The following is a 125,865-nucleotide window of genomic DNA, read 5'->3' on the forward strand; positions in this document are numbered from 1 at the left end:
GAAAAACAACAACTCTGTTGTGCCACCTGACATGCCTGTTGTTTGCAGTCTCACGATATGTCATTTTACCCTGCTAAATTGTAATAACCGTGCATTACTTTTTATTGAAGGGATTTAAAAGGGATATATTCTGTCTTCACGCCAAATTAGAATGCAGAGGAAAAGGGAAATTTGGCATTGGAGCTACGCAGCTGCTTGTACTCATTCTCCAGCGGAAAAACACTGTTGCCTAATTTGATCACAAATCACGGTCATCTTAAAGTTTTCATTGAGCTATGGCCTTTTGAATTGTGTGTGTTATAACCGTCCCCGTGCAGCACTTGAGCTGCATCGACCATGTGTGGTGTGGTAATCTGGGTTAGTTTAAAGGTGAGGTCTGAGTTATGGGGTTAATAAGGGGTAGAGCATTGATGTGCCTAGCCTGATGAACACCCAACAAAAAAACAATGAAAAATCAGGAAACGCTGGAAAAGAGCTGGTTGTTTTGTCCAGTAAACTTCCACAGACACATGTAACGTCACACATCTTTTAAAGTTTTCTTATATTCTTCTTAATGAGTGTTTTTTGTCTTTTAATGGGAATGGTTGACAATAAGAAAAGTATGCCTTTTTTGTCAGCCTTTTCCTGTAAGCAGTGGAACTACCTGAAATGGAAAGCGAGTTTGTATATCGTGTCATGCTCTTTTTTATTCTGTGGCCCAATAAGGATAACATTGTGTTCATCGGACAATCATATGCAATCAAACGGCTACCCTTTTACTCTTTAGGAGGACACACAGCAGCTTCAAATCAAACGTATCCTACTACTTACCACACAACAGAAGCAGCAATCACGGGCTGCACAACATGCTAAAACATTCAAAGTAATGAAGCAGCTGTTGAGTCAAACCAATCAGTCCAAAAGGCTGTAGTGGAATCCCCCACACTGCAGGACACGTTCCCATGTTACTCTATTGCTTGTGAGTGTACACACACAGCACATGCCAACGTACGTCTATATGACTACAGGGTGATACAAGCTAATGGCCACCACCTGAATCAACACCACTGGTATCTCCTATTTTTTTAAGTCATTCAAACAGGTCTGTTGCCGTCATGTGACCGGTGAGTTTTTAGGGAAAACAACAAATGCTGTTGACGTTTACACACCCACAGAGATATACGGTGTGAATGCCAAGAACATCATTGTTCCTTATTTCAGAGGCAAGACACACTATTGTTTATCATGCCTCCTGCTTAAAATCAGAGAATCAGCACTGGTTGAGTTTGGGGAGCATTTTTGAAATAATATACGTAGATATACAACAGAGTCACGTAAAACCCAAGACAGTTTTAGTTAAGACGCTAGGGGACTGACACTCCTCATTAATGCCACTGTTTTGGACAATATGTTATCCAGCACCTAATTACACCAGATGGTTTCAACACATGCTACTGCGTGTGACATGTCAAATGAATGAAGTTTACCTACAGCGTCTGTCAATTTGGCACGTTTCTGAACAGACTTTACTTTCCTATTATCACTGTATTTATCATATGCATCAATGTACAAAGGGAAATTCCTTGTATGTTAAAACTTACTTGATTATAAACCTGATTCGGATTACAATGCTGTGGCATAATTCCGGGCTCTTAGAAATTCAGGTTATGGGAAGCTCCATGTCCACTAATTCCCTTTCCTGAATAAGAACCCTCTGCACCAAATGTGAAGTCAATCCATCCTATAGCTTTTTAGACATTTCACTCTTAACTATAATGTCGACACTAGAGGGAAAGGTCAAGGGGTCAAGGGGTCAACAATCAATCATAAGGATTCATCGTCTTGTAACCTTGAAAGTCTGCACAAATCGTTGTGCCAATTCACCCAGAAGATGTTTAACTATTTCACTGGATAAGTGGACACTTTGACCTGATGGTGGCCTTAGATGAAAAGTCAGGGTATCACTAAAGTCTTCAGAATTGATCCTTTTGGCACCATTAGTGTCTATTCAGAAGTTCATGTCAATACGTTCAGTTGGTTAGACCCAAAATGACCCAACAAACAGACATTGCCATCACTAGAGTCATGCTATTAGCATAACATTTACAGCTCTTAGGGTAATAGGATCCTCAATCACTCCTCTAAGCATAGATTATAGATATATAGAAATATTGTGTCCACCACACATTAAAATGGCGTGTGGCGGTGGTGGATGGGTATGTAAACAAAGGGGGCCCACCGTAGCTAGCAACATGCCTGTTTACAGAGCCTATAGGCTATGTATTAACACTGGGTTTATTTCATCGCACACACATAGTGTGGAGAGGAAGTGGGATCATGAGGAGATATTCACTGATTTTTTGTCAAAAAGTGATTTTGACAACAGGCGTTCTCCAGAATCACTGACTCCACCTTTAATTGTGTATGAATAAATATCTCTTAAAATTACATCTCTGTGTTGTGCATTTGAAGCCAGTCAATACAGTTGTTTTTCTGATCAGGGCCGTCACAAGCTTCATATTGCACATCAAGGACTTGGTTTTGTAACTCTGTGCGTAATTGCCACTGAATGGAGGATGTCCATCTTTTCTAAACGAGAAAGTGAGTAAGAAGCTCTTCAGCTGCTCAATTACTCCTATTTCCTTTGGTTTTGCGCAGGCCAATCACACAAGATGGCCTGTGATTACAAGATCTTCAAATGCGCTGTACACTGGGAAGATTCAAGAGTCAACATTATGTGACTTTATGTATTGCTTATTTTCATCGCACGCAAGCCAGCAAGCTGGTTCAATCTGTCTGCTAAGTAGCTCTTTTCTAGGTTAAAGAAATTGTTAGTTCATTGTATGGATTGTCACTGGCAGTCATGCAAAATGATATAAAACCAATGACTTAACTTAATCTTAAAAAAACATATACATTAATTCACAGTCAATGAGCTTCCATCAAAATCCTATGTAGATTTTAAAATCCTTAATTATTTTTTTCAACTAAAAGTGAAGTTTATTTTTATCTTGTACGGTTTGAAAAGATGATAGTGGAGATGTTCAATCATTTCAGGTCTTACCCATGATGTATGTAGCCCAGTTTCATTCATGTAGACCTATTACATGAATTACTTGAAGAAAACGCAAACAATAACCTGGCGAATGTTAAGTCCAACATTTGCTCTTGTATTACATCTGAACGACTTCTGGTAAACATGTATCTTAAACTGTTACATGTTCTGCCTTCTTCACCAGCTCCTAGCTAGTTGTACAGTTGAAATATTTGTAAAGAACAGAGGCTAAGAGGATAAAAACAAACATGGCAGAGCAGCAAAGTTAGCTGATTACACACCGAGGGACAGCTTTCACACAGTAATTAGATTCATTATATAAAAAGAATAAAAGTGAAAGTTCCCCTGATGTGAGCAGTTAATCCCTGAACACAACAACACACAATAGGCCTACAACCTGACAGCAGGTCTGTTACCTGATCACTTCAATAAAACAACACGGCAACAGGCTTTTGGAGCAGCCCGGCCGTCTGATCAGGGTCAATGCACATTAATTGACATCAATATCATGATGTTAATGTTCTAGATTTGGCCAAATGACTATGTTTAACCTGCAGTCCTTGGGCCAGTGTATTTGTAAACGTTTAAAGAAAGAAAATGAGCACAAATAGCAGATGTTTAGCTTTATAAATGTAAGTCCCTGTTAGTGGAAACTCAAGGTAAATGCCTTTCTGGGTTGGTTTTCCAAAGAAAGCACATAACAGAAGCCTCAATGTAACTTACCTTTGGCGTCTTGTCCTTAAAGGCCACCGTAAGTTTTGTAAATTCTCCGAAGGGAGGGGTTAGCGAGAGAGCATTGCAATCTAGAATCTCACCACAAGAGGAGGCCAAAAATACTCCTCTGTATATTGACAAAATATAGGGGGCGCCCTTGGCTCGGTTGGTGGGGCGTCCCCCCCATGGGCCTCGGCCAGCAGCGGACCCGGGTTCGATTCCAGCCCGCGGTCGTCCTCTGCATGTCGTTCCCCTCTCTGCCCCATTTCAACTCTGTCTCTGCATCAATAAAGCATACAAATGCCATAAAAATATCTTTAAAAAATATATATATATATACTACCAACAAATGTGACTCACCTTCTTCATCATTCCTATAGGAAATGAACAAATCCTATAATGTGTCTGTAGGAGTAGCTGTGGTTTGTCTGTGTCATCCATATACAAGTGAATAGCCCTCTAAATCATTGATCATTTTTATTATTGTACTGGGGGCCATTGTAGCCAATTCCCTCTGAGACCATGTTTGTTTTATGTTGGTACTTGTATTCGTTTATTTCTATGCTGTTGTATGTATGTTGTCCATGGTGGTAAATCAGGTTCCCCATTGGTGATTAATGAAGTTAATCGTATATTCTATCCCTTTATGTTTAAGGTACCGAACTTATTGCAGTCAGAAAATGTCCTGAAAGAACTCATCAAATACAGAATAAGATCTCATACACAAACGTCTGCTCTCCAACAGACCTGATTGTATATTGATTAAATTGTTTATATATATATAGACAATTTAATCAAAGAAAGGAGTCTAAAAAAACTCCATATGTAGTTCTCACTCACCAGTTTTGTAAAAAAAAAAAAAATAAAAAAAAAAAAAAAATAGTAGTAATAGTAATAGTAATAGTAATAAAAAAAAGGCCAGTATTCCCAGTGCAGCGTTATTCCCAGAAATATGTGTATGCGATGGGGGTGGATTTGCGCAGGCTGGTGTGTGTGTGTGTGTGTGTGTGTGTGTGTGTGTGTGTGTGTGTGTGTGTGTGTGTGTGTGTGTGTGTGTGTGTGTGTGTGTGTGTGTGTGTGTGTGTGTGTGTGTGCGTGTGTGTGTGTGTGTGTGTGTTGATGATCGGGTCGGTGTGATTGGTCACTTTGTGCGTATGAGAGGATGTCTGTCGCTCCCTTAAGGTGCTGTGCCTTTAAAGTGCAGAGGGCATCGCGCGCAGACCACACACAGACACAAACGAGGTGAGCCGAACGGAACCGAACGCAAACTAAATCGAGCCTCAACCGAAATTAACTGGAGAGGAATTCAGATACGAGGACGAAACATGAGTCTAACAACTGTGCGACAACTTTTTCTTTTCTGTTTATTCTGGTTTGTTGGATCTTGGAGCACAACAGGTGGGTGGTTCATATTAGAACTTGGCTCTTAATTAATATTTTATTATGCAAAAAAATTAAAACTGTTTTAGGCCTTGTAATAAATGCAAAAAACAACCAAACATTCTTGTTCTTTAAAACTTATTTCGTTTTTGATTTGTTCCTTTATGTTTTTTCATGTTTTTTTTTCTCTGGTTTTACAATATGAAAGCAGCTATATGATGTTGTCAAATGTTGATTTTCCCTGTCCTTGTTCTTAGCTTGGATGATCCATCTGGGATATACTAAAGGTGCAAAACGTCTAGAAAAATATTATCAAATATTATAAATCAAGTCTATTATAGTGATAGCAGGAGGTACTTTCCTCAATCGTACATTGATTCTCTCTCTCGCTCTCTCTCTCTCTCTCTCTCACACACACACACACACACACACACACACACACACACACACACACACACACACACACACACACACACACACACACACACACTTGTGTGAACTATTTATTTAAGGTGCATCTTCAGTTGTATGATGCTGTTCAAACAAACCAAACTGTAATTTAATTTCAGCTATGATCAGAAATGATAAAGTAAGAACCTCATTATGATCAGCATGTTTCTATATTTGGTGCTTTTTAAATTTTAATGGTAAATAAGCTTTTCTGCACAAATACTCATTATGTACAACAATCTCCTTCTATATAAAAATGTGTGTGTAATCTGCATTTGATCAAACTGGAGACTTTAACAACTTGATATACTGTAGTTAGAGGATGCCTTTTATTTTTTAAGGGTGATACTTTATTTTGTATGTTAAATCTGAAACGACTAAATAACCGGTAACTTTCAATAGAATAAAAAGTAAAATATTTCCCTCTGAAATGAAGTGGAATTGTAGTATGATGAAGTAGTATTATTAACAAGAAATACCTCAAAGTTGCACCAAACTTGAGCAAATGATTTTGCCATCACTGTCTCTTAATAACTGGCTGAAAAAGCATTCTTTTACTGTCAAAGTTTGGGCTCACATAGTCACATTTTTGATTGTCATGATGGCAGTGTTTGTTTGCATCAAAGCATTTGAGATGGTTCAGTTGATTCCATTAAGACTTTTTTCACATAATTATTACGTGAAAAAAAAAAATTATTATATTATGGTATATATTAATTATTAAATTATTATATATATATATATATATATATATATATATATATATATATATATATATATATATATATATATATATATATATATAATAATCACGTAATCACATGTGCTCTCCACTCAGATGCCAGTCCTTTCGATCTGTGGGAAGATGGGATAGAGTTAAGAAAGGTGAGGAGTTATGTTTTCATTTCACTGGAATGTCCTCTAAGGTGGCCCAATGTGAAAAACAAGCAGGCGAAGAAACGTGAAAAGAGCCATGCTGGGTGCTCTTTTGCAGTGCCATAGGCTGCCCTGCATGCTAGAGAAAAGTGTTTGGAACTGTTCCACCATTATTATATTTTTCCTCCTAGAAACTGCAGTGGCCAAAGTTAAGACTGAGATATTGTGTTTCTTCCGTTGTTCTTGATAAGGTGTGTAAGGTGTGCTGTTTGTCTGCAGGTGCGGGGCCTCCAAAGTGATGACTTGAGTGGTGTTTTGTTGAGAGATCAGGATGATGTAAGTGAAAAGGAAACACCCTCTAACGGTCCTTGTATACTGTAAATAATAAAACAAAACAAATACTTCTGTGACTCATTTAAAACCAACACGTTTTTTCCACAGGAGCAAGCCCAGAATGTTTTCAAAAGAGTAAGTTTAAGTTAAATTCTTTTCTTTTTTAAATTTCTGAGCACCAGCTCACTGACTTTAACTTGATGAATTTCTCCTCTCCTCTTCTTTTCTTTTTCTTTTATATAGTTCCTGTTTCATTACTCTAAAGCACGCAACTCAGTCGGAACTGTACAGCAGGAGGTGAGCACAACAACAAAGCACGGGTCATATAATCTTTCTGATTAATTTATTCTTAAAATGTAATTTTCGAGGGTTATTGCTTTCTTTAAATTTATGTTTTAAAACCCTGTCATTTTGAATGGCAACAGATGAGAGAAAGAGAACATGACACATCCGCTGTAAAACTCATTGGCCTTTCTTGATTTGAGTGCTGCTGGTTCACCCTGAGGGTTGGCACTTCAGTACAGCACGCAGCCAAAACTCCTTAAAAACATTAACAATCACGTTCAATTTCGAAAATGCAAATATTTTCACTTCTTTAAGTGATTTTGAAATTATTTGAATTTTAAATGTTGCCTCCACATTGAACTTTGGAGGAACCAAAAGCTGAATCATCACACAAAATGTATTACGTGTTCTGGCTTTGGAAACAGGTGTGATTTATCATTTAAACCTTAACCCTTTATAGGGCGAGGAAGAACTGTTTATTGTGTATATATATATATATATATATATATAGTCTGCTCTTATTAGTTTGAATATTTTAAATTCTTGCAACCTATCAAATCATATTTTTGTGGATCCTTTTATTTTGATAGGTATGCACGTTTTTCTACAAAAGACACCTTTAAATGATAAATGTTGGCATAAAACATACCAATGCTTTGGCAAAGTTAGTTTTTAAGACTAAATAAACAAGTTTACAAAGTTGATGAAAGCCTTGGTACCGATTTGTTGATGTTTTCATTGCAATGGATGTATTTAGGTTGGTACCAAAGCATGTTCCTCGTTCACTGGCCCAATTCCTTGGATTTACAGTGTATATACTGTACATAAAATAAAGTTAAAAAATCTACTGCTAATACAGGTCTGAACAAAGTCTTAACATTGGTTTTCATCATGTTTTTAGTCCACGTCAATAGCATTCCAATATACTGTACACAGGGACGCGGGAAGTCAGTCCGAGTGGGGGGTGCTGAGAGAGAGTCTATATATTGACGTCATAATAAATGCTGCGCAACATCCATTGTTTACGGAGACGAGATGACGGGTGACGTCACATTCAGGGCTGCGCTCTGATTAACTCTCTACTGGTGTGTAAAAAAAAAACTCTGCCAACTAGCCACTGTTATTCACAAACGTTAGCAAGTAAACAATGTGGAAATTAGAATCAACTCGGCTGATACTGTGCTGAATTTGTCACACTAGGCTATACAAGCCGACAAGCTGTTGCGGTCCGGGATTATACACAGCGTTCAAGGATTCAGGAGGTTAAATTGTAAAGGTTTACAAAGGAAAGTGACAGAAAAATAAAGACTTAATTTTCATCCAGAGTTACGAGATTTTTTTTTAACACCAACATGCTTATGTAAAATCAGCATAGTACCATATTCAGCTATGGACGGATCACAAACGGAATGCAGGTTTATTTCTGATCAAACGGCTTTATTGATGTCCACAAAGTAAAACAGACTCTCTTTTTTAAATGTGTTTAGGATGCAACAAACATGCGAGTAAATAAACTGTAGCCTATGACTACTTAACAAACAGTTACACATTTTCCAAAGCAACATTAACATGCATGACATGAAACAGAATGATTGCCATTTCGCTATAGAAATAACTAGGCTAACTATGGGACAATCAGCGATACGTGAGTTTCACAGTACAATAAAAATGAGACAATAGTTATAACACACTCTTAATGACAAGGCAGCATGTGCTATCTACTGGCCGCTCAAACACGGCACAAGACAACAATAACAATGTCAACAATAGACCGAGTGATCATGCTAATGAGCTGACAGGTGATATAAGCTAACCAGCTAAACGTTAACATCTCAAACCCACGGAGTCAGCCTTCACGCACTAAATAACTCAACAGTCCTATATAATTTGCAAGCACACATAACAGATAGGCTACTCACAAATATGACACCGACCAAAGTGAGCCTGCACGGCGGCAGGGAACATAAAACAAAATCACGTTTTACCTTATGCTGACGGTAAAACACCGAAGGTGGTCTTGCGCTCAGGGGTGGTGGAAATAAACTCCCTCATGAGAGCACGAGTGTCCAGTGTGTCCAGAATGTCCTGGTGCATGTGCAGTAAGGCCAGGTGTGTAAGTCTCCTCTGTGAGACCGTGTTGCGCAGCCAGGTTTTCAGGCGGCGGAGCGCAGAGAACGATCGCTCTGATGAGGCCACGGAGATGGGCATGCAAAGAACCAGCTGGAGGAGATTTTCCACGTCCTTGAAAAGTCCTCTTGTTTGGCTTTGCAAGCCGGAAAAGTACATCCCAAGTTCGTGAACTGTCCCAAAGTCCTCCTTCTGCTTTGTGAGGTCCCCCAGCATCCTCAATTGCATGTGGAGACCAGGCACATCTATATTTGCAGGCAGTTGGAGAGAGCTCAGGTCTGCCTCTGTGTCGTCAACTGACCCCTTTGCAGCAGCAAGCAGCGTTTCTTCCCTGCGTGAGGCAATTGACATGCCGCTTTGGTCAAACCGGCGCTCTATTTCGGCCTTCACGAGGTCAAGAGCTTCAAAAAACTCCCTTCTCCATGACGCCTCTCCTTTCGTTGGCACGACGTCTTCTGTAGCCTCTGCTGTGCTGCGGAAGCGGGATGGTGTCTTGCTTACCCGGCTAGGGTCGGGCATTTTTAGATTGTGTGCAGCTGCTGTTGCCTTAGTTTTCTTTATCATTTCATCCACCGCCTTTTCCTCGCGGAGGGCATGAACGCGCCCTTTCAGGATCCTGACGCACTCCAGTGCTCCAGCCGCGGTTGCCTTTTCTCCTTGGAGCACTTTAGCAACAGCCTCGCAAGGTCCAAAAAGAGCTTCGCTGCAGAGCAGGCCAAACACCGTTTTAGTTTTCTTTGCTTGCTTTAGAAGGCCAGAGATCTTACTGCGTGTTTCACCGCGGACACTGCGGTCTTCCTGGAGGACATCTAGCGTCTGGAGGAGAGGACCATAACCACGGCTCACCCTGGCAATCGCGCTGGCTCGGACACACCACCGTGTTGGGCACAATCCAAGGATATTGCATTTGGCATCATCTTCCCCAAAAAACGATTCAAAAATCGTTTTACGCTTTGTGGATTCCCTGACCACATTGGCGAGGCTTTGGACAAAGCTGAGCGTGTCTGCTACAATCGGGACCTCTCTTGCAACCTCTTGGAGCGCCAGGTCGAGGGAATGGTTGCAGCAATGTACAAACAATGAGCCAGGGCAAACTTCCTTTAGTCTGGCCTGCACCCCAGAAAACCGCCCCGACATGTTGTTGGCACCATCAAAGCAGTAACCCTGCAGCCTCTCCAGCGGTAGGTTCAAGCGCAAAAACACATCCTTCACGCAGGAAAACAAGGTTTCAGATGTAGTGTCTGGCGCATTATAAAACCCCAAAAATTTACTCTGCTGGGTGAGATTTTTGTCGGTGTAGAGCAAATGGCAAGAAAACTGCTCCTTGGCTGTGACGTCGGTTGTGCCATCAGCTGTCAGTCCATAATACGGAGAGCTTGAAGCCTCCGCCACTATTTTCCTTTGGACAGCATGAGCCAGCCGTTCCAAAATCTCATTCTGGATGCTGTCTGACATCCAGTTGTTCCTCCGGAGCAGCCACTCATGTGCAGCGGGCTTGTCGTGGGTTCTCTCGAGCATCAGCTGCCAAAACACCCCGTCACGGTGCTCCTGTCCTCGCAGCGGTAGCCCCTCGCGGGCTAAAAATTTAACCGATCGAACGGCCAGCTCCAAAACAGTCTGCGCTGTCATGTGCTCCTTTGCAACTGCTTTTGACATTAGGGCATTGATTGGGGTTCTTTTCAATGCCGCCAGCTTGCTTGCGGCTTCTATGTGGAAACGAGATTTGTCATGCTCCCGAAACTTTTCCCCTGCCTTCCGCCAATTGCTAAAGCCTCCTTTAATGAAGTTGCTAGCATTTATCCCTTCTGCCCTGACAAGCTTTTTCTCAATGGCTGAGCAACACACGAAGCACAACGCAGTGTCCGTTTCCCTCACGTAGTGTAGCCACGTCCACTGGCCAAACCAACCAACCTTAAATGACCGGCTAAAGTTCTCACTTGCCGATCGCCTGGCTGGGAACTGAAACTCCTTTGGCTGACAGGGCTCTTCGCCAACAGTGTAACTAGTTGTTGCGACTGGTGCCGGCTGTTGCACTTTAGGCAAAACAAACATGAAATTAGGATCGACCGGAGGGCGGGGGCTAGCAATAGCATCAGTGTTGCCGGCGCAGTCATGCACCAATAGCGTCCCTGGACGTGAACTCTCCTCCTCAGGGGTGCTGGGGAGACAGCGGGCTGCTGACAGGGAATCGGATGTCCGGCTGGTAATTTGATTATCAAGTTTTGCCTTCTTGGGGCCAAAAAAATCGGAAATACTTCTTTTTTGCGACATGTTGCACTTGTAAAAAGCTTGACTTTTCGAATTTTCCCGCCGCGCGCATAGCATTGTTCTGCGTCATAGCGTAGCCTACGTCAGCCTACACAGACAATGTTCTAAATAAAATTAAATGATAATATCATAAATATCATAAAAAGGGTGGATGTCAATAATTTAATGAAAAATCATGTTGTATGATAAAAAAAAAAAAAAAGTATTGATTTGTTCAGAAAACTTTCTCACTTGCAGTTACAGCCAGGGGCCGCCAGGGGGGGTGCTGCAGCACCCTAAGCACCCCCACTTCCCGCGTCCCTGACTGTACATCTCAGCTGAGTTTAACTCTCCTCTTTCCTCTTGTAGTCTCACTCAGTTCATCCTCTGATGCGACTTTCCCCCAAGCTTTCCCAGAGGAGAAATAAGAAGGTGGTACTTTTGGTAAGAACACTTTATATACACACACCCTGTGGGGTTGTTGAAGGTAGGGACTTGCCCCCCTACCATCAACATCCAAAAATCTGCAGACAATACAGACGGGCTGAATTCCCCCCCCCCCCTTTCTTGTGTTTTATAGTTGGAAAAAACAAATCTACATTTCAATTTCCAGTTAAATATTCTCCTTAGCATTGGATATCAGTGACAAATAAGACGGTAAAGCTTTGTGCTCTTTGTAGTAAAGATTCAAATTCAACTTACATATCAAAAAGTGTAATCAAGTAAACATGATTTAGGTGAAATTGTCAAAAAAAAAGCAATAACCAATTGTATTATAGTTTTGTAATATTAATAATAATATATTATTTTTCTTTAAATCACGTTGAATGACATCACTGTTCAGGTTGGATTTACTGCCGACACTGACTTTTCTCTTTCTTCCTAATGAAACAGAAGATTCGAAGTCTGCCCGAGGAGGACATGTACTAGAAGAAAAATCTACAAAGAAAAAAAGGAAGTCAGAGTTATAACAGAAGAAGAGCATCACATCCCAGATATACAGGCAGAGCGACGCTCACAACAGCACCTCTGACATGTCTCTCTCTCTCTCTGAAAAAAACAAACGTGACTTTTAGTGAACAGAAAATAAATGAGTTTACAGATGGTAAAAATATGTAACTGCACTGCCATGGCTGCCATGTGTCTTCCTGCTTTCAAAATGCCAAACCGTAAGTCAATGTGAACTGCCCCTTAACACAAATTTGGCATGTTGCACTGTTACACAAGACATGGGGTGTCACAAAATACAAATGAAACACTCAACATAATCTTTTAAAAAGTCCTTTATATTATCAACTGTGGCACGGATTCCAACACAAATTTGAATTTAGGGAAAAAACACTGGCACAGATTATTGTGACAAAGAGGTGAACTCACATTTAATTTAACGTAACAGATTTTGAATTTTTCATGTACATTTTATGACATAATTAACGTTAATAAAAAAAAAAGTTGAAATTTGTCTTTTTATGCTTTGACAAACAATTAGATGATGGGAGTTTACAGTAATTAGGTTAGAAAAAGAGTGACTGTTGTGCTGTTTCCCCACACTTTCAAAATGAGATGTACAGGAGGGCTGGATGCTTCAAAACCCAGGTCATAGGTTTTGGTTCTTGCCCAGCGATAGTGGAACTGCAGCAGGACTGACCCTGGAACAAGAGCGCCACCTACATGGTCAAAGTATGAAATGTATAAAAGGAGATGCTGTCCCCGTCGGTGTCCCTGCTCAAACCGTCGTCACATGTGTTAAGCTCCCCCGAGTGTTTCCCACGAAGCGATTCAGCTTTTCTGGTTTGGAGTGACAGGTGATTTTATTATTTTTTTTATTTTTCTAATAGTCCTCATCTTCAGATTCACTGTCCTTCCGTGTAGGGAGTGAACTTCTGATGGATGACATGAGCTTGTCTTCGATTTGCTTCTTGGGGTTTTCCTCGAGGTCTGTCTTCACCGCGCCGCTCTCCGATAGCCTCCACTCCAGTTCTGGGTGGGACAGACATCATAAATTATGATACATATGTGTAACTGTTTCACTTGCAATGGTGTACAATATCAACAATGTAATAAAGTTAGTTCAACAGCTGCACAAACTACAGCCTCCAAAATGGCCCTCAAGTTGACAGGACTAGATATTACTGTGTTATATTGTTGACTTATTTGATCACTCGATGAGAAGGCACTGTAAAGTTTCCATACAATGGAATAACTTTCATAACAAAATTAGACTAAATCTCAGACAAATGTCTCCGCCCATGATGTCTGACTAGAACTGCAACCATTAAAAGTGAGATTACTGATGCCAATTGTATTAAACTAATACATTTTTGAAATACTTGACTTTGACACTTGTACATTTATTAGTATAACATTATTACAAACATGTTAATCTGCTGAGACAATAAATCTTAAGAAATAGTTAATACTTTAGATACACTGATGGTCATGAAGATTTAAGACCGTGTTCAAAATCTTGCCACTTTTCCGTAAGCGATGTCACAAATCGACTTACCTTCAACTTTGAGGTTCATGCCTCCAAAGACCAGCGGGCCGATGAACTGGGCCTTCATCTCACCCTCGTGGTAAACAAAGATGGTGGGCAGGTTGCGGTCGGGGTAGTTGGGGATGCAGGTGGTGGAGATGGACCGCAGGAACTTGGTCTGAGGGAACTTCCTGGCCAACTGGCTCAGGTGCTGGTTGATGAGCGTACAGAGAGGGATTCTGGGTAAAATAGATGAACGGAGAGAAAAAAAAATACAGCACACAGACCTGTTAGTACTGCAGAGTGTCTTCAAGCCAAATATTTTCTGCCATTTTTAGATAGCAGAAGTTAAGTATTTTTTTTTTGGTTGGTAAACTTGCTGTTACAAAATTGGATTTTTCTTTTTTTAGAGATACCATTTTTTTTAGTTTGTACCTTTATTTGATAGATTTAAGCACGTAGTTGAAATGGGGAGAGATAGGAGGGAAAGACATGCAGTAAACGGCCCGGGCCAGAGTCGAACCCAAATCCGCTGAAACAAGGACTAAGCCTTAATGGCAACCCAACCTACCCCTGTTTGTAGAGGTGCAGCACCACCCAGATGCCTTCTCCGGCCTTGTTGACCTCCTTGATATATTCCTGCCCCGAGATCTCATCCAACTCCCCGAACTTGTTCTTCAGCTGAGTCGCCTTCCACTGTGCGAGACGCTGCTGTCTGCGGGGAGACATATCTCATATCAGTCATATAAATATATCCTTTAATATTACCACAATGAGAGACCGTCTTAGGTGTATATAGCCTTGTGTGATATGGAGAAATCTTGTGACCAGAAAATACACTTGATTGAAATTTCAAAAACCGTTGAAAATATATTAAAAAAAATAATAATAGTGCATTTTAATTGAGAAGCCTTTCAGGACACTCAAGGTCACCTTACATGTCATGAATAAGAACAAGAACCAATTAGACAGTCCAAGAGCAAGACAATTACAGCTACAATGGAGGTTATGGTGAGTAGGCTAGTTTAAAGAGGTGGGGTTTGACACAGGATTTTATTCATATAACCATACAATATATACACGTCTTGATTTAAAATGTTTAGAGTGGGAGGAGGTGCTCAGTAGTACACCAGATCACTATATGCGTTATGCTGTGATCTCCACTCACTTGTACATCTCAATGGCCGCCTCGTCGTCTTCACCAAACTCATCTTCATTCTCATCCAGTTCGTCCAGTGACATGTCCTCGTATGTTTTAACTGTTGGAGAGGCACAGCAGCCGAGGAAATTTTTAAGGGAATAATGTAACACTTTAAGGCACAAGTTGAACAAGTTCAAATTGGACTACACCAAAAAAGATCAAATTTGACATATTTTACATGATTAATATGGGAACATGTGGAAATAAAACAAAAACTGTGAAATAAATGGATTTGGGTGACAATTTAAGCATGGAAACCTGCATGTCTCACAGAAAGAAACACTGATATTTATCCCAAACTGTCTCTCTTACCAATAGACTGCTGTTTGAGGGCCAGCTCTTCCTCCTCTTCATCTTCTTTAGGCGTCTCTTTGGGAGGAAGAATGCCTTTTCTCCTGAGGATATCATTCCACTCTGTGTCTTCGTTGGGGTCCTGGGAAGGGGAAAACAAATCATTTATATAAGAGTACTTAACTGGGTTTCTTTTAGCAGTGGGATGTGATGTACGCATATCTGCTTTTGTAAATGGAAGAGAGAATCGCCAATCTTAAAACATTTTCATTTTATTTTATCAAAAAAGTGTATCACTACTAAATTTTGATTTTCTAAACTGAAAATGAGATGTGGCCAATTACTCAAGGCATGTGTATGCTATGGGGCTGAATGGGGTTTGTGGCCATTAACAAAATTATCCTAAAAGTCTTAAAATGTATCTTAACCTTACAAAACAAAACAATCAAATATTCTTGAACAATTATCTCTTTTTTGGGGGGTGGTGGATACAATAAACAGGCAGAGCCTTCAGCCATGGTGACAGGATTTAGAACTGACTGGAAAGATGCAGCGCCCCCTTGAGGCAATGCAAAATACATCAGGGAACTGAATTTTTTTTTAAAAATTGGATTGTATTCAATTATGTTCAAAAACTCTAGATGAAATTCGGTAGAAACTATTGTTGCACCTTTAAACTACATAAGACAAAAGACGACACCACTTGATGCTAAAAACATTAGGCTAAAGAGTTTAGATATTAAGATGATACTGGTTTCAGGCATTTAAATGGTGGGATTTCCGTGTCTTTCCTTTTATATACTATCTATGGTCTTAGCCCTTCAGGTACAAACACCTTTTTCTTTAGGACACTATTCTTAGCAAACTACTATTTTTATTTTCTGACATTTTATAAACTATTAAACGGTGACTTAAAAAACATTCTCATACATTATTCACACATCGACTTACGATATATGATAGACTCATTTTATAAAGGTGTTGTGTCTATTTATGTCTGGTGGGTGAAATGGGTGAAACACTCGGTAAGCCAGCTGAAGCTAACATTGAACTGTTGATACGCCCTGGCTGCTACATAGCTAGTGATTCACGGCTTTGCTCTGATGTTATCACATCACACGACACGGACATCAACCAACGTCAACTCGTCTCCTTCACTTATATCAAACATCAGCGTTTAAAACATGTCAGAAAGTTGTACAGACCTGCATTTTGACAGATAAAATCCTCCTCTGAAATCACACTACTGCTCTTCCCACACACGGAAATAGAAAGGACCGCCCATGGACCTATCCCGACTGGAAACAAACAAATATGACTGTTTCAAATACGCTTACAATACGTCCGGAGTTGATGTAAAATCCCTTTACTAATCATATCTTAATTCAAACATTGTTGGTGTGTTTTCATGGCACAAAAGCTCAGAAAATCATATTTTAAAATACTAGGAACAGGTGCTTTATAAGAGGGACAATAATAAAAGTGACACCAACTTCCTTTCGACGCTCAACATGACCTTATAAGGAGTGTGAGCGACAGCATTCCATTTGTAGAAACAAGACAGGTGGCTATCACACACACACACACACACACACACACACACACACACACACACACACACACACACACACACACACACACACACACACACACACACACACACACACACACACACACACACACACACACACACACACACACACACACACACACCAAATAAACAACATCCACTGAAAAGTTGAAATATACAACATAAGCCTATAGACTAGAGTAAAAAAAAAGTGCAATAAGTATATATGTATGACTCCAGTGAAAATCATCACAGTGTACTTATGTACACACAGTATGATAGTGTAACCATTGATTAAATAACTATTAAGTATTAATAACTCATATATAGGGAAATGTTAATGACACAATAAACAAAAGTGATCAAATTGGATTGTATATATTTGAGTTACAGTCAAGAGTTTTAGTTTGAAAGTATAAATCTTTGTATTCAAGTGAAACTTGTGTTGCACATTACGCTGAGATGTCTTTGCCCACTTTAAGAGGCTACCGGTTTTACTAGCGCAACTTCCTCTATTTCTTCTTCCTCTTTTTACTCATTGTACTTTACACATGAATGATTCATCTGTGAACTAAAAAATCAGTTTTTTAAAACATGTGTTAGTGGTCTGATCCAAAAAAGGAACACTTTCCAACTAGGTAAAACTTACCCTGTTGTTATCAGAAACTCTAGTTTCTCTGCATGCCATTTTATTTTGGTGGTAACAATAGTCACAAATCCTCCTTTCTTGTTTTGGGGCTTGTTCCAAATCTGGTCAGTATTTAACTTTACATTAAGTGCACATGGTTCCATTCCCCAAATAATGTTGTCTTTCTCACAAATTACTATCATCAATTCATCACAATGTATGTGCTGAACCTGGTGGTTGGTTTCTTGGCTAAATTAAATATACAGTCTGTACAGTCTGATGTTACTTGAACGTGGGTCAATATAGAATGCAGTGTGTATGTATGGGATTCGGGTCGCTAATGGGTTAACCCAGTCATGCCGAACTATTGGCCTTTATCATGGTTATTACTTATACATACACTGATCACTCAGGTGATCCAGGAAACACTAAAGCTTGGTTTGAAATCTTTATGTTTATTGTTCATTTTGTCACATAATGCTTATGTTGAAATATCTTTCTGACCCCACAATGAGGGATTAATTTTAATTTATGTAATAATTTCTCTTTCATTACAGCAAGAGCTCATTTCATTTTGAAAGATTGGCAAATAATGTCTCAGAAAATACATCTTATTTTAACAAATTTTTTATATTTTTCCTTCCTTATTTTCTTTGTTGCACTTCTACTCTTCAAGAGGCATCTATTCAATTATATTTTTGTATTACAGTTCGTATTAGCAAAGTCCATACTGTTATTTAATTAATTGTGTCTGTTAGAATTTACAATGCACTGTGTTTGTTTTCATTCTTTGCAGTATTCTCATTCAAACTTTGGTGTTACGGTTTTGACAGTTTTAATCTAGTGATAATCCTCAGTTATGAGCATTTATATCACTCTGGTTGTTACACAGCTAATGGCAATTAAATTAAAATAATCGCAATTATATTTTGATTATTTTTCCATTTGTCATTCTTCATAACGACATGTATTTACATGCCATTCATACTGATGAATGGACTGAAGTCACACAATGAGGCTTTGTGTGAAAATGATAGGATTGGATTGTGCACCTGAACAGTTTTCAGCTCAACAGCCAATCACAGCAGGGCCAGTTGTTATTTACCGGAAAGGAAAGTTAGTCAAATGCGGAAGCAAATAAAGTAAAATACAGAGGTCTCACTCTGTTCTGTTTTTCAGGAACCACAAATGTGATTCAATATGTTTAATTGTTTTGCTGGTTTCAATAGCCTAGAATAAAGTCAACATTTGACAATCCTATGGTGGCCCTGACTGCAATTTCACTAAACAAAAACAATTCATCTTATTTGTGCCTAGTACTTTTTCTCCAGGTCGGACTGCAGATATGTCTTTATTACTAACACTAGAGGGCACCAAAGAACAAACATTTTAGATGCTACTTATAGGGGCTTTACGTTCATTGTCATTCCAAACATTTCTAAATTAAAGACACACGATTATTTTAAGTTTGACTATTTCTTCCACATAGTTGTAAGTGAACCATAATCAGCTACTTTCAATCTGGGGCTTTAGTTAACCTTAGGGAATTTATATTCATCTTGTTTACTAATGGTAAAACAGTAGAAGGTCTTCAGCTTTCATCAGTTACAGATGTTGCATTCTTGTTCATCAAAGACCCCCCCCCCCCAAAAAAAAAGATTTTAAATGTGAACTCAGATTTGTATGGATTGCCATATTAATTACACTTCACCTCATGAGAAAAGTACATACAAGTTCCAAATTAGAGATAGGACTACCTGATAGTCTGTCGAGGACACAAAATATAGCAAAATACAACATATTCATTTTTATTCTATCACACAAAATAATTTTATGCCAAAATCAAAAATAAATTACAGAAAAGTGTTATTTTGATTGTTCTTTGTACTGAGATCGATAACTGGCATATATTAAAATAATTACTGTTTTTAACTATTTGATTGTTTTGGTGTATTAGTATATACTATAATTTGATAAAGTCATATTTTCTGCATAACATTATTATTGTTTTTTTGGGCTTGGTTTATTATTACTTATTTGATTCGCTCAGCAAAACTGCGGGAACCTAATAGAACTGCAGAGTGAGTGATCTTCGTCAATAAAAGATCTTTGTGTGGTGTGTACAGCAGCTGCTGATCGGGCGTGAGGCGTGAGGAGTGAGTGAGCAGACGTGAGGCGGGGAAGTGTGAGAAGCCTGCAGCTGCTGGAAGGGAGCGCAGGACAATCATGGAGAAAGCGGAAAACCCTCCACTGTAGGACCGACCATCGCCCGGTGGACAGGCGGGGTGGAAAGTTTACACACCGCCGCTACAAAGACCGTGAGAAGGGCTTCCCCGTCTCCGGTCCCCTCCCTGCGGCCAGTATGTGGCTGAACCCGGAGGAAGTTCTGCTGAAAAATGCTCTAAAGCTCTGGGTGAACGAGAGAAGCAACGACTTCTTCCTACTTCAGAGGAGGAGAGGCCACGGAGAGCCGACTGGGAGGTTCACAGGTAAACAACAACAAAAACAACAACAACAACACCTATAGGCTACTAAAACTAAAAGAAAAGGGTAGAGTGAGAGTCAGCAGTTTACAGCCAGAACCAGAGGTAAACAAGGCAAGCCGGCTGTCAGTACCGCAGCAGACAAACAACAAAAAGAGGAACAATAGTCACAAGAAATAGAAGAAGGTCCCCCAGGCAGTATCTCACAGGTGGACAAGGCGGTTTGTAAAAGGGTGTGTGTGCACACCCTTTTAAAAAGGAGGCATCCCAGAAACCAGGATTAAAAGAGTTAACTTCATCTGTAGTGTTGTGAACCAAAAAGGCCTATTAAGGGAAACCAGTTTGTGATTGTGGTAGGCTACTGTGGCAACTGATGCCATGATATGAAACCAACCCTAATAACTATCTATAGCAGGCTAACTTGGTCTCCAACTCTTTATCTGTCATGACTGTAGTAAAAACATTTGAGACTGAACCAGAAAGAAACACACACACATTTTGAAACTCCTTCAGGATGGATAAAGTGTTATCTTATCTTATTTCTGTGAAAGTCCTCTTTATCTGAACTATTCTTCAGCTCCTGTAAAGGAAAATGTTGCACACAAGTCTCATAGCTAAGATTAGAAGTAAAGTGAAGAAGTGTTTGTGGCACTACCACACCTTCTTGCAAAGTGCATGGTGAAGAGAAAGAAAAGTTTATAGGGTCAAAACTCCAACAACAGTAGAAATAAGGTCAGACCGAAGGGTGTGAGAGAGAGAGAGAGAGAGACAGAGAGAGATATTACAAGAGGACATCACTTACCAAGTTTGTTTAACTCACTGCAGCACATGACCCATGACTTCATGTCCATACAGGCGGCTATTGCCTATTGAGTTAAGCTGAATACATTTTAGAGGTTAACTGTAGTCTACGTCTTCATAGATAGATGGATAGATAGATTGATAGAAACCAAATGTTCATTCAAAATGATTTATGTTGTTTCAGCTTCTCAAATGTGAGTTTTCGGTGTGTCATCTTTCTAAATGGAAAATCTTTGGGATTTGTTGATTAAACAAAAGGAGCAATATTATTTCATTATAGAGGTCACTTTCTCTCAAGTAGTCCTACGTGATAGTTTATTTACTTTTCATGCAGCTCTTTCATATAAGTGTTATTTTCTCTCATTCACACGATAAGAACAATCCTATACTACTTTAGGCATGAATAGAAAACTCTGCAACTTAATTACATGCTTTAAAATTGAATAATCATTTTCAAGAGGAATATTCTTGTGCCTCTACAGGAGACAGTTAAGCCATACATATCACACAATATCGCTGGTCAGAGCCACACATACACTCTCCGGCCGGAAAAGTCCCTAAACAACAGTCTATTTAATCTACACTCTGTCCCTGTGTGTGTGTGTGTGTGTGTGTGTGTGTGTGTGTGTGTGTGTGGGAAGCTGACCCCACACTGTGACATCCTGTTGGACAAATGCAAATTTTGTCGTTTGGGATTCTGTTGTAGGCTGCAAGACGTTTAAAGATGGTTGAAATGCTGCTCTCCCTATGCTGTGGATTTCTTAACGTTTCACCTTGCAGATCAGGCTCTGTTGTCTTATATTGAGTGGTTATTGCATAAACATTGCTGACCATGTGCTATTTGCAGCTGTAGCCCGTCTGCTTTTCTTCCCAACAAACTCAGTTACATCGTTCTCCATGACGGCACTGTTTGCCGCTTCCTCTGTCTCGCTTCCTCTGTTTTTGTATCTGCAAAACAAGTCTTACTGACAAGTGCTTGTACAATAGATTTATGCGATGACTATGAGTGACATTTTATACACTGCCTTCATTTAGCAATTTTTTCTTCTACTTCCTTGTGGAGAATAGAAATTCCCCTTGGCAAGTCTCTTCCCATAAAATAGAATAGTAGGCACTTCCTGACTGTGGGGTTTCTGCTTTGTGTGTGTGTTTGTGTGTGTGTGTGTGTGTGTTTGTTGTCGCTGTTCCCATAGCGAGAGGGGTGAAAGGGTCAAGTCCTGTTGGTGACATCGTTCAACATTAACTAATTAAGCGACATTCACTTTGGCATTCCTGACACACAGGTGGAGGGAACCACACAGAGTAGAGAGTCGTCTTTTGTTCAGATCAGATCTGAACAGTTTTTTTCCTATTAGATAATCCTTTATGAGTCCCACAGTGGGGACATTTTCAGTGTTACAGCAGCAACATAGGATAGTGCAAAAAAAAAGCATCAATAAAGACTTGTACAGTTGTAATGTTTCAAGCTTTAAAGATAAAAGTTTAAAGTGCATGTCAGTGTGGTGTGGTCTCAAAGCTGTGAAAACCTTTCCCAGCCCCTTCACACCAGTCATGACGACATACTTTCAGCAGGATTTCTGAGCAGGGCTGGGCAACTAAACATCTGCAGCTGATCACTGACTGTGCCTTCTTACTGACGTTTTTATTTCTAACCAAATACTTTCGAAGCTGAAGCAAACTGAAAGTAACTTTTTGCTTGTCTTTAGTGCTTCTCAATTTAACGGTGGGGTCAGCGATTCTAGAGAACGCTTGTTGTCAAATCAATTATTTGTCAAAATCAGTCAATATCTCCTAACGATCTGCTACCTGTACATACTGTGTGTGTGCTGCTACAGGCTATGTAAACAGGTATGTAAACAAAGGGGGCCCACCATAGCTATAGCAACATGCCCATTTACAGAGCCTGTGTGTGCACACAGTACAGACCGGTAGGTAGTCGACTGTGAGGAGATATTCATTGATTTTGACGACACACGTTCTCCATAATCACTGACTCCACCTTTTAATGCACTGACTTTAAAGCAACACAAGAAAATCCTCAGATAATTAATTTCGATGCATTCAAGAGCAAGCGGACATTACAGCCTCGTAGTCTGCAGGCAGTTTGTTTTTGCTGTTCTTCAAGCCTCATAAAGGTTGACAGTAGCCTTTATGTCTCCACACAGCAGTATATTCTCCCCACCACTACACTGTGACCATGAGCAGAGGAACGGCGTTGATTCATTTGTGGAAAGTTTACAAGCGTTTGGCCCCCTCTGGGCTCTGCGGTGACAGACGGATGGGCTTGTGTTGCCAGGCTGCGGGGTTAGTAGCTTCAGGCAGGTTGACTTTGACTCTTTAAGATGTGGTTTATGTATGTCTGACTCTGAACTGTGTCTATCTTTACCCTTCTCCACCTGCTTACGCTTCCCACCAACATGCACTGTTTAAAGGCTGCAATGCTCCTGGATTGAGGCTTGCGCGACAGGTGTTATTTTTTATTATAAAATGAAGGAAAAGCCTAATTCCCAAGGGTGAAAAAAAAACCTTAAACAGCATTTTGACACTCAAAAGATTACAAAGTCTCCAGTGATTTCCAATCTGGTGAAATACTGGTATGAAATACTGGTGGCTTTTTGTTTTGGACTCCTTCCTCTTCTCTCCATGCATCACTAGTGTAGGCAAGACAAGTTTGTTTATATAGCACAGTTCAGACACAAGGCGTGTCATAGTGCTTTACGGGGGCATACAAATACACAAAAATAAAACAGAGATAGTATAAATGTTGTTTGTGTGTGTCTTTTGTGAGACCAGGCCGGATATATGCATAGATAAGAGATCTGACTTCCCTGATCTCTTCCAGTCATAACTTTGAATGTGGGTATGTTGGGTTGATTTGACTGATAATGCTTCCTGAGAAAAGCTACAATGCTGTTATAGCTTAAAGTTAAGCAGTATTCAACTACTGTAGAACATTACCAGTCACTCATTTTGTCTCTGCGCCTGGGACGTAATAAACTGGGCCTTTTTCTACATGTGAAGCCATTCGGACTGCCTGGATAGTAGATATGTGCTCTATCACACAGGAAATATCACATTAAAGAGAGAGAGAGAGCGAGAGAGAGAGAGATGTTATTGGAAGAGCGTGATGCAGATTATTCGTGGTGAACAGAGATGAGGGCGGCAGCCTCTATAGATAGAGCCTCGGCCTGTTCAGAAAGCGAGGTTGTGTTTTATGTTTCCTCGATGATTGAAATGCATGAAGTCATTTAGCAGTATTGGGTCTTCTTGGGTCATTTTTATTTTCCTGAACATCTGCTGAGCTTATTGCAATTGTTGAGAGATCACCAGTGAGTTTCCTTTTAGAACAGATTTCCTGTAGGAGTTTTAGAATTAAAGTTGGAGTCAGCAATTCTGGAGAACGCTTGTTGTCAATTTTTTTTGTGTTAAAATCAGTGAATATTCTCCTCATTATACGCTACCTGTCTGTGAATTGTGGGCGATACATTATTTTTTTTAATTGTAGGCCTGATTACAGACTGTGGTCTTCTTGTGTTTTTACGAGTTTTGTTCCTTCCTCTCTGCAGTGCTGCCTGTGTGTTTTTAGCACCTGTTTTCGCCACACTCTGGGACCGCTCATTGTGTTCAATGTCGTTGACTAATGCAAATATGTACGTTGAAGGAAGGAAACTTTTCCACTGCAGGGACATGTCCTAATGCTGTTTACATGGCAAACATCCCAGCTGTAGCAAAGTTGGCACTGATTTAAGAACTGATTTAAGGCGGATTTTATTACATAAGGTTTGTTTAATTAAGGGAATTGTCTCTGGTGTAGTATGAAAGCAATGCATACAACATAGTTTACGGCTACTTCTCATATAAACAATAACACTACTAATTAGGGGGCCAAGCCCGAGCAGGAGCTGGGACCGCGTTTTGCACAGCAACGCGGTTCCCAAGCCCTGCGGGGCAGGGAACCCTATTGTTTTTGTAAGGATTATTATTAGGGGGCCAAGCCCGAGCAGGAGCTGGGACCGCGTTTTGCACAGCAACGCGGTTCCCAAGCCCTGCGGGGCAGGGAACCCTATTGTTTTAGTGGCGATTTTTTTTATTATTATTATTATACTTCGTCCCCTAAAACTGCGTGCACAGCCCAAACCGTAAAGGGTGCCGACATGCCAATTGCATGACTAGATCCAGATCCGTGAATTCTCAGCATACAAAAAAATTCAGACATGCCGGCCACTAGGTGGCGCTACAACGAAGGAAAACGCTTTTTGGGTCATAACTCCCACACCGAACCTCCCACAGTCAAAAACTTTATATCCACAGATTCACTGGAGTCAGCTGCATCATTTGGCATAGGCCACGCCCATTTGCGATATTATAGATTTTTCGCAAAATCGCGAAAACTGCAAAACTGACTTTTCGTTACTCCTCCCACAATTTTTGGACAATTGACACCAGACTTTGCACAGAACATCTACCGACCCACACGGAAAATAATCATTTGAAAGAATTTTGATCCGACCATCGATAATGAAACGGTAGCGTTTTAAATATTTGTTGATTAGCTACGTTTTACGTAAAAATTCATAAATCCAAAATCATAAGTCGGATCAAGTCCAAATTTTAGATATATGTTGGGGCTACCCTTAATTGCGTTCAATAAAAAATTCGGAAATTTTCGCCATAAGGGGGCGCCATAAATTAGGAAATTTCATATCTCCTAATTGGCCAGAGGAATTTTCTTACAACTCACGGGAAACCATCAAGGGGCATACACGAGTCTATATAAAAAATATGGCCAAGAAATAGTAATGTGTAAGGGACTTTTTAATAAAATTAGATATTTTTTTTTTCCGTCAAAGAAAAAAGGCGGGAATGTTAGCATGTCCATTGACATTACATTGTGCAATTAGCTCCGGCGGCCATTTTGTCAAGGCTGACAATCTGCTTTTGCTCATAACTCGCCAACCACACATCGCACATTAAAAAACTTGACATCCACTTGTTCTGTGAATTGAGCTGCATCGTTCCACCGTGGCACTTTCGCGAAATTCATCCGTAAACAGCGATACCTATACAACTCCCGCACCGAACATCCCACGGTCAAAAACTTTACATCCGCAGATTCTGCGGAGTGAGCGGCCGGCGCAGCGGTTGACGACGAGTTGCGTCGGAGGCTTGGCCCCCGGTAAAAACTGCTTGCAGTTCTAGTTAGGGGGCCAAGCCCGAGCAGGAGCTGGGACCGCGTTTTGCACAGCAACGCGGTTCCCAAGCCCTGCGGGGCAGGGAACCCTATTGTTTTTGTAAGGATTATTAGGGGGCCAAGCCCGAGCAGGAGCTGGGACCGCGTTTTGCACAGCAACGCGGTTCCCAAGCCCTGCGGGGCAGGGAACCCTATTGTTTTAGTGGCGATTATTATTATTCTTTTTATTTGTCTCGGAAAAACGGTGTAAAAGTGGTGCTGCAGCCCAAACCGTAACGGGTTGGGACATGCCACTAGCATCATTAGTTCAGACCCCCGGCCTCTCAGCTGACAAAAAAAATCAGACACGCCGGCCACTAGGTGGCGCTACAACAAACCCAAACGCGTTTGGGGTCATAACTCCCACACCGAACGTCCCACAGTCAAAAACTTTATATCCACAGATGCACTGGAGTCAGCTGCATCATTTGGCATAGGCCACGCCCATTTGCGATATTATAGATTTTTCGCAAAATCGTGAAAACTGCAAAACATATTTTTCGCTACTCCTCCCACAATTTCTGGACAATTGACACCAAACTTTGCACAGAACATCTACCGACCCACACGGAAAATAATCATTCAAAAGAATTTTGATCCGACCATCGATAACGAAACGGTAGCGTTTTAAATATTTGTTGATTAGCTACGTTTTACGTAAAAATTCATAAATCCAAAATCATAAGTCGGATCAAGTCCAAATTTTAGACATATATTGGGGCTACCCTTAATTGCGTTCAATAAAAAAATTGGACATTTTCGCCATAAGGGGGCGCCATAAATTAGGAAATTTTATATCTCCTAATTGGCCAGAGGAAATTTCTTAAAACTCACGGGAAACCATCAAGGGGCATACACGAGTCTATATAAAAAATATGGCCAAGAAATATTAATGTGTAAGGGACTTTTTAATAAAATTAGATATTTTTTTTTTCCGTCAAAGAAAAAAGGCGGGAATGTTAGCATGTCCATTGACATTACATTGTGCAATTAGCTCCGGCGGCCATTTTGTCAAGGCTGACAATCTGCTTTTGCTCATAACTCGCCAACCACACATCGCACATTAAAAAACTTGACATCCACTTGTTCTGTGAATTGAGCTGCATCGTTCCACCGTGGCACTTTCGCCAAATTCATCCGTAAACAGCGATACCTATACAACTCCCGCACCGAACATCCCACGGTCAAAAACTTTACATCCGCAGATTCCGCGGAGTGAGCGGCCGGCGCGGCGGTTGACGACGAGTCGCGTCGGAGGCTTGGCCCCCGGTAAAAACTGCTTGCAGTTCTAGTTATTATTTGTACCTCCCTAAAACTGTGTCCACAGCCCAAACCGTAAAGGGTGCAGACATGCCAATTGCATGACTAGATCCAAGTCCGTCCGGACTACGCAGACAAAAATATTCAGACATGCCGGCCACTAGGTGGCGCTACACCAAAGAAAACGCGTTTGGGGCCATAACTCCCACACCGAAACTCCCACAGTCAAAAACTTTATATGCACAGATTCACTGGAGTCAGCTGCATCTTTTGGCATAGGCCACGCCCATTTCCGTATATATAGATTTTTCGCAAAATCGCGAAAATTGCAAAACTGATTTTTCGCTACTCCTCCCACAATTTTTGCACAATTGACACCAGACTTTGCACAGAACATCTACCGACCCACACGGAAAAAAGTTATTCAAAAGAATTTTGATACGACCTTCGATGACGAAACGGTAGCGCTTTGAATATTTGAAAATTAGCTCACAGTTACTTCCTTGTACGTAAATATTCATAAATCCAAAAGTATAAGTCGGATCAAGTCAAAATTTTAGACATATGTCGGTGCTACCCTTAATTGCGTTCAATAAAAAAATTGGACATTTTCGCCATAAGGGGGCGCCATAAATTAGGAAATTTCATATCTCCTAATTGGCCAAAGGAAATTTCTTAAAACTCACGGGAAACCATCAAGGGGCATACACGAGTCTATATAAAAAATATGGCCAAGAAATAGTAATGTTTAAGGGACTTTTTAATAAAATTAGATTTTTTTTTTCCCGTCAAAGAAAAAAGGCGGGAATGTTAGCATGTCCATTGACATTACATTGTGCAATTAGCTCCGGCAGCCATTTTGTCAAGGCTGACAATTTACTTTTGCTCATAACTCGCCAACCAAACATCGCACATTAAAAAACTTGACATGCACTTGTTCTGTGAATTGAGCTGCATCGTTCCACCGTGGCAGTTTTGCCAAATTCATCCGTAAACAGCGATACCTATACAACTCCCGCACCGAACATCCCACGGTCAAAAACTTTACATCCACGGATTCCGCGAAGTGAGCGGCCGGCGCGGCGGTTGACGACGAGTCGCGTCGGAGGCTTGGCCCCCGGTAAAAACTGCTTGCAGTTCTAGTTATTATTATTATTATTATTATTTGTCGCCGCTAGAACTGCGTGCACAGCCCAAACCGTAAAGGGTGCAGACATGCCAATTGCATGACTAGATCCAGGTCCGTGAAATCTCAGCATACAAAAAAATTCAGACATGCCGGCCACTAGGTGGCGCTACAACGAAGGAAAACGCGTTTGGGGTCATAACTCCCACACCGAACGTCCCACAGTCAAAAACTTTATATCCACAGATGCACTGGAGTCAGCTGCATCATTTGGCATAGGCCACGCCCATTTGCGATATTATAGATTTTTCGCAAAATTGCGAAAACTGCAAAACATATTTTTCGCTACTCCTCCCATATTTTTTGGACAATTGACACCAAACTTTGCACAGACCATCTACCGACCCACACGGAAAAAAATCACCTAAAAAAATTTTGATCCGACTATGGATAACGAAACGGTAGCGTTTTAAATATTTGTTGATTAGCTACGTTTTACGTAGAAATTCATAAATCCAAATTCATAAGTCGGATCAAGTCCAAATTTTAGACATATGTTGGGGCTACCCTTAATTGCGTTCAATAAAAAATTTGGAGAATTTCGCCATAAGGGGGCGCCATAAATTAGGAAATTTTATATCTCCTAATTGGCCAGAGGAAAATTCTTAAAAGTCACGGGAAACCATCAAGGGGCATACACGAGTCTATATAAAAAATATGGCCAAGAAATATTAATGTTTAAGGGACTTTTTAATAAAATTAGATATTTTTTTTTCCGTCAAAGAAAAAAGGCGGGAATGTTAGCATGTCCATTGACATTACATTGTGCAATTAGCTCCGGCGGCCATTTTGCCAAGGCTGACAATCTACTTTTGCTCATAACTCGCCAACCACACATCGCACATTAAAACACTTGACATGCACTTGTTCTGTGAATTGAGCTGCATCGTTCCACCGTGGCAGTTTCGCCAAATTCATCCGTAAACAGCGATACCTATACAACTCCCGCACCGAACATCCCACGGTCAAAAACTTTACATCCACGGATTCCGCGAAGTGAGCGGCAGGCGCGGCGCTTGACGACGAGTTGCGTCGGAGGCTTGGCCCCCGGTAAAAACTGCTTGCAGTTCTAGTTATTATTATTATTATACTTACCTCCCTAAAACTGCGTGCACAGCCCAAACCGTAAAGGGTGCAGACATGCCAATTGCATGACTAGATCCAGGTCCGTCCGGACTACGCATACGACAAAAATTCAGACATGCCGGCCACTAGGTGGCGCTACAACGAAGGAAAACGCTTTTTGGGTCATAACTCCCACACCGAACCTCCCACAGTCAAAAACTTTATATCCACAGATTCACTGGAGTCAGCTGCATCATTTGGCATAGGCCACGCCCATTTGCGATATTATAGATTTTTCGCAAAATCGAAAAAACTGCAAAACTGACTTTTCGTTACTCCTCCCACAATTTTTGGACAATTGACACCAAAGTTTGCACAGAACATCTACCGACCCATACGGAAAATAATTTTTCGAAAGAATTTGGATACGACCATCGATAACGAAACGATAGCGCTTTGAATATTTGTTGATTAGCTACGTTTTACGTAGAAATTCATAAATCCAAAATCATAAGTCGGATCAAGTCCAAACTTTAGACATATGTTGGGGCTACCCTTAATTGCGTTCAATAAAAAATTTGGAGAATTTCGCCACAAGGGGGCGCCATAAATTAGGAAATTTTATATCTCCTAATTGGCCAAAGGAATTTTCTTAAAACTCACGGTAAACCATCAAGGGGCATACACGAGTCTATAGAAAAAATATGGCCAAGAAATAGTAATGTTTAAGGGACTTTTTAATAAAATTAGATTTTTTTTTTTCCGTCAAAGAAAAAAGGCGGGAATGTTAGCATGTCCATTGACATTACATTGTGCAATTAGCTCCGGCGGCCATTTTGTCAAGGCTGACAATCTGCTTTTGCTCATAACTCGCCAACCACACATCGCACATTAAAAAACTTGACATCCACTTGTTCTGTGAATTGAGCTGCATCGTTCCACCGTGGCACTTTCGCGAAATTCATCCGTAAACAGCGATACCTATACAACTCCCGCACCGAACATCCCACGGTCAAAAACTTTACTTCCGCAGATTCTGCGGAGTGAGCGGCCGGCGCGGCGGTTGACGACGAGTTGCGTCGGAGGCTTGGCCCCCGGTAAAAACTGCTTGCAGTTCTAGTTATTTTAATTTTTCTCCGAGTAAAAGTGGTGCTGCAGCCCAAACCGTAAAGGGTTGGGACATGGCACTTGCATGACTAGTTCAGACCCCCGGCCTCCCGGCCTACAAAAAAATTCAGACATGCCGGCCACTAGGTGGCGCTACACCAAGGAAAACGCGTTTGGGGTCATAACTCCCACACCGAACGTCCCACAGTCAAAAACTTTATATCCACAGATGCACTGGAGTCAGCTGCATCATTTGGCATAGGCCACGCCCATTTGCGATATTATAGATTTTTCGCAAAATCGTGAAAACTGAAAAACATATTTTTCGCTACTCCTCCCACAATTTTTGGACAATTGACACCAAACTTTGCACAGAACATCTACCGACCCACACGGAAAGAAATTATCACACAGAATTTTGATCCGACCATCGATAACGAAACGGTAGCGCTTTGAATATTTGTTGATTAGCTACGTTTTACGTAGAAATTCATAAATCCAAAATCATAAGTCGGATCAAGTCCAAACTTTAGACATATGTTGGGGCTACCCTTAATTGCGTTCAATAAAAAATTTGGAGAATTTCGCCACAAGGGGGCGCCATAAATTAGGAAATTTTATATCTCCTAATTGGCCAAAGGAATTTTCTTAAAACTCACGGTAAACCATCAAGGGGCATACACGAGTCTATAGAAAAAATATGGCCAAGAAATATTAATGTTTAAGGGACTTTTTAATAAAATTAGATTTTTTTTTTTCCGTCAAAGAAAAAAGGCGGGAATGTTAGCATGTCCATTGACATTACATTGTGCAATTAGCTCCGGCGGCCATTTTGTCAAGGGTGACAATCTGCTTTTGCTCATAACTCGCCAACCAAACATCGCACATTAAAAAACTTGACATCCACTTGTTCTGTGAATTGAGCTGCATCGTTCCACCGTGGCAGTTTCGCGAAATTCATCCATAAACAGCGATACCTATACAACTCCCACACCGAACATCCCACAGTCAAAAACTTTACATCCACAGATTCTGCAAAGTGAGCGGCCGGCGCAGCGGTTGACGACGAGTTGCGTCGGAGGCTTGGCCCCCGGTCAAAACTGCTTGCAGTTCTAGTTTAGATTATAATTACACTACAACAGTATAAAACGATTTTTTCAACTTTATTGGGAACATGTAAGACCTTCAAATATGAGATATCAGAATGAAAAGAAATGTATAATACATTGATTTAATAATAACATTCAAAGGTGATAAAACATTAATTGTGACAAAATGGAACTCCCGTCTTAGCTCCTGTCGGCCTCCAGTCGAGTCCTTAGCCTATTTGTGTATTTCTGTCATGTAGCTGTGAAATATTGCTGACTGCGTGTGAACTATTCACTTCTCAGTTTGTTGTGAGGAACACGAAGAAACAGTCTGAAATATAGTTGTTTATATTGAGAGACGTGAGATAGTGTTGTTTTTTAATCATAATTTAACTAGTATTTGTTTGGGAGTGCTGAAGTTTAATGAGAGAACCTGTTGTGGTCCCTGCAGGTCTCCTGGTGGGGGCTCTGGACACAGTTCTGGACTCCAATGCCCGGGTCACGCCCTTCCGCATCCTCCTCCAGGTCCCAGGATCCCAGATCAGCTGGGTGATCGCCAGCGGTGAGATGAACCTCCACGTCTATTCCTGCTGTCTGTCTTTACGCCTGTCATCTGTTATCAGTTCATCCCACATTAGGGTTGGGTGGTATCCAATCTCAATATATTTTAAACTTTCCCCAAAATTCTATCCGAATAGAAATTAGCGTTGGTGGGTAATACCTATTTCTACTTCAACGGCTGCCTATTTGAACTCATCACGATAAAGTTATCTTCTACCATTTTTACTAAACAGCGCTTGAACACATCACAATGTAACTCAATACAACAAAAGAAGACAGGAGTTCTGTCAGCACTTTTATAGCTTCTTCAAACACATGCATTGGTGCTGTTACACAGCAGATTTTTTCATGACAGTTAATTAAAGGAGTAGGCCTACCGTTGCTATTTTTAAATACCAAGGGATTCCGTATTACTGCCCCACCCTTTATCAGATTCTTTGTTATGGCCTATTTGGTGTAGTGGTTTTTTCCCTTTTCGTTTTCAGTCTTGATTTTCCTGGATAGATATGTGTTTTTCATTGTTTTTCACAGCTGTTAAAGTTCCATCTTTTTGTGTGTGTCAGGAGCCGTGAAAGAAGAAGTGAACAATTACTGGGACTGGCTGGTCCACAACCTGCTGCACTCTCTGTCTGTGTTCGAGAACAAGGAAGATGTGGCCAGCTTCGTCAGAGGAAAAGTCAAGGTGCGAGAAAAAAAAACTGCTTTGCCACAGCGTCTGATGACTTTATAAAGCTTTTACTTGTGCAATCACAGAAGACTTACCTCATGTTCTGTAGATGCACCAACAGTGTTGTTGTAATTGCTAAGCCTTTTTCATGGGGGTGACAGAAGTTACGCACTATAGCTTTAAAGAAGATTTAGGGCATTTGTCGAACCAAAGTAAAACATGAAAGTAAAATGATGATGAAAACATACATTCTCCTGATCTGAAGTGCTGACTGTCTTGTCTGTCTGTCTGTCTGTCTGTCTGTCTGTCTGTCTGTCTGTTTGTTTGTCTGTCTGTCTGTCTGTCTGTCTGTAGGGCCTCATTGCGGAGGATGCGCGGGGTCGTCAGGCGGCCCAGGAGGAAGACCCAGAGAAGTTCAGGGATGCTCTACTGAAGTTTGAGCTTCACTTTGGGCTGCCTTCGTCAGAGAAGCTGGTGACGTATTACTCCTGCTGCTGCTGGAAGGGCCGGGTGCCGCGGCAAGGCTTCCTCTACCTCAGCATCAACCACCTGGCATTCTACTCCTTCCTGCTGGGCAAGGAAGGTCTGTACACCACAGGGAGGGCTCTCTGAGTTTCAAAATAAAAGCCTGAACGAAAAGACAGTAACGGAGTAATTACCAATAATACCCAGAAAGTGTTTACTGTAAATCTTTAAACAACTTTCAAGTCCACCCCTGTAATTATCACAACTATTTTCTTGTTCTCCTTATAATAAAAGGAGAGCCACTGACAATCTGCCTTTTTGAAGTAACATATAGGGGAAGGTGGGGTGATTTGTGCATTTTGGAAGTTGCAAAACCCCTTGTTTCTAGAAAACCGTGGAAGAAATTGGAAATGTGACCACATATTTAAGAAGAGCCATCCATTTGACTCATCCTGTAAAGAAGGGAGACACAAGGAATAAGATATAAGCACATTTAAGCTCAAAAAACTGTGTTTTGCCTTTCAAAGTAAAATTTCCATGATCAAGGTTTTTTGATTATTGTGTCTGAACAATTATAGACACGTTTGAAAACATTTGACACATGTTTTAGTGCTTTGGTATGCTACACTTTGAGTCTATATAGTTAGCACAATGTCAACCCTAAATTGCTGCATCATGCCTTTTATCCAAAATTCTGGGGATGGGGTGATTTGTGCGCAAGGGCCTGGGTGAGTTATAAGTAAGTAAGTAAGTAAAATGTATTTATAAAAGCACATTTATGACAGTTTGCACTGTCCAAAGTGCTGTACATAGTGCATTCAGTAGGTAAACAATGAAGGTAAAATAACAATAACCAAAATAAAAGATGTAAAGCCCATACATCCACATAAACACAGATAGTAGTGCAGAGGTAAGTAAGTAGTGCAGAGGTTAATGGGGAGGAAACACCAGGGTGTACATATGGGTTTTGAGCCTTGATTTAAAGGCAGAAATGTAGGAGGAATCACATTTGTCAGGTGGCAGTTGGTTCCACAAGCACGGAGCAACTAGTGCAAAGTACATTTCTGAGAGTTGTGCCAGTGGCATGGCTGTATACGCTGGTCACCAAAAGAAAGTGATTGTCTACAGTAGCTCAGAAGAGAGTGACATCTCAATTCCACTTAACGACACCACTGATGAGAGTTCAGATGGCCAGAAAGATGATGATGGTGACTTTGTCATTGTGACACAATGACGCACAAATCACCCCACTACGTGGGGTGATTTGTGCGACAAGACAACTTTTTTTCCGAAAGCTATATTTCTTAAACAGTTTATTCCAGATCCAAAGTTTTTATTGCCAGGGATGCACAACATCCTGAAATATATGTACATATTTGAGTTGGAGACATAACTGTCAAGGCCTCACTTTAAAATCACTTTGAGTAAAAAGTTGCACAAATCACCCCACCTTCCCCTACTTTCAAACACACACATGTTTTTCTATTATTAAAGAGTTTATAAAAATGAGCACGGCCACAGCATAGAAAATACAGCTAATAACAACTGTGACATGCAAAAAATAAAAAAATAAATGTTCTCTTGTTTATTCCACAGTGAAGTTTGTGATCCCCTGGGCGGAGGTGACGCGGTTGGAGCGGGTCTCCACCGGTCTGATGACGGAGGCGATGCGTATCCACACCCGGCAGAGACAGAGGGAGTTCTCCATGTTCCTCAACCTGGACGAGACCTTTGGGGTCCTAGGTCAGCTGGCTGACATCTCCCTCAGGCGTCTGCTGGACAGTGAAGGCCTGGAGCTGGACAGAGTGCTGCAGCAGCCCGCACGCATCACCAAGAGGTCAGAGCTCTGCTAAGTGTTACCTGTAAAATACTGCTGAGTTTAAAGGTAGATTGCAGCAAAGTGGGTAGTCGTCCACTGGGTTGCAGGGTCGGTGGTTCGATTCCCCGCCACATGTCGAAGTGCCCCTGGGCAAGACACTGAACCCCATATTGCTCCCAGTAGTTAGCTTGCACCCTGTGTGGTAGCTGCTGCTATCGGTGTATGAATTTGTGTGTGGAATGTGTACAAAACAATGTAAAGCACTTTGGGTCTGTGAAAAAAACAGAGAAAAGCACTATATAAGTGGAGTCCATTTATCATTCAGGGATTCTGGAGAATGCTGTTACCTGTAAAAGAAGACTTAGTTCAACTTCTCATGTTTGTTTCAGCACATTTCAATTCACATTCCAGCCAGGTGACTTACCAAATGCCTAATCTGTTGATGAAAGAATGTCAAGAATGAGAAAAATGTCTCACTTTCTCACCTCCGCTGCTCCAGCTGCCCAGTCAATGTCTGATTGTTGGTTTGAAAAGTTACAAAAATAGTTGGACACGGTTTCTTTTAATCCGGTGTTGGAAAGGTTTGTACTGTAGTGGAGGGGATTTCCATATCTATTCAACCATCCAATTTAGCGGTTCTGTAGAAGGCTAATGGCAGATTAAGAATAGCTGAAGCTAGAAAACACCCAAGAAAACTATTATTTCTTGTATTTTTTTTAAACTGATTCTCGTTTGTTTCTGTAGTTAAATTATCGTTTTGCAGATGACAGAAGAGAGAAACACGTTCACATTTTTAGATTTACTGAAATGCTGTGTCATGTTTGTCATTTCATCATTTTCTCATCAGATGTTTTGACATTGTTTGTGGTCAAAGCACTTTGCAACAGACCTAACTTGCCTTGAGTTGACTGCATGAACAACATTGATCGCTACTCAGTTGCCTCTGTGATACACAGGGTGAATTATTTTTGTTTGTGAGAAAACCTCCAAACCATGACAGGAAGACTCAGAGTTAAAGATGGCCCTGTCTGAGCTACAGGACAGATGTGTGAGTGGGTGGCAGACCACATCAACAAACTCTATTTTTTATTTGTACCTGTGAATAGGAAAGGTATTTTTGTATTTACAGTAGATGAGTCAAGAGATGAAAACTGAAAAAAGGAAGAAGGAAAAAGTGCTTGAACAGTACGCTGAACCAAAATGGAAATTGGCTAGAGAGTAGGAAATCCCCATGCTGCAGGTCAATGGGTTGCTGCATGTACCACAGAATAAAGAAATAAAGACAAGCGAAAACTTATCAGATGAATATAAAAACACCAGCTGACATACGTCACACAGAACATTTTGACATTTTTCAGTTCTTTATTGCAGTGTGTATACAGTATATTTGCACATACAGTATGCAGCAAATACACAAGTGTTGTATGTGGGGTCGTGGCTGTGTTACATAGAATCCTTTAGAAATGGAAAAATAAGTCATGAAATATTTAAAATCTCCTCGAGGCTGAAATCCAACTTTGGCTTCTTTTGAAGCAGGTCAGTACGTTGCCTCTAATAGCAGGCTGAAGGCAGAGCCCCCGGTGCGAACTTGCCTCCATATCCTCCCATAAACATAATAAATATTGTAAAAAATGCTTCCAGACCTCTTTGTCCATGCTTAATATGTGTGTTACCGCCTAACTCTTCCCCTCATTGTCTCTCTCTCTCTCAGGATCCTAGAGGAACAGGCGTTGAGGGAATACGTGCTGGCCTTATTCAGGCTCCCTCGGGGGGAGAGACTTCACGAGGTGGCCTCCTGTTCTGTGTGGACGCCACACGCACGCTGCCACACGGCCGGGACCCTCTACAGCACAGACTGTTACCTGTGTTTCTCCAGCCGAGAGGAAGGCAACTGCATGCTGCTTATTCCCCTATCAGAGGTACAGCGAACGCATCACGGACTGCTGGCCATTTCCCCTGTAGAATCACAAAAGTCTCATACATGTGTAGCTACTAGCTAGCTACTTAACATCAGGCTCCAGTGGTCCATGATCCCAATGTTTACACGTTGGCAGTTAGTAAATGCTTGTTAGCCAAAGCGGCACATTTTGACCAAAAAAGGCTAGCGTCTACTAGGGTTGAATGGGGGAATCTTTGTATGTTCCCATGGCAGCGTTTAACTGAAAATCAAATGATGGTGGTTCTTATCAAGGCCTAAACTTCCCTGATTACCCCCATGACAGTTAACTTAGAATGATTCACAAGTTGATAAAAAACAAAAGTAAACTAGGACAGGTTTCATGACTTGTGACTTTTCACATGATGCAATGAACCAAATTACAGCCAGGTCGTATTTACTTCTAGTACAGTCCTATGAAACCAGTGACTTTAAAGTTTCTGCCTCTTTGTCCTGAGTGCCTTTATCCAACACCCTTTATCTTTGTTGCTTCTGTACCAGGTGATGTGTGTTGTTCTACAGTTATCATGTATTTCTAGCTGAGCTTGTTAAACAGTGTGTGTTTACTCTCGTCGGCTGCTGGTTAAAGAGTAACACAGGCGCTGGTTTCATGCCACTGATTATGTTAACACAATACAGTGCAGAAGGGAAGTTTATTTGAAGAGGTAATGTGTTAAGTGAGAATCACTGAAGCTTGCATATGCTTTAGTTAAAGGACCAGTTCATCTTTTTATACATTCAGAATAAAATGGTTACTGAGTGATCTTAATTGAGATATGAAAGCCAATCAGGTCAGGTAAGCAACGCAAAAAGGTGTAAAATAATGAGAAAAATCGGATAAAATTAAAGATTTTAATTGGATATTCAATCCAGTAGCTTCCTGATTGTGAGACATTATTACACAGATGTTATTTGCATGGGGCAATAGAACTATATATTTGTATCACTACACGTTTATTCCAGTAGTATTGCTGCTGGCCGATATGAGCTAGCTAGTTTAGGACTAGCAGAGATTAGCCGCAGCCAGATGATCCCTCTGTCCACTGAACAATGTGAGGAGTCATGCGTTCTTTCTTTCCTCCACTGCTGCACTTTAATCCTTGGGTTCCCTCTGGTTTCTGATTACGCTTTTTGTCAATAGAAAAGTAGAATGACTTTCTGCAGCCCACCGAATCTGTTACTGTGAGCAAGGACACATTCCCCTTCTGCTACTCATTCAGATTCCCTTAACCCATTTTTTAGTCACTTTCATTTTCTAAACCATTTCTTGCAGAGCTTGGCTGTAATATTTTTTATCATTCTAAATCTCCGTTACTGTTTGTGTAGGTGGTGCAGTTTGTTAGTTTGTGTGCCACAATTAGATAAATGATCCAGTCACAATTCAGTACGAAAGCACTGCATCATTGAAAGGGCCTTATATTATCAATATTATATAATTTTGGTATGGTATGGAGTGCACATCTTTGGGATAATCTTTTTGTCTTTTTTGGTAGCAAGTGTTTAAGTTGCAGGTTTATTATTACTAAGTAACAATCTAGAATATTTAAATTATGCACTGACTTCAAGGGTTACACAAGAGGTTACACTAGACAGTATTTCAGTCATTTCAACATAACCAGTGTGAAACAGCCAACTTTCCTAATTCTCATTATTATTAATTGATGTATTTTGAATGCCTGTTTTCCTCCATTGTCCCCCCCCCCCCCCCCCTCCAGGTGTTGTCTATAGAGAAGGCAGAGAGCACCAGCGTTCTGCCCAACCCCGTCATCGTGAGCGTGCGCACCAAGAAGGCCTTTCAGCTGATCGAGCTGCAGGACAGAGACACACTGGTGCAGAGTGTCAACACCAGGCTGAGGTCTCTGCAGTGGAAACAGTCCATGTTCAGGGGCAGGAAGGACGGCAAGAGGAGCCTGGTGGGTGTACGATGCTCCAGATGTGGTTTTGAATTTCAGAGCCTTTCATTTTCCATTTGAATAGATATTGATTTCATGCAGAAGAACGATCTGAATGCATTTTTTTTTTTTTTGCATTCAGGTCTTTGGAACTTTGTGTAAATGTTAGCAAATTGTTTAGATAAGGAAGGGGACACACATCATTACATGTCGGCTTTTTAATGTGAAGCGAAACATGTTAAGTCTTGTGATAAGGTCAAATAAGGAAAACATAGTTGTTACATTTTTCACATATTTTTTGAAAGTTTTTACAAGGTTCTGTGGGTCAGTCTGTAGAGGTTATACATCACTGTAAAAACTGAACCAGCAGTCCCATTTCTCCTCAAAAGGAACTATTTTGCTATTCATTTTGTCCCATAAGTGCAATTTAAATGTAATATTTTTTCATACAAGAGCCTGAAGTTGGATAAATTAAGAAAATAACAGTCATATGAAGTCCAACTTTGCAGCTTTTTGATGTATAAATAAACCAAAACTTTTCTGCATTAAACTAATGAGGTTTTTGTTTTGCCTTTCCTCAGAGCGCCCCTACGCCTTACTACACCTTCTACTATGACACTGGCTGCTCTGATGAGGAGGAGATAGAGGAGCAGGTTCTACGTAACACCATCAACAGCGAGGCTCTGATGACCGCCTTCCACCAAAACCAACCGGGAACCAACGGCAACAAGGTACAGCACACAGGCCCCATGTTTGAGCTCATTCCTTAAAAAAAACATCAACACACTCAAATGAACATGTAGAACCATCAAACCCCTGTGTCTGTGTGTCAGAGCCTGGAGAAGGAGAAGGAGCGAATGTGGGATGATCATTTCTCAGAGTTCGGCCGCGGCGTGCACATGTTCCGCACGGAGAAGATCCATAGACTGGTTGCCATGGGGATACCAGAGTCACTGAGAGGGGAGCTGTGGATGACATTTTCTGGTAAGTAATAAAAGAAAATACTGAATATAAGTCATTTCACCAGACCTCACTCCTTCAAATGGCTGTTTTTAGGGAAAACATGGACAGATACAAATAATGATAAAACACCAAAATGGAACAGAAAGAGAATTTCACATTTACAGTACGTCTTCAGGAAGGTTATATAATGTTTTTTTTTTTTTTTTTTTTTTTTTTTGCTGAATCAACACTTCTCTCAAAGGTTTGAGAGAAGTGTTGATTCAGCTTTATGATTGTTTAAGGCTGTAGTTTGGGCTGCTGTTGAACTCTAATTCATTCTTTTAAGAAGTGGTTTTTATATTAAGTGAAAATCATTCATAAAAAAATGCAGTTAACAAATATTTTAGAGATGAAAAAAGTGACAGATTGATTGAGTATGAAAATAAAAGAAGGATGAATTAATCATATGATAAATGATCGTAAATGCTACCTGCTGATGTTAATTTATTGGGAATGTGAAGGGTGTTATTCTTAACACATCCTCTTCTCACCATCTGCACCACCTACACACACATTCATAACAACACTTTTATCAGTCAAAACCAAACTGACCGTTTTTTATTTTGGTTCGGCTCCTCAGCTCAGTCTCACTGAGGAAGAAACATTTTTTTGGGAACAGAAACTGAAGCTTTTTTTTAACTTGAAGTGATGTGGAACTGAAACAGGATCTAGATTTATTAAAGAACTGATCGTGGGGTTTTGTATTTTTTTTGCCCATATTCCAAAATGGCTACAATCATAATTTTTGAAGGTTCAATTCAAGTTTAATTTGAGTTAAAAAAAAATTTGGTCTGGTTTCTTGACACTCGAACCAAAATTGTTCTTTAGACAGTCAAAAGGTTCGAGTGTGTCTAAATTAGACCCTTACCTTCAATTTAGAAGTGAAAACAAAACTTTTGCATCAACTTGAAATGACACCCCCCCCCCCATTAATATGAATTATAGTAATTAAAAAAAAACATTTGACAAGATAGCTTCTTATATATTTACTTAAATTTAGATTTTACATGAACAGTTTAATAGGTGAGTCTGGAAGACAGAAAGCGATTGTAATTTAAACCCACAGGCCTCAAAAACACATCTTTAGGTTATGTTTGAATGAACTTTAAACACAACCTATATGTTCACCATTTGCCATTGCCACTTGAAGAGGCTTGAAAAAAAAAGCTTGTTTGGATTAAATAGATTCTCAATGTCTCTGTCTGTTGTAGATGCGTCGTCAGAGCTGGAGTCCCACCCGGGCTACTACACAGGTCTGGTGCAGAAGTCTATGGGCCAGAGCAGCCTGGCCACAGAGGAGATAGAGAGGGACCTCCACCGCTCTCTGCCCGACCATCCCGCCTTTCAAAACCCCACGGGCATCGCTGCTTTAAGACGAGTTCTCACCGCATACGCTCACCGCAACCCCAAGATCGGATACTGCCAGGTAGGGACCTCAGGATCTGACGGTGACATAGAAATAAAAATGTGACTGATATTTAAATTTGATTACTGTTACACCATCATGTCTTTGTGTGTATTACTCTCATTACAGCAGCAGTAGTATGAGTATAGTAGTAGTAGGCCCAAAAGTGTGTCAATGTTTTTTGCAATTATGTATTTTCCAATCTAGCAAAAAAGCATATTATTCTGAAACTGGTTCTTTTTTATTATTTTAAGCACCACATATTTGGAACAACTCCCAGAAAACCCAGAGGTCCACTGCAACTTTTTATTTGCTTGTTTTTACTGTCTATTAGATCAAATTTAGTTTAATTTTTAACAATTCGCTTGCCTGTTTTTGGCTTATTGTTTTTTTTTTATCTCTTAAATCAACATTCAATATTTTCTTTTTTCTTATTTTTTTATGTCTTTTTTTTATGCCGCTGTAAAGCACTTTGAATTGCCTCGTGTCTGAATTGTGCTATGTAAATAAACCTTGTCTTGTATTTTCTTAGGTTATGCTTAAATGGTATCTACTCCTTGTGTGATTTATTTATTTTTTAATCCAGTCTATGAACATCCTGGCGTCTGTGCTGCTGCTTTACGCCAAAGAAGAAGAAGCTTTCTGGCTGCTGGTGGCGGTTTGTGAGAGAATGCTCCCAGACTACTTCAACCGCAGGGTCATAGGTAAGAAATCTGAGCTATATTTACTCACTTCAGCTGCTTAAAGGTGCACTATGTAACTTTTGTTGTGTCAGAAAAATGAAAATTTTCCAAGTTATATTCTCATAACTGAATAAAAAAACTTTCCTAACGGGAAAATCGTATCCCTGGAACACTGTTGGAATTTAGATAGCTGCCTGAAAAGTAAGTGTTTCACAGTTGTTGCTTACTAACAGCGGCAGCAGGGCCCATAGTTTTGATCACAGAAATATTCTTGTCTTAAGTTTTGTTCCAGGTGCATCAAAATATTTTTTTATGATGATAGAATTATTCAATACTAAGAATTTCATGTAGAGTAAATATGTTTCGTAAACTAACTGCAGGCTCTGTAAATGTAAACAAATCCCCTGAAACTGTATAGAGCACATTTTAAGGAAGCATCTTCTTTAAGTGCTCTTAAGCGTCACGTAACCATGGCGTGTTTTTCTTAGACCATGGCTTCTCTTTCATATTGCGGTTGTTTTGTCTGGGCTGTTGTTTCTCGGACACAAAACGAATCAAAGGCACTTATTTTTGGCCTAATTTCCTGTGTTTGTGATGCTGTTTATTTGGGACATGTGAGGTGCATTTGAAACAATTTCCCCTTCCTTTTAATGTCTACATGTATGCAAGCATCCTGTCATCTTTCAGCGATTGATTTCTGAAAATGTTTATGTGAAACATTAAAGAGAAAACTATGAATTTATCCTGGTAACAACGATTGCCTGTGTAACCACATTTGTAGCAACATGTTTGTCAGTGTGTGTATAAATCAGCTCTTTTAGATTTTTAATAGTTTTTGGATGACAGTTAAGTTCTATATCACAGTATGTAGACATCAGACTGTGAATAGATAGTCGACCCATAGAATAAATAAATTGAGGTTTTTACTGGTATTGTTAAAAAAGCTGAAATTGCATTTACTTATATTTTAAACAGAAGTTGGTGGTTTTTCCAACAAAGAAAAGCTGCCATCTAGTGGTCAGAACTGTGAAAAACTCTTCCAGTCTAAAAGCACTTAAAATAACATGGACATAGCCTGCATTAAGAATCACATACTATTTCTTTTTAATAAGATACATAATTCAGCTGTCCATAAAAATAATGTAGTTTGCATGCAGTATGCATAGAACTAGGACATACTTATACTTGTATATTTTGAACATGACATCAGTCGGTGTGACACAACTTCAGCTGCACTGTAGATTGTGGGTCAGAACTGCCAAAAAAAAAAGCATGCTGGTCTGCACACTAAAAATTGCGACTGGTTGCATCAGTAGGACATCTGGGTAATTTTCAGCACACTGCATTTGACATCATGGAACGCACCAATAATCTCAACCACCAAAACACACACAACATTCCCAATTCTTGACGCCATACTTCACTCCTCCCCCCTCCCCCCCACCCCCTGTAGGAGCTCAGGTGGACCAGTCTGTGTTTGAGGAGCTGATCAGGGAGCGTTTGCCCGAGCTGGCTGAGAACGTCCCGGATCTGTCTGCCCTCTCCTCTGCCTCTCTGTCCTGGTTCCTCACTCTGTTCCTCAGTGTGCTGCCCTTCACCAGCGCTGTGTGTGTGGTCGACTGCTTCTTCTTCCATGGAATCAAAGCCATCTTCAGGCTGGGTTTGGCAGCGCTGGAGGCTAACGCAGCACAGCTCTCTGCTAGCACGGACGACGGACAGGCGCTGATGATACTCACAAGGTTAGACTGGAGGGAGGAGAGACAGGAGTGGAACTTGTCTCACACTCTCAATTTAAAAAGAACAAGGGAGAGAGAAAGAGGGGTTTGTGTTTTGAAAGTATACAAGAAGATTGAATACTTTTTTTTTTGTCAATGTATTCAACATGTTTAAAGGTGCAGTGTGTCATATCTGAATATTTGGTGTTGGTAACCCCACTGCTTTCGAATAATAACAGAAGCTACAGTGGGCTTCAAGGGAAATAATCTAGGTACTAAAGATGGCATCATACACCACTGCCCTTAAAAAACGTCAATAAATTCTACACACTGCACATTTAAAACACAGACTAAAACGTATAAGCGATATAAAATAAAATAAATAAACCAAGATCCTCCGCAACATACAAGCAACACAAAAGTAACTCAAATAATAAAGTTCTTGTTCTAAAAATCTGAACATAAGAGTCTGGGCTTTGCAGCTTTCTGGACCAGGTTGGGAGTGAAGAGTCCCCTTGTCCTCCGTCCCCCCCGCCTGCTGTTGCCGTGGAGACCAGCACCAGGACCAATAGCAGCAGCAGCAGCACAGACACTGATCTCCCTCCTGTGGGACCCACCAACATCACACACCTCATCAATGAGTCCTACGACGTGAGTGCTGATACCATCATATTGGCCTTTTAATTATTTGTTTTAGCAGATTTTTTTTGTTATAATTTTAATAGTTTGATATTTTAAAGCAAATTGTCGATAATATATATTTTCTTAGTTTGACTTTTAAATTAAACTTTTTTTTATTGACCTTGATTTCATATCTTCTCTTTCAAACTATTTTTATAATCTTTTTTTTAAATTAAATTCATGAATTAATTAAATTATTAATACATGTTTATATTTTCATTTACTCACTTTTTAATGATTCCTTTCAGGCTTTTAATTCGCTTGAACTTATTTAACTATTTATTCAAGCGATTCATTAGTCTTTTTTTAGTTCTTCTTAAGTCTTGCTTATATCCTTTAATTTTATTTTACAAGTACAATATTGTTGGTGAGGTGGTTCATGCTTGGCTCACTGTTCCATTGCCCCTCTGCTGTTTGTGTCTCTTTGTGGCAGAAATTCAAAGACCTGTCTGTGCGGCAGATCGAGCGACTTCGCTGTCGACACAGAATCCAAGTGCTGCAGGCTCACGAAGACACCGCTAAGGAAAACGCGGTGAGCAGCACATACAGAAGATACAGTCTGACTTTAAAAGTTGCTTAGCCTCTTCATTAAGACCGTTTTTTCAACTAGTTACCAGTCATTCTCTGACCTCCATCTCTCTCTCCTCTGTGTGTGTGTGTGTGTGTGTGTGTGTGTAGCTGCGGTTGGTGACTCCAGATGTTACCATGTCTCCAGAGAACTTGGCTGATGTCTACGATCTCTTCAAGGTATTTTTTTTCATCCTTAGTCCAATGAAGCATTTCCCTTTTACAGACAAAATTATTAGTTGTGTCTTGTGATATCAGCGATTTTTGAGGTTTGTTGAGGCAATTTCATTTTATTTTATGCACACATGCAGTCAAATACAAAACAATACACCATAAACAACCATACATACACATTTTACATGGAAAGAGAAAAGAGTGTGTACAGAAACCTGTGGGGGCTTACAGGGAAACCTCATCGAGTCACTATACAAACTCAATTATCCTAAACAAAATTAAAATAAAATAAAAAATTAACTCAATTTGATGAAAAAGAATACACAATTAACAACAGGCTACAAGTCAATTTGATGGAAATAAAAAGATACAAATAGAATTAATATCTCCTCTCTCTCTCTCTCTCTCTCTCTCCTCACCCGTTCTAGACTGAGCACTTTATCAGTCTCTATTGGGGTGACAGCAGTTCTGCGGCGGCGGCGGAGGCAGCATCGTGGCGTCATGGCGACGCGGGTCGTTCCTACATCGAGCGTCAGTACAAGCTGGACCGACCACAGTTCAAGAGCCTGTACGGGCTGCTGTCACCGTGGCAACCAGGCTCCAATCAGCACGCAGACACACTGGCCAACCGCACATTCACACTGCTGGACCAAGACCAAGACAACCTGGTCACATTCAGAGAGTTTGCTGAATGGCTGGGTAGGTGAAGTGGAGATGGTACTATACTGCCCTACAAAGGCAAAAGACCTTAACTCACCAGAGTGTAGAACTGAGAAAAATGAGTTCAAAGTTATTTTGTTGTCCTGCCAAATCAGTTGTAGGTAGATACTTGAAAATTTGGCATGTTATTGTATGAAAAGGAAGTTATTTATCCCCCAAAAATCTAAAATTTTAACTTGACCTTTGACCCTTTTTCGGAAGTTACTGTACTCTGCCTTTGTATTATCTGCGAAACAATAATGGGTCATGCAAAGGCAAAAGACCTTAACTTCTATTCTATTGACAATTTGGATTTGTATCACTCTATATCAACATTTCCTGTTATAACAATGATAGCATTAAGTGAGTGGTGTCTTGTTAGGCATAATACTACACAAATTGAATATAAAAAAAATTAAAAAAAAAATAATTTTATGGCTAAAATTATTAATTTTTGGAAAATTAAAAAAAAATGATGGTTGTACTTATTTGAGATAAAATAACACTTAAAAGTATCCACCTATATTTCTTACATTTGAAAGGTTGGATGTCAGTAAAATGTATTCTCTTATACCATTTATAATTTTCTGATAAACGTATAGGAATATGTGTTTGATGCCATTATGTGCAAGTTTTCTAGAGTCAGTGAAAAAACACTGCGTTTTTGATGGAATAGAAAATGTATGTATATGTGTGAGAGAGAGAGAGAGAGAGAGAGAGAGAGAGAGAGAGAGAGAGAGAGAGAGAGAGAGAGAGAGAGAGAGAGAGAGAGAGAGAGAGAGAGAGAGAGAGAGAGAGAGAGAGAGAGAGAGAGAGAGAGAGAGAGAGAGAGAGAGAGAGAGAGAGAGAGAGAGAGAGAGAGAGAGAGAGAGAGAGAGAGAGAGAGAGAGAGAGAGAGAGAGAGAGAGAGAGAGTCCGGATTTCAGGGACTTAATTCTTCCCACAACTATTCTAATAGGCTACTCTTTATAATTATGAAAAAACATTTTGTAATACACACTTTCACAAACACATTGGTGTTTGGTTAGACCCCACTTCATACCCTGAAAATCCAGAGATAGCGCGAGCAAATTTGCGTTCTTGTATGAAGACATAGCCTACTTTTAGACTAGACTACATAGATGTTTAAAAGTGGTATTCAGCAAGTACCGTGAGACCAAAATCACTTTATGACAGCTGATCACTTTATGGCACCGCACGGGAAAATATACAAGCCAGCGAATGGACTAATAATACTGATAACTCTTTATGGATTTAGACAATGGATTTTTCTCCTCAGTGGATATTTTTTTGCCATGGATTTTGACCAGATTTCAAGAAAAGGTAAACTGCGATCTAGGATCTGCTGGATTGGTTTATCGTTCAGGCTATGTTTTCTCCGAGCCAGGGAGGTGTGTCTTGAGGCATCGCCATCTCGCTCGCGTTGTTTTCAGTCAGTGAGTGGACTGGACTGTCATTGGCAGGCAGCTTATTACTTACTTTATTGAAGTTAATGTGTGTGACAGAAGTAGGTTGACCAGATGTCCCGCTTTGTGCGGGGCAGTCACGCATTTCAATTACTTTTGAGACGTTGTCCCACATTGTTAATTACAGTGAGCCCGCATTTTTAAATGCGTGTTTTATAATCTGGCATTTATCCGATAGCTGTGTGGAGACAGCAGTCTTGCTAGTTGCTACTGGAGCGCTGCCGAGCTCAGTGGGCTCTGTGAAGGTGCTGCCCACCTTCCTGTTACTTCAAAATAAAAGCCAACTCACGTTTGTCCAGTGAAATGCTAATGTGATGGCAGTGAAATGCTTTTAATGTGGAAGCGCAGAAGTGCTTCAATTACATGCAATACACAGGCAAATCACCGTAACTCCAGCGCTGTAAACAGTAACTCCACTGTGGTGCTTTGTAAAACCATGGACATATAAAGAAGTAAAACAAAGGCAGAGCGCCGTAACTCAGCCGTAACTTCATCCGAACGTTCCATAGCGACGCAAAAACAAAGCAAAGGACCGTAACTGATGTTACGGTCTTCTGCCTTGGCTTTCCCTCTGCTTTTGGAAGTTACGGCAAAAACAGCATCTTATTTTGATAAGAAAACAACAGAATTGACTCAAGATATTTGTTCACATGATAAAACTGATGGCCAGTGTTCCAAAAATGACAAAAACTCATTTTTGAAAAAAATGAAGTTACGGTCTTTTGCCTTTGCACGGCAGTATAGGCATGGCGGTATGTCCAGTCCTGTTTGTTCGAGAAAAGAAAAAAAATATATGCAGTTTATTTTTTAGGAGCTTTCTCCTCTGACAGGAAACAGCCACTATAGTTGATCCTGGATCAAAATTGTGACTGTTTTAAGCAAAAGAAAGAGGCCTTTTTCAGTCACTGCACTTTGGTTCTATTATGGCTACTTAAAACAAAAGCTTTAAATAAACCTGTTACTTTTCGGTGAGATTCTTCCATCACCACCTGAACATAACCTCAAATCAAGGGAATTAGGAAAAGTTGCCTACCGTAAATTGTGGAAAATGACTTGGGGGAGAGGGGGGGAGACATTTTTCTAGAAATAAGCTTCACGGCAGACACACCAATTCTGAATCTTTTGATGAAGAGATTCATCCATAAGTTCAATCATTCAAAAACTGAAAAAGAAAAGTGAACAAAAGAAGGTGTGTATTAAGTGATTTTAAGATGCATATGTGTCATGTATATTACACAGATATTAATTTCCACATCCATGCTTCAAAGACTTCAAGCCCCCTCGTGTCATGATTTGGAACAATGAAACAAAAGTGGATCACATAATGGCCACATCACATAATGATTGTTTTTCTTTCCCCCTGCCCTGTCTCTTTCTCAGATACTTTATACTGTGAAGAGCTGAATGAGAAAATAAGGTTGCTGTACCGTCTGCACATCCCGCCAGGTCAGTACAATAACACCATTAAAGTCATGACAGTTTCAGGCTGCGGTTATGGCTGTTAATGATGTGATATATTTTGTATGTGTTTGTTTTTGTATCTGCAGCTTTGACAGAAAGTGAGGACGACCCGTCTCTGATGAAGAACCCGCTGCTGTCCAGCACAAGGCCACTTTATGTTAATCTGCCCCCGGCTCCGTCCAAACTCGCCGGTATGCGATCATTAGCACAGCACCCCAACTAAAGAAAAATAGACGAAGCAAAAGCAAAATACATATTGGGGCCCGACCGATATGTATTTCCGATTTTTACTAAATAAAAAGTATCACTTTTTTTGGTCCTTCAAATAAAGTACAACCACTTGATGTGACACAGATATAAATTGAAGGCAGAACATTTGAATGTCTTAGAATACTTTGACTGTCAAAAATTGGTGCGACTTTTTTTTATTCCATATTACAAATATGTCTAAAGTTGTGACGGTCCTTTTGAAACTCAGACATTAAGCATGTTTCCTACTGCAAGACATGTCTTCATGAATGTATCCCTATTTAAAAATTTAATTTCTTATTGTTTTCTATTTAGGTAATAGGTATAGCTATAATGTGTTAATAATATAAAATTCGACCTTGTGTTCTGACTGCGGCTGTGGTTCCAGGTGTTGATGCCGAGGGTGAAGTGAAGGATTACCAGGAGCAGCTGAAGCAGATGCTGAAGGATTTGGCCAAAGAGAAGGAGAAAGACGTGGAGAAACCTCTGCCACTCATGAACCAGGTACTAGAAAAACACTAGTGTTGTACTGCACAGAAGTGCTCACTGGCCCTCAGTTAAATATACTCTTCATTTTACCTGTAAAGTCTGTATTCATATACAATTTATTCTCTTTTTGAAACCTGAAATTGTACAAAAAATAACAAACTTATTTTCAATATAGCTATAACAAGATATTGGAGCATATACATTTTTATTTGCATAAGAAAAGGATGATGCTTTGCTTTTGATCAAATTCCGACAGTATAAACAGAAAGACTTGAAATTAATAGTGGATACAGCAAACGAGACCATCAGTGCAAAGAATGCTATTTTTAGATAGTTTTTCTTAATGCCTTTGTCATGGGTACGTTAACCCGGGAACAACAGCTGGCGTAGTAAAAACTCTACCGCTTTTGTCCAAAGGGGGGTGCAAGAATTGAAACTCAAATAAACTGACAACTATTTTGATAATCATTTGTCATTTATTCATTCATGTGAAAAACACTTTATGCTTCCAACTTCACGAAGTTGAGGATTTGCTGTTAAAAAATAACTAATATAAACTCTCTTTCTCCATTACAGCGCGAGTTCATCCAGTTCTGTAAGTCTCTGTACAGTATGTTCCATGGTGACCCGGAGGAGAATGAGCTCTTCCAGGCCATAGCCACAGTAACCAGTCTGGTGCTGCAGATCGGTGAAGCCGGCCACCACAGACACAGCAGCAGCAGCAGCTCTGGCTCAGAGGCTCCAGGACCCACACAGCAGCAGGACCAGAGCCTTGTAGGCACCGGGGTTGACGCGAGTGTGACTGACGAGAGCGATTGGACTGCAAGTTACGCTCAGATCCTGGCTTCACTACTGACGGAGCAGGCGCTGGTTAACTTCTTCGAAAAGCCCGTGGATCTGCCGGCAACCATCGCCGAGGCAAAGGAGAAGCAGTATCACCAGAGGGCCGGTCTGCTCACGCTACAGAGAGGGTGTAACAGCTGACCTAAAAGTTAACCCTAAACCCTGAATAAACAGTGGATTCATCTGAGGCCATGACACAAGGCCAAATGTCTTATGAAGAAAAAAAAACCCACAACATCATAATCCAGGAAATACACTGCCTTAAAAGTTCTCTGTGACATCAATACTATGACACACGCCTGTGACTCACTGACCTTAACTGACACAACCGAAAGTTTTCAAGCTTCAAACACTTCAGCAGCAGCAGGCCATAAAATGGTCGACTCACTGTGCTATCGTCCACAGACATTAGTGACCTAATACAATATGGTCATTTTGTGCTATGGGTCTGAAGAAATTATAGTTCTTGCCTTCTTCTTAGCAACCACGAGGATGCCTGCAGTTAAAACTGTGATATGGACAAATAATCTGTCAGCTCTTTCCAATAGGCGCCGCTTCCAAAAAGTATTTATAAAAATGTGACAAATAACTTTATTAAGGGTTAATCAACCATTTACCAAGTCTTTATACATCATTTATAAGGCATTTATTTTATTAGCTATAGGGTTGCCAGGCCATGAAACATCTCTGGTGAGTTGTTCATAGTCCAGTTCTAGTTATTTTGTTATAAATGCCAGTGGTTCATTAGTAAATAGGTTTGACACATGTCATACTTGTATATTAAGCCAGCAGCCAAAGTTAGTAAGTAATCTGTAATTACAAATGTGAATACGTTTATACTAAATGGTTATTTACAACTGTCCAACAAGGCTTTATTTGTAAATGTTTAGACATTGTTAATAATTGTTAATAAATGAATCAAGAAGGATGGATTCAGAGATATATTCACAACCTGACAACCCAAAAACAGTTAATGACTGATCTATAAAGCACATGTAAATGATAAAGCCATTGATTATAACTGACTGTGTAAACCCCTTAATGAAGGCTGCCTGATTAGAAAGTTGTACCAATAATCCTTACAAAGACCGGTGCAGCATTAAGGACAAATATGGCTAGCACACATTCAGTGTTCTTTTTTTTTAATTTGATTTTATAATTTCCGTTTCTTTTAATGTTTCATGTATTCACACATGCACCTCGAAGTAAATATATTTTTTACTTTTTCAAATGAACGGAGAATAATTTACAGTGATCTGAAACTGTTGCAGAAAGCTGAAAGAGAGACAACACTGTTGGAATTTTCCTTTTGAATAAAATCAGTTCTTTGAAGACGGCTTCTCTTTTCTCTTCCAGTAAAGCGACACCACGCTGATAATCAGACTGCACCGACTGTCACTGTTTTTCTCTTCTTCATTAAGTCATTGAGACATTGTGTTTGTTTGCGCTAAAGTTAGCTGCAGCTTTAGCATCCTATAAGTGACATTCACATATCAATGCTTCAATAATTATAATCCATTAATAAAATATGTTTTAACTCTGAAAGGAGGGGCCATTCTGCACATTACGCAGTTTACCTTTGGTATTTATGTGTATATTTTAAGTTTATTTAAATGCAAAATCTTTATCCAAGTAGATTTCTTAATGCTAGCCTTTTACTTGGAACAGAGTTTATCTAATCTTTGGAAGTAAAATATCTGATTAGTATTAACCTTCTAACATATCATACCCGTATAGTAAACTTGCATCATCTGAATTAATAAAAATGTAAAGGTATTCAACATTTCAACGTACAAACATGACAGTTTTTTCCACCAGAGAGCGGTGACTATTTAACTTTTTCAGTGTAAAATCCCCCACTCATTATTTATACAACTAATAGTATTCAGATTAAATGTGCCGAAAGTTAATTTTAAGTTAAAGTTTTTGGCATATTTTTAAACTCTCAATATTGTTATCAACTTCAGAAATCCAGTGTACTTGTTTGTATTTGATAGGGGGAACCTGTCATATACAACATACTACAATAGCCATGTCACATGTCTTGAACTGGAAGGAAATGTATCGAACAAAATGTAAACGCTAAAAGTTCAGAATGAAAATAATGAGTCAGAGTGCAGCAGGAGCTTGGTGTGCTTTATTAGCAACTGATTAAAGATGGAGGACGTGATAATCGGAGGAAACAAAACACACACACACATTCTACTCGTGGCCATCATGGTAGCCTTCAGTGTAAAGGAGGGAAGACTGAGGCTTATTTCATACTCTTCACGAGTGGTTTCAACATGGAGGAGGTAGGTGGTGACTAACTCCTTATCAGTTTCATTAATTTAATAATTTCTTTAGCTTTTTATAGAATTTCCATTATAGGCATAATTGAAACTATCTGAGCCCATTGTGTTTATGAGGGCATCCTCTCATAGCTCACCTCGGACGTAACATATTTTATATACTGTATATAATTTTTTTTTTCATTTACAAGATAAGGGCACAGGACGTGTTGTTGGTGAGTCTTGCTTTTTCCAAGACAGTGTCTTCAAACAGTTCGAAATATCCATAGTAGATATAATCAGAAATATTTATTTGTGTCATGTCATGTCATTTATGTCATGATGTTTTCTGCCACATCCACAGGCAACAGGGGGCAGCAGCAGCAGCATATGTATGCTTTCAGACAACACAATTAAAATACACATACAAGCAAAACTAAAATCTATGCATTGCACAAAGCCACAGTTGTGATGATGATGACAGGAAGACCAGTTTTCTCCACTGTGGATGTGTCTCGCCCACTCTGGAGGGTCAATGGGCGGGCCTTGTCTTTTTTAAACTGCTTCAACATAGTTGGCTGGCAGCATGCCGGTCTTTCCGGTGCGCTGCACGGTGCCGTACATCCAGCCCTCGTCGATGGACTGCACGTTGACGATGACATCGCCGTCCTTGAAGGAAATCTCATCGTTGTCTGCTGCACCGTAATCATAGATGGCGCGCACAGTTTTCTGCAGTGAATAAAAATATTAAGTCAGTGTTTGTGTAGGTGTGTGTGTGTGTCTGTGTGGACTGGTATTACTCATGTTGTGGGGACATTTTTCTGTTTACACAGTGAACTTGTGGGGACATACCTTCCTTTTGGGGATAACATTGAAGTCCCCATAAGGTAAACATTTTAGGGTGAATACTTGCTTTAAGGTAAGGGTAAACTTAGTTTTAAGTTAAAGCTAGGGTAAGGGTTAGGGTTAGGCAAGTTGTGGTTATGGTTAGGGCAAGTCTCCAGGAAATTAATGTAAGTCTATGTAATGTCCTCGGAAGTGATATAAACACAACCTGTGTATGTGTGTGTGTGTGTGTGTTCTTGTTTTTCTATTCCGCTGACCTGAATGCACACAGACCCGTGGGGACTCAGGTCACGATAGGGACCAAAAAACGAGGTCCCCACGGGGAGAACCCCGCCATTAGGTGCAAAACAATATTTTAACATGACCCATGCAATTTTCTCAAATGACCCCATAGAACCATTTTCAAGACAAAAATATATATGTGTGTGTGTGTGTGTGTGTGTGTGTGTGTGTGTGTGTGTGTGTGTGTGTGTATCCATGCGACCCTAGAGGTCACACAGAGTATTGCAGACCCCATTAGGTTCAGTATTCCTTAAGTGTGTGTTGCAGTTTTTCACTCTCTGGTGCCCTCTATTGATTGAAGGTAGTACTCACATTTTAAATTTGTGTCAAACTTAGTGGTTTCTTTGGCAATTGATAGACATTAATTAATACATACATTTATTAAAAAAAAAAATATTATATATTTTTTGTAATTAACAGATATGTAGTATTACATTTCATTACGTTTAAGTTATTTTTAAATTAAATTTAGATCATCACATCCTCTCAAAGTTACTTTCAATTTCTTTTAACACAAGTTAGGTTTGAGTTTGAGACCTTAGGGATACGGTCAGTGGTATTCTACAAATGCCCCAAATAATGTATTAACATCAAAACCAGCTTTCCCACAAAGTGATTTTTTGGAATTTTTTAATACTTTTATTTATCCATAGCATGACTCACTGACGCAAAGAATCTCCAGTAAAATAAAGATTCTCATGGTGCTGCTATGTACATTTTTAGTCTTTCCATACAGGCTTGTTGCAGTGTGTGAAGTGAATGTGTGTGATACTAACCCCGGTGGTAGAGGGGTGTGAGGGGACAGAGGACACGGTGGTCTGCTGGGTGGCCACAGATGAAGACCTCTGCTGCAGCTCCACAGTCTTAGCCTGCTGGTAGCCTGCAGGTGTTAACAAAAGCACAGACAACCACAACATTAGGCGCAGTCTAATCACCGTTAAAAAACTTCCCATTGACATTACATTTTTTTTTCAGATAGACCTATATATTGATGATACTGTGTTGGAATAAAACACATCATCGTTTGTTGAAGTATTTGGTGGTGATTGTTGATCTTTTACCGATAGAGGAAGTCATGAAGCCGTTGCTGTAGGTGGACAGATGGTGATCAGCGTCCTGGGACATCTCAGACTTTTCATCGCCTGCGCTCAGGGCGCTGGTGGAGCGGGAGTGCTCCTTGCTGCGACGCTGGGCTTGGACTGTCGGAACAGATAGAACTTTTATTTTATTCTATTATTAAAGTTTCATGAACAAATGTAATGTTTGCATCATAAAACCTATGGCTTACTCCACCTTTACATTTTTTTTATCTTGCTTATGAGTGCTACATGAGGGGTTAATATAATACATTGATGCTTCTTAGTTTCTCATCTCACCTGACATCATGTGCAGACTCCTGGACTGGATGTTGTCCTCAGCAGGGTCGTAGTCAAACACAGAGCCGGGGTTTGTGCGCCACACACGCAGATCTGTCAAGTAGTCAAGTCAACGTTATTGTCAATTTCTGCGAAAATACGTTTCTCTCCTAGCAACAGTCCAATAAGTACAAAGGATAAAAATAAGATAAGTAATAAATGCAATAAATAAATTCTATGGGATCTGAGTCAAAATACACTCAGATGACCGAGTGGAAATGGGGAGAGAGAGAGGGGGATGCATACATGGACTAATGGTCCATGGGTCAGATTCGAACCCGTGACAACTGTGTCAAGGACTAAGCCTATATGGTACACGCTCTACCCACTAAGCCACCGGAGCGCACTTAAAGTATAATTTTAACCGTCATGTACATATCTTTTTTTTGCAGACCCCAACAGCCCAATGACCCTGTGTGCATGAGGTAAGTGTACCAGTGGTGGTCTCCTGGTCGTGCTCGATGGTGCGTCTCCTCTCCATCTCCACCACCTTCCTCTGGATGCCGCGGTAGTTGATGTCGCTGAAGTCCTGGGTGTTCTTCTTCACGCGCTCTGTGATAGGGTCGGTGGCGGTGGCAGTGAAGCTGCCCTTGCTCTTCTCAAAGTCCTGGTGGTATCTCACCTGGAAAACACACATCATAACCACAGTGAGTAGGACCACAGTTTACAATATGTAAAGGATGACTCTAGAAATATATACATTATGTATACCTCTGTGAATGTATTCAATCACTGCACGAGCATTGTTGTGCGGTGTACCTCTGTGAATGTATTCAATCACTGCACGAGCATTGTTGTGCGGTGTTTCCAGATCTCATTTATTACAATGTTAAAATGTAAAATGTTATTACAAATAATGGGAACGACATGAAGAAATTAATAATTATCATTGAGTATACAGTATATTATGTTTGTCAAAATATAGATATATATTAATGTAAACAACCTTTTTTGTGTTTACTCTCTAATTTTAGGATGCAGTATTCTTCTGCTATATTATAGATTTCTTGTTGTCATTGAATCCCATTAAAAGACCCATACCCAGAATGAATATATCCAACTTACAAGATTACCATAGAATTTTTTTTATGGGAATTGATTGAGTAAAATATAAAATAAAACCAGCCTCATCCTTTAAATCAAGACTTTGGTGAAAAGTAAACTACTTGCAGTAGAAAAAAACCAACTTGTGTTGCATAAATCAAACAGATCTTACCCCAGAAATGTTGCGCTGGGTCTCCCTGACACGCCTCATCTCAGGTGTGTCCAGAACGAAGGCAGCCTTGCCCTGGACCTGCTTACGGAAGCTGTCAGAGTACAGCACCTGGTAGAGAGCAGGACGGTGAGGGAGCAGAGGGGAACACAGTGAGCAACTGAAATGTTTGAAAAGCTTAAGCCATATAGCAGTCGTTAGCATCCACAGCACAAAGGGTGCATCACAGAGGCTGGATGGTAAGAAGACACACAAAGCCGCTAGCAGATGGGAGCTATAGGGCGTTACTGGGATTTCAGACGAATGAATTAGCAGGGAAATTTTTTTTATTAAGAGGGTGGAAGATTATACGTCTCAATCTTCAGTAGAGGGGGACGACAGGGAAAACAGAATGAAGTGTAGTAGTTTGAACGAAAGGAGAGGTTAGCAGTGACACACCACAGCAGGGTGGTGTTACACACGTTTAAAAAGAGAGCAGGGATTATTAATGAAATTAACTAGAGCTAGGAGGCAAGTCCGTTAGAAAAGGGTTAAAATGGGGTAAAAGATAGAGAACATTTTTTTTTTCAGAAAATAATGTTCTTATGGTCCTGAAAGTACCGAGCTAATGTTCTCTTGGTTCCTTTTGACTCGCTCCATCTCTGGAGTGTACACCACTGGAGTTCCTTTGGCGGAACTGTCTCTATACATCACCTATAGGACAGAAGCACATCACCCCAAAGGGACAGTCAGACACTTTGCACCGTACACAGACCCACACACACCTATAGGACTGCTCTCAGAGACTCGGGTTAACCTCTCCAACTCTTAGATGGAAGAAGGGACATTTTACAAGATTAAATCATCTTAGAAGAGGAATTTCTTTCAGTTGAAATTCCATTTGTTGTTTTTTTGGAAATATATCTTTTATAACAGTGTCTGAGAAATTGGTCCTATAGAAGTGAAACATCCTGGTAGCTCCTGGTACCACAACAGCCAGGATCTCTGTTTGTAGAAACAAATACGTGGAAACAAACACTTGAGCAGGAGATTTTAGCTTTTGTCATTTGACGCTTTGGTGTGAAGAAAAGCTGGTTAGAAAAAATACTGTCTATATGAGGAGGGAGGGTGCCAATAGAAGGGATTTCACTCAGCGTGAGGGGGTTGATGGTTGAAGATTAAAGATGATTTGAAGAAGAAAAAGGAGAAAATGAATGAATGTAAAGATCAAAAGGCATGGATGGAAACTACATCTACATTAGTGGTGATTATGGCAGGGCTGGAGCTCAGGAACCTGCAGACTGGATGGTATAGCTTTGGATGAGATGAGCAAGAGGTGAAAGAAGTGAGAGATGATGGTGGGGATAGAGGGCAAGGGAGTTGGGGGGGGCATTATTGATGATTCACTACTGTCCACACTAAATGGTTAAAGGCACACGTGATTCGGTTCGGTTTGGGTCGGTTTGCTTCCACTACCGAGCTGATGTTCTTCTGAGTTTGTTTGACCCGCATCACTTCGGGGAGGTCCGATATGGACGTGCCTTTGCCAAGAGAGTCCTTGTATTTTATCTACAACCAACACAGAGTTTGGGTTTTCATACGAAAGGAAGTGGAGGAAAAAAGTAAAAGAGTAAGTCAATCAAGAGACAATTGCAACATGACACCGCACCACAAAACACAGAAAACATGAAACGTGGAATTAAAGGCGCAGTGTGTAATATTGGAAGCTAGATACTAAAGATGGCATAATCCACCACTGCCTCAAGTCTTTCCACAATTTCAAGTGATGAGCTGAAGATGTATATAATGTAGTTATTCATTCTATAGTACCTCTTCTTCGTCTTTCAACAAGTGCATTTCCCCAATTGCCCACTATATATAAAAATGCTTATGGCCGTTAAGTTTATCCATTTTTTTTGGCATTTTTATGCTTTATTGATAGTGTAGAGACAGAGTTGAAATGGGGCAGAGAGGGGAGTGACATGCAGAGAACGACCGCGGGCTGGAATCGAACCCAGGACCGCTGCTTGCCGAGGCCCATGGGGGAGACGCCCTACCAACTGAGCTAAGGGCGCCCCTAAGTTTATCCATTCTATGCAACCGGCGGTCTCCATCGCGAAGGGTGACCCGCTCCTATGTAGATATAAAAGGCTAATTCCAAGCTAATATAATAAAACAAAAACTTTGATTTTCTAGCGATTATACACTCATTAAAACATACTACCAAGTCTGTTATGAAAGGCCAATTAATTCTACACACTGCACCTTTAAAAACACAGACTCTTTTTCCTACAAATATATAAATGAAGAAGCAGGTTATGTTATAGGGACACAGTTGGGGTTAAGCCGACCACCACAACAAGGCTTGTGTCGGTGTTATATCTGAATCTGAGTGGGTAGATTCACGGTGAAGTCTCGGGAGAGTTTGTTATGATGGTGTGTTTGAGGGAGATGAAGAAAAGGAACTGGAATGAATGTAGGTACAGGGTCACTCTGTCTGTCAGGAGTACCGTGCTAATATTGAGCTGATTGCGTTTAACTCTCTCCATCTCGGGGGTCTCTGATACCGACGTGCCTTGTCCCACTCCCGCTTTGTATTGAAGCTTTTGGATAAAACAGCAGAGTAAAAAAGTCAAATATGGACGTTACACACTCACTCAAAGGTAGATTAGCGATTCTATTTAGGAGGAAGGAATGAAAAGTTAAAATAAAAAAAAATCCAGGATGATGTAGACTTATTTTGGAAAGAAATGGGAAGGATTATTATGTTTTTGTGGAGAGGCTGGTATAAAAGGAATGATTTGTGAAACGTAGTTAGGATGAACGAAGGAAAACCAGTTTGATAGACTTTTAGAAAAATAGGAGAGAGGTCAGAGGGGGCATTTTGTGAAATTATTATAAGGGAATGGAATAAGGGTCACAGCAGTCCTTGATCCTTATACCAAGCTGATATTCTTCTGGGTTTCTCGGACCCGCTTCACCTCAGGGAGATCTGGTATGGATGTGCCTTGACCCACAGAATCCTTGTACTGAATCTGCCCATCGCATAAGTTACACAGGTACAGAGTAAGACAGGGACAAAACAAAAACACACAGTATGTACTGTAGACACACACATAGACATGTCCATCCATTCACAACAACAGTATACACTTTGGAAAAACAGACAACATAATGTTCAGTGGTAGTTGGGTCCCTTTTGCAGTATAGGTAAAGCTGTGAAATATTAAAGTTCTCATTGTAAAAATGGATGATACTTAATTCAGTGTTAAGATGCAATGAATTTATCATGAGAAAGAAAAAAAATCCTCCCACAGAGCCGTCAAAGCATGTGTCTACCGCATGTTTTCACATAAAGAAGAAGAAAAGCATTTTTTTGGGAGGGCAGCCATGTTTGTTTGTGCTGTGAGGTATAGCCATGTAGCAAAAACTCCTCCAATTCGAGAGCACAGTCAGGCCCAGTGGATGACAATGTCTGGGCCCATTCTAAATACATATTGATGGTTTGATTGATAGATTGATTGATTGAGCCATCTCTGCCTGAAACCATGGTTGTGCTTGCTAATAAGAGATGCAAGCTTTGCAGATTGAGTAAAAAAAACAGGTGAAAACATGTGGGGCCTTTGTTGGCCCTGTTATATCCCAAAATAAAATAGAAATAAACAAAACATATTTAAATGATCAATTATAATGATCAGAAAAACATTAGTCTGTAAAAACTTGGATTGAAAATGGACATTTTAAGAGATTACATGTCAGGACATGTTTGGTTAAATTATCTGACACTATATAAGGGATTATGGACTGGTTTAGGAGGAGATGAAGGAGGGCAGGGTCACTCTGTGGAGTACCGTGCTAATGTTCTGCTGGTTGTATTTAGCTCTCTCCATCTCGGGGGTCTTGGGTACAGCTGTTCCTCCTCCCAAATCATCTTTGTACTGAATCTTTAACATGTACAAGGAATGAAAAAAGGAATGTTTTTTTCATGGAAATGTGATTCCAAAATCTAGTAGTTATCAAACTACGGCTGGTAGAGAGGAATGATTTATGAAACTCTGGTTAGGATGGAGGAGGAAAAAGCGGCACTAAAAAACACAGCAGGTAAAGTTTTCTAGACTAGTAGTAGAGGTCAAAGAGGAAACGTTTTGGGAAATGATTTGAAAGGGATGGAATAAGGTGATGGAATAAGGGTCACTGCAGTCCTGGTCCTTATACCAAGCTGATATTCTTCTGGGTTTCTCGGACCCGCTTCACCTCAGGGAGATCTGGTATGGACGTGCCTTGACCCACAGAATCCTTGTACTGAATCTGCCCATCGCATAAGTTACACAGATACAGAGTAAGACAGGGACAAAACAAAAACACACAGTATGTACTGTAGACACACACAGGCACGTCCATCCATTCACAACAACAACATACAGACAATAACATGGTATTATGTATACTAATTTTCATATATTTCAGTGGTAGGCAAAAGTGTGATGGATAAAAGTTTTTATTCTAAAAACCGGTGATACTTAACCTAGTTTTTTTAACCTCAGGGTTTCGATTAAATTAAATATAATTAAATCCTACAGAGCTGTCAAAGTCAGAGGCTCAAGCCTTCAAAATAGATGCTGAAGCCATTACTTGTGTATCAATTTAAGTTATAGTGTAAACAATAGCCTTATAGGCCTACACTATATTGCAGCAAACAAAAGCTCAGTTAATCCCAAAGGTGTTGGGGTCAGGGTTATGTGCAGAAAAAAATTTAAAGGTAAACGTTGGATTGAAAATGGACATTTTAAGAGATTATGTTTCAGGTAAGGTTTGGTTAAATTCTCTGACACTGCATAAGGAAGGGATTATGGACTGGTTTAGGAGGAGATGAAGGAGGGCAGGGTCACTCTGTGGAGTACCGTGCTAATGTTCTGCTGGTTGTATTTAACTCTCTCCATCTCGGGGGTCTTGGGTACAGCTGTTCCACCTCCCAAATCATCTTTGTACTGAATCTTTAACATGTACAAGGAATGAAAAAAGGAATGTTTTTTTTTGGAAATGTGATTATCAAACAACGGCTGGTAGAGAGGAATGATTTATGAAATTCAAGTTAAGATGTAGGAGGGATAAGCAGCACTATGAAAATGCAGCAGGTAAAGTTTTCTAGACTTTTAGTCTAAAGTAGGAGTGATCAGAGGTAGGGGGCGTTTTGGGAAATTATTTGAAAGGGATGGATAAGGGACACTGCAGTCCTGGTCCTTATACCAAGCTGATATTCTTCTGAGTTTCTCGGACCCGCTTCACCTCAGGGAGATCTGGTATTGATGTGCCTTGACCCACAGAATCCTTGTACTGAATCTGCCCATTGCATAAATTACACAGGTACAGAGTAAGACAGGGACAAAACAAAAACACACAGTATGTACTGTAGACACACACATAGACATGTCCATCCATTCATGACAACAACATACACTTTGGAACCACAGACAATAACATGGTATTATGTCAACTGATTTTCATATATTTCAGTGGTAGTTGGGTACGTTGGGAGTAGGCAAAAGTGTGAGTGATGAAAGTTGTTGTTCTAAAAAACGTGTGATAGTTCACCTAGTTTTTTTAACTTCAGGGTTTCGATTAAATTAAATATAATTGCTGAAGCCGTTACTTGGGTAAACAATCTTAGTTATAGTGTAAACAATAGCCATATACCATAGGCCTACACTATATTGCAGAAAACAAAAGCTCAGTTAATCCCAAAGGTGTTGGGGTCAGGGTTATGTGCAGGAAAAATAAAAGTTAAAAGTGAAAAAATCTGTAAAAGGTTGGATTGAAAATGGAAATTTTAAGAGATTACGTGTCAGGTAAGGTTTGGTTAAATTCTCTGACACTGCATAAGGAAGGGATTATGGACTGGTTTAGGAGGAGATGAAGGAGGGCAGGGTCACTCTGTGGAGTACCGTGCTAATGTTCTGCTGGTTGTATTTAGCTCTCTCCATCTCGGGGGTCTTGGGTACAGCTGTTCCACCTCCCAAATCATCTTTGTACTTTATCTTGGACGAGGAATGAAAGGAGCAACCACTGGTTAGCCTAATTTGAACTCTTAGCTTTCATAGGGAGGAATATGTGCTTGATTTAAATTTGAAACTATATTTGGCTGTGTTGCACCTTGTGAGAAAAATGAGGCATTAACACATCAACAAAAGCACACTGAATGAAACAAACATATGCATCAACATTTAAAAAGGACACATTTAGGTCTGAACACACACGACAACATGGCACCGTGAAAAAGGTCCTTCTCAACACACAAGCTCCGCACTAAGAAGTACAAATGTGTTACACTATGGATCTTGTCACGGGTTAGTTGCGTGAATTAAATTGCTGCATATTTTTTTAAACATTTGGTCCAAAGGAAGTAAGGGGCTGCATATCAAGAGTTTTGTTAAAGATGAGGAAAAATAAAGTTAAAGAATTAAATGTAAAAAAAAATGTAAAGTTATTAGAGAATATTATAAAAATGATATTGTAAAGTAGATACCGAGCTGAAATTCTTTGTATTGTCTTTAACACGAAGCATTTCAGGAGTATCCGTTACAGTAGACACTTTGCCTTTTATGCTTTTATGGTCACTCTGGTATTGATGCTATGGAAAAAGAACAAAAAAGTGCAGTTACAATGTTTTTCAGTGATAAAGAGGTTGACTATTTCATTTTTTTCTACCTTAGTTTCTACTCAGTTTCAGCTTGAAAGCTAGTTTCACTTAAATGAGTAAAACATTCTTAACTGCTTTGAATACAAAAACTGATGCCAAACGCCATACAAAGGTCATTCCACTAACAGTTCAAATGAATAAAGTATTGAAGATAATACTTTCCAAGCGGACAGGGAGACGTACACAGAGCCACCAGAAACCGAAAGAACCTCTGACTTCGCACAGTCGGTCCTACAACGCTGCTACAATGAGAAGCAGCATTATATTCATCATTTACATGTTCTACTTACAGTGCTGAAGTTCTTCTGGTTCTCACGGACTCTCAGCATCTCAGGAGTGTCCATGACGGGCACATAGTGAGACATGGTCTTCCCAGCCTCCTCTTTGTACTTTTTCTGTTGGGTAAAAAAACACAAAATGTGTCAAAGCAGGAATTTATCCAATCTAAAACAAGACTTGATAGAGAAATCTACAGTATTTTTAGGACTTCAGATAACTTTTTTTGATGGAAAGATAATTCTAATAATTTGATATCTTGGAAATATTTTTTCAGAACAATTTACAAAACAAAAATTGATTGTTTGTTTGTTTGTTTGTAACCTTTATTTAACCTCGAAAGATCAATTGAGGGGTGACCCTCTTTTACAATGACGTCGAGTACAGATACACAATATACAATGAGAATACATAACAAGTTTACACACACACACACACACACAGACAACAACAATTTAAAACATTCAGATCAATTGAATGAAATAAATAATAGCCTAATTAAAACAGTTACAAGTGTGGAGGGGTTGATTCAAAATAATACTTTTAAATTGGTTAACAGATATGAGTGTATTTATTTTAATTGTATGTTGTAGGCTGTTCCAGGAGTCAGGGGCACTATAGCTAAAAGCGGTTTTACCAAGCTCAGACCGGGCATAGGGGACATATAACATGATCATGTCAGTTGAACGGGTTTGATAAAGCCCATCTGAAATAAGCAGCATTTCTGTCAGATAGAGTGGTAGCTTTCCAGTCAGAGCTTTATATATAAAAATATGCCAATGTGCATCACGTCTCTCCTTAAGGGAGGACCACCCAACCTTTTCATATAAAACACAATGGTGTGTATCATAAGCATCTCCTGTAATGAATCTCAAAGCAGAGTGAAATACAGAGTCAAGGAGTTTAAGGCATGAACGAGATGCATGCCGATAAACCACATCACCGTAATCAAGGACAGACATAAAAACTGCCTCAATAATCCTTTTCCTACTATTCCTACTCCAGAATCTATTGAGGATATCTTACACAAATACTGCCACAAAAATAATGCATTAAACATTGAAAAACATCATTATTTATATTCTGTAATAAGAAAGAGTAAGCTGCATGCATTTTTTATTATATTTAAAGCTCAAACAAGAACTCATTTAAATGTAAATGTATTTAAAAAACACTGCAAGGCCACTCTCTTTTGTAAAAAAAAAAATTAAACTTGTTTTTTTGTATTGCCTATAATTTCTACTTTGCATTTGTATTTATTTAAGCATGTTCAATACATTGACTTACTAAAAATGTCATAAGTGGAGACTGGGACTATATTAAACTTTGAACCACTCCACCTGTCATATGTATATGTATAGTATCTGTCAATCTAATGAATCCAACTAAATTCACAACCCTTATTGTCTTGTCATCATTCTGTCTTATCTGATATGTGTTCCATTTGCCTGTATTCATTAATAAATAAATACAATAAAATAAAATTAACTTTTTGAAGATTGGTTAAACTCAATGTTTTTACCTGGCTAACCATGTTCTTCATCTGCTGAGCATGGATGATTTCCGGGGTGTCGATGACGCTGGTGAAGCTGGCTCTGTCCATCTCAGCGGTGTGCTTGTACTTAGACTGAAGGATCAGAAAAACATCAGTCAGCACACACACAGGTATACTACAACTGTCTACTTAAAAATACAAATACTTAAAGGTGATGCGAGGAACTTTTAAATATTTCTGAAACATTAAACATTTTCCTCTGATGATCATAAATGACATGTAACAGCAAACGAGACCATCAGTGCAAAGAATGCAATTTTTGGAAAGATTTTCTTAATGCCTTTGTCATGGGTACCATACGCTCACCCAGGAATTACAGCTGGCATAGTCAAAACACTACCCCTTTTGTCCAAAGGGGGTGCAAGAATTAACACAAACTGAAAGTTCCTCGGAGCACCTTTAAACACACAATAAAATACTGTTTATTTCAGGAGTGATTCCGACCTGACTGAGGATGTCAGTAGCGTTCCTTGCCCTCATGAAGTCGGGGGTGTCCGTAGCCAAAGCCAACATTCCTTTGCCCTTGATCTCCTGCTCAAATGCGTTCTTGTACTCTCTCTGTAAATATTACAGGTGATAAAAGTGTTAGTGGTTAAAATTACAGTAAAATCAAAGCATCCGTGACTGGAAAATTACTTTAAATGACAGGATTTCTACTCATTCATATCAGGAAAAGGGGGCTGCAAAACCAAAAGGCCTGGGGGAGTGGTGAACAAAGGAGGTTAGAGGAAATTAGAATATCAGGTAACTTATTAGAACAATTTAAAATAAATCTCAACTGCTTTTTGCAGTGCTACTTCTATCATGGACTCCAGAAATCAATATGCACCCAGAGCATACAGTAGCTTCACAAATAAATAAACTTAAATATAATGAATTTGACTAACATTCTCTAGGTTGATGTTAATTCTATGATTATTGTATACACTGTCAGACAGAAGAAAATGACTGGCTTAATAATGGCTTTTTTTTGTACAAAGTTTTGATGCTATCTAAAAAACATCAAAAATAAATTTTTCCTGTCCCTTCTGAGTGACAGATTAACTTTCTACCTGTTATATAAATAACTATAATGAAGATGAACTATATGAGTAAAAGTGAAAGAACAAAATCTTGAAAATAATGTAATATATTTCATGTATTCAAACTAAATGGGTTTTGAGTATATGTGAAGTTGATATTGGGAATATTTATCCATCTTAAAAAAAACACAAGTTAGAAAATTATGGGGAAAATCCAATAGGGTGGAAGGTGAAGGACAAGTTATTCATGTGAGCACATTTGATAGACATCAGAGAAAGGAGAGTGCTGGAAAGTGCTGGAAGAATTAGTGATGTCATATAGCCAGGGGACAAGGAATAAGAGTCAAACTCAGCAGTTGCCCTGTTTAGTGTGACGGTGAAGCTTAGTTAAAGGGGGGATGAGGATTCAGCGGATGATGCACCACAAGCGCACGGGATTGTGGGAAGGCACTCGGGTTGAGAGGGTGATGGCCCATTGCATGGCCTCTCACTCTGTCGTACCTCACACAGGATGTGAGTGGCATTCCTTGCTCTCACAAGCTCCGGAGTTTCCTCCAGTGCCAATAGGCCTTTACCCTTGACTCCCTCCTCCAAATCCCTCCTGTACTCTTTCTACAGGACGGACAGAAGAAACAAAAAGACTGCAGAGAAGGGCGTACAAGGCAGGCCAGGCCAAGGCAATACATACACAGACACAGTACTATGTTGAGCTCAAAGTCACCAAGCCACCCCAACCAAATTTGGACTATACGTAGGTCTATTGTATTGTTTAACAACTCAAGATCATCAATCAATTATCTTTTACAGAGAGAGGGGGAGACCTTGGTGACTTTGGCAAGGTTCCTGATAAAAAACAATGAAAACCACATTTTATCAGATAGAGCGTGGCAACATGAAAACAACAATAACAACAATTCAAGTAAGCATTTCACCTTGAAAACATGGCGGCGTCATTCAAATGATTGCATGCACACATGCAGACGTTTAAACATGAAGCTGTCGCTACTCTCCTGATCGTGAAATAAGGAGTCAAAGATGTCAATGTATAGACAGATATAGATACTAATAAACAATGCTAACTACACTATACTACAAGTCACACAATGGGTAGAAGGGAGGAAGAGGTATGAATATTGGATTATTAATAGATTTATGGCTGTGAAGTGAATCATAATGGATCATGCGAAACAGACTAAAATGTAACTGCATTGGTGGAACTACAAGAAGTCAAGATAGAAGTAAAATTAGGATACGATTCTTTTTTTTTAAGGGAAGTGAAAAGAAAGAGGGACCGTGGTTGTGATGTAAGTCTATGTAGGTCTTAGTATGATTATAGAGAAAAGGTGAGGTAAAAAAGGGAAGGTTGTCGGGAGATATTTTATCCTTTGGTTACCTCACTGCCTATTCTGGTGGCATGTCGGGCATGTATCATGGCAGGAGTGTCCTCCAAGCCAGAGAGGTTCTTGCCCCTCATGTTCTCCTCAAAGTCCTTCTTATAGTCTTTCTATTGGTCCGCAGAGATAAGACAGGAGGACAGACAGACAGCTCAGATAACCACATGCAAGCAGCGCTGTTGGTTCACAATGCAGTTACCTCATCCTGGTTGGCACCACGCACTGTCCCTTTAATGACACCCATTTCCATGTGTGTAGTCTTTAAATGTGACTATTTGAACATATGTAGAAGTGCATGTGTGAAGTCTAGGAGTTGTGTGGAAGCTGTGAGTTAGCAACTTTAAATCGTTGGAGTTTGCCACTGCTATAATGGTGATCAAAATAAATGTACTAACTGATAAAAGTTTAATACTGTAAAAATGTATAATCCAGACAAACATACTTTACCTTTAACATCCCTGTGTCATAGGGATCTGAACTTATATATTCATAGCATTAGGCGACAAAGAATACACAAACAGTCCATGACAAGTTTACACAACACATTTTACACTGCCTTCTCCCAGTTTTTTTTAAATGTTATAAGCACGATAGTTAAGAGTAGCAAATAGTGAAGAATTAAAAGTGGTAGTAAAAATGTGATGTGATTTTTGTAATCAAACGAATAACAATATATTTATATTTATATAAGTACTGTAGACAGTGTCTTGATTAAATAAACTGGCATCAAAGGCATTGTAAAAGGTTTTTATAAGCTTCAGATACATTCTGAAAATCGAATATAAACAATAGCTGGACATCCAATAAGCTGAAGCATATCAATATATAACAAGAGACATCACAATACATGTTAATAATATATATAGCAGGCATTGAAGAGTCTTCAGACTGAGAGACAGGCTCGCCATTGACAGTGCATTGCATCTGTAGCAGTAGTAAACACAGAGGAGAGACAGACAGGGTATTTACCGCGCTCTGCATGTGCTGGGCCTCCTTAGCGGTCACATATGTGGGTGTCTCAAAGTCCAGCATGGCCTTTCCTCTCTCCTTCTCATACTTCTCCTTGTATTTCACCTGGAATAGCCCAAACAAATGGAATGTCATCCTCTTACAAAAGACAGTTTGAAAGATAGATATGCAGGTTCACTGTTTGGTTTACATTTATTTCCATATGCTGGCAAAATTAGTTTTACTAGTAATGCGCTACTGCTAATGTATATGCAGATAGATAGATAGTTTTGAATAATGATAATATTTACTTACTTAATGCTCACTGCGATGGATTACATGAATCAAGCTTGTTTCAATACTTTAACATATTTGATTTGTATATTGTATGGGTATAATAAGAAAATTATGGTTGCCTGGATGGAAGGAAAAAATACATTTCAAAATCTAAAACACTACGCCTGCACTGCAAGTAGGTAACATCAACAGTATCTACTGCACAAACGTACATACCTTTTTTAAATTGGGAAACTACTGTACATTAGTTGAGTTGCAGTTTTTGTGTGACCAATTCAAAATGATTTTATTCATCTAATTTGTACAGTTAAACAAAAATCTACCATTCGATGTATTGTACAAGAATCTAAATTACAACTGAAAGTGTGTGGAGGGCAGGGGGTGGGGGGGTTGTGTGTGTGTGTGTGTGTCATGTAGTCCCCAACTTTAAGTTATAGAAAATTAATGCAACACCCTCCTCATAGGTGCAGGATATGGAGATATACAGTAGCATACACACATGTTTGTTTCTGGGTGTGTGGAGTGTGTGTTTGTCGATCCCTGGAGTCTGCACCACTTACGTTGCTCTGGAGTTCAGAGGCCTCCTTGTGATGAAGCTGTTCTGGTGTGTCAGCAATCATAAGGTAGTGACCCTTACTGTCCATAAATTTCTTCTTGTAGCGATACTACAGGGGGAATTCCCAGTCAAGTAAAGACAGCTCAGTACAGCAAACCAGACAAAAAGATTGTCTTTCTGGAGAGTACTCCCATCCAGTACATTGTACAAAAAAAAATCTCGTATTTAATGACAGAAACAAAAAAATAGTAACATTATGACTGCGGACAGCAATGTCAAAATTACGACATGCCGATACAACAAAAAGTGAATAATTAAAAATGACGGTTAAAGAAGCGAAAAATTATCTAGAGTCAATGGGTAGGCAGGGAGCTCTGTGTTAAGGGATCATTAATAAAGGACTATTTTTTTATGAACTACAGGAGAGAGAAAAATTAGACTAGTCTAGATTAAAGAATATGGAAGTAGACGTTATAAAAGGTGATATTACTGGAAGGTCAAAAGGTCAAGGGTGAGAAGGGTATAGGTCACTACCAGATGAGGTCACAGGATAATGGAATGTTTTTTTAAAGATGGAGCTTTAGTGTATAATCCATGAGAGGGTCAATAATGAGCAGCATGTTGGTTGTTACTGTGGAATATGAGGTGATGGAAACGCTGAGTTCAGACACATTTCAATGAGCCAGGGAGGGCACACTGAAACTGGACTAACTCCAAGCAGCTTCCCAGGGTAGGGATGGATGGATGTGTGAGTGGGAGAATATGGGTTAATGATGGTGGATGATGATGATGGCTTACTTGGCTGGACAGTTTGCTGGTGCTCAGGTTGTGCTGCATGGACAGAGACTCTGCCATGTCAGTCACAGGCTTGTGGAGCTTCTTCAGGTCACCCTTGTATTTCACCTGCAGGTGGGGCGTTAGCAGACACTCGTAAATTGTAGACAAAACATATCTCACAGAGTGGTTGATCCTTGTAATCAATATATGGTCATCTGCTTTGATTATTAGAGACTTTATGATCGTTTCGGAAAAATTATTGCTATTTGATAAAGTCTTAAAGGGTTTGTTAGAAATAAGGTATAATAATTTTTTTTGTATTTATTACATAAACAAACATCAATGAAAGAGTGACTCATATTCTAATAATAGATAAAACAAACTAAACTAATATGAAATAATTACAGAAATAATAAATAATGTAGACATCAATACATGGTTAGACAGAGAAAGTCCGAATTAATATTGTTGGAAATAATTCAAATTTTGTAATTTTGGTGAAATTATGTTATGGTGAAGAATGATGCTGGTTATGTGGGCACTTACCTCACTAGCCAGCGCACTGGCATCCTTCAAAGTCTTGTAAATCTTACTATCCTTCATGTCATATATCGGCTTCTTTCCTCTAACCTCCTTGTCAAACTTCTCCTTGTACTTCACCTATTGAGGCGGGATACAGGGGAGAGTTAGAGCAAACTTTTGTGGGGGACAAAAAAACAAAAAACAACAGTGGAAGATTTACAGACTCCGTCACACTGGAAACATAAAGAAGAACATATTTATGATGTATAAAAAGGGATGTGTAACTCAGATTCCTCAAAGATAGTTTTGTTTTAATGCTGTGTGCACTGTACCCAACCCAATATAAACATGTGGATGAAGCTTGTATCCCTTGTTATACACAAAAGTCATTTTTTCATGCATTGATATACTCCCCCCTCTCAATTATATCACTATTCAGTCTAAGAGAGCAAGAAGGTTCCTATGGGGTGTGTTCACATCTGCAGTTTGGTTCAAGACTTGAGAAGAAAATCTTCTATTTTGTATTGTTATTCTGAATTTTTAAACTGGTCCCTGATTTATCTAATGGCTGAGTTGTGGAGTGATTACTGTCTCACTGACATAGGAACTTTCTTGGAGCAGTATATCATTTTGCAAAGTTTATTTTACGGTAAATTGAAGCCAGGACACGCTTTTTTAATCTCATTGAGGCCTTTTTCTGCTCAATAAAGTTACGTACAAATAGCTAGCTATGAGCATTTCATCTCCTTATGAAGAAGCCATTTCATGGTTCTTCTCAATCAAACCAAACATGTCAGCTGCGTAGATGCCCCAAGGCCCTAGTCAGACTTCTATTGTCTTGCTTCAAGTTGTATCCAAAATGGCAGCGTTTACACATTTGGAAACTTGTGCCAGTATTCATTAAAGACTTCGGGGCTCTCTATGAATTCAGTCTAGTTAGCTACTGGATATACATGTGTTTTAGCGAATACTAGCTTGTTTAAATTTTTGTTGTTCCTCCAATTTTTTAAATTCAGATGCTGACAAACTGACTGAGTCACTCAGAAAAGCAGCATAAAATATTAGAATTTTGAACAAATTAAATTAATTAGATACATTAACATACAGTATTGGCACCAGTGCAACAAATGCAGCAATGTGTGTCTTTGCAAAGCAATAAGCAAAAGTTTGTTAGGGAAACGCAAGAGCATAGGGTGCAAAAATGCTGAGATGGAGAAAAATGGCAAGCCAAATTAAAATAACAACATGGTAAGAATTGATAATTAGTTTCCATCAAAGTCTCAGAAAACTCAGTTAAATCAGGAATCAACTCATCAGTCAGTGAATAGAGGGATACAATGGGAACAGAAAGACAAAGGAAGACAGACATATAGTGGCTGGCAGCCCCTTGAGTTTCAGTGCAAGAACTTCCTTACATTACTAGTCATGACACTCATTTTCTTAAGGTGGCGCATCATGGGGGTATCATAGGAAGCGGCTCCATGGAGGGAGGGTGTGTCTTCCTACAAAGCGCAGTGAGACGGATGGATTAGAACTAGAGCACAGACTAGAGCATTGTGGAAGGAGGGAGGAGAGGAAAGAGGTAAAGAATAAGGAGGGAAAAGTACAGAAGAATGAAGGAGTAAAGCAGGGTACCTCCAGGGATATCCAAGTTAATTGAAGTCTTACACCTTTTAAATGTAACGCCAATCTCAAGGCCATACTTGCAAGGATATTATGGAAATTCTGATGCACTTTAAGTTACTTTTAATAAAGAATATTTATTTTAAACTCACATTAATATACTCCCATTTATATACTGTAACAATAGCTTAGTCAAGTGTGTAATAACAAAATCAAAAAGTGCTTATTGGTCACAGTATTTATTTTATCACTACAAAATGGTTATCAGAAAATGTTAGGTCTTTGTAAAGTTTAATACTTTGTCTGTGAAATTCAATACCTTTGAGGCCTTATTTTGAGAATATTAAATTCAATGCTTTAAAAAAAAAGTTTTTAAGACCCCGCAGGTACCCTGCTAAGAGAAAAGGTTTAAGGATAGATGGGGGTGGGACATGAACAATTAAATGAGCAGTTAAACATATTCATCTACTTTCATCTAAATCACAGCGATAGATTGCAGCATGGCTTATAATGCAGAGATGGCAAAGCGCTACGGAAAGCGCTATGGAAAAGCTGCTGCTAGCTCTTTTGTTAGACCTATTTGACAAGTGCTAAGCATCTAACACAGCAATACTAGTCTACAAAATACTGACAATGACACCCAGATGATGTGTGCTGGTGTAAAATGGCTTCCGTTGACTGATTCCAACCATTTTGTATGTAAAAAATCTGTATATATGTAGAAAAATGTTCTAGGAGATGATAACTGTATGGAACCATTGTGGACTCAACATGACATACCAGGCTGGTCAGCTTGGACACTTCAGTGGCCAGAGTGATGTCTGGACGGTTGACCAGAGAACCTCCACGGCTGGCGTCGTCACGAGCCTTGTTACGGTAGCCAATCTGACAGAGACCAAACAATAGAAAAATTAGGGGACCACGTACTAAACACACAAACGTTTAAACAATGCATCTTGAGGCTGTAGAGATCGTGCAATAGTTTTACAGTGTTTTACCCACAGGATGTGTGAAATACTTTTGTTATGTGTTATTCATCGTTGTAATTGGTACAGCTTGGGCGTATTGTATGTTGTTTAACCCTTACCCTAACTGTCAAGGCATTTATGTGTGCAGCCTTTGAGTCCAAGACAAACTTCTAAGAGGACAATAAAGTATATCGTATTGTATCGTATCGTATTGTATAAGTGCGATCTTGACTTTTTTTGGTGGTTTCACTTTTGGTTTTCAGCCATCTTTGTAGCTTATTTTCAGTCATACAGTGTTGATGGCACAGGACTTTTTTTTTCAATAATTTTTTGTCTTTAAAAACATGTATCTTCCTACGTAGTGGACTGTTTTGTAGGTCCATGCCAATGCCACATTTTTGCACTTTGCCATTCTTCTCTTAACAAGGTTTAATCATGTGTAGTGGGCAGTGGGACCTTTTATATCTAAATGGGCTAACCGTGAAAGTGAACAAAAATATTCTGTATATTCTCTGCATTCAGTAATCTAATATCTACCAGACTTATGCATGCACTTGGTACTTACATTACTGATAAGCTTGGCAGCCTGAGTAGCCTTCTTTATGTCAGGACGGTCAACCACACTGGTGTAGTTCAGGTTGGCCTTGGCAGCCTTCTTGTATGACACCTGTGGGGATGTGCACAAAAGCAGATGGAATACATAGGCTGTGGAACTATCCCAACGTGGAGATTGAATGCTCTAAATTAAAAAAATCCACACAATGTTATTTTAGCACAGCAGTTTAAACTACTCACGCTGCTCTGAGTTTTGGCCACATTCATGGCGTGCTGTACATCAGGTGGAACAATCATTTGGTTATACTTGGACTTGCCCTTATCCTCTTCAAACTTGGCTTTGTACAATTTCTGTAAAGAGAGGAAGGAATGTCAAAGCCAGTAGCAAAAAGGAATTTGTTAAATTGATTAGGAGATAGCTGAGCTCATTTTGTCAAACTAAAAGTGAAAGAGCGGTAGCAGTACCCCGCTGACGAGCTTCTTGCACTCCTTGCTGTGGACAGTGTCACGAGTCTCTTTCAGGGTGTTGAAACCGCAAGACTGCATGTTCTTCTTACTGGCCTCCTTGTATTTGCTCTGAAGAGGAAAATAAAGAACTTAAAGCACATATATTGTTTTTTTTAAAACACACAAACAACCTGTACAAAATTCAAAAGTGTAAGAAAAATGAGTTGACTTTTTTACTCATCATACTTATACCTCGGAGTTCAAAGTGCGCACAGCCTGGGCATGGAGGATTTGAGGAGTATCATGGACTGGTATGTAGTGGCCCTTTGCTGCTTCATACTTCTCCTTGTACTTCACCTGGAGGGCAGCAACACGTAAATGATTAGTTTACAACATGTTAAACATTCACACCTGAAGAAGTCCCTTCAGTCATTTCATTTCATCAAAGAGATGGTAATACGGACGCGGAAAAACTTACGATGCTGGATATTTCTGAATTCTTCATATTATGGAGGGTTAACTTGTCGTCAACTACGGGAATCACGCAGCCCTTCATCGACTCTTTGTCATACTTGTAGTCAACCTGTGGGTGAAGCCATGAGAGTAAAAAAACAATTAGATGTTGGATGTTGTAGTAATAATAATTGTACAGTATATCCCATTTATATTGCACTAACTCACATCACTCTGCTGAATGGAGTTCTTGGCATTATTGACAAAGTCGGGTCTATCTGCTGTCCAGATCCACTTGTACTTGGTGGCTTCATACTTCTTCTTGTAGTCAAGCTAAAAAAAAACAATATCAATTTGTGAATGTTAAGTTCAATGTTGATCTTCCGTGATTAGAAAGTGATATTTTAACTGATACCGCCAATAAAGACACTCACGTTGCTGATTTTCTTGTAGGCATCCCTGGCAGCAACGAGCGAGCGAGCCTCAGGGTCCATGTTGATCTGGGCCTTGCTCTTCTCATAGACTTCCCTGTACTTCAGCTGCAAGATGCATGAAAAACACAACATCAAACACAAGAATGTATTTCATATTTTGGCCATTTTCGATGCCCTTAGTTGAAAAATAAAAAGGTACTTAAGGTGCAGCGACTTTGAGTGGGACTTACATTGCTGGTCAAATCCCTCACTCTCTTCATGTGCTTCTGGGCTGGAGTGTCATAAGGCAAGGTGTATCCCTTAGCCTTGTTCTTGTTGTACTCCATCTTGTAGATGATCTAAGAAATAATCATCAACACATAGTCAAGAGCAATTCAAAAGACACCAACAATATAAAGAAATCATTAAGCACTTTAAGACTGTTTCAAATGTAACAGTTTTACCACTGGGTTAAAGAAGTAAAATCCAAAAACTCAAAAACTTACATCGCCGATTTTCTTGCTGCGTTTCTGGACCTCATACAGAGGAGTCTCCATGACGGAGGTGAACTTGTCCTTGGCACGTTCATACTGCTCCCTGTACCTCCACTATTGGAGGAGGATGTGTAGACGTACAAAAACAAGTTAGCTTTATTTTTCACTGCAATCATTTGCTTGTGTTTTGCCTTTAATGTATGTGGCTTAACATACATCTATATGTCCTAAACTAATAGTGTTAAGACAATTTAAGTTAGAAAGACAGTGATGGAATCGAAATCATTCATTTTAGATTAAAATGATGTCCTCCTCAAAGTCAACTGAAATTCAATTCATCTGTCTTTTCTGTTATTACATGATCAATCTAAGTGAGAACTGTGAAAACAATTAAATTATTTTGATTTTCATCTAGTGTTCTTCTTTTTTTCTTGGACAGTATAAAGGCATAGTCAGAAGCAGATGACTTATATGTATTAGATAACATTTCACTGACTATAAAATAATGCTGTATGTCCAATGAGTGGAGTGGTGCCGTGCATGAGGTTATTTAGAAAAAAAACATGCTTTATGAAACATACACAAACATAGAGGGGGTTAATTTTGAGGTGGAAATGAAGACGAGAAGCTGTGTTACCACTTATGAGAGTCTGCAGTGCCCGCGTAGTTCATGGTGACCTGCTCTGCATCTTATGCTATAGCTCACAAAATCTGAGGTGGGTTTACTGAGAGTTTTCAGAAATGGCAGTAAGAGTCTAGAAAATCAAAAATCTCTGACCTTGACACTTTAGTAAGTATCAAAAAAAGACAATGTGCCTCCAACTTATCTACAAACAAAACCTTAAGGAAAACTAAATCTACTATACGTCCATATTGACAAAAAAGAATGACTAAAGCTATGAAAGAAAACTGGAGTCCAGGAATGAAAGTAAATTCTTTAAAAGTTGTATTTCAGGCATTTATTTAAAGGCATTTTAAGACCTAGAATTCAGTAGATGAGTTAAAAGTTTAATCTATGAAAGCATGAAGATTTGATGGAGTGATAAGAGCATGATAAGCGTATAGGGCGTAATGTGTGGAAGTTAAAACCACTTTAGCAGTTAAAGTGGGTTGAAATGGAATGGATGGAGAATGATCATTTGATGGAGTTGATGACGCCTTGTCCAGAAACAGCAGGTTGGAGGAACAATGTATCCTCTTATGACTGTACTTCTCAAAACTACAAGTCTTAAAACTACAAAGTTTTTTTTCTTTTTCTGCTTGTTTGTGGACAAGGAACAGAGTTACCGTGGATACCGGTGGCTGTTTACCTTACTGCCCATTGCGGACGAGTAAATGGCTGTGAGGATGTCAGGGCGACGTAGCTCATTGCAACCAATCTTATGCAGATCCCTTGCTTTGGATGTATACAATCCCTGTCCACGCACACGGTACGATACACACAAACACAAACACAAACACAAACACAAACACAAACACAGCATGCCATAGTTGAGGACACAGGGGAAAAACAGCGGTAACACAGGGAAGACTGGAGGAAGGACTCCGGAGATCCAGGTGAGACGAAGCAGCTGTTTGTAGTCATCTGTGCCTTCAGAGTCACAGACAATTTTTTTTATGATTTTTAAAATTTTACATTTAATGTTACTTTTTACATGTTATTCGTGTCTACTTGACTTGACCCAAGTTTGAAAATAGTTTGTTTGGACACATTCATTGAACTGTCTCTCTGATAGCACAGATAAAGGAGAGTCGTGCTCTCTCAAATAGCATGTTGGATGCTATTTGAGTGGCACTGTTTACAATGGACCTGTGAGGGACTTAAAAGGGAGAGAGACAAACGAGCAGGGACTGGTACAGACAGACAGGGAAGTCTGTTTGACGATCTCATGCACCAGTGTCAGTGCTCCGGACTGGAGGAGGAGGCGGCAGGCCGGTTGGTACAACACCGCCGAGGCGTTTTTACCTGGCTCAGCTTCTTGTTGGCCCGGGCCAGCTGGTATCTAGGATCCTCGGTAGTTATGGTGAACTTATCCCTGTTCTTCTCATAAAATGCTCTGTAGGACCTCTGCTCAGAACGTCAGAAGGTTGTTAAAGATATATGTTCCACATAACACAATGTCAAGTAATGAGACTTTTTGTCGAAGGGAGGAAGAAGGAAGGTTTAGAACAAGTTATGAAAAATGAATGAAACATTTTGTATTATTGTTACACAGAAAAAGAGCAGCTGATGAACATTGTATATTGTATTTCAATATTGAAATAATACAAAAATATTTTTTTAATTAAAAATTTGCACTCTTTTACCTCCGAACTGGGAGTCCAATAGAGATGCACAGAGACAGAGAAATGTGATTAACAATTTTTTTTTCTTCTTTTTACAAATGTGTTACTAATTACGATAATATTTTTGCAACCAAAATACATTTTTTCAGTCACCGTATCGAGTTAAAGAATGAAAGGACTCACATCATTGATGAGGACGGAGGCGTTCTTGGCAGCCTGGAAGAACGGACTGTCGCAGGTGTACTTGAAGTTGCCTCTGTTCTTCTCATAGTAGGCTTTGTAGAGTCTCTGTTACCAAGAAACATCTTATTAGGGACATGCAGAAAAACATACCACTCCGTTTACAATCTACTATATATACCGTACTACAATACCGAGCGTACTTGATATAGGAATTTAACACATCATAAATATTAAATCATGCATAGAATGGAGAAAAAAATTATGTAAACATAATATCAAACAAAAAACCAATGGTAACTTGTGACCTAAAGGGATGGTTTACCTCACTGAACAGCGTCTTGTTCCTCTCTGCCCTCTTCAGATCAGGTGTGTCCCACACAAAGCAGCCGATTCCCCTCAGCCATTCCAGGTCCTCCTTGTACCTAACCTAAAGAGGGAAATTGAAAGATATTTCATTGAAATATTACATATTTAGTCAATTAAACAATCTGCCTTTTTACCTACTGTCAGTAAATAATGGAACACAATGGTGCAAGTCAACAGTCAACTGTACTCACGCTGCTGATGTTTTCATTGGCAATTTTGCTGAAGAAGAACTCGGGACGGTCGGGGATGGACTTCCATGTACCGAGAGAGTTGATGTACTTCTCCCTGTATTTGACCTGAGGTGGAGGGACGACAGAGCTTGAATGAAAATGATCTTAAAAGCATTTTCGTAAATATAGATATTTAAAAAAATATATTCATAGAAAATAATCAAGGAGTTAATTTTCAATTGCTGACCTCGCTGATGTCATCAGTGACTCTGCGATGGTAGGTGATGTTCAGAGCATCCTTGACGGTGTGGTAGTGGCCCTTAGCGAGCTCGAAGGTCTCTTTGTAACGCAGCTGAAGACAAGAAAAAAACGTATGTGTCAGGTGATCATAAAAACACACACAAATACTGTACATAAAGAGGTGTTCATAGTTTCTATTCTTCATCAGGCATTATTATTATGAAAAAGGCCAAAGCCACATATTTGCCATCATTTGTACAGGTACTATGTTGTGTAACGATTGAACCTTGATAAAACAATATTTGACAATCGTCAATACTGAGCTGGAAATACCATATTTCAAAGACCTATAATGACAATATTTATCTTCAAATTCAAACATATGTTTACTGTTAAATAGAAGGTTAAGAAAAAATAATAAAAAATTTAACATTACCGTATCTGGTTTGTGGCATTGATATCAATAATTTTGCTTGTAATGAAGGTTAGCCAATGGGCACACTCACATCGCTGGACTGCAGGTAGGATTTCTTGGCACGAATCAGGAAAGGTGTGTCAGCAATGGCAGTGTACCTGTGCTTCATCTTCTCATACTGTTCTTTGTATTTGTTCTAAAAAGGAGGGAGAAAAGAATTAATGCAAAATATCAGAATTTTTATTAATAATAGAATGAGATAATGATTTTTGATGAATGAGCTCACTCACTAAGAACATTGGTTATGAAGGTGTAATAGCACAATGATAAAAAAAAATCCAGGAAACCCATTTATCAAGAAGAAATGATAAAGGGGGTGAGACTTACATCACTGAAGAACACTTTCATTTTCCTAGTATGGCCCATGACTGGAGTTTCTATCTCCTGAGTGAAGTGAGCTCTCTCTTTGGCGGCCAGATCTGTGTACTGATACTGGAGAGAAACAGACAAAAAACAATGATTAGATTATCAGAAAATATGAATGAAATCTGTGTCAAATGATCCATTCAATAAGTAACGGTTATATGAACTTACTTTGTTGGTCAGCAGCTGGGCCCATTTGGCTCTGGTGACGTCAATAGAGTCCACGGTTGTGGTGGCCTTGGTCATATCCACTTTGCCTTGGGCTCTATAGATCCACTGAAAATAATAGAGCAAGTCAGAATTGATATTAAATCTGTTGTTTTATTCTGACAGAATACAACACATTTGAGAGAGGCACTGCAGGCTTTTTAAAAGATTACATCACTGCCAAGTCTCATTTGGTAGAATTCTACTCACGTCGCTCATGTGTGTCTTCAGCTCAGTCACACGGTTGTACTCTGGAGTGTCCAGAACCACGGAGAAGTTGTGAAGGTTCTTCTTAGCCTCCACTGGATAGTGCTCCTATATAAGGAAAACACAGGCCATACAAATGTGTCATGATGCCACTGCAAGAAGTTGATTATGGCATGACAATGACTGATACAGATATACAGATGCATCTTTAAAAATAAGAATATCATGGAAAAGTTGGTTTTAATTTGGATGATGACGGCCACACAGCTCATGGAATAAAAAATACAGTATCTCAAAATATATGAATATTACATAAAACCTGTAAAAAAAATTATTTATAATAGAGAAATGTCGACCATCTGAAAAGAATGTTAATTCTAGAGTAATTTAACTTCATGTGTTATATATATGAAATGTATTTATATGAAATATATTTAATTAAATTAGGAAAATTTAAAAAAAAAATGTCATTGATATTACATTTTGTTTTAGATGCATAGCGTAGACGTAGAGAAACACGTACCCTGAATTTGGTGATTTTGCGGACGTGGACCATCTCTGGGGTGTCGTACAAGAAGCTGCCAAGGCCTCTCAGCCACATCAGATCCTCTTTGTATCTTATCTAAAACGACAAAACAATTTCAACAAAAGTTTTAAAAATGTTTTTTTCTGAAAATGTGTGTCAAACGTCAAATGTGTCTTTTTCGAACATACATCGCTGGTGATTTCATTGACGTGGTAACAGTGCAGCAGCTGGGGTGTGATGGGCAGATTGATCAGCTGGCCCTTGATGTTGTTGAATTTCTCTTTGTAGCACAACTAGTATGAGAAGGGAACAAAGAGGGGGTTAGAATAGTTAAGTTAAGTCACTTTATTTGTCAATTGTCATTGAAATGTTTCTTTTTCATGTACCATATATGGAACATTTTATCAACGTGTGAAAATTGTTTCTTACGTCACTGAGGTTCTTCTGGTTCATCTTGACTTGTTTGATATCAGGTGTATCGTAGGTTGTGTGGATCTTGTCCTTTTGCTTATGGTACAGTTCCCGATACAGACGCTGCAGAAGGGGAAATAAAGTCACATATGAGGCAGCTTTAACCAGTAAATGTGTCACACGGTAGTTATGTGAATCGCCACCAACACTAAAATGTCTGGTGTCCAACAATAGTGAAGTAGCGGTGTGTTATCTTACATCGTTGACAATCTTGTGAGCCTTCCTTGAGTTGACAAAGTTAACACCCTCTGGATGAAGAGTGTAGCCCTTAGCCTTGGTCATCTCATGGGCCTCCTTGTACTTCACCTAACCATACGAGGGATGAAAAAGTGTTATATACAGTAACATCAAAGACTATATCAGCAAAAAGATTTAATTGGATTATTGGAGTACTCACATCGCTGGTGACAACGCTGTTCATCTTAGCCTGCTTGAGGAGTGGTGTGTCGCCGGGCAGGGTGTACCCGGTGGCCATTTCGGTCTTGTTGGCCTCCTTGTAAATGTTCTGAGAGACACCAAGACAATATGGTGAGACGGAAAGCATTCTAGCTTCAAAAACAACAACAAGAAATAGTTTAAAAAAAAACACTGAAGGTAAACTTTAATATAACCAAACTTTCTGCCATTTCTCGATGTGAAATTGAATGCACTATATGTAGGACACATAAATTCCTACAGTGTAATTAAGAATGTAGTCTGGCAACTGCGGTAACAAGTGCAAAACCTACAGTCATTGCACACTAACTTGTGTCAGTGATAGCACAAAAAAATTACATTTATGTGTGTGAAATCTCTATGTGATGTTCATTTCTGAACAAGTACACTGAATATTGAGGGTCATTCTCTTACATCACTCTGGATGTAGTTAGCCATGCGTGCCCTTTCTGACTCCACGGTTATAGCAGGAGCAGTGTTGGTGCCCTTGATGTTGGCATTGTAATCGTAGCGGTAGTGCAGCTGGGAGAAAAAGAGAAGAGAAGGAGATGATGAGATGCATGGTCATGATCTTGTTTTAGTCAGGGAATGTAAAACATACTGTGGATAGTAATGAGTCAACAATGTTTAAGAGTGACTTACATCGCTGAGGTTCTCTGCGTTCTTCTTGGAGGTCTCATACACTGGAGTGTCAGTTACCACCGAATACTCCTTGAAAGATTCGATAGCTTTGGCTCTGTAGGCGTTCTGAAATGAAAACACAAGACTATGGCAATCAGTATCATCAGTATCACTTCTGAGTAAACAATATGTCATTTTAAAAGTATATTGTCTTGGCTATACTGTAAGGGAAGGTAAAAAATATTGCTTAAAGCTATTGTGTGTAACTTTATCATATGAATGAATGTCTGTTACATTCTAGCCATTGCCAAAAGTTTATTGATACAAAGTTGATTTAGCCTGTCAGCTCCACAAAACTGACTGTATTTCTCAGTATGGCAGGGGCGACATAAGTCATGCACTATAGCTTTAAAATAGCTGAAAGTTGTAAAACCAAATAACTGAAGAGGATGTGTAACATAAGAGTGTATATAATGCGTAGGCTAACATCACTCTGGATGATTCCAGAATTCTTGACACGGAGGATCTCCGGAGTGTCGTAGGTAAAGCAGCCGATTCCCCTCAGCCAGTTCAGGTCATCCTTGTAGATGATCTGGGGAGAGAACACAACGAAACACACAGGTTAAGTGATATGCAGATGTGATGGTAATTGGTTGAAACATAATCCTTTTTCATACAGTATATGGATTCAAAACGAATGGGCTAGAACAAAAATTATATATATATAGTAAAGCCCAAGAATAGATTTGAATAGAATAATATTTATTTTTTGTTCGTCCTTTTTTGATAATTTTTTTCTAATGCTTTTCGTATTGGGACACACTCAATGTGGTTTCAATGCATTTATAAATACATAAAAAAATGTAGTATTAACTCATTTTGAACTGTATAAAGTGCTACGAAAACAAGTACATAGATGTATGCAAACAATGTTGATTCACCTTTGAACAATATGTTAATACTGAAGCTACACAGTAAAAAAAAAAAAAAAAAAACAGAAGAGAATCATGCTGTGGGCAGTTACTCACGTCACTGAGCTGCTCGTTGACTTTGCGTGCTTGGGTGTACACCTTCATGTCAGGGAGGCATATCCACTGGTGCAGATGCTTACGGTAGCCGACTTCGCTGACGGCACCCTGTGTTCTGTGGGCAGACACGATCTCCAGCATGTCTGGTGGGATATGGTTCTTGGCCTTGTTCTTCTCATAGTCACCCTTGTACAGACGCTAGAAAACAAAATGGACAACATATATTCAGCTCTCGCATTTTTGTATGCACAGAAAGCTGCGCAGTTTGGATGTATGTTAAGCTGCTGAGTTTTTGAAACAATTTTGAAAAGTCATTGCAGCTTATTTATTCCTCACTCAAAGCAGTGAGTGATATCAGAGTATTTAGTGGCATCAAGTAGTGAAAGTTCTAGATTGCAACGCTCCTTTGCTGACCTTTTTCTTTCTAATAATGACAGAAGCTACGTTGGCCTTGAAGGACAAGAAGCTAGATACTAAAGATGGCATCATCCACCACTGCCTCAAGTCTTTCCACAATATCAAGTGATGAGGTGAATGTAATGTAACTTTATTTAAACAGGGACAATGTACAAACAAACATTAACCTTGTTTAGAGCAAGGAGAGATGCATTGTAACAGGTTTTAGCAAATTGCTATTTTCCACCCTTTGTCCCTGGGCAGGTAAGAATATGTATGTAATTATCTATTCTATAGTACTTCCTCTTCATTTGCCCAGAATGCCCACAATATATATATTTGAAAACGTGTAAGGCTGTTAAGTGTGTCCATTCTATGCTACTGTAGAAACATGGCGGTGCAACATGGCAGCATCCATGGAGGGTGCCCCTTGTCGATATAAAAGGCACATTTTAAGGTAATACAAGAAAGAACAACTTTTATTTTAAAGTGAATAGTGACTAGTTAAATATACTTATAAATATACAATTCTACCAAATCTGTTATGAAAAATGCCAATAAATTCTACACAATGCACCTTTAACTGAAGAGGATCAAATATATTTGCAAATTTGACTCACATCAAGGACGAGCTTTCCGGCTTTGATGCAGCGAGCAGTAGCAGGGTCATCCTCGAGACACTTGGGCAGACTGTAGAGGGTCTTGAACTTCTCATAATCCTCCTTGTACTTCACCTAAAGGGGCAAAAAGGTTTCAAATCGACAACAGTCAAACTCATGTGTGTAAGAAAATAAAATCCCATCGTCATAAAAACACGGAATGAAATGAACAGGAGTAAAAGTTGAACTCACGCCACTGAGAATGACTTTCTGACTCTTGGCGTGCATCATGGCATTTGAGTCATGTGGGATGGTGTAGCCAGTAGCTTTGATTTTCTCCCAGGCAGCGTGGTAGTTTTTCTGTGGACAGAGGAGCCAGAACATTATCAACATGTTGCCGTTTGTGAACAATGACGTTTACAAAGCTGATATTGTGTCACAGAGCGAAAGAGAGGAATGTGTTTTTTTCCTCCCACTTACGTTGCTGAAGAAGTGCTTGAAGTTGTGGCATCTGGCGTAGTCATGGGTCTCCAGAACAGTGGTGTACAGATGCTTGTCCTTATGGTAAGCCTCCCTATAGTTGATCTGTCATTGACAATTGTTTAGTTACTCAATTAGGCATGTTAAGCTCAAAAACGATACATTTATAAACAGTACATATGTTTGATAAGACCAGCTCACTCACATCACTGGCCCAGGTGTGACCCAGAACGGCAGTAACATAAGCTGGGGTGTCCGTCACGATGGAGTAATTGTTGAATTCATTCTTGGCTTCTGTTCTGTATTTCAGCTACAAGGGAAGATGACACAGGTAAATGATCACAGTCTAAAACCGTACATTATGAAATAACAGTTCTAAAGATTTACTATGAACTTCCACGTTTGTTACTCACCTCACTCTGCTGGTCGTAGGCTCTCTTGGCAAGAAGAATTTCTGGTGTGTCCCAGACATAGCAACCCATACCCCTCATCCAGGTCAGGTCCTCCTTGTAGAACACCTATTTAAAAGACAGCAGAAGAAATAATTAAAATATATAAATATAAATAAATATATAAATAATACCGGTACATAAATATACAGTATATACGTCTGACATAACGTTTAAAAAATGGGATGTTTGTCCACACTAGTCTGCCACAAGGCACGGCGCAGTAATCAACTAAAAAGCAGCAGATTTGCAGTGAGGAAGGACCTACATCACTGAGAATCTCGTTGGTCTTGCGTGCACGAATAGCGTCCTCCTGTTCCGGATGGCAGGTCCACTGGTGCAGGTAGGTACGGTAGAGGACGTCGCTCAGCATGTCCTGGCAACGCTTAGCAACCTGGTTAGCTATGACGTCAGGTGGGAGGTGGGTCTTTAACTTGGAAGTGTGCCAGTCCTTGTGGTAGAGCCTCTGTAAAAGACACGCAAACCATGCAAAGTTAATGCAACTCTCATTAACAATGTGAAACAAAGCAACCTTAAAATAAAACTTATGTGGATCATGACAAATGCTTATTCAAATCCCTTGTCATAACAGCGATAAAAATGCTTAAAAAAATGCTACATGGAGGGTTTTTTATAAACCATAAAAGGGCCCGATATATTGTCTGGAGCAGCTTTTCTGGCCTAACGCCTCGTTTCCACATACGTATGTCACTTGTGTCCGTTTTACGGAAGGTGCTTCAGTGTCCAACGGAAGGAAATCTCAAGAGAGTCTGGGCGTCTGTGTCTCTGGCGATGCCGCAGCGATCGCGGGCACTCTCACTTGTGTCATTAAACTAATAAATCAGACTGTGTTTCATATCAAACGGACACAGATGATGACTGTATTTAATATCAAACTGATGAAAAACGATCCGACTGTATACAGTGTATCACGTATATAAAGTATTTAATATTTTAGCAGAATAACATTCACTCTGATTCACAAAGTGTTCAAACTATATGAACAAGTACTTTTTAATCATCAAACTGACTTGACAATCAACATTAACTGAGTAGAAGGACATCGCATGTAAGATAACCTAGCAAAACTTCCATACGGTCTCTCCGTAATCCAATTTTTTTAACGTACATAATACGGATACCGGACAGAAATATAACGGAGGGGAGGAGTTTCGGAGGCAAAACGGACATTACGGAGAATCATATAGGAATGAATGGACTTTTTCCTCGGATCCGGATGGATCGCATACAAGAATGTACGTATGTGGAAACGAGGCGTAAGTGTATAGCAAAATCTGAAGAAATCTTTCTAAGGAATATAGTCTCTGCAAGTGTACTTTTTACTAAAATGCCAATGTATGCTCATTTATGTTGGTTAGATAAGTATGAAGAACCTGAATTGTTCTTTAAGAAGGAAACCTTTTTTGTTGTTAATTGTCTTGGTCAAGCCAGGAAAAGGAAGCAGTATATTTTGTCTCAATCTGTATTCTTTTTAACAAATTGAAATTGAATTAATTATTTGAAATGTTGCGACTGAATATTGGTGTCTTCCAAAAGGGATATATTTCATGCTATTATTTTTCAGAATTCTCTATATCTTTTGGTGTGCTTGTGGTATCCAATTAACTTATTTTATCGATTCAATGTCATCATCTATAGTGCCTTGCAAAAAGTATTTAACGCCATGCTAGTATGGAATGAATAGACAAACTGTTATTGATATCTTACCAATCCCTTGTTCTTCTCCTGCTCTCCACAGCGCATAACCTCGGGGAAGTCCACCAGGGTGTTGGCCATGTAGTGACCCTTGGCCTTCTCATGGAACTCATGGTACTTGGCCTAGAAGGATCCGTAATGAAAAGTCTTAGTTGTGTTTACATCATTCAAGAAGATGACATTGACTGCAAGAAACAAGCGTGAGACTCACATCACTGGCAATGTCCCTGCCCTTCTTGCCTCTCAGAAGAGGGATGTATTCCTGGTCCAGCTTGTAGCCAACAGCTTTACCCTCATCCCAATCCTGTTTGTAGAGTTTCTGAAATCACACAAATAAAAGGCGCAGCATTATGGGAAAGGCTGTTACAATTTGTGCTATATCATTTAAATTGAATTAATTAGCTAAATACCTCGCTGATAATCTTATTCATTTCCCTGGAATGGGCCAGCTGTGGAGTGTCCTCGCCACCAATGTAAATGCCCTTCTCTGCATTGAAGGTCTCTTTGTACTTCAGCTATAGTAGGAAGAAAATAACACAATTAAGATTTTAGATTGCAGAATTTTGATCATTGTTTATTAATATGCTTCTTGAAATATGGAAATTGAAATGGTACGGTATATAAATGTTTTTACATACATCACTGAGGTTGGCAGCAGCGACCCTCGCCAAGAGGAGCTCAGGGCGGTCCACAACGTGGGTGAATTTTGAAAAGTTTTCTGTGGCATCCTTCGTGTAGAACCTCTGCAAGTCAAATGACAGCATCAAAGTGAGACAGCGAACTGACACACAAAAAAATAAAAATATATATATATAAAGTATGTAAGGAAGAGAGACACAGAGAGTTTACAGAGTTTACAGTGCGTGTTGAGCGGCTTTATAGGAGTCCAACATCAAAAAACAAAGAACTGAAAATTATTATAATATGTCCTCTTGAAGGATAAATCAAAGGGGGAAAAATGAATAAAATCGAGTCGACGTACCTGGTTGATGATCTGTTGGGCCTTTCTGACCTTGACATGGTCAACAGATTCAGCTGCCATCCAGCCGCATCCACGGAGCCATTCCAGATCTGCCTTGTACACATTCTGAAGGCAGAAACCAAGATACATTTTGGGGGAAGTTAAGACATACACTTTTTGTCATTTTATCGTAGGAATATAATTAATTAGTCCTCTGGTTGAGGTGGATTGGCAGCACTCACGTCACTTTGAAGATCGTAGCATTTCCTGGCCTGTCTGACGTCATTGGAGTCAGGCAAACAGGTCCACTGGTGCAAGCGACCGGTTCTGTAAAGGTCGTCATTGACTTGTCTCTGGCATTTCTTGGCCAGTTCAAACTGCAGCATGTCCACTGGAAGGTTGAACTTGGTCTTGGAATGGTGGAAGTCCTTCTTGTACAGGGCGTCACTGGCAATTCTGGCTGAGTTTATAGCCAGCATGAGCAGAGGGTCGTCTTCCACACAGCGAGCACCGATGTGGTGGCCGACCTGCTTACGGTATGACTCGAGGTACTTATGCTAAGGAGAGAGACAGAAATCATTATCTCCATTTTGTCGTGTCTTTTTGTTAACATAAGAACAACTTTATTACACGCTCTTATTATTATATTATTATTATGAAACTTTTTCCCACTACTCACATCACTCTGAACTTTAGAGTTATGGATGCACTGCTTGATTGGGACAGCATCTCCAGGCATGAAGTAGCCCGTGGCCTTGACCTTATCCCATTCTTTGGTGTAGAGTTTCTGCAAGAGATGGAACAGTTATGATGCGTTTATGATGATGTTGCTCATCAAGCAGATAATAAATACCATTGGTACAGGACAAAGAATTGTTATGTTGAAATATCAGGGTACCACCGCGGATATCCAAGTTATATTTAAGACCTTTTAATACCTTTTCAATGCCACTTGAAATTGAATGCCATCGTCAAGGCAATACTGGCAAACGTAGGAAGGAAATAATGGACGCATTTTGAGGTACTTTTAATAAAGAACATTTAGTATAAACTTCCATTAATATACTCAGATTGATATACTTAAACAATAATAATGGGAAGTATGTGTATACACTTACAAAATCAAAAAGACCCCACAGTTATTGTAGCTGCCAGCAGACAGTTGCATTTAGTTCATTAGAATTATTTATGTTTCATAAAAGAATCGTTTTAATTTAATAAGAATAAAACCACATTTAAATATGTAATAATAATAATATATTTCTCTGCATTTCTTTTACTTTGAAGTATGTGTACAAGCTGGCCTGTTTACGGCTTATATAGCGGAACTATGGTTCTGAGGTTCGGTTGGGTCAGAGCATTAATTGATGATGCACCAGCATTGGAGCATGCAGCGTATAGGTCCATGGTCGAGCGATGCCGGGCCAACTGCCGCTCATCAAGTTAATTGGTACGTTATTTCATTCGTAAGTTTCACTGAGAGAAGACGCACAGGAGAGAAGTTGCCTTTGTTACCCGTTTTACTCCCCTTGAGTTAACGTGGCTAATGAGGTATGCAAAGTTATTTTATGTTTGTAATAATCAATGTGAAAGCATAACTGTGTAACAGTCAATTGCACGTTATGTAGTATATTTATTCAAATGCTATTCTCTGTGAGAATATTCCTTTTTATGTAACTAATACTCGTGTATGATTTCTATATTTTGATTTAGTTCTCACGGCATGTTGGATGACATCTTTGATGACATGATTCTGCTACTAAATATCTGTAAAGAAGAATGCCTTGTGTCCATGATTGTTAATTGGAAGGAGCTACAGTTACCCTGAATATGTAGCACATACTGTACATCCCATGAGTCATCTTACCGGATGAACATTCTTGGCCACCTCTCTGGCTGTGACGAGACCTGGAGTATCCAACAGTGTGAACTTGGTCTTCTCCTTGTGCCATGCCTCACGGTATGTGGCCTGAGAAAAAAGAAAAAAATAATTGAATCTGCCATTGCTTTTACTCTGTCAAGAGAAGACTAAAACATATTAAAACAGCCTCCGGATGACAAAGAATCCTCCTTACCTCGTTGAGGACCTTAGCAGCATTCCTGGCACAGACGATGTCGACTCTGTCAGCTGGAATTGTGTATTCCTGACTATCTAACTTGACACGGTAGCCTCTCTGTAAAAATAGCAAAAAAGATATGTAATGATTTAGCAAATTTAGACAAGATACATGTGCATGTTTTCTGTCATAAATACAGTAAAACAAATGTTTTTATATTGCAACAAAATTACATATTTTACATATCGATTATACAAGTACAGTGACAATAAAGTTGAATTTTGATCCTACTTACTTCAGCCAGGATCTTCTGTGCGTGTTTCACCTTCAAAACCTCCACAGACTCATGTGGCACCCATCCACATCCTCGTAGCCACTCCATATCGGCTTTGTACACAGCCTGAGGACGAAAAACAGATATAATATGTTTCAGTGAGATTAAAAATGTATACAGACAATAATCACAATGTGAGAGTGTATTGGGGTTAAATAGGAGTAAAAAAGTATAGATATCATTTAAAGATCCTTTAAAAATGTTGATCTTTGTTACAATAATGAACCATGATCTCAGAAGAACTCACATCACTCTGAAGATCGTAGGCTTTCCTGGCCTGTCTGACATCATTGGAGTCGGGCAGGCAGGTCCAGTTGTGAAGATGAGTTCTGTAGTTGAAATCGTTGACTTGGATCTGGCATTTCTTGGCCAGTTCAAGATTCAACATGTCCACTGGCAGGTGGAACTTGGTCTTGGACTTATTGAAGTCCTTCTTGTACAGGGCGTCACTGGAAATCTTGGCTCCGTTCATAGCCAGCATGATCAGTGGGTCCTCTTCCACACAGCGGGCACCGATGTGGTGACCGACCTGCTTACGGTAATTTGCATGGTACTTGTACTGAAAGAAAAATTGACAAAAGGTTGATGAAATGTCAGAAAAAGTACATAAAATTAAAATAATCTGGTGCATTTAAAACCACATTCCATAATTTGTTTTTACATCGCTGACGATATCTCTAGAAGCCCGAGCCTTCAGCACAGAGATGGCATCCTCCTTGATGTGGTAGCCCTTTGCCTTCTGGTCATCCCATGTCTTTGTGTACAGTTTCTGCGCGGAACGAGAAGTATGATCAAAAATACAGTAAGAGATTGTGACGGCACATCAAAATCACAATAATCAAGTACTACATTACTACTTGTAAAAAAACAAACTTACATTGCTGATGTTGATAGCATTGGCCTTGGACAGTTCGAAGCTGGGGGCGTTATGTGGGATGCTATAGCTGAGCTTGTCTTGATCCCAAGCTGCCCTATATCTCCTCTGTCATAAAGAAAGAAAAAAGATCATTAACTTTTTTATTTGAAGACTCTAATTTTTAAGAATTTTTCTTAAAAATATTTTGTTCAAAGAATTCATGTTAAGTTTAGAATTGCATGCAGAAACTTTAATTATTGTGGGAGATGCTGTTACTCACATCACTGATGTTGTCAGCATTTTGCTTGGACAAGACAATAGACGGGAGGTCGACAACACTGGTAAACTTCTGGCTACTTGCGGGCTGGCGGTAGAGCCTCTCGTTGAGAATATCCTGTGCCTTTTTGGCTTTGATGACGTCCACGGATTCATGAGGAGACCAGCCGCACCCTCTCAGCCACTCCAGATCAGCTTTGTATACGGCCTAAAACACAATTGTCATTTTTAACATCACCAAATACCACTATGTTAGGTTTTATATATATTTGTCTAACTACAGTCAGATGTTTAAATACAATGGATAAACTGATTTCCATTACATTTGTGGGATGCTATAGGTTCAAAATGTGGGTTGGGGGTGATCTGAACACCAATTCAAAAAAAGAACATATACAGTAGATTCCAACAACCCAGACACTGTGTTTGCATGGTCAACAGCAATTATCCATTAACAGTTAATAAAATCCTCTCTCTAATTTTGAGATGTACTTACATCACTCCTTAAGTCATAGACCTTTCTAGCCTGAACCACATCAGTGGAATCGGGCAGGCAGGTCCAGTTGTGCAGGAGAGTTCTGTAGTTGAAGTCATTCACTTGCTTCTGACATTTCTTGGCGAGTTCAATGGACAACATGTCTCCTGACAAGTGGTACTTGGTCTTGGTGTCATGATAGTCCTTCTTATAGAGGATGTCACTGTTGATCCTTGATTGATTGGCGGCCAGCATAGCCAGTGGGTCGTCCTTGACACTGAGGGCACCAATATGATGGCCACACTGCTTGCGGAAACCGGCCTTGTATTTGTACTGAAAAATTGGAATTTAAAATAGTGTGATTGGTTTATACATATAAATCATTGCAGTGAAATCAGAAAGAAAGAAAAAATGGTGCAGATAAATTCCGGTTGTATCGAGAGGGACACAGACTTACATCACTGACGATGTTTCGGGAGGCCTTGGCTGCCAAAACAGAAATAGCATCTTTGGGAAGGACGTAGCCCTTGTTGATGGTGTCCACATAGCCTTCACGGTAGTGTTTCTGGGGAAACAAGAATAATTCAGTTAGAGTGTCAGATACTTACACTGAGTGATATACACCATAGTACAAAACACATTGCCTATGGAGAACACAATTTCCTTTACACTAAATGTAATAAATTAAAGGTCAACAACTACACAGCATGTCATTTATTCTTTAAACCATTGCACAATTAACTGATTATGATATTAAAGCAAGTTGACAATTGCTGTTATGATAATAATCTGCCATGAAGACTAGGCACTGGATTACCAGACTGGTGTTGAGTTTATTCTGCTTGGCCAGGATGATCTCCGGGGTGTCAAGAGTGATGTGAAGGTCCGTCTTATCCTTCTCCCAGGCAGCAGTGTAAGCTTTCTGTAAACAGCAGATTCACAGGATCACTATTTCAGACTCAAAGAACATTATAAAAAAGCAAACACTGCTTTGTCTAGACAAATGATCCTCTTTTTTTGTCAAACTAACTAAACTAATGAAACATTTGGGCCAAATATTTGTAATATTACGTTCAGAATGCCTCCCCCCAAAAAATAAAATAAAAACAATAATAATAATAATAAAAACACACAATAGAATAAAGTGAAATGACATTAAATGAGATGTGCTATCTGTACCTTGTCCATTGTCGCGGCATTGGCCGTTGCAAGGGCATATGGCATGTCACATGTTTGGGCAGTGAATTTGAAGTTGCTGGGATGCTGACGGTAGCCTCTCTCCTTCAGGATGTCTCCTGCTTTCTTGGCTTTCTCCACATCCACCGAACCGATTGGCACCCAACCTAATCCCTTTAGCCACGTCAGGTCAGCCTTGTACACGGCCTGAAAGTCACAGGGGAAGGAAAAATGGAGTCACGTTGAAAAATTCAATAGAAAACTCTCAGTGCTCGGGCGACACAGTATGATGAATTCCAATTACTCACATCACTCTGCAGGTCATAAGCCTTTCTGGCCTGGACCACATCATTGGAGTCGGGCAGGCAGGTCCAGTTGTGCAGATGAGTTCTGTAGTTGAAATCGTTGACTTGGATCTGGCATTTCTTGGCCAGTTCAAGATTCAACATGTCCACTGGCAGGTTGAACTTGGTCTTGGAGTGGTGGAAGTCCTTCTTGTACAGGGCGTCACTGGCGATCTTGGCTCCGTTCATAGCCAGCATGATCAGAGGGTCGTCTTCCACACAGCGGGCACCGATGTGGTGACCGACCTGCTTACGGTACCCTGTCTTGTATTTGTACTGCGTAGTAAGAAAGAGTGAAGTGAACATTAACAGAATACTGTGTAAATAGGCACAAGTCAGTTTCAGGGAAAAAAGTATTAATTTATAGGTTGTATACGTACATCACTGATGATTTCTCTTCCTTTTTTGGCAGCAACAATAGCGACAGCATCGGACTTAAGGTCGTAGCCCTTTCTGAACATCTTGTCAACTTCCTCCCTGTAATTTTTCTGAGGAGGGATTGAAAATAGTTGAATTATGAAATGAACATCATAAAGCCTATAACACTGATATTAATTGACATGGACGTAGATTACTTGTTTGAGTGCAAACAGAAAAAACTTACAATGCTGATGTTGTAAGCATTGGCTTTAGCAAGCACAAGTTCAGGTAGGTCAGGGGTTACATGAGTCTTAACCTTGTCGGCCTCCCAAGCAGCATGATACGTTTTCTGTGGGGAGAAAGAAAACGAAAAAAAAAAGAAAGAAATTGTAATAATCTGGAATAGATTGTACAAATTTGCAAAAATTGTAAAAAAAAGTGATATAAAAGTCTTGACCTGGTTCATTATGTCAGCGTTTGCTTTGGCTAAGACCATGGACATGGAAGACATGTCAGTTGTATATTTAAATTTGTCTACGGGTTGCCTGTAGAGATGTTCGTCGAGAATCTTTGAAGCGTGCTTGGCCTTCAACACATCAACTGAACCAATCGGGATCCAGCTTACGCCTATGACCTCATCCATGTCAGCTTTGTATACATGCTGTAGGGAAAATAATTGATATGTGACATTACAACACATAAGCACAGCTGACATCACCTGATATGTTGATTATAATATGTTTAATGATTAGACAGAAGGACTCACATCGCTTCGCAGATCGTAGGCTTTCCTGGCCTGTCTGACATCATTGGAGTCGGGCAGGCAGGTCCAGTTGTGCAGACGAGTTCTGTAGTTGAAATCGTTGACTTGGATCTGGCATTTCTTTGCCAGTTCAAGATTGAGCATGTCAGCTGGCAGGTTGAACTTGGTCTTGGAATGGTGGAAGTCCTTCTTGTACAGGGCGTCACTGGCGATCTTGGCTCCGTTCATAGCCAGCATGATCAGTGGGTCCTCTTCCACACAGCGGGCACCGATGTGGTGACCGACCTGCTTACGGTACCCTGTCTTGTACTTGTACTAATGATATCAGAATAAAATGTTTTTCGTTAAAGCTAGATCATGTCTCACAACACCAGTGTATCAATCATATAAACCGTTATATAGCACAGCAATATCACTTACATCACTGATGATGTCCCTGGAATGCTTAGCAGCCTTTACAGAGATTGCATCCCCAGGGAGGTAGTATCCTTGGTTGATGGTGTCTTCAAACCCTTGTCTGTATAGTTTCTGCAAAGAAAAACATGTATAAATAGTTCTGAAATGCTTCTAATAGCCTGAGGCTTCCCAGAAAAGGTTGGCACATTTTGCAGGAGGACTCCCACTGGTGGACTTTAAGAATCCAATTTGGGAGCAAATTTAAATCCGTAATCCAAGATTAAATTATGTTAAATGAAATGAAGTTGTTAATTAGAAGACAACAGCGCACAACAGGTTTCCAAGTTCTGTGACAATTAAACAGTAAATAAACTCCAACACAAGAACCATCTTGTTAACATAAAAGAAGCCAAGAACACATACCAGATGTGGCAGGGGCCATCTCTTTGAGAAGAATACTAACCTTGCTCATGTTGATAGAATTCTGCTGAGAGAGGATGATCTCAGGAGTGTCAGGATTAATGTGAATCTTGGTCTTGTCCTTCTCCCATGCCTCCACGTAGAGACGCTGGAACACACCAAAAATGGTCAAAGTATTAAATGATGGTATTGACTTAAAGGATCTCCAGAGATAGAAATCGGTATTGCAAATCCAGATAATCACTATGTACTGTCTAGCCCTGTCACACAAAAATACATTTGAATTTTACCAAAACAATTATGAACTCTACCTTATTCATGGTCAAAGCGTTATTCTTTGCCAGTTCAAGGTTCATTGCATCAATGGTGCTGGTGAAGGGGAATTTGCTTGGGGGCTGGCGGTACTTCGCTTCACTCAAAACATCACCAGCCTTCTTGGCTGTCTCCACATTAATTGAACCAATGGGCACCCAGCCCATGCCCTGGAGCCACTTCAGGTCAGCTTTGTACACAGCCTGAAAGTCACAGGAGAAGGAAATGTGGAGTCACTTTGAATTGTCCCTTTAAAAAGATAGGAAATACTTGGTGTGTTCCACAAACACATTATGAGAAATGCCTCATACTTACATCACTCTGCAGGTCATAAGCCTTTCTGGCCTGTCTGACATCAGTGGAATCGGGCAGGCAGGTCCAGTTGTGCAGACGAGTGATGTAGTTGGCGTGGTTGGCCATAATCTGGTTCTTCTTGGCCAGTTCAAAGGCAATCATGTCCACTGGCAGGTTGAACTTGGTCTTGGACTTGTTGAAGTCCTTCTTGTAGAGAACATCACTGGCAATCCTAGCTGAGTTCAGAGCCAGCATGAGCAGAGGGTCGTCTTCCACACAACGAGCACCAATGTGGTGACCGACCTGCTTACGGTAACCTGTATGGTACGCGTGCTGCAAGAAAAATAAGTTTCTTGTTTACATGAACAGTAATACTTGTATGGTAACTGTTTATCATTGAATAAATCCAACAGCTTACATCACTGGCAATTTGCCCGGATTTCTTTGCTGCTATGATGGAAATAGCGTCATTGCGAATATCGTAGCCCTTCTTCTTGGAGTCTTCATATGCCTGTGTATACTTTTTCTGTAAACAAGAACAATCATTCCAGAGATGTTAAGTATATGTACCATTGAAAGTAATACATGAATAAAAGTTGTATTACCAGATTCACTATTTATTTTGTCACGTACCAAACTGTAGTTGACATTGTTTGCTTTGGCGAGAAGAACATCCATGGAGTCAGGCATGATGTGGATCTTGGTCTTGTCCACGTTCCAGGCGTCAGTGTATGCTTTCTACAGTCACAGAAACCGAGTGTCCTTACATTATTAAGTATGGATTTTTGTGACATAATAATTTCCTTATCATATACCTATACATGTAGTCAATACAGTTGTTTGATATTATACCAGCTCATCCTTTGAATATGATTTCATACCTTGTTCATAACCTGATTATTGGCATTAGCCAGCACCATGGGCATGTCTTCAGTAGTGACTTTGAATTTGAAGTTGCTTGGGTGTTGACGATACTTGTGTTCATTCAGGACCTCACCAGCTTTCTTTGCCCTCTCAACATCTATTGAACCTATCGGCACCCATCCAATACCCTGCAGCATCTTCAGATCCTCCTTGTAAACCGCCTGGACAAAACAGAAAGAGTTTATTATTGTGAAAGATGTTCAGAATAGTTAGGTTAAGTTGACTTATTTTTCAATTAACACAAAGCTACATTGAAATTTAGCCTTTCAAGACACCACACTCCAGAGGGTGTCCTCACACATGGTCAGCCATAGTACAGTACTCCTGGAGTGGTGCTGGGGTTAGGTGCCTTGCTCAAAGAGACAATCGTTGATAGGGTGGTCATACCAGTCACCACAAGTTCTACAACTAATACCCTCCTGTACGGTTCCGGGGACCATACCAGCAACCTAACGGACACTGGTCGGCCCCTCTTTCCTCTAGGCCACCCTACCACCCTGTCTAGGCAATCCTACCACATATAAATTCATAAACATCAATGATGTTCACAGTAGAAATATAAGGATTCATACTCACATCACTCTGTAGGTCATATGCATGTCTGGCCTGTCTGACATCACTGGAGTCTGGCAGGCAGGTCCAGTTGTGCAGACGAGTGATGTAGTTGGCGTGGTTGGCCATAATCTGGTTCTTCTTGGCCAGTTCAAAGGCAATCATGTCCACTGGCAGGTGGAACTTGGTCTTGGACTTGTTGAAGTCCTTCTTGTAGAGAAAATCACTGGCAATCCTAGCTGAGTTCAGAGCCAGCACGAGCAGAGGGTCGTCTTCCACACAGCGAGCACCAATGTGGTGACCGACCTGCTTGCGGTATCCTGTTTGATACTTGTGCTGCAAGGAAAAATAAAGAACTAAGTTCCTGGTTCCTTGGTTACATGAACAATAATAATAGTATGGGACGGTTTATCATCAATTTAATCTGACAGCTTACATCACTGGCAATGTCCCTGGATTTCTTTGCTGCAATGATGGAAATTGCATCATTACGCAGATCATAGCCCTTCTTCTTGTCGTCTTCATATGCCTGTGTGTACTTTTTCTGAAAACAAAAACAACAAACATAATTATATGCATTTGAAAATGTCAGTAGGACTTAATTATAATTATAAATATATGTATTGTTAACAGGAAAATATTGTTATTAATATAGCATGGCTTTGAACTCTCCAGGAACCACCACCTTATCATGGTGGATAGGTGTGTGTATCCCTTTGATCCTGAGGGCTGTATTGTCTTAAGCTAGTGCTCCTGGTAGGGTCTCCCAAGGCAAAGTGGTCTCAGACGAGGGTCCCCACAAAGAATAGTACCAAAAGTCCCCATGATAAACCATGAAAGAGGATTAGAAGAGACCCTGCCCGACAGCAGCCCGCCCCCCTCTGGAGGGTTGGCCTGTCTTCACACCTGGGGTCTCAAGGTCTTGGGTGCCTCAAGGGGCGGTAACCCTTGAAGATACTGTGGGAGGTGCTGCAGGAGTATGAGGAGAGGGGGTCACTTCTCGGGCCATCCAATACCAGACCTGGGAATGCCTCAGGATCCCCCAGCTAGAGCTGGCTAATGTGGCTCATAAAAGAGAAGTTTGGGGTCCCTTGCTTGATCATTTGCCTCTGCCACCCAACCCAGGATAAACGTATGACAATGGATGGGTGAATCTTTGAGCCCTAATCCATACTGTATATGAGCATTGCTTTACCCTTAAATGTTTAAATCTCCACTTACCAAACTGTAGTTGACATTGTTTGCTTTGGCGAGAACAACATCCATGGCATCAGGCATGATGTGGATCTTGGTCTTGTCCACGTTCCAGACGTCAGTGTATGCTTTCTACAGTCACAGAAACCGAGTGTCCTTACATTATTAACTCAACAAGTATGCATTTTTTGTGACAAAATAATTTCCTTGTCACATCTCAATGTCGTCAATACAGTTGTTTGATATTATATAAACACATTCTTTGAATATGATTTCATACCTTGTTCATAACCTGATTATTGGCCATGGCAAGCACCATGGGCATGTCTTCAGTAGTGATTTTGAATTTGAAGTTGCTTGGGTGTTGACGATACTTGTGTTCATTCAGGACCTCACCAGCTTTCTTTGCCCTCTCAACATCTATTGAACCTATCGGCACCCATCCAATACCCTGCAGCATCTTCAGATCCTCCTTGTAAACCGCCTGGACAAAACAGAAAGGGTTTGTTTTGGTGAAAGATGCTCTGAAGCTATAAAAATATGCATTACTAAATGTGAACATTTCCCATAATATACATTTTAAGATTCATACTCACATCACTCTGTAGGTCATATGCATGTCTGGCCTGTCTGACATCAGTGGAGTCTGGCAGGCAGGTCCAGTTGTGCAGACGAGTGATGTAGTTGGCGTGGTTGGCCATAATCTGGTTCTTCTTGGCCAGTTCAAAGGCAATCATGTCCACTGGCAGGTTGAACTTGGTCTTGGACTTGTTGAAGTCCTTCTTGTAGAGAACATCACTGGCAATCCTAGCTGAGTTCAGAGCCAGCACGAGCAGAGGGTCGTCTTCCACACAGCGAGCACCGATGTGGTGGCCGACCTGCTTACGGTAACCTGTATGGTACGCGTGCTGCAAGAAAAATAAGTTTCTTGTTTACATGAACAGTAATACTTGTATGGTAACTGTTTATCATTGAATAAATCCAACAGCTTACATCACTGGCAATTTGCCCGGATTTCTTTGCTGCTATGATGGAAATAGCGTCATTGCGAATATCGTAGCCCTTCTTCTTGGAGTCTTCATATGCCTGTGTATACTTTTTCTGTAAACAAGAACAATCATCCGAGAGATTATGAGTATATATATTTACCATTGAAAGTTATACAGGAATAAAAGTTGTTATATTGCCATCACTTTTTTTTTGTCACGTACCAAACTGTAGTTGACATTGTTTGCTTTGGCGAGAACAACATCCATGGCATCAGGCATGATGTGGATCTTGGTCTTGTCCACGTTCCAGACGTCAGTGTATGCTTTCTACAGTCACAGAAACCGAGTGTCCTTACATTATTAACTCAACAAGTATGCATTTTTTGTGACAAAATAATTTCCTTGTCACATCTCAATGTCGTCGATACAGTTGTTTGATATTATACAAACACATTCTTTGAATATGGTTTCATACCTTGTTCATAACCTGATTATTGGCCATGGCAAGCACCATGGGCATGTCTTCAGTAGTGATTTTGAATTTGAAGTTGCTTGGGTGTTGACGATACTTGTGTTCATTCAGGACCTCACCAGCTTTCTTTGCCCTCTCAACATCTATTGAACCTATTGGCACCCATCCAATACCCTGCAGCATCTTCAGATCCTCCTTGTAAACCGCCTGGACAAAACAGAAAGGGTTTGTTTTGGTGAAAGATGTCCAGGAGCTATAAAAATATACATTACTAAATATGAACATTTCTCATAATATACATCTTAGGATTCATACTCACATCACTCTGTAGGTTATATGCATGTCTGGCCTGTCTGACATCAGTGGAATCGGGCAGGCAGGTCCAGTTGTGCAGACGAGTGACATAGTTGGCGTGGTTGGCCATAATCTGGTTCTTCTTGGCCAGTTCAAAGGCAATCATGTCCACTGGCAGGTTGAACTTGGTCTTGGACTTGTTGAAGTCCTTCTTGTAGAGAGCATCACTGGCAATCCTAGCTGAGTTCAGAGCCAGCATGAGCAGAGGGTCGTCTTCCACACAGCGAGCACCGATGTGGTGACCGACCTGCTTTCGGTATCCTGTTTTATACTTGTACTAAAAAAGCAAGACGGAGTGTTTTTATAACCAAACTCCCGTGGATATTGCTTGATATATACAGAAGGTAGTGAATAATAGAAATAACCAAACAGATACTTACATCACTAGCAATAGCAGTGGTAGCTTTGGCAGCCAAGATTGCAATGGCATCACCAAGAACATGATGGCCCTTCTTCTTGGATAGCTCATTGTCCAATCTGTACAATTTCTGAACAGAGAGAGATGTTTATAAAGCAAAGCATGTTTACTTTCCAATGAATATACTATTGTCCCTCATTTCCTGTTAGTCAAAATCTATACATGTTGTGGTTACTATGGGACAGAATGAGGAACTGACGGTATCACACTTTACCTCACTGTAGTTCTTCTTGTTAGCTTTGGCGAGAACGATGTCCATTGCATCAGGAGTGACGTGGACTGAAGTCTTGTCGTTTTCCCAGGCTTTGCTGTAGGATTGCTAAAAAGAACATGTTTTTGTTTGCTTAATATCTTGCATATAAATGTCGAAGAAGAGATATTTGTGTTATTTCAATAGAAGGTCCTATCTACCTTATCCATAATCTTGTTGTTGGCAGTGGCCAGTTCAATATCCATGGAGTGCATGTCCTTAGTGAATTTAAAGTTGCTAGGAGGTTGGCGGTATAGGTGCTCACTGAGGATGCGGCTACCTATTTTTGCTTTCTCAACATCCAACGATCCAATAGGAACCCATCCTACTCCTTTCACGAAGCTGTCATACTCACTCCTGTACTGGTTCTGAGAAAGAATACAAACAGAAAGAGTATTCCTTCACAATGCAGCACAGCTACATAGAGAAACGGTAACATGAAATTAAGACCTTTTATTCTTTTAATTGTATTTAAAATCTTGTAAAAATAAACTTTTAACAGTGTTAAGATAATAAAGTGAGACTCTACATACATTACTGGCGATGAACTGCATGTTACGAGCCAGCACTAGATTCATTGCATCAGGGAGGACAGTGTAACTGTGCTGGATCTGTTTGTATCCAGCGTTAGTCTGAACTTTAGAGGCCTGCTTGGCCTGGACCACACTCATCATGTCTACTGGGGTGTGGTACTTCAGCTTGGACTTCTGGTAGTCCTTCTTGTAGTTCTTCTCACTCTGGTGCTTAGCAACCTCCATGTAGTGAACCAGCAGAGGATCGTCCTGGAGGTTGCGGCATCCAACATGGTGGCCTCTGGCCTTCTCATAAGCCAGCTTGTACTTGTACTGTAACAGAAAAACAAACACTTTACCATGTGTGGTGGGTTGCAGTAGATACATCGCTGATTTGGTACGGAAATGTTATCTCCAACTCACATCACTGGCAATAGTTGTATTAGACTTGGCAGCCAAAATTGAGATGGCATCTCCTTTGAGGTTGTAGCCCTTGTTGAACATCTGCACCACATCGGCTTTGTAAAGTTTCTGTAACAGAAATAAAAGTAAGATAACAGTGAAACAGTGTTAACATTCACAAACTGAAAACCTTTAACATTTGCAGTATTAGTTATCACATGCAGTTGGATATATCAGTTTGATGGATTCGCTTACATTGCTCATGTTGAGGGCATTAGCCTTGGCCAGGACAATCTCGGGAGCATCTGGCATTATGTGAACTGTGGTTTTGTCCTTCTCCCAAGCTGCATGGTATGCTTGCTGTATATTAAGACAACAGAAAAACAATTTAATTATAATGATTATGATCATTACGACAAAAAATATGTGGTCTTTCACTTTAAAGTGTAGTAAAACAGGCGGCACCTTGTCCATGATCTTGTTGTTGGCAGTGGCCAAAGCCAAGTCCATGGAATCCATCAGCTTGCTGAACTTGAAAGTGGATGGATCAGTGCGGTACCTATTGTCACTCTGTATCAGACCACCAAGTTTAGCAGTCTCAACTCCAATTGAGCCAATGGGGACCCATCCAGTACCTCTGACAAAGTTGTTCCAATCAGACTTGTACTCACACTAAAAAGAAATTGGAAGCGTCATGAATCAAGGGATTGTACTAGAATCGTTATTTTTCACCTGCCATTAAAAATGGATATCTCTTCATGGGAATAGCACAGCAACTTACATCACTAGACAGGACGTTCATGTTGCGAGCCAGCACTAGATTCTGGGCATCAGGGAGGAGATTGTAACTGTGATGGATCCTCTTGTATCCAATATTAGTCTGCACTTTAGATTGCTGCTTGGCCTGGACCACACTCATCATGTCTACTGGGGAGTGATACTTCAGCTTGGACTTTTCGTAGTCCTTCTTGTAGTTCTTCGTACTCTGGTGCTTAGCAACCTCCATGTAGTGAACCAGCAGAGGATCGTCCTTGATGCTTTTGAATCCAACATGGTGGCCTCTGGCCTTCTCATAATCCAGCTTGTACTTGTACTGTAAAAGTGGATACAAACTTGTTTACCATGAATGGTGGTTTGCAGTTAATAATGTTTTGGATTACGTACAGGAATTCAGCTCTTAACTTACGTTACTGGCAATTTTTGTACCAGACTTGGCAGCCAAAATTGGGATGGCATCTGCTGTGAGGTTGTAGCCCTTGTTGGCCATCTCCACAACACCGGCTTTGTAAAGTTTCTGTGGAAATACATGAATTCATATAAATAAAACACAATGAACCCAAATAAAAGTAGGTGAGATAATAATATAAATAGTGTTGTATAATTCAATTCCTTACATTGCTCATGTTGAGGGCATTAGCCTTGGCAAGGACAATCTCAGGAGCATCGGGCATGACGTGGACTGTTAGCTTGTCCTTCTCCCAAGCTGCATGGTATGCTTGCTGTAAATAAATATACCAGTAAAACAAATAAACAAGGATGCTTTTTAAGAATATTTATATTTTTCAACCCTGTGCTAAACATTTGAGCATACTTCACCTTGTTCATGATCTGGTTGTTGGCCGTAGCCAAACTAATGTCCATGGAATCCATCAGCTTGCTAAACTTGAAAGTGGATGGATGAGTGCGGTACCTATTGTCACTTTGAATCAGACCACCAAGTTTAGCAGTCTCAACTCCAATTGAGCCAATGGGGACCCATCCAGTACCTCTGACACAGTTGTTCCAATCAGACTTGTACTCACACTAAAGAGACAACAAGACAATTAGGTTATGATAAATTAATAATTAATAAATATTCCTAACTTTTCAGATCCTACTTTCATGCAACTAATGCATGAATTACATAGTTAGAAGGATTTTGTGGATTTGGGTTTGGAGGGGCTTTAGAATATGGTTTTGATGCTAAAAGACACAATTCACTGATAAAACTGTCATTTCCACTCACATTACTAGACAGGACGTTCATGTTGCGAGCCAGCACTAGATTCATTGCATCAGGGAGGACATTGTAAGTGTGCTGGATCCTCTTGTATCCAATATTAGTCTGCACTTTAGATTGCTGCTTGGCCTGGACCACACTCATCATGTCTACTGGGGTGTGGTACTTCAGCTTGGACTTGTGGTAGTCCTTCTTGTAGTTCTTCTCACTCTGGTGCTTAGCAACCTCCATGTAGTGAACCAGCAGAGGATCGTCCTGGAGGTTGCGGCATCCAACATGGTGGCCTCTGGCCTTCTCATAAGCTTTCTTGTACTGGATCTAAAAGATAATGGATCAGTTAGTTAGTTACCTGTAGATGATTAAGACTGTTTCAGTTGGGTGGAAAAAGCGCAGAATACATTCTGTGTCAATTAGAATTTACTATTTACTTACATCACTTGCAATATGTCTGCCATGCTTGGCATGGAGGACAGAAATGGCATCGGGCTTCAAGTCATATCCCTTGGCGATATCTGCCAACCACTTTTGCTTGTAGTGACTCTGCGGATAAAGTGTTTTGACAATGTTTAATACACACATGATGCTGATATACACATGGCATACCTTGACTTGCATATTTTTCTAATAAAACACTTTGATTTAAGTAGACATATTGTGCCCTCACCTCGCTACAGGTCTGAGCGTTATATTTAGCCTGAAGGAACTCAGGGCTGTCAGCAGGCAGATTATAGGTGTGCTTGAACTTCTCGCCAGAAGCTTTGTACGCAGCCTACAGGGAAGGAACAGTAAAAACATGTGAATTAGTGTAAGGTTCTTGCAGTAGAAGGGTTTGTCCCGACATGCAATATTTCAACATATTCGAGGAGATGCAAAGGCAATTGCAAATTCTAGAAAGATGAGACCGTCTTACGTTGTCCAGTATCTTTGTGTTTGCCTGGGCCAGAACCATGTTCATGGAATCAGTCTTGCTTGTGAATTTGAAAGTGCTAGGTTGCTGGCGGTAGAAATGTTCTTCAAGTGCAGCTCCAGCACTCTTGGCCCGCTCAACATCAATAGAACCAATAGGGACCCATCCTAGGCCTCTACTGAAGTTATTGTAATCAGACTTGTAGACATTCTGTGGGTGTATACATAGAAAACACATTGTATCACAAATCTTGCCAAATAGTTTATCATATTCCTTTTTCTACTGGGTATATAATCTATTTACTTCTATATGGATGACAATCTGATATGGATGACAACCAGATTGTTACTCTAAACAACAAAGTGATCGAGAGAGTCGCAACTTACAAATACCTGGGCTTTTTTCTAGAAGAAAATCTCTCTTTCAAACATCATATTGAGTGTCTTACTAAAAAGCTAAGAATGAAACTGGGTTTCTTGTACAGAAATAAATGTTGTTTTTCTTTTTGTGCCAGGAAGAAAATTGTCCAAGCCATTTTTTTATCTGTTATTGATTACGGTGATATTTTATATATGCACGCAAACTCATCATCTCTGAAATTGCTAGATTCTGTGTACCATGCAGCATTACGGTTTGTCTCAAACTCTGGATTCCGAACGCACCATTGTAAATTGTATGAGAAAGTTGGTCTGTCTTCCTTATACACCCGTAGGATGGAACACTGGTATATGTTCCTTTATAAGGCAATTTTGTACGATCTGCCTCCTTATTTGTGTTCTCTAATGGTTCCTAAAAACAGTGCTCGTATCACTCGGTCTAGCAGTTTGATTATGTATAACGTTCCTCGGACTCGCACTGCGTTTGGTGAAAGTGCCTTTAAATCTTTTGCCCCCTCATCATGGTGTAAGCTACAGGAACACCTTAAACCTGAATCCCTTATCACCATGAACAATTACAAAAGCAGGATTAAGGACTATTTAACCGCAAACTGTACATGCCCGGTTACTGAACACTGACTTACTGCCAATGAGATTGATGCTTTGTGACTTTTTATTTTATTTTTATTTACTTTTTATTGTGTTTTGTGTCTTGTTTTAAGTGTGAAATTTTGTTTTTTAATGTGAAACTTTTATGTTTTTATGCTGCCTTCTTGGCCAGGACTCTCTTGAAAAAGAGATTTTGAATCTCAATGAGTATATTCCTGGAAAAATAAAGGTTAATAAAATAAAAATATGGATGGACCAATTATACTAGCAGTACACCATAGGCAGTAACAAATGGATCATACATCACTCTGGATCTCCATCATGCCGCGACACAGATGCAGGTGCAAGTTGTCAGGCAGAAGCTGGTAGCTGTGGGGGATCTTCTTGTATCCAATATTAGTCTGCACTTTAGATTGCTGCTTGGCCTGGACCACACTCATCATGTCTACTGGGGCGTGGTACTTCAGCTTGGACTTGTGGTAGTCCTTCTTGTAGTTCTTCTCACTCTGCATCTTAGCCACTTCCATGTAGTGAACCAGCAGAGGATCGTCCTTGATGCTTTTGAATCCAACATGGTGGCCCCTTGCCTTCTCATAAGCCAGCTTGTACTTGTACTGTTTAAATCAAAGAATACTGTATGAATAACATTATTGATTAGATAACATCGTAATTATATTATTATTAGCATATTTACAACTTACATTACTGGCAATGTTGGTGGAAGCTCTTGCTGCAACAATGGAAATGGCATCTTCCTTCACATGATGTCCTTTAAGTATGTCTTGACGATGAGCATAGGTGTAGTAGTTCTATATAAAAAGATCATTGTTATTTAAAAATATATAGTAGTAACTGTTTCATTTCTCTATACATTTTGCATGTGCAAAAAAGTTAGAAAATAGTAGACAAGAATCGACTACCCACCTGGCTGATATTGACAGCATTATATCTGGCTTGCATCAGTTCAGGGACATCAGCAGGGAGATGGTAAGTGTGCTTGAACTTCTCTCCACTGGCCCTATACTCTTTCTGTATAATTATAAGGAAGAAGGTTTATGTATTTTTTGACAGGGGAATCAAAGACTCAAATCATGAGATTGATATAACAGCAAATTTAAGGTGCGGTGTGTAATAATGTATATTTTGGGTCATCTAGTGTGGAAAGTTCTAGAATGCAAAGCTCCGCCTTTACAGACTCCGAATCTACAGACACTACGGTGGCCCTCAAGGACAAGAGCTAGTTACTAAAGATGGCATCATCCACCACTGCCTCAAGTCTTTCCACAATATCAAGTGATGAGGAGAAGATGTATTTAATTTTTATTCTATAGTACTTGTTCTTCCTCTTCAAACAGGTGCATTTCCGGCGGACACCCACTATATACACTAAAAATACTTAAAGGCTTTAAGTTGACCTTTCTCTACTATAGGAACATGGTGGTGCAACATGGCAGCCCCCATGGAGGGTGATAAAAGCAATAACTTTTATTTTCAAGCGATGATACACTAATTAAAACATGCTTGTGAATATTAAATTCCATTTCTATCAATTCTGTTCAGAAAACGCCAATTCCCTTTACACACTGCACCTTTAAGAAGTTAAACCAGTTTCCTCCTGCTCACATCATTCATGATCTTGGAATTGGACTTAGCCAGCTCCATGTTCATTGAGTCATTGGGAATGGTGAACTTGAAGGTGTCAGGGCGCTGGCGGTAATTGTGCTCCTCCAAAGCTGCTGCTCCTGCCTTGGCCCTTTCCACATCGATGGAACCTATTGGAACCCAGCCACTTCCCTTGACAGAGGTCTCATAATCCTGTTTATATTGATACTGGAAAGTAAATGGGACACATGAGAAATGCAAAGTATCAGACCTGCAGAAACACAAGTATTTACCTTCACTATGATGATTCAAAAGACAGGTTATGGTAAATGAAACTTACATTACTGGAGATTAAGTTCATGTTGCGAGCAAGGCCCACACTCATAGCATCAGGTAGAAGAGAGTAAGAATGGTGGTGCTGCTTGTAGCCAGTGTAGGTCTGCACTTTAGAAGCATGCTTGGCCAGGACCACACTCATCATGTCTACTGGGGTGTGGTACTTCAGCTTGGACTTGTGGTAGTCCTTCTTGTAGTTCTTCTCACTCTGGTGCTTAGCAACCTCCATGTAGTGAACCAGCAGAGGATCGTCCTTGATGTTGCGGCATCCAATATGGTGGCCTCTTTCCTTCTCATAAGCCTTTTTATACTGGATCTAGATGTTCAAGGGCATGTAGCAGTATTTAGCATTTAATTAATTTTAGTAATTAAATTATGCAACAAGGAGTACAGTATATCTGGTATAGGGCTTGTTAAAATTGGGTTTGAGTAAGACTGTGAGGAGTTCGCTCAGCTTTCCCGGAAACTTACATCACTGGCAGCATGAGTGGCAGCTTTAGCAGCTTTAACAGAGATAGCATCGTTCTTCAAGTCGTAACCTTTAGCAATAGTCGCCTCCCAGGCCGTCTTGTAGGAGTTCTGAAATGACAGATTACAAATATAAACATCACCAAAAGATATTAAGTTTGGCATTGGCCACTACATACTTACATACACACAGGCAAAGAAACACATTTTCACAGCTACACATATACATGTATGTATAAAAAATTATATTGAGGGAGTAAAATAACGTGCCCAAAGTTGCTTTAACAAAGTTGCAGGCTTTTTAGAAAATATTAGGGTTGTATGATTTTTAAAGTTGATCTCTCAGTATTTCTATGCCTTACCTTGCTGATGTTGTAGGCGTTGCACTTGGCCTGAACGAACTCGGGGATATCGTGAGGAAGAGAGTATTTCTGATGGATCTCTTCCAGACCTCTCTTGTAGAACAGCTGCAAGGCAGGAACGCATAAAGGGTTATATTATTACATTTGACATCAAACAATGTGTCAAAAGTGATATTATAAAAAAGAGAAAAGTGCAGAATTAATCCTAACAGTAGACAGTAAACTCACATCACTCCTCTGAAGCTGGTTGACCTTGGCCTGCATCATGACTGGGTGGTCATCAATAGATGTGAAGGGGATCGTGTCTGGGTGATGTCTGTAATTTTTCTGTAGGCAGCAGATGAATTAAGACATTATGTTAACTATGAAATATGTCCTTTTATTTAATGTCAAGAGGGAATCGTGTATAAAGGACAGAGTGTGAAGGTGTTGTGCACATACCTCACTGAGGATTTCACCGGCTTTCTTGTTCTTTTCCACCTCCATTGAGCCAAAGGCAATCCATGGGCTGCCCTTGGTAAAGTTGTTGTAGTCTGACTTGTACTCATTCTATGATGCAGAAAGGAAAAAATAATAATCAAAAGGTCTCACTGAATAGATGATAGCACATTTGAAAACAATCTCATATCCAATATGCAATTACAAGTTTTATATAGTGATTCAAACTCAAACCAAAACTGTCATTAATAAACGGTGTAAAAAGGTGTGATTATACGTACGTCACTCTGGATGACGTTGGCTCTCTTGGCCAGGTCCATCAGTACACTGTCATGGGGAAGGAAGAAGTTGGTGCTGATGCTCCTGTAGCCCGCCATGCTGGAAATGGCCTGGGCTTTCTTGGCCAAGGTGACGGACATCATGTCCAGTGGTGCATGGTACTTGGTCTTTAGCTTCTCATAGTCCTTTTTATACTCACGCTGAGGTGATATCAGAAAGAGATAGTTAAAGAGTGCCTTCTCACTTCTTTTTTTTGCATTTATACATTTTTAAAGAAAAAAAAACACAAATGTGTGTTGACAAAAACATTATTGAACATTCATTTTGTTTAGTGTGTATAGAAAAAAATACAAAGAAAAAATACAAAAAGGACCAAGAAAAAGAGTGCGAATTTTCTTTAAAAGTTCACTCTCACTTTTAACAAATTAATATTAAGGGTAAGTTATTGAGTCCTATATTACTGCTAGCTACTAACTTACATCACTCTGGATTTTGGCCACGTGAACGGAATGCAAGATCTTGGGATCGTCATGAATGCTTAGGGCTCCAACCATATGTCCCCTGTTCTTCTCATACTCTTTCTTATATTTTACCTGCAAAGAGGAACAAATAGGATACATTACTATAGTACCAAAAAGGACAAAAAAAAACAAAGCAAGAAACAATTACTGAAATGATAAAGGATGATATTGTAGCGTCCTTACGTCACTGGCGATGTTCGTGTGAGCACGGGCAGCAAGTATCGAGATAGCGTCGCCCTTGACCTCAAACTTCTTCGCCTTAGTTTTCTCCCAATCATACTTGTAACAGTTCTGCAAAGGGAGAATTATGACATTCATGAGAATTTAAAAAATAATCATTTAAGTTTAAGCCAAAACTTCAATTTAGGTGGAAATGAAGCCAACAGTGTTTACAAATAAACAGTTACTTACATCACTGAGGTTAAAAGCGTTGACTCTGGACTGGATGAAGAAGGGATAGTCTGGGGGCAGAGTATTCTTGAACTTTGTTTCCTCGTATTTCGCCTTGTAGTTCAACTGAAAGAATCACACAAAATCACGTTTTATTTATTCAATTCTTAACTTCTTATTCTTATCCCTTTCGTAATAAGTTTCTGCTCGTTGTAAAATGACAGTCATTTCAAGACGAGACATAATTTGAGATGCAGTGTTATTTGACTCTTGATCACTGGAGGGCAGCAGTGTATTAGCTGGACCTCTATTTGAGACAACTTGACTGTCCCTTTCCCTGCCTGCCGAGCCCCTCTCTGATCACAGGGTTTATTCTGGGCCAACTGAATGCTTGTTGCTATTTATACTACAGAGAGATGGCTCTCCAGTTTCCATGGTGCCCACAGAAAAGACAGCTGGGTGACGTGGATGATTGGGCGCATTTGGGGATCTGCATATCTAGGTGATTTTGGGTTAAGAGCATAAGCTGACAATTGTCACACTTTCAGTCAATACAAAAATAAATAATAATTAAATAAAAATTATGTCCACAACAAACTTACAGGATTTATGTGATTGTGAACATATAGAAAGAAATAATTCAAATAATAGAAATATGATAAGTAGTATTATGACGTTGCTGCTACGAAGGGACTGTATAAGATATAAGGTGCTGAATTTATTTATTTTTACGAGTACTTAGAAGAGTCATACGTACATCACTTAGCTGCTTGCAGTTGATGGCGGCTTGAAGTTGAACTGGCGAGTCTGTCACTTGCGTAAATTTCACTGTGTCTGGACGTTGCCGGTAAACTTTCTGCAAATAGAAAAATTGTGTTACGTACTATGTGAGTATATCAAAACAAGAGAAATGTGAATCTGTTTTACTGAAAAGAAGAATTTCATTAGCCAACACCACTCACATCATTACACTGCGAAAGCTTCTTGTTAACTTCATATTCTGGCGTCATAGTTTGAGGGTAGAAGCATCTGGTTTTTATATCTTCATAATCGGCTTTATATAAACTCTGCAAGAGAAAATAGGCAAATTGTGAGGAAGGATAAAATGTATGTACGTATCGTTAAAATAACATTTGATTTGGGAAAATGGAATGGAAAATGCACAATGATTTACCTGACTCTTCATTTCCTCCATCTTCTTGGAGTGAACCATATAGAGATCTTCATAGCTGCCAATATAGTGGCCCTTCGTCTCATTTTCATATTTATCTTTGTAGTGTGCCTAAGAAATAAATATACGAATCAAAATCAAATCAATCAATCAAAATGTATTTGTATATGTATTTATATTTAAAAAAATCAATATCACTGGTTTATGATACAAGAAAATCTTTTAACTAATGAATCATTCTTACCTCATTGAACTGTTTAAGTACGGAGTCCATCTGAAACTTGGGCGTGTCACAGTAGTTGATGCTTGAACCTCTGGATTTCTCATAGCTGGCCTTATATACTTTCTGCAAAGAAGATATAACAAAACCGATGAAAAAGAACACTCAATAAATCAATTATGCAAACTGTCACACATTCATAAACAGCTGAGCAAATCATCGGTCCATATGGAACAACCAGTGGACATCAAACTGATAGGCTGCAAACAAGGTGTCTGTAGGACCGCTAACCTGATTGAATTACATCTTCTGGGCATCAGTTAACACATTATACGGAAGAGGGTGCAGCAAGCGACTTCCGGATGGCTTAATTAGCAACACAAATATGATAATCCTCTAAATAATTTAGAATTTAACTATTTCCAAATGTACAGTTCATCGTAAAGAGAAATTCACAATTATTAAGTAATTTTGTCCAGTCATTCTAAATTGTAATAGTACTACTTAAAAGTTTTAGAATGTTTTTTCTTCCCAATCAGTCATTTTTCATAGAACAAGCTTGGATTTAAAAGTCCTTTGTTTCTACGTAGTGTTCTTCCGACACCTACATCACTGAGGATGGTGCCGGCGTATCTGAGCTGTCTGAGGAGAGGGTTCTCAGTTGCGGGGAGCGTGTTGTAGTCGGCCTGATCTTTGCGTTTCTCGTATTCCTTCTTGTACTGGACCTGGAAGCAGAAAAACATAGAAGAGTGCGAGCAGTGAGCAAGAATTTATATATAATTTTTTTTTCACCTTTATTTCTACAGGAAAGTCATTCAGTCAACAAGTTCTTATTTACAATGGTGGCCTGACAAGCAACAAAAGCCACTTAGGGGAAGGGAAAGAGGGCTAGGAGATTAAATACGTTAGACATAATACAATTTAAAATTACATAAAATAAAGCTTATGCCTAAGAAAGGTTTACTCACATGGTTGATGTACTAGCTTGTGTAGTCATGGTGGAACAACAAAGTATCTTTATCATTTTTCTACAATGACGCATGCTTGCATTGTGTGTGTGAATGTGTGGGTGACGATGAGGTGTACAGAAACTGACAAGCCACTTCACATAGTCTGATACGTTATTACTGGCCATTTGTGAAAAAAACACACTAGATTTTTGCAGTAAAAATTAACCAAATGTAGATCTCTCGGTCACGGAGTGCATGTGTGGGCACAATGCAGTGTGTCCCTGCTTCAGAGTTGACTCATGCTCCGCTCTGAGAAATTGGTCAACTCTCTGTGATGTCTTCCACATGAGATAGGACCTTTAAAAATACTCTAATACCTTTGTGTGTGTGTGTGTGTGTGTGTGTGTGTGTGTGTGTGTGTGTGTGTGTGCACACTTACCCCACTAGCAGCGATGCGGGCCTTCTTGTTTGCGTCGTAAACGGGCGTGTCCGTTTGCATGAAATAAATTTGGTCTTTTTCTTTTTCATATGCTTGCGTGTATTTCCTCTGAAAAGGAAAGGGAAATTTAGGTACGGAAAAATTATCAACAATAATATTAACTCTCGGCGTACTACTAAGCTCTTACGTCGCTGAGATTGTCCATCGCCTGCCTGGCAGTGCCCACGTCGAAGTATGGCGTCTCGCACCATTGACCCTTCACATTCTTATTGTAATCTTCCTTGTACTTAAGCTGTTGGGGAAAAAAACAACATTCAACATTAGAAGATGTATTTTCACAAATGACAGATCTTATTGCAGAATGATATGTAGAAGACAAAGAAACGTATTTGCTTTCTCAGAATTCTGTTTGATAAAACAAATTGTGTTGTGTGTGAATGGAATGGAACCCTGTCACTTCAATCTATTGTTGGCCTCTCCCTTCCAGCTTTAGTACAGCTGCCATTAATATCAGGGAGCAGGTGGTCAGTTTATCCCTAGCAGTGGCTTTGGGTTTTTGTGTCTCTAAGGGCCCTGTTTCCACTTCGGTGCACGGCGCAAAATGCAAGTTTGAGTCTTTAAAAATTGCAACTGCTGCTCCAAACAATCTCTACACACTCCACACATAATATATGAATATGAAATTCAGATATCATATCCCACACAATTTCTAAGTGTGCAGTGGGGGTAGATGTTACATTTTACCGTGCTCTTCACTATAACTAATAAGAGTAGAGTTTATGCACAGTATTTCCTTTTTTTATTTTATTTTTTTACTTGTGTTGAAGAGTCAGTTTAAATGTCCTCCACTTACATCACTGCGCTGGTCGTTACACCTTCTGGCCAGCTCCATCTCAGGAGGATCAGCCAGGGAAGTGTACTTGGCCTTGCGCTGATCATGACCCTTCTTGTACTGGACCTGCGGGGGCACACACACACACACACACACACACACACACACACACACACACACACACACACACACACACACACACACACACACACACACACGTGTGTTTAGGAACTTTATTTGTATTTGCGATCGTATTAACAGTTTGAGTGAAAATAAAAGGTTTTAGGTCCGAAATCTCAATGTTGGACCAGCAGATGTATTGGAAACTGGGTGGTGTTGTGAGTAGATTGAGCTTACATCACTGAAGACCTCCTGAGCCTTGGCCACCCTGCGCAGCTCGGGGCTGTCGCTGTACGGGTAGAACATGGTCTTGTCCTGGTCCCAGTCCTCAGTGTAAAGTTTCTGAAAAGAGGTTGTAAGGTCATGAATTAAACCCCATGCATTCAAAGAATTTAAATAATAGTGATATTATCAAATCATACAATAAGATGATTTTATAGTGGTAGCCAAAAATCCTCATTTTGGACATAAAATACAGCACTTGAATGCCAAATTGTGCTGCTTACTTTGCTGTAGTTAGCAGCATTCTTCACAGCCAGGACCAGCTCAGGGGCATCAGGAGGCAACAGGTACCTGTCCTTAGTCTCATCCCACTTCTGTCTGTACAGAACCTGGAAGAGATAAGCAACACCATTGGTAGTAAACATTCAGGTTTTTTTATTTCTTTATTTTTTTATTAAATCTTGGTAAGTTAAGGTTACTCACCTTGCTCAACAGTTCAGACATACGCTTGACATGCAAGACCTCCTTGGCCTCACCATCATACAAGCTTGTCGTCCGAGCCTTGTTTCCCTCCATGCGGTATTTCACCTGATAACAAAACGTGTTTTATCTTATTATTAATGACTGGAGATTTTATTTTAATTTTTTTATAATCACAATTTTTTACACCTTATTCTACCAAAAGAGAAATCAAAATGTATGTGCTTGGCAACTTTGCTCCAAATTCACAACTCTCACACTCAATTACTGGCCACAGCATAGTTTCATATAAGTATTTGATACATAAGGATGTAAACCATCAATCTTCTATTCCAATTACATTCAAACCTTTATCATAAAAGTTTAGACAACACAGTTTTGGGGGAAAATTGTCACAGCGGTCCTCAGTAGTACCTCACTCAGCTGCTCCTGAGCCTTCCTGATGCGAATCATCTCAGGGGAATCAGTGCAGACGGCAGGAGGAGCCCCTCTGGACATGTCATACGTGTGCCGGTACTTGTTCTGTCAAGGGGAGCGATCATTGTACAAGAATTTAGTACAATAGTCATGATGTATACCCTAACCAAAGAAAAGATTATTTATGTACGAAATGTTAAGCTTTAAAGGTGCTACGAGGAACATTTCTAAGTTTTCCGCTGATGATCATACATGTTACAGCAAATGAGACCATCAGTGCAAAGAATACTGTTGTTATATAGTTTTTCTTAATGCCTTTGTCATGGGTACGCTCACGCAGAAACTACAGCTGGCGTAGCAAAAACAATAGCGCTTTTGTCCATAGGGGGGAGCAATAATTAACACAAACTGAAAGTTCCTCGGAGCACTTTTAATAGAGTAAATTACAAAAATATACAAATATTTTTTTTTATACAACGAAATGAGCTAATTACTGATTTTGACCGAAAAAACAAAACTTGTTGCTTACATGACTGTACTGCTCCATCATCTTCTGGCTATGGGCCAGGTACGGAGTCATGAACTTAGAGGTGTCCACCTTGACCCTCTTCCTGACTCTCCTGGTGGGCAAGCCAGACTGGAGGAGGGCAGAGGGAAATACAATTAACTATACAACAAACAAAAAGGCCCTATAGGTTATTTTATTACAGGCAACATAATGAACAGGAATTAAAAATACATACACTTACAATAAGGCTGTTAGAAGCTGACAATTATCAGACAAAATTATCTAAGGTATTTTGTAACTGTAATTCAAATGTTTTGATTACGTAATGATGTGATCTTGTAGAGGTAAAGACTTGTTATCTAATTAATTTGTGCAAGTTTGCAGTTTTCCTGTTAGTTTAATAATAACTCACCTTCAATGATTGAAGTGATTCAAGTCAACACTTCAATTGATATGAATAAACCAGTAAAATATTCTACATGGAACTAATATAGTTAGGATAATGGCATAATAATGTACTGAGATTATGTTGGGCGAAGACCGAAGGACAAACAAAGACAACAGGAGTAAACGGGAAGTCCTGGATATACAGAAACGTATCTAGGAGCATCTTTCCCTGCATGCAATGCCAGGCTCATCAACACATATAGCTAAATGCCCCCAGAAAGCAGCCATTTTTTTCTTGGGGTTCACAAAAAAAATTTAAGATTGCAGACAAATTGTAATAGAAAATAGCTGATTTTTTTTTAAGTTCATGCAGAGTTTTAAGTGATTTCTAGCAGCGATATTAACTATAAACTTAAAGGATTCACCAAATAAAATGAAAATCTGCCAACATCTTCAATGGTATAACTAGACGACAGAAAAATCCATACAGTCATGCAGAGCAAGGAGGGGGATGCACCATGGTCAAGACAAAAAAAAAAGGGGGGGGGGGACATATCCTGTACTGTTTGAACTGCTGACCCTTTGGGAGGGGGTGCTTTACCTGAAGACTCTGAGTGCTTTGCTCAGTGACAGTCGTCGTTGTTATCTGCTCAACATATTACAAATATAGGACACACTCTGAGGGTCTACAAACTGCCAGAACAAGTTATGGGAGAAACAGCATGGTATCTTTTTTTTTTTTTTTGATTGAGGGTGATTTTTCCACAGCTCTGGTGCTCATCAATAACCGCCATTGACACTATCAGTACAACAAGTAGGAATTCACTCTAGTCTACACTGCATCAAATTAGTAGCTATTATATCAAAAAAAGCCCTCAAACATTCCATCGACTGCATAAAAAGCAGAGAGCGTTGTAATCAGGGATACTTGTCCTAACCAGTAATAAACCCTTTCCTTATCCTAATCAAGTAGTGTCACTGAAATGAGACGACATCCTCAGGGGGCTGAATGTTCTGTAATTGTGACTGCAGTCTAATTAAGCCTGTTCTCTACAGAGGAAAGTGCACCAGACACTCACATGACAATAATTATATTCATATTTCTTTTCAATTTCATAGCCCATCGCTCCTGTTATCAGTTGCTACAGCAGCAGACAGTAGTATATAAACTGTTTAGACAGCTTCATAATCCCCCATGTCTGTTCACACACACTCCTATTGTGGGTTTAGATAACAGATAATAATATCTAGCCTATCCAATAACATCTAGCCATGTGGACAGTTTTGGTGTGATTCTAAAACATTTATCTTCCAAGTTTTTGCCATCACTTTAACATAGCCAAGGCAACTTCATTTTAATTTGTGGTGCTAACGGTACAGCATCAAAAACAAGGCAATTAAACTTTCAAGTCATACAAACAATGTCCTTGTTACAATGTATCCACAGAACAACAGCTTTTTAGGAAATTTTTTCTTGAAGAAGTATAGTCCCATATAAAAAAAACTCTTGACTGTTTCTTCCTTGAATCAACCAGAGTATCATTTATGCTGTTTCTGAAAAGAGAGTTTGCACCAAAAGTAAATTGTATTCTCCAATGCTGTGAGCACTACAAATGAAACCCCATTCACCTTCATTGTATTGGAGTGGACACACAACTTTAAGAGATGGATATCTTATAGCTTATGATCACAATTATATATTTGCATGGTTACCACTTAAAAGTGGAAAGCATCCATTAAAGTGGAATATGTACCTCAGACTACAGTAAGTGACAGCAATCCCACATATAGCGATACTGTTTCATAAATAGTCCGTCTCACTTACAGCCTGACTGAAATACACTACCCTCTACTTAGAGAAACGTGCACACTAAAATAAGGTTGTACTGTACAATCTGACACATTCAAGGGGTCTTGAGAAAAACTAACCAATTCAAATTTAAATCCACCAATCTAGAGACACCCAGAGCTGAGCGAAAGAACATTTCAATCATTTTGATCAACATTTGTAAGAGGCTTCAGTATCTGAATCTATCAGACAGGAGAGAACCATAGGGTGGTGATTACACATCACTAAAGCAATGCGGATAAGAACAACTGCTCTACGGCCCTGTCACACGGTTTGTCCATGCATCCTAAGCAAATTACTGGCACTGTGACGTTAACACACTCCAGGCTACCGGAGTGATTTACAGCACAGTGGCTCATTTGACTCTCTCTCTCTCTCTCTCTCTCTCTCTCTCTCCTTTTACCTCTCCCCATCTACTCTATGTCTTTGCCAATGAATGTGCTGTAGATGTCCACTTCTAAATTTGTCTGAATGCCAGACTGGAGAGAACTCTACACTCCTCCCCTTAATGACCTCAGAAGTGAAGTCATTTTGTGAGTTAAAAGGAAGAAAATAATCAAAATTATAGGTTCATTATCAAATAAAAGTGAAAAAAATCAACTAAAACTCCATTTGAAATCATCAGATAATCTAAATTCTTTTAAAGCTATTTTGTAATTAACTTTATAAATTATGGCCATAACAGCTCTATGTTTCTCCCCATTCTGTACATTAAATACGAAGCCATCTTACTATTTATTCAAAACAATGCAATTTTTCTCCACAGTGCAGATGAAAGTGCTAGTGAAATCAGAGTGTATCGCGTTTTGTGGGTAGCCATCGGTCCCGCTTCTCAAACGATTCACATCTTTGCAGCAAAGATGGTAAAATCCATTTGGAAGTGTTGATATGTTATACGGGAGTTAAATGATGAATACTGAAGTCTTTGGTATGATTTGGTCATCTTTTGATAGATGGAGAGATTGATCATTCAGACTCCCCTATATGATATCAACAATATATAGTAGAAACATATATATACGAGGCTAATTTTAATCCTATTTCACCAGGAAATATGGGATTAATTTGTTAGCCTTCTGCTTTCACTCTTCCATTGGACACTGACACAAGAGAACTTCAACTCAATATTTCATACACAAAGGCAGCATAAAAACATCCTGAAAACATGGCAATGTGGGGTTCAATTACATAATGAGGACAGAAATATTCTAAATTGTAATGAACACCAAATACTATCTGCAGGAAATTTGATAAATAATTTTAACAGGTATATTGAAACTTAAGACAATGGTAACTTCCAGAAAGTGGCACACCCCCAAATTCTAAGTAATTTAATATTACACTATATATGCTACACAGGAAGTATGCCATTGTAATGTTGACACTATTACAGCACTGAAACGTGTGTTTATCAATTGGTTGGATACAGTATGTTGAGAATAGTTGATGGCTTGCTACAAAAATACAATTCATTCATTGTTGTAAAGTCACTTGTGGAAATGAATGTATTTTGTGCATCTGGTAGTTGATTGATGATTACGTCAATCTATGTTCGGTGGTTGTCTCCAAATAAAATGTACCTTTTATAAGACAACAGAAAAGCTGTCCCAGGTAACATAGTCTATCTTCAGTTTGAAATAGTTTTGATTTATGTATGAAATCCAGGACTTAAAACCCATCAGAAGGGTGTTCGCCTGAAACAGGATCCACCCGCAGACCTGGGGGACTGGATCTGTGAACTGCTGAGGGGGTCACTAACTTAACTATTCATAGGGTTTGCCACAGGGACCTGCATATCTAACAGATAGATAGCCTATCCTCGATCTACTGAATCAAATGAAGTCATAGCCTATTTTGTAAAAAACTAAAAGTAAGAGAATTTTAAATAAAAAATAAAAATGGTCTTGTGTATGATCATAAATGTACATAACATGGTGAGACAACTTACCTGCTCCTCATACTCCACCACCTCCTCCTCCTCAAACTCCTCATATTCCTCATATTCCTCCACAACTTCCGTCGTCATCGTGGGACGGTTTCACAGGTTCTACACGAAAACACACAGATGACATGTTCAGGCATTCATTATAAAAACTCTGAATGAACAAGGTCTTCAAAGCACATATAGCATATAGGGGTAGCACACAACAAAATAATAAAAGTGTAGCAGCAGAGTTAGCTTAAATATTTATCAGTAGCACAAAATCCCTATTTCAAACAGCATATGATAGGGCTTAGACAAGAGAACCAAAGGACAACTGCACCAGCGACATTTTAAGGATGCTGGCAGCCATCCCCTGTTGAATGTTATCCAATGCATTAATTTATCCCAATCAAAAATATAAGTATTAAACAGCAAATACACGCTAAAAAAATACATCACTAACATAATGGGTGTTCAACCAATTAGCATGTCATACCAGCTCAAGATTCCTGCAGTATTTGCTGAACCTCACTTGCCATCCACTAGGGTTTCAAACTGACAGTCCAACTTTGTGTGATTTTTTTCCCAAATCCTGAACAAAGTATTAAAAGTGAATGACACAGCTCAAAAGCTTTGGAACAAGTGTAAACCAATAATAACACAGGGATTAAGGTGGTGAGACACTGAATCCTTTATAACAGGCCTCCACCTTTGAATGTGTGACAGTCTATCCCTCCTCCCCTTACTTGCCACAACACAGCCCACAGAACTGAGCTGTACCTCCCAGCTGAAGGTTGGCGACAGCTGCCCAACAGTGCCCCAGCTATTTGACATGTAAGCTAATGCCACAGCCTGATTGGTGGACTGTGTTTAGCAAACGGAGATGCAATGCCTTCTGAGGCTTGCAGGTTAAATATAGGATGGCATACTAACTACCTTTTTTTAGCACTTGATTGCCCTCTCTTTGAATTAAAACATAATTGTCTTGTAAAACAAAAAAGAAATAAGTGGAAAGTGCAAAGGTCAAGACGGTAGGACAAAATTGCTCAAAAGGTGCTGAGATTTTTTCGGAGAGAAGACAAAATGGCCAGACTGCTTCGGATACATCCAAAGGTGGGACTGGTCTGATCTGGCTTGAGTCTTGAAGTTTTGAGCTGGTTTTTGTTACTCCTTCAAAGTGCTGCAAAGCCTTCAAACTCCTTATTCCTTAATCAGAAGTCCTCCTGGATCCAAATGGCAGCAAAAGGGTTGAAAATTATGGAAGTCCAAGAAGATGGAAAGCCATGCAGGGGTGTAGAAAATAAGAATATTTGTGCTTTTTTCTCCTCTTTTTGCTTACCAGTTAAATTAAAGTTTACTGGTCTCCCAAGCCGCAAAATCCTCCCCAGCTTCCCCTCCAGAGAAACACCGGGCGACAGCACACAGCTGCAGTTTCTACCCAGGTTATCATGTGGTCGACGCAGCCAATCACAGGCCAGCAATCTCAGGTTTCAAAATCTAAATATACCTTAGTGAGCCTTTCAAAAAGGAGCACCTGTTGAGGCCAATGCATCAGCGGTACAGTTATGAGGGAGGCAGTGGGGCACGGATGGTTTTGGGTCTTAAGAAAGCGAGAGTAAAAAATCCAACTACATCAGTACCACTGTGTTTGAATGGATGTGTATTGGTTGTGATGTTGACGAATGCAACAGTTTCTTGTTAAAGGATTGTTAATAGGACTGTCAATGAAGGATATGAGTATTTAAGGGAAAGACTAGCTGGAAGCCTGGCAGGGTTGCGAGTGCCAGATCTATTGAGGTCATCTGTTAGCTGACCCAAAGCTGGCTCAGTACAGTGACAAAGAATCAGCTCAATATCAAACTGAGGACCTGGGAGACAGAAAATAAGAAACAAGTACGTTCCTGAATACATATGACACACATTAGAATAACTAAAGGTAAAAAAGTAGACACAGTTTTTGATATTTCTTGCCGAGACAAGCTGTTCTAGCTTAGCTTTTTACTTTATTTAGGATCTCATGTTAATTGGCGCTTTTAACAACCATCCATTTGTAAAGTCAGCACTCTGGTTTATGTGCATAAGTTGTTCATCGCTTGATAAATTGGATGATAAGGAATAAGTTTAACCATTGAGCGACAGCAAAGGGTAGGGGAATTATGTTCCATATGTCAATATGTTTTAACTGAAATTGAATCAAAAGAATATTGAAAGGGAATAACAACAAGTAATACAAATGCGACTGTATCTGAGTCGTATTAATCACCAATGGACCTTGGATTAAGGACTTAGCCTGTAAACAAATAATGAGTCACCGTAGGGAAGTCTCGACATTTGCTTTGGAATGAAGGTTGAGGACATCTGACATGATACATTTCAGACCATGGGGCAGTGGGACAAATGTAGCCTACTGTGTGCACACATTTGCACAATTTTTTAGCTACACACTGTTCACGGCAATTCAATTCAACACACATTCCATGACCAACAGGTCAACTCTAAATGCAACACTTTATATATACTGTATATTAAAGGTGAAGTAAGCGATTTATTTATGTTGATATAAGTGTTAAATCGCTCTTTATTCATACAGTGATCACTTATATGTGCGCGTTTCATAGAACCGGTCTCTCAGTCATTCGCTCTGCATGTTATCGGCAAATAAACTTTTCAGGGATCCCACTACTGAAAACCAATCAGAAGAGAGAACGCTCCAAACCGGCACCCGTCTCACTGACGGTGCACGTGCAGAGCGACAGATAGGTGAATGTGTATGCGCCTACAATGGCAGAGCAGGTAAAAATCCTTCCCAATGTCTGTTAAGATGGTTTTTATCATGTTTTATCGCACTTACGGATCTGAGATGATGCTAGATAACTCGCTGCTTGAAGACCGCAGTGCATTTATGTGGTGACGAGGGAGGGGACTGCTAATTGCAGTCACTGACAGGAAGTTAGCTAAAATAACCATTCCGCTTACTGAATCTTTAACCTTGTGTTATAAAATAGACTAAATAAATTCCGCTCAACCTCTAACAGGAGAAGCGGCTAATACCTGCGTCAGAAAAGAACATTTTCCATTTTTCAGGTATTGGAGCAGACTGCAACTCAAGTCAAAAGTACATGAGATTTATAAATACATCAAGAGCTATTTCTAGATAACGTACATCATACAGCTGAGCTCCTGTGGCACCTATGATTTAATTTAACCTAGATTTATGGAGAAAATTAATAGGCTAATGGCATCAACTCTGAGCAAGTATATCTGGTGGCAGGACTTTGTGGACATTTTCTCTCTTCAAATGATGTGCCTCTATCTCTCTGGTATGTAAAATCTCACTCTTTGTGCCAGAAGCAGGGTGCTACCCCAGGACCAAGATTGACAGCAGCAGCTGAGAGTGTGTGCGTGTGTAAGTGTGTGTGTGTGTGTGTGTGTGTGTGTGATTGTGTGTGTGTGTCTCCCTCTGGAAAGTGGCAGTAGCTCATTATGTGATGCACATGAGGACTGCTGCTTGGTCCTCATTTGCAACATCACTACAGATTTCATACCATCTGCCCAAACTGAAAAAGTAATAAAGTTTTATATTATTAATTTAAATGTTATCATATGATTTCAAAGTGGACTGGTGTTTTCACAGGGTTGATAATTCATTTGGAATTATCCAGGCATATCCATAACTGTCATTTCTTTAGCTGAGAGTTGCTTTGAAAACTGTTGATGGCTTGTAGTAGGTGGATAGGCCTAAACAGCCAAGAGACTGTTTCTGAGAAGAGATGTTTAAGGTAATTATGTTTGAAAATTGTCATTGCATGGAAATTGCATTTACCTCTTATGTATGTATGAAGGATATCTTTAAACCTAGTAGGCATACACCCACCCACAATTGTTTACCTTGCTAGGAACAATTAAGTGCAACAATCCAGAAAAAAAAAAAAAAAAAAAAAAACTTTTGTTGAGTTTATAATAGGAACAAAATAATTTTTCAGGGCATGTAACATATGATGCCTTACATTTTGAGTTCAGACAGGGGATCATCACAGACTTAGAATGATACTAGCAGTCAAAACACCTAATTCCCATTGCCAAAGACACCTGAGGAGGAGGCTACATGATGCTGCTTAGTCACCGGAAAAAATGACCGATGACTGGGAAGAGACCAGTACACAACAGCTGCTGGACAGAGAACAAAAACATTAACACCGCCAACTGTCAAAGTAAGCCCACCAGAGCCACTGAAAGAAAAACAACAAATAATTCTGGTGAGGTAAGACGCCTAATTTACACCAAACGGTCGGTCACAGAATGACTTTGCCAGAATCAGATATGTTGTTGACGCATAAGGCAGGTTTCCAGATGAACAGGAACATCTTCACTGACCTTTGTAGCTCTAAAAGAAGCAAGTGATGTCTTGGGTTTGTCGGTGTTTGTAAGCAAGAGCTGGAATGATTTTGAGTTATCAGATGACTACGGCTATAATTCTTGTTATCACTTTGAGATTTGGAGAGGTATACTAAAGAATGGTCCGTATTACACGTAACCGTCATTGTTCTCATCAATCATACCTGTGCAAACAGTATGCAGAACAAAGAGCTTGAACTTTCCAGTCAAATCTTTGGGGAGATTATAGTGCCTGACACCATCGATGTCACATTACTCAGAATAACTGGAGGACACGAAGGTCGCTTGTATTGCTCTGTGGATGAATGGCTAATACAATTTGTTTTCCCATGAGATTTCATGGAATTATTACAGACGTAAACCTACTGTATGTAAGTTCTTGATATTTTGTTTTTTATATTTTTTTGATGAAACTAAAACTTTGCTTATTAAACATTCTGATTGATCATTTATCCCAGATCCAAGAGTGAACAGCAGTAAGCCAACAGATCCACTTCGATGACCAATGACCTATTGTGACCTTTAGAAACAATGATATAACTGACATATCTGCTTCAACATATCAGTGAGTTCAGAACCAATTTTAAAATGGTAGGAGGAAAAAGAAGAAAAGAAATGCAAACTTTAATCATAACAATCGTAGCACAAGGTCCACTCCAGACTCTTCTCATAAACAGTTGGGAGTTTGCCTAGTTGTCCTAGCAAGGAAATGATATTCACACACTAGGATTTTACTAAAATATCAGGTGTTGGTGTGAATTAATCTGACACCTTTGTCATCAAGTACATTTTTTTGGATCCCTTTTGCCTTGAAGTAAATTGAAGATTGAACTGTTGGGAAAATGTGCCGTAAAACAAAACTAAAAGGCTGTTAGGTGACGATTATTTGCTGGTTTGTTACTTCAAGTGCCACTTTTTTTTTAATGATTTAACAGCATTTAAAGAATTATGCAATTCAAAAACATTAGGGCCCATTTTCAGACTGGTAGTTATCGCCCAAATTAACAGCATGTATGAATTATTTTAAAACTTTTAAACACATGCTTCTACACCATAGATGACACATTCAAGGTTACTAAAAGGGATGTTAACTGACTTAGCAACATTACATTGAAAACAGATATTAGAAGTGAAATGAGGAACAGCCAAGAGCCTATCAACTACATAAGGCAGCGCAGGCACCACACCTTAGTGTAATAGTTTGGCTTTGGTTTGTAAGTAGGTACACATTAAATTGAACTTTTGATGTCACACTGTGCAGTCCTTACTATTCTGCTGGTCCTTTCTTCTTCTCTGAACCACTCGCTGCGCTCCTCACTCTATGGACACGGTCTCCTCTTCTGTCCCTGAACCTCTTTGCTGTCTGTCTGTCTGTCTCTCTCTCTCTCTCTGCTCTCTACTCTTGTTGCTGTTCATCAAGCTCCCTGAAAAGCATTAAGTACCGTGAGCTCACGTGATGAATCCAGCCCCCTAAAGGACTAAAAACAGAATAGCTGAAGTTGCAAACACTAAACCGAAGCTGTGTTCCAGTACCCATACTTCCCTTATATTGAGTTTAACAGGAAAAAGATTTAGGATTTCCCATCACATGTTATGATATACACATCATAAAAATACACGTATGCCCAACTACGTCCGGTCGTAATTTTTGGTGTTGAAATCAGCAATTTTTTTTTTGTAATTCTGACCCTCAATCGAGTAGGCAGTTGAAGTTATGTCACATCAAATGAGCCTCCAAGTGAAAAT

The 125,865-nt window shown here is 39.7% G+C and overlaps 4 protein-coding genes across 4 annotated transcripts; 2 read left to right on the forward strand and 2 right to left on the reverse strand.

Annotated features, from left to right (window-relative positions):
• Window positions 1-5,022: 5,022 nt before the first annotated feature.
• On the forward strand, window positions 5,023-12,604 carry nms (neuromedin S). Its single transcript, XM_080038592.1, has 7 exons — window positions 5,023-5,146; window positions 6,417-6,463; window positions 6,734-6,790; window positions 6,896-6,922; window positions 7,031-7,084; window positions 11,816-11,890; window positions 12,341-12,604. The coding sequence occupies exons 1-7, from the start codon at window positions 5,074-5,076 to the stop codon at window positions 12,374-12,376; spliced, it is 369 nt and encodes a 122-aa protein (XP_079894718.1). The 5' UTR covers window positions 5,023-5,073; the 3' UTR covers window positions 12,377-12,604.
• Window positions 12,605-12,739: 135 nt separating this feature from the next.
• pdcl3 (phosducin-like 3) lies at window positions 12,740-16,683 on the reverse strand. The gene is made up of 6 exons (XM_080038591.1): window positions 16,620-16,683; window positions 15,436-15,556; window positions 15,091-15,181; window positions 14,494-14,637; window positions 13,953-14,161; window positions 12,740-13,426 (listed from the first exon to the last, which is right to left on the reverse strand). The coding sequence occupies exons 1-6, from the start codon at window positions 16,623-16,625 to the stop codon at window positions 13,278-13,280; spliced, it is 720 nt and encodes a 239-aa protein (XP_079894717.1). The 5' UTR covers window positions 16,626-16,683; the 3' UTR covers window positions 12,740-13,277.
• A 3,088-nt stretch (window positions 16,684-19,771) lies between these two features.
• Window positions 19,772-52,047, forward strand: tbc1d8 (TBC1 domain family member 8). The gene is made up of 20 exons (XM_080038734.1): window positions 19,772-20,101; window positions 32,284-32,394; window positions 32,957-33,075; window positions 33,415-33,643; window positions 35,122-35,362; window positions 37,056-37,263; window positions 38,996-39,193; window positions 39,754-39,903; window positions 40,006-40,156; window positions 41,386-41,600; window positions 42,166-42,283; window positions 43,716-44,001; window positions 44,460-44,628; window positions 45,092-45,190; window positions 45,337-45,405; window positions 45,828-46,098; window positions 48,945-49,010; window positions 49,112-49,216; window positions 49,663-49,778; window positions 50,340-52,047. The coding sequence occupies exons 1-20, from the start codon at window positions 19,975-19,977 to the stop codon at window positions 50,745-50,747; spliced, it is 3,456 nt and encodes a 1,151-aa protein (XP_079894860.1). The 5' UTR covers window positions 19,772-19,974; the 3' UTR covers window positions 50,748-52,047.
• Window positions 52,048-52,734: 687 nt separating this feature from the next.
• LOC307258186 (nebulin-like) lies at window positions 52,735-121,135 on the reverse strand. Its single transcript, XM_080037636.1, is given in 143 exon segments — window positions 52,735-53,605; window positions 54,781-54,884; window positions 55,066-55,203; window positions 55,381-55,473; window positions 55,855-56,041; window positions 56,636-56,743; window positions 57,233-57,325; window positions 58,088-58,180; window positions 59,122-59,226; window positions 59,228-59,288; window positions 59,533-59,553; window positions 59,555-59,646; window positions 60,827-60,919; window positions 61,859-61,951; window positions 62,554-62,646; window positions 63,135-63,239; window positions 63,599-63,703; window positions 65,107-65,211; window positions 65,584-65,697; window positions 66,663-66,773; window positions 67,555-67,665; window positions 68,525-68,629; window positions 69,361-69,465; window positions 70,155-70,259; window positions 70,680-70,793; window positions 72,071-72,157; window positions 73,059-73,163; window positions 73,812-73,913; window positions 74,042-74,152; window positions 74,267-74,377; window positions 74,501-74,605; window positions 74,727-74,831; window positions 74,930-75,034; window positions 75,136-75,240; window positions 75,366-75,473; window positions 75,621-75,722; window positions 76,919-77,023; window positions 78,078-78,182; window positions 78,400-78,504; window positions 78,635-78,739; window positions 78,861-78,965; window positions 79,360-79,464; window positions 79,656-79,760; window positions 79,863-79,967; window positions 80,109-80,213; window positions 80,629-80,727; window positions 80,820-80,924; window positions 81,061-81,165; window positions 81,301-81,408; window positions 81,500-81,607; window positions 81,952-82,059; window positions 82,180-82,284; window positions 82,646-82,750; window positions 83,187-83,384; window positions 84,203-84,316; window positions 84,434-84,541; window positions 84,662-84,766; window positions 84,867-84,971; window positions 85,075-85,179; window positions 85,379-85,576; window positions 86,839-86,949; window positions 87,038-87,145; window positions 87,237-87,341; window positions 87,465-87,569; window positions 87,809-87,913; window positions 88,030-88,344; window positions 88,467-88,574; window positions 89,655-89,756; window positions 89,863-89,961; window positions 90,140-90,244; window positions 90,426-90,737; window positions 90,840-90,947; window positions 91,056-91,160; window positions 91,315-91,518; window positions 91,807-92,118; window positions 92,243-92,350; window positions 92,603-92,707; window positions 92,965-93,168; window positions 93,270-93,581; window positions 93,686-93,793; window positions 93,910-94,014; window positions 94,123-94,326; window positions 94,432-94,743; window positions 94,849-94,956; window positions 95,288-95,392; window positions 95,556-95,759; window positions 95,872-96,183; window positions 96,269-96,376; window positions 96,484-96,588; window positions 96,732-96,935; window positions 97,351-97,662; window positions 97,763-97,870; window positions 98,548-98,652; window positions 98,801-99,004; window positions 99,117-99,428; window positions 99,514-99,621; window positions 99,732-99,836; window positions 99,985-100,188; window positions 100,301-100,612; window positions 100,716-100,823; window positions 100,968-101,072; window positions 101,165-101,371; window positions 101,537-101,848; window positions 101,939-102,046; window positions 102,173-102,277; window positions 102,383-102,589; window positions 102,699-103,010; window positions 103,104-103,211; window positions 103,312-103,416; window positions 103,514-103,720; window positions 103,923-104,234; window positions 104,349-104,456; window positions 104,581-104,685; window positions 104,827-105,033; window positions 106,112-106,423; window positions 106,511-106,618; window positions 106,734-106,838; window positions 107,433-107,639; window positions 107,752-108,063; window positions 108,219-108,326; window positions 108,578-108,682; window positions 108,806-108,904; window positions 109,019-109,126; window positions 109,297-109,494; window positions 109,774-109,887; window positions 109,999-110,106; window positions 110,227-110,331; window positions 110,963-111,061; window positions 111,168-111,272; window positions 111,380-111,487; window positions 111,621-111,722; window positions 112,205-112,321; window positions 112,986-113,093; window positions 113,173-113,277; window positions 113,839-113,943; window positions 114,175-114,279; window positions 114,444-114,548; window positions 114,643-114,747; window positions 115,054-115,161; window positions 115,586-115,693; window positions 116,553-116,597; window positions 119,749-119,847; window positions 121,064-121,135. Coding segments are annotated over 142 exon segments (19,281 nt in total). The 5' UTR covers window positions 119,827-119,847; window positions 121,064-121,135; the 3' UTR covers window positions 52,735-53,431.
• Between the last annotated feature and the right edge of the window lie 4,730 nt (window positions 121,136-125,865).

Source organism: Ammodytes marinus, assembly GCF_949987685.1.
Source record: "Ammodytes marinus genome assembly, chromosome: 12".
Classification (NCBI taxonomy): domain Eukaryota; kingdom Metazoa; phylum Chordata; class Actinopteri; order Uranoscopiformes; family Ammodytidae; genus Ammodytes; species Ammodytes marinus.

Bases quoted from the DNA above. Each gene is read 5' to 3' on its own strand.
- tbc1d8 (XM_080038734.1), top strand. From the start codon at position 19,975: ATGTGGCTGAACCCGGAGGAAGTTCTGCTGAAAAATGCTCTAAAGCTC. The intron at 35,363-37,055 runs GTCAGAGCTCTG...TCTCTCTCTCAG, and splicing joins CCCGCACGCATCACCAAGAG to GATCCTAGAGGAACAGGCGT. The intron at 49,217-49,662 runs GTATGCGATCAT...CTGTGGTTCCAG, and splicing joins GGCTCCGTCCAAACTCGCCG to GTGTTGATGCCGAGGGTGAA.
- pdcl3 (XM_080038591.1), bottom strand. The intron at 15,182-15,435 runs GTAAGAGAGACA...CCTCTCCAACAG, and splicing joins CCTCAAACAGCAGTCTATTG to TTAAAACATACGAGGACATG. The intron at 13,427-13,952 runs GTAAGTCGATTT...TGTCCCACCCAG, and splicing joins CATGAACCTCAAAGTTGAAG to AACTGGAGTGGAGGCTATCG.
- nms (XM_080038592.1), top strand. From the start codon at position 5,074: ATGAGTCTAACAACTGTGCGACAACTTTTTCTTTTCTGTTTATTCTGG. The intron at 6,791-6,895 runs GTAAGTGAAAAG...TTTTTTCCACAG, and splicing joins TGTTGAGAGATCAGGATGAT to GAGCAAGCCCAGAATGTTTT. The intron at 6,923-7,030 runs GTAAGTTTAAGT...TCTTTTATATAG, and splicing joins CCCAGAATGTTTTCAAAAGA to TTCCTGTTTCATTACTCTAA.